Genomic DNA, 118,652 nt, shown 5'->3' on the forward strand with positions numbered 1-118,652 from the left:
CAGAATAAACAATGAAATATCCCATATCCCACTAAAATATCCCAATAGCCTTAACTAATTTTGAGTAGTGTATATACACTGTATGTACATCATACACCATCGTTTAATGCCTGTACAGTATGTTGTATTTGTATTTTTACTAACTCTTTTTTATCATCTATAAATGTTTTCTTATAAATTCTACACTGTGCCACTCCTACTCGGCGACTGTGATGTCGCTAAATTTCCCCCTCTGGGCTCAATAAAGAAGCCTACTTCAAGTTTTTATAGATCATTCTAAAATGTAATAATGTTAATTAGAACAACTTATTAGATTTTGGATTTTATGACCCACATATCTTCTGGATAATATCTGCAGATTTTATTAACAACACATAAATCATTTAGTCATGGGTTATTAACACCAGCGATAATACCAAATACATAACCACTAATCTCATGGATACAAAATAATATATCATATAAAAAGTTTATTTACATTTACACAATTTTTTCAGCTCTTTGTTTGTACATAATAGTTCTATCTAAAGTTTTACCTATACTTGTTATCCTAGTATTTATCTGTATGTCTTTTTGTATTTAATTACATTTAAGGATTGTTCCTGATGTGTAACACTGAGCAAAACTTAAAGCCAGTGGATGAGTTGTATTTCAACATTTGTAAGTGTGACACCACAGGATATTCTTTAAGACACCTTGTGACAAATTCCAGTCACATTAGTGGCGACAAAACCCACCACTGATGACAAGTTGTGGCAAATCTTGACATCTTAAGGTGTGTTTGTACTGATAACAGCAGGTATTTTAAGCCAAAACATGATGTTTTCCTAACCAACTGATGCTTTTGTGCCTAAACTTAAACAGTGCATAAGCACAGCACTGCCATGACTTGAAATGCAAACTGAACCTAAAGAAACAGGAAATTGCAATATGAAGAAAAATAAAGTTTCCACATATCCATGGTTTCCAGGAACATACATTGCCAACAATGATTCTAGCAACTGTGTTGAGCAGACACATGTTTTGTTTTCCTCTTCATCCCATTAATCAAATTATGACCCCTTAGTTGGGAATCACTGATGTAAATGACACACATACTGTGTCATAAGATGCTGTTAAAAGGATAAAAGTGATTTACTGAAAGCAAAATTCAAACAGGCAGGTAGTTTCAATAGTCCATAATTTATTTCTCAAATATGCCATGTATGCATACGGTTGTGTGTGGAGAACAGTATGAGGAGGGAAAACACGAGATGAATGAACATAAAATGTAAACATTTTCAAACAGATGCTAGACAAAATAACAGGGTAGAGAAGGTGAAATCAAAGGAACCATCAGACCGAGTCGCACCTCTGAGCGCGGTGCGGGCCTCACAAAGTGCTTTGAATTCAGAGGAAAGTCGAGAGCAGTTTGGGGAAGACATGATGTACGATATTTCACTATACATTATGTGCAATGGACTGTGAGCGTTCAAATGTGCAGTTTATGCAAGGCTAGAGCCGGCAAACAAAAGTCATCTCTTTTCTGCAAGAACCGCACTGCTGTATGTATGTTAGCGTTATATATTGAGCACACAACATTCATTAACTGCTGCCTCTGTAGTGTCTGAAGCACACAGGCTACTAGCTAAAGAGGAGATTTATTCTATTCTTTCACATTTCAGGAGGGCAGACTGGGTGGATCAGTTTGCATAGGTTTATGATGGCCACAGTATCCTGACTTATTTGCTGCTGCTGCTGCTGCGTCCCAAAAACATTTTTTTTTATTGTTGGAAAAAATGACTAAAGGAATCAAACTGAAAGCTGTGAGAACATTCAGAGTTACTTCTCCACGACTCCTTCTGAGTCATAACTCAGTCAAAGCACATATAGTTAGACTGAGTGTGACTTTCACTGGGGGATATCATTACATGTCTGAAAAAAATCTTCTTTTAAAATGTTTCTCTGTATCAAAATAGTCCAGTGATAGTTGTCTGTGCAATAACGGTCACACTGCAAACAGGATCTGCTGATAGGTAATTCGGAAGACTTTCAAAGTGTAACTCCAGCAATTTTAAACATTAAAGTGTGTTTATAGATCTCACTACTGTGTACGTGAAAAAAGTAATATAAAGTCTTTTGTGGTTCCAGAGGAAACTACATGTAAACACATCACCATTTTATTCCACGTATTCTTCTTCCTTTTTAAAACCTGGTGTGCCTACATTACCCTCAATGCAATTTAGCCACTCGGTGACATCACTGGAGGCAGATTATCAGATTATATACAGCTTCCTCTGGAGCCACAAAAGACTTTATACTACACATGCTGCAGTGCTGAAGACCTATAAACTCGATTTCAAGCTGTAGCCCACAGCTTAAAAGCCAACTCACTACATGGCAACATTTTACTTCCCGTTTACAGCCACCAAATAATGATATCTCTACTTAGAAATATTAGAGCAAGATTACACCCCGAATCGAAGTAATAAAATTAATAATAACATATAATTATTATTGTTTTCACTAAGGCTCAGAACATCCCATCAACATGGTTAATATAGTGTCAAGACTCCCTTCGCTTTAATGCTTTATGTGAATGCATTTACACCATTATATTCAGTGCAGAATAGGTTTTTATGGCTTTAACTTGTGTAAATAACCGTCTTGGTGCCCATGCATGCACCAATTATTATACACATCATCTACAGGTCTACAGTGGACAACAATATAATGTACCAACAATATCTGTTTACTGTGTCAGTAAACACGATTATGAGCAGCTTTCATCTCTAATGTTAAGTCTCTATTCACACAAAATGATCACAATTGTGACTTTATACGGATGTTTACAGCTAACCAAAAATAGACATCTAATATTCAAATAGGTTGTATATAAAAGTAACGGATGTGTTTAAATAACCCCTGATATTTGAATGCGACTGGACAGAAGTGTGTGGGACAACTACAGGTAAGATTATGGTAGACAACCTGAACTAAAACGGAAATATATCCTCTATGAGTCGGAGCTTTGCGTCCTGCAGCAGCATGGTCACACACGCACGCACGCACACACGCACGCACGTGACTGGTTTAAAACCCTCGACAGGTGAGTAACATGTGGACTATTATTGAATTATGATTAGGGCATATAAAGATGAACATGTCAACATTTACAGTAAGTAAAACTCTAAAATTCTCCTTAATATTACATTTCTCCTGTGGACAAGGTTCACAGTCATAATCTGACAACATTCTGATATCAGCTTGTCACTGATTCACACAGAGACACAGTACCAGTGAGTGTCTGAGCGTGGCAAAGACACAGATCTTAGATGCTGAGCGATAAAGTGATTCCTATCAGAGGGGAGGTCTTCACACCGAGCACCTCCTGTGTCAATAAATGTTGGGACAGTCAGTGTAGTTCCTGTCAAAGTATCCACCTGTGTACAGCCAATCCTCCGCTCCTGTATGAGGGTTTGTTCCCTGCTGAAACCACCTGTAAAGACAGAAAACATGCACGACCAGTTTTTAATGACACGGTTAAGAAAATGATTACATAACATGAGTGTGTAGAGTTGTACAGCCGTTGCAACATGTCAAAAATATTGTCTGAGGAGCATTCGGCTTGCAAAGTATGAGTGACAGCCTTGGCACCATGAAAAGAAACGGCTGCAGAATAGACTATTTTTTTTATTCCAGTTAAACTGACGTGAGAAGTGTAGTCCTTTTAGTTATTTTATTCATGTATTAAACACAGCAGAAATTCATATGTTAACTGTGCTGTCTTCATTGATGTGCTAAGAGATGTGTTGTCTCACTTATTGATCTGGATGCAGTCTGATGAGGAGCTGCTTTCTACTATTCCCTGTTGTTGTTGTCCCCTGTTCCTGATGACGAAGGTGACAAGCAAGGAAATAACAAAACAAAAAGGAAAGGAAAACGCTTCTCTTGGAAATGTGAAAAAGTCCAAAAGGCTGCATATACACCAATATGCCAATTATGGTGTAAAAGTGGTATTGGACAACCTTTATTTGCAGAACTTAAAAACAACGCTGAGCCTTGTAATAAAGACTTCAAACACACACCTGTTTGACCAATCCTCCTCATCCTTGGAGCGTTCCCTGCGTGAAGCCCTTTGTTTCTCCTCTAACCGCTCTTTCTCTACACTTGCTGCATCTACAAAAACAGAAAATATCACAATCAAATCAAATGCATGTCATTCATACAGCCCACAATCTCAATCACATTGCCTCAGTGGGCTTTACGATCTGTATATTGAGCGAAGCAGTCCTTCGATTTTGGCCACTTTTAACAGGGGGAAATGATGGAAGAAACCTCAAGAAGAGCCACAGAGTAGGGATCCCAGGACGGACAGACATGCAGCATCTATATCTATCCAATAAATGTGAATAATGACGCTATTACAGACTCATGATGTTCCTGAATACTGCAGTCATGTGTGTCAGTACAGATTTAGCTCCTGTCAGCATGTGTGAAAGTCTAACCCATCAAGTTTATGTGAGGTGTTACCTATGTCTCCATTTTCCATGGCTCTGATGTCGGGCCTCAGCCGGCAGTCTGTTGGCGCCAGTAGTCTGTCCATGCCGGGCTCCAGCTCGTTTAGTGTCATGGCATAGCTGGTGAAGTTATACATCTACACAGAAGGAAAGCCCAGCAGATACGGGCGAGAGTTAACATCGTCATTCATATATGTATATATAAACAAGCTAATCTGATTAATATCAATATCCGTTAAAATACATGCAAAGTCCATTTCCTATTTAACTGTGTAGCATATGTTTGGCATCACTGTGTGAGATACTGACCTCTGCAGAGTGAGGAGGCCGCGGCGTTATCCTCCACAGTAAGGCACTTCCTGGTATCACAGTAACAGTCTCTTGAACTTCTGGCATCTCGTCTGCCTCCTCACCTTCACAACTATGCTCCTAAACACACACACAAACACACACACAGATAAATAACATCTTCCATGGACTACAGCTGAAGCTGACAGTACGTACAGTTCATGTGCAAACAGGTGATCCACAGAACTACAGTTGCCACAAATTCAACACGTTTTTCAAGCAACAATGCATGTCATTGCAAGACATTATGGATTAGTGCTGGCAATGATCTAACCATACACTACACTTTGAACATAACTTGAACTAGACAACAGCCGTAGCACACTACAGATATCAAGTACACTTTTACCTTACCTTCTACTAATGCCACTGCATGTTATTGTGAAAGGAAAAGATACCGTTTAGAGCAAAGGGCAAAATTCACGTTGTCAAACAGATAAAAACACGTCAAAGACAAACGGGACAACAGCAGCATTTCATCTCAGGTGTCAGTTTGCTCATCAGATTTTAGAATCTACTGAAAAGCTGAGCATCACTCACCTGTTTCAGCTTTTTCGTCTCTCCCGTCGTCTTCTTGTCCGACTTCTTGTATGAGTCGTAGACCTTTGGGTCCACGCTGTACATGCACTCCGTCCACTTTCCATAGATCACTCGCCGTTTCTTCTTACTGGTTGCACCAAAAAAATTATATTTATTTTAGTTCAGAGAAAGTTAATCACAGCCGCTGGTTCTTTAGATTCTTTGTGGTCGTGCGCTTACCTTTTGTCTTGGATATGACCTTCTACTCTGTGCAGCTCTTTCCCAAACATGCCGCATGGTTTGAAGTTTAACACGCACTTGTCTCCCGTGCTGATGAATTAATGCCAAAGTTACTATGTCAATCAATAATCACTGCTCGAAACAGTTTAAATCTTAAAATGAAGTATTTGTCACTGTACCTGTGGTTGACTATCTCCACGGTTCCGTACTGCTCAATCCAGAGTTTTCCCAAGATTATGTTGTGCACACAACACATCGGGTTTGTCCAAGTGTACGCTTCTTTATGTCTGTTAAAAAAAAAAAAAAAAAAGCCCAGAATCTTAAGGAAATAGTTTGAGAAAAACCCACATTAACTTTGCTGATTTTCAACCAGCTTTATGCAAATAAACAATGATAAACTTCTCAACACTCTACCTGCACCCAAAGCCCCCCACTCTTATAATGGCAGAAATTCTCCAGATGATGCAAAATGTGCCATTTGGAAGATTTTAGGGCCATCATATAAACTACAGACTGCTGTTACTCAGACCTCTCTCTCATGGATTGTGTCGTTGTGAAAGTGTCTAAACTAGGTCGTGCTGATAAACTTTAAAACCAAAATTCTGTTACTAACTTTTTCTCACCTAAATGTTTTGAGAAACAAATCTTAGCACATGGTTTAGCCTCGACAGAGAAAGATCGTGAACCAGGATCCTGTTCATTGTTATTTCTGGCCTGGATGTTTATAAATTAAAAAACTGCATACTGTTGTAGATGTAATACAATTGTTTGTTGCAAGCCGACACCATTTCGTTTTAAAGCCAAAGCCAAAACCAAGTATCGACAACTCGCCTTTCCTCTCTAATGCTTTTTCTTTTTAAGGCAAAATGTTTTGTTTAAATATAAAAGTCAGCTAAAAAGCACAAAAGCAAACCAAGGGATCAAAAATGGCCAGCCAGCAATCAAAACCATCAAACGCTGCTAAAAGCACAACAACATCATCAACTAACAAAAGTGCATTAGCATACAGATGTCTACACAGATACTCACTTCAGTAGCTCCAGCGTCATGGTGCCTTTGGGCTCCGCCTCCACACTTTTCCCCCAGAACTTGAGTTTCGGGTAGATGGACCCGTGAAACTCGAACTCCTGCTTCAGAGACTCGGCATGGAAGGCACTAACAGGGGGGTGGTGGCTCACCTGCTCTGAGATCAATCTGTATCCATCGTCCTCTCTTTAAAAGAAACATTCAGAAATTAACATGAATGAATAAAAACACTGTGGTTCATTCAAGTCCGTCAGACATCGAGCCGAAACTGTCTAAAGGCTTCTCAAATACCTTATGAGCTCATATGTCTCCCCAAGCAGAGGATTAAATGGCTTTCCAGTTCGTTCCCATTGAGACGCTACAGCTGAAACCGCAAACGCAGCAACAACCTGCCACAGAAACATGAAGGAAATCAGAGCAGCAATGAATTCTGAGTTAATTGAATGACATCAAATTGAGTGTTCATTTTTAAAGCAAAATAACCAAACATTTCCTTGTTTTAGCTTCTCAAATGTGAAGCTTTGTTGATTTTTTTATGAGAAAGTTCAAACTGAATATCTTTGAGTTTGGACAAAACAAGATGTGGACTTGTTGTAATATGTATGGGTCACTCTCACGTTTTTTCTGACATAAAAAAAAAAACAATCTAAAAAAAGGTGCAGATTAATCAAACAAGTAATGCATAATTCATTTTAGCCTTAAATTCGAGTAAGTTTTTTCACATCTATCTGTGCAGGTGTGTTTTTATTGACGCTCACACAGAAGAAATTCATTTCAAAGAGAAATAAAAAATAACCTGACTGTCTAACACAAGCACAATCAGTATCTGTTATCTCTACCTGCATGCGGTCTAACGAGTCAGACAAACTGCAGGCCTTGTGGATGAGGTGAGTGTGTTCCATGTACTCCGAGATTCTCTGGAGGAAGCTCAGCGGCTCGTTAAACACAACCGGCATCGCTATTTTGGAAAGCTCCTGTAAAAGCATGCGAGAACATAAAAGATTAACCGAGCAGATAATGAGGAGGAATGCACAGAGGCGAAGACAGACACTGAAACGTTACTTGAAAAGCTCATTCCGCATCTTTTATGCAACAATACAAAAAAACACTCCCACCTTTAACAGTAGGAGTGACATACACAGATGTTTTATCTTCATTCAAGCTATTTTGGTCCTTTCAGGTGGCTGCAAAAATAATTTCCAAGCCGATTTTAGACGGCTGAGCAGAGAAAAGAGCAAAGTGTTCAGTAATGACAGATCTGTTAGCGCTGGGATGAGAGCAGAGGCATGTAAGTATTCAATTATAGATCAAAAAATTATAAAATACACCGCATGAAACCCACAATGACTATAAATCAGATTGTCTTTGGTTTCAGGTGGTTTCAGCAGGCAATTTTTATTTAGTTTTCTAAAAATGAAAAATAGTATATAGTCTTTTTCATTTTATATCATCTGACTTTTGTCTTGTAGCTATAACTCAGTCAGTGTAGTTCTTTCCCCTCTGCCTATAACTCTTACGGTGTTGTAACACTTGAATATCCCTGCTGAGGAATGAATAGTCTAATCTTATCTTATAGTTCAAGTTTTCTGAGAAGCTGCATAGAACAGCTTTACATAACTTAGTCTGATAAGGAGACAGGTAGGACTCACCATGCCGATGCATTTCTTCAGTATACTCCAAACACTGAAATTGTTTCTGGAGATCATTTCAGCGGGCAGGGTTTTCCTGGTGCACATTTTAAAAGGAAATAAGTAAAAACCGTAAAAAACCTTGTGAAAATGTATCCGTTAACAGCTGTCTCCTCTGCACAAACGGTGGCAGGATATCATCACAGGGCACAACTCGCTCAATCACAATCCAGATGTTCTGAGATGAATATTGTTAGTTCACTCCAAATGCTCTGTAGAGGAGGTGCTCACTGGTTAACAGCAAAAAAAAAAAAAAAAAGTGTGCTTGCTATGGCCTAGTTCGCCTACACGTGTGAACCCCTCACCTACAGACATTTATGGTCATGTGGTGACATGCACACATACATGCCTGCATACCACACGTCTGCACGGAGACTCACCTGCGCTCCCACACGCCATTCTCATGTGTTGTGCTGCTGCCGTCAGTCACCTTCTTGCTGTCAAACACCAGGGCATCTTTAAAACTGACTTCACAGGAATCATCTGACTCCAGCCCTGAAGGAGACAACAGAGGAGTGAGGGGAGGAAGGAAGGAAGAGGCGAATATATTCGACCACATGAGAACTCTGTCAGCCCGTCTCACCTGTCTCAGCGTCGTAAAACTCCTCTTCGCTGTTCATACTGAGCACAGAAAGTAACTATGCGTTACTCAGAAGTCATGTTTCCACCACCGGCCTGTCCCTGCAGCCCAGCCTCTCTCCAAGCATCACAGACAGCCAAACAAACAACCTGCAACAGCACGGACTCGTTAACAACAAGCGTGGCAGCTGGGTGTCGTGGTTAAAGCCAGACATTAATTAGTGCGTGCTATGAATAAAAAAAACGACAGCTTTCTACTGAGGCTAGCTGAGAGCAGCTCTGTTCCCCAAAGAACCTTAGCCGTTAGTCAGTTAGCTTGCTAGCTATCCGGCTAACTAGCCGTTAGCATCGCTGCTGCACTGAGTTTAAACGTCAGCTGGAGGTCAGACAGCAGAGAAACGCTAATGTTACCAATACAGACACTGAGACGACGATTTAAGCACAGTTCAATGTAATGTACCTGTGAGTTAAGGTCAAATTACTTCGCTAGTAACGTAAACAATCGATGAGTACTCTGCCTCTGAAACAGGGCGGAAGTAGGCGTCAAGGACACCGTGACTGACGGCTCCGGCGACCAATCAGATCGCAGCCAGCGGCGGCCTAGAAATAGAAGTCAAAGAGCAGAAGATCAGTCCAGAAGCGCTGACAGGCTGATGACGTGACTCCTGCAATCTGGGTTCAACTATGGTTTAACAGATGGATTATTATTTTATATGAAGCTTTTTGTATTGATTGGTTGATTTTATGGACATTTAAGGGTTTTAAGGGCACATAAATCCTTAAAAATGGCAAGATAACATCATGTCCTTCGAATAGTTCCTTAAAATTAACTTTATTTGTTAAGATTCTGTGCAAATTAAAGGATTAAATATAAATATGCAGATGATTAATAATAGATATCGTATTATTAAAATACTGTTCTTAAGCTGTATGCCAAAATATGATCAAAACATTAAAACTATTCCAGAATTTTATAATTAAGCTTACATTTGAAACTGACTCTCTAATAAATTAGTAAGTAACGGCCTTCTTGATGTGAATAATACCTTTGATCGTTATTAATTATTTGCATTTAGCTATAATACAGGAATGAATTATGATTCTCGAATAATACAGGTTAAACAAGTCCTCCAGAGTAAAGAAATTAATAAATAGAAGCATCCTGCCATTAACTCACATACAATAGTTGTATAATGTAGTGTAGTAGGCTGTTAATTACACATGTTGACGTTGCACTCCATGGAAAACAGAAGGATTTTCACAGTTTCACGTTTCATCTGCCTGTTCTTTACTATTTTATCTATGTCCGATGTGTTGATTGACAACGTGTTGAGCAATCACAAGTTCCTGATCTGTCTAGACGCTCCCACTTCAGTGTCCAATGAGAGGGCAGGTGGTGACGAGGGAGACTGACGAGGCACCTGAACAATCCAAATGATATCTAGGTTATTGTTATATTCATCCGCTCCAGTATGTTAACATTTCCATCCATCAGATGCACATATGACCATTTTTGTTGTTTTTTCATCCAGTCTCTCATGAATATAGATGTTTCTCTTTGTTTCAATGGCAATTTTTTCTTTACTTTGTACTACGTCATCAGCGATCTGAATTGATTGTTGATTTATTAAATATACGTTTAAACCCTCTATGTTGGCATTTTAGAAGGCATACCAACTATGTCTAATGAGAAAATCTATAAATACAATGACTCAAATCATTCTCTGACCTGGAATGATGATGTTGAAGATGACGGTGGTGATGATGATGATGATGCTGGTGATGATGATGATGATGATGATGATGATGCTGGTGATGATGATGTTGCTTAAATTATTAAAGCCTCACCGTCCAGATAAGAGCGGATTATGTCTTATCGATGAATGAATCAGCTGTATGTGGTTGAAGTTGTTACTGTTCCACAAACATCAGACTGCTCAACGAACCACAACAACATTTTGAATAAATAACCAAATTAGTGCTCAAGTGATCCACAAGGTGGCAGCTTCACACGTGTGATCAGTGACCCGTGTTAGTAACTCAAAATTTAGAGAATAACTTTCAAATTAAACTCAAAGTGTCAACGGAAAATATGTATATGTAAATAACCAGTATAGTTAGTTCATTTGCTTATTTTATTTATTTATTTCCGTGTTTAATGCCAAGACACCATCGGAATAGTATGTTATTAATAAAAGAAAAGAATACTACACATATGAAATCACAAGTTTCAAATGAATTGTACATTGAATAGGATTTAATATGAAATATATTATAATAATTATAATGATTCCTTTTCATCTGACAAGCGTGAATACTGAACATAATGTTTTCAGGATCTTTTGACGAGCAGAGTTTTAAAAGCCGAATAAATAAAGTTTTGAATGCTCAGAGGGATGAATGACAAGTTGCCTGACATGTGGTATGACAGAAGTCAAGAGGGGAACATGGAAACTTTCAGGAGCATCGTTCATTTAATATCAAGTCACCCAGAGACACAGTAAGACCGGAAACAGTTTGGATTTTGCAAATAAAAGGGAAAAACGAGACATTTCTTTTTATTGGATTTTACTGCTTCTTCTATTTCATATCAATATTTATTATTAAAATTTAGCATTTCTTTACAATAATCCCATGCAATGTTACCCAGTTACTCCAAACCAATGCCGAATTATATCATCAAATGAGACAAATAAGATACGCCTGTTGATTGATTGACTGACTGTTCATAACATTTTCAATTTTCCATTATATATTGTTATCACTATTATATTTTAGCACTATACAACAACAACAACAACAACAACAACATAGCAGTGGTTGTAGCAACAAAAAAGTACAATATGGATGTTTTGTCAGGAGAATTATGAAGAACAAATACAGCTCAAATTTAAATCAATCACTAGTGTATATATATATTAGTCACTAGGTCACATGACATGGAACTAATGAAAAGAAATCCTGAATTTTGATAGAATTATTGATATAAAATGAACGAAACATTAAAATCCAACGGAAACAGGTGTGTCTTATTTGTCCCATTCATTAATACAATTCGGCATTAGTTTGGAGTCACTGGGTCACATGACATGGAAGCTATTAAAAAGAAATGCTGAATTTTCATAAAAATGTTTCTATACATTATTTATCCCATTGTGTGTAAATCAAATTAAATCCAAAGTTGCACATCATTTTCGTCATGGGTCAATGAAATGGTTTTATTTTGGTGACCGGAAGTCATTACCAGGCTGCTGAGTCTGACACTGTCACTTACTGCCTGCTCTCCGTCTCTGTGCGCTTTTGGCAAAGTTTCAGTCTTTGGGATGGAGAGGTACCAGTCGGACGTCTTCGGCGAACTGTGAGCTGTAAACTTAAAGAGTTTCAACTTTTTTTGCTGAGACGTCATGATTAATTAAAAAAATAATAATAATCAGCGTCCCTCTTTTTCCACCTGAAAAAGTTGCGGACAGAAGTCAAGATGAACAAAGACGGAGACAAGAGCGCAAAGACTGCGCCCCGGAGCCAGAAACAACCCAGGGCGCAGCAGCAGGTTTCTGCCCCGAAGAAGAAGAAGGATCAGTCTAATAAAGACGCTCAGAGTGGCTCCTTCTCCAAAGACTCGCTGTCAGGTCAGTGCCACTCTGAGAAGGAGGGGAAGTCGGGAAAACGAGCGGGGAAAGTGTCATCAGGTGGCACTGTGGAGGGCCGGAGGAGCCCCGGCGCGCAGAGGAAGCTGTCCGACGCCAGCAACACTTCAGAGGACCTGAGCAAAGACTCCGGCTGCCTGTCAGGGAAGCTCTCCTCCTCAGACAGCAGCTCAGAGATATCCGACTGCCCCTCGGAGGGCAACAAGCGCGACTCCCCGAGCTGCGACAATGATTTAAGCTGGATAGACGGGGGAGCTTATGAGAGGCCGGACAGCGGAGGGAAAGGAGACGGCAGCCCGTGCGTAAAGGAGGCGAGAGAGAGCTGCGCTCTGCAGCCGGATGCTGCCGGAGGGGCTCCCTGTTTGTTCAACTCCTCCGGGTCGTTTATGGATCTCATGATGGGAGAAACAACAGAAGATCTGGCCAGGGAGGTGGACGATTTAAGATCAGAGAACGAATACTTGAAGGTAGGTCAAAATTCACTTTTAACCCAATTTGACTTAATTCAATTTGTCTAATTCGGCTTGCCTGACAGGATATCTGGACAGCATTCATCTTGATTCAGACATATTTGCCTGTTGTTTTGTTTGTTGTTCCTTCATTAGTTCTAAGAGTGTCTGAGCACCAGAGCCGATTTTCTGTAAATGCCCATGTCAGTCTTCATTAGCGGCCGCAGGGCGAGTGAGGTTAAGCTCTCAGGCGAGAATAAAAAGTGAATACTCGCTATTGACTCAGTGACCTGTGGCATCACCAGACGCACTTTCCATGTCATACTGAAATGAAGTTAATAATCAGTTCTTAGCAGTCTCCATCACTCACACTACAATCACTAAATTACACTTTCCACGTCATACTGAAATAAAGATAATAATCAGTAGTTACAGCAAGAGTCTTTAGAAGATGATGCATTTTATTTTCAGTAAATGTAGTGTGAGTGATGGAGACTGCTGGGAAGTCCATTTAATGTGTAAGTCTCGCCCTATATAAATAGGTTCTGCTCTATCCACTGTCACTTGAGCTTAATGCTGCTGTTTGTGTAGTAAGAAGAGTGAAGACTTGAAGAAAAAAAAAATAGGTCAATCTAAGCCAATCAGAGCGCAGCGAGAGGGAGAGGGAGTTTTTAAGCATTTAAAGATGAACTCCTGTGATTTACAGCTTTACTTTCATGAATTTGTGAGACTTAAAAGAGAGCGATGCCAAAACAAACGTTCATAACAGAAGCAACGGAGGCGGAGAAATCCTAATTCTTAGTCCAAAAACACAACAAATCCTACATTTCCCACAATGCAACTGGGTAGCATCTGTCCTTATAGAGAGCTGAAGCCATGCCCCTTCCAGTTTGCCACATGGGAGAAAAACATTGTGAACGGAGAGAGACGAATAATTTTTTGATCCAATTTGAATTTTGTCAAAATATTCTTTTTCATCTTCTGAAAGTCGCAGTTTGTCATAAAACTAATGTAAGACTGTGAAAATAGATAATTATTTATTTATTTATCTACTATATAGTGGAGTTAGTGATGTCCTCTCGTTAAACGCTCACCAAAACCTGTAACTTAGACTCTTAAAGTATATATCTGCTCCTGTATGTTAGCAGCTTGCAGAACTGATGGACTCTCCTTTAATATAACTGTACTTGTCATTATGACCAGATTTATTATGATTTCACATTTTTTTGTACCTTTTCTGTGCCACGTTAGTGTTGGTGACGTGTTGAGTTCTTTCTATAGAGGTCTGCTCAGTAAACTACATCACCAACACCAACACGTCTGCTAACTTGGCACAGAAAAGGGAAATAAAAAAGATGAAAATCACAATATATCCATGTACATCTAGTTATTACTTCTTTATACTTGTGCTTTTGATACTTAAATACACTTAATATCAGATACTTTTCCTCAGTTACTAGCTGTATGTGTGACTGTCACTTTTAGCAAGGTGATATTTTACCACAATATCTTTACTTTTGCTCAAGTGTGACTTTTGGGCACCTTTTACAACACTTGTAGAATATGAAGGATAAATTACTAGGAAAACAAACAGACCACAAGATGTTTTTATATTAATAGGTTTCAAAGTACCAGTCACATCAAACAGTGTGATCAATAAAAAATGTTACTTTCATCTCACTTTTTAAATAACACAATGATTATTAATATGCGTGTGTTGTTTGTTTCAGGATGAGGTGGAGGAGCTTCGCTGCGAGATGCTGGAGATGCGCGACATGTTCCAGGAGGAGGAGGTTTACCAGCTGCAGGAGCTGCGGCTGCAGCTGGAGCAGGCCAACAAGACCTGTCGCATCCTGCAGTACCGCCTCCGCAAGGCCGAGCGCCGCAGCATTCGCGTGGCTCAGACGGGACAGGTGGACGGGGAGCTGGTCAGGAGTTTGGAGCACGACATCAAGGTCAGAAGTCCTCTCCCTTTTCATCACAGTAACTCCCACTCCCTGTGTGTGTTTGTGTGTGTGTGTGAGGTCATGTGGTCTTGTTTAAACTCTCTCAGCACCAACAGTAAAAGCTCCGTCTCCCAAATTGGCCTTTAACTGAATCACTGCTGATCCAGTCACCAGCATCAAAGTGAAGGTTTTCTGTGAGTCCTTCTGTTCATCTGGTCTCAGCACACTAACAGTGTTTGTGACGCTGTGACACACTGAAGGACTGTAATCTTTCGACAGAAGTCTGAGTCACGCCTGTTCTCTTTGCTGTAAACTACTTCCTGCTGTTCGTCAGCACCACAGACATTTCATTAGTTTGAAATGTCTTCATCATGCATCCTGTTTATATTTTTGTCGTAGCCGAGGTGTAATTATGTGGTGAGTCGCTCTCCGTGTGTAGTACCCATAAAAGAAAAAGTAATCTTCATCAGCATCCTGGAAGGTTAATTGTCCTGTTGTTAAATGAGACTGTGTGTGATGGCAGCCAGACTCTCACTTTGAGCGGCGGTGTGCGTGGTGGTGTAGGATTCCCGACAGCCTCCCCCTCACCCCCTCACCCCCTCACTCACTCACCCATATGGTGAATTCCTGTTAGAAGGATTTCTTGTAAAATCTATCAGCTTTACCAGAACCAACTGCTGCAGAGAACAGGCTAAGGTAACAAAATAAAGTACAACCAGGGTCAAAAGGTTCAGAGCACATAGCCTTGTTGGAGCCATGGATAGACTCTGAATGGACTGACCGCAAACAGGTCCAGAGAAGCAAGGTGGCACACAGCCCCTGAGCCTGACCTCAATTTTCTTGTTGCGTAGTCAGTGAAATGACCACAAAGTGAGGCAAGATGAGATACAAGATACAAAACAACAAAGAGATGCAAAATGACTGCAAAGAATTGCAAATTGCCTACAATAGACACAAAATGACCACAAAGAGGCACAAAAAGACCACAAATAAACTCAAAACAACCGCAAAGAGACACAAAATTAGCACAAAGAGACAGACATTGACTACAAAGAGACACTTAACAACTACAAAGAAATGTGAGACGATCACAAAGAGATGAAAAACGACCCGAAAGAGACACTTAACAACCACAAAGAGACACAGAACTACCACAGAGAGACACTAAACAACTATAAAGAGACACTAAATGACTACAAAGAGATGTGAAACATCCTCAAAGAGACACAAAAAAAACAGAAAAAGACACAAAACAACTACAGAGAGACACTAAACAACTACAAAGAGACACTAAATGACTACAAAGAGATGTGAAACAACCTCAAAGAGACACAAAAAACAGAAAAAAGACAGAAAACGACTACAGAGAGACACTAAATAACTACAAAGAGACACAAAACAATCACAAAGAGACAATAAACACCTACAATGAGATGCAAAACGCCTACACAGAGACAATAAATGACCAGACAGAGACTCAAAAAGACTACAAAGAGACGCAAAACCACCACAAAGAGGCACTTAATGCCTACAAAGAGACACAAAACAACTACAAAGACATGCACAATGACTATAAAGGTACACTAAACACCTATAGAGAGATCAAATGACCACAGAAAGACACAGAATGCCAACAAAGAGGTCGCAACGACTACAGATGCAAAACAAGTGAAAAGAAATAAAAAAACGAAAGGCTGACCAGAAAGAAAACTATATTACCATAAACTAACAAATCACTAATCTGTCAATGATTTGAGGTTCAATGATTGGCTGTGTGCTTTGATTACAGGTTGCAAAGAGTGTGTCCCTCCGGCTGTACAACGAGCTGGAGATGGTGCGGAAGAAGAATTCCCAGTTGGAGTGGGAGAACGAGGGGCTGCGTGAGAAGACACAGGAACTGGAGGTGGCCAAGCAGGTGTTACATGCTGAGGTGGAGAAAGCCAGAGAGGTACGACAATAAAGAAGTAAAAACTGGATGTCTGAGCTTCACTGTGCAGGATGATGTTCGTGCTTAGTGTGACACTTTTCATAGATTTTAGATATGTGCTTTACGGTAGAAATAATGTAGAAAAACACATCAGACACAACTCAAAGGAGAATATTCTGCACATCTTAAAGCATGCTGAAGCGGATCTTAAATAAGTCTTTATGTTGGGTCAAGACATTCAGCCTACATCTTGACAGAAACATAAGCTGCCTCCATCCCTCCGGTCAGGATTCCTCCTCTCCATTTCTGCGGCTACACAGCTGCACCCATCCCGGCCAGTTGTCCGCCTCATCCCTCAGTCACCCTGATGTCAGGCGACACATGACCCTGCTGCAGATCAATGATATGAGAGGAGGGCTCGGCCGGCAGCTGCCTGGAGCCTGGGCTGGATGAAGCAGCCTGGTATGCTGAAGTCTGAACTTCAGGCACAGCTGAACATCCTCAGCTGATCGGACACAGAAAAGGGAGAGAGGGCGCGAGAGATTACAAAAATAGACTCTCTCTCTCGCTTTCTCTCTTTCTGCTTCTATTAAGCTCGGCTAAATCTGGATCAGTGTGTATTATGGCATTCAAAAAGGGCGACACACTGACCTACAACCATCCCGTCACATGCTTTCATCAAACAGTGACCACCACACCCTGACAGCCATTGAGTTTCCACCTTTTATTCTCCCTCCCTTCCCGCCTCGATAACGATCGTACACTTCAGGGACCACGTGTTTGGTTTAATCCAGGATTCGGTGCTTTGGCATGAGCTCAGTCTGGTCCGCTCAGCGGAGACAGCTGCTAGTCCCTTTGATCCCAAATCCACTTAGATTACCTAATCTAGGAGCACAAAACACAGTCTAGATGGATGTGAAGGAAGATGAAAATTGCAGAGACTCGCACTACAACTGGACTGTCTGTGACCCTGTTTGTGAGACTTGAATGGAGACTCAGTCAGGGCTGTCAGGTTACAACATGGCTGCACATCCCCCAACAAAAACAAAAGTGAGGATCCGTGCAGCCTATGGGCCCACTGACCTTGATTTTTAAAAGACTCCTTCTCGCCTATTGAAGATGACTATTATTAACACTGTGACATCCTGCCCTCGTGTTTAGGAGCGAGACAATGGTGACTGCAGCTCACATTCCTCTCATGCTCAGACTGAAGAATAAACTCACTCATGTAGAGAAGAGGGAAGGACTCTAGACACAAGACAAAAAATTGGATCAAGTCGCACAATGGCCGGCTATCTCCGAGTAGCACAAGAGCATGATGAATATGATAAATGATATTTATGTGAAGGAGTAGTTCAACACTTTAGGAATACACTCAGTCGATTTCTTGCTAAAAGTTAGATGAGAAGATTGATACCACTGTTGTTATTGATATTAAGCTGCAGCCAGTTAGCTTAGCTTAGCTTAGCATAAGCCAAAAAAACAATAGTTTGTGGCTGATAAAACTCCCGAAAGTTGCCTGACAAAGAAAAATAACCCGTAACCATTCAAACCCACAAATTGGTGGTTTGAACGGACATCTTTAGAAGTACTGGTGAGCGGATCTCATGACATTCAGCAGAGCTAAGCTAACTGTCTCCTAGCCACAGCTTTATACTGAATGGACTGATAGGAGAGGGGTATCCATTGTCCTACTAAACCCTCTGTAAGAAATGTTGAACCAGTCCTTTATTTGTTTTTGTAAATAAAGTTGTCTTTTACAGTATATCATATAGAGACGTCTCAGGTTGGTGCTGTTGAGACATCTAAAAGGATTTACATGGCATTTACAAAGTGGCTGAAAGTTGGATGTAAGTTGTTTGCTAATTTACTGTTAATTTTCACCCTTGATGAAGCCGTTTGCCATGATTTTTTTCCTCAGAGCACTTTGAAGAAGAAAAGCATCCGATCAACATCCAGTAAGGCTGAGAAGAGACTCTCTCAACAGATCGAGGTTTGTAATTTGTGTCAAAAAACTGCGTGTTGCTCTCCACTTAGCAATCGTCCTTGTCGTAATGATACACACTGTTCTTTCTTTTTCCAAAAGGATGACAGCGCTGATCTCAGGTGCCAGCTCCACTTTGCCAAAGAGGAATTAGCTCTCATGTGCAAGAAGCTCACCAAGTTGGTATCAGAGAGTGAGAACATGCGCGAGGAGCTCGCCAAATACCGCTCGGCCTACGGCGACGTAGACCTCACCCAATCGCTGGAGGGCAAACAAAACTCCGCCCACGCCCGGGAGGCAGAGGTCAAAGTTCACCTGAAGCTGGTGGAGGAGGAGGCCACACTCCTGAGCCGGCGCATCGTTGAGCTGGAGGTGGAGAACCGCGGACTCAGAGCAGAAATGAGCGACCTGAGAGAGAAGACGGGGAGAGGAGGGGGAGGAGGGGAAGAGGACGAGGAGGAGAATCGGGATGTGTTGGAGGAAAATCTGAAGGACAGAGAGGGAATTTTGAAAACAGGGTGCACGAAGGACGCAGAGAAAGATAGAAGTGAGACATCTTCACTTTGCAACCAATCACAGGCAGACGGGACGATGGCTGCTTGCCACATCACTCGAGAGGGTCCCGTGGGTGGTGAGTGGGACCCGTCAGACAGTCCTGAGAGCGACAGCGACAAGAATCCTGACGGCGCTCTCAAAGGAATGAAGGTTAAGGACTTTGAAGCGCTTCTCGCTCTCAGGGATCATTCCTGCATCTTGACCTCAGCCATCCAGCTCCTGATGACGCCTCCAAAAAACGGCCACTGCTCGCCTCCCTCGTGCGCTTTCACCTCCCCGACGGAGGTGGACCTGAACAGGAAGACGCAGAAGATGTTCCCGCCGGGGCCCTTGAACGAGGCTCTGGAGCTCCTGCAGGCCATGCTGTTGGCTTTCATCGGGCGGGTGGAGACCATTCTAACGGGCGACGATTTAGGGAAAGTCTCTGGAGATGTGGAGGCTCTAAGGAGGCAAGAGTGTGCAGAAGAGAGAGAGAAACAGACGAGACAAGCCACTTCCTTCCAATGGGAGCTCATCCACAGCTGCAGGGAGCCAAAGATGCGTCTTTGCTTGCAGATCCTGGGGATCCTCCATCAGTGGTGTCAAGTGAACGGACCTGGGCTGGAGGGAAACGAGGTGATACAATCAAGCAAATTGTTTACGTTTTCGAAGCTAAGGTTTATATCTTGAATATCTAAGTATGTCGGTTTATTCTTTCATGCAGGGTAAAGACAAAACCATGTCGGTGCTGCGGGGGTTGTTGCAGGACCTCGGTTCGGAGCTTCGGGATGACACCAAGGTCAAACAGTGCAAGGCAGCTGAGGTGAGGATGGTGCGTGATGCAGCGGGAAGTCCTGCTGATGATCCGCCTCTGGCCAAACGTCCTCCTGGCGGTTCAACAGGCATCATGAAGCGATGCCAGAGTATTTAGGCTAATCTCCTGTCGAGGCAGCAGCCAAACAGGACAGTATGTTCAAATCTGCTGCGTGAAAACACTCGACCGACTCTCTGAATTGTCCAGACGTGATGCATGGGTGTAAACTCTTCACAGCTCCTGGACTCCACCCGCTCTGATAGATACAAATCAGCAGAGAGTTTTAATGCTAATCTAGCATTTGAGTCGCTGCCAATGAAATGTTGTGTTTGCACAGCACGACTCAAGATGTCCTCTGAAGGGTCGGATTTATTTCTTTAATGGTTGTTTTTCGTCCTTACTCTGCTGACTAGACTGTAATCTGCCTTTTCCTCAGAGACGCAATTTATCAGACATGAAAAAACATCTCTTCAGCCACGCTAGCAGCTGTGTGAGGCTGCACTAACAACACACGTGACTCCAGGCATTTGGTCTGAGTCTCAAGCAAGTCCTCGGTCATTTTCTCAGGTCAAGTCAAGTTAAATCGATTCCTAAATCAAGGTCGCTTTACCTGCAGTATCAAGTCTTTTTAAAGAAAAAGACAAGATACTTATAATGATGTCATTGGCTAATTCATTTAATCTGTCCAGAAAGTACAGCAGTGATATTCAGGGAAATAAATGGAATCAATCAAAAATAAAAATCATTTAATTCAACTTAATTTCTTCTCAATTGATGTAAATCCCCCCCATTACCTTTGAACAGTGTAATGCTGACAGCCAGACTGGAATCAAAACTAAAAACTAAACCAAAAACAAATGAAAAGAGGGAACGTCGCTCAGGTCATCAAGTCAAGTCACAAGACTTTAACTCATATGTCAAGTCTCAAGTCATATATTCTGTCAAGTCAGCTTGAAAACTGTGACTTCCACATCTTAAGTGTTAGCACACAGCGATGCTTTAAACTAAATGTTAACTCCGTGAGTCACAAGTCCTGTCAGCATGATAAACACCAAATACAAAGATAAAGCTAACCAGAATGTGATTAGTTTAGCAGATATTTGGTCATAAAACAAAGTACTGGACAAATTGAATTCTTGACCTGATTAATAAATCAAATGATCACCAAAATGATTACGCAGTCAGATCATGTTTGTACAATGTGCACAGCGAAGAAAACAACAAATCTAGTGAGAGTTTTTCAAATCTGTGATTACTATCGAGGACTGAAGCCTCAGAGATGTTTTCATTTCATGGTAATATATTCAACAGCTGTTGGCGTATTTCCCTTAAAACCTCAAATATGAGCTTCATGGTGGCTCTGGATTAAAAGTCAGGGGATCACCAAACACATTTGGGTTCATCATCTGGAAGTCATCAGAAATGTCTGTAAACTTCGTGTTAATCCATCCGACAGTTATTGAGATATTTCAGTCTGGACACAAGTGGTGGATCTGCATTAAGTAACATGAAGTTCTATTAAAATAGCAAAATGGTGAGGACCCAAATGTGGATACAGATGCAGGCAGATTGAAAACCGAAAAGCGAGCTTTACTGAAGCTGTGAGTCCAAATTCTAAATAATCGTAAAAGCCATGCAACAAAGACAGACGGTCTCCGAAACAAAACAGCAATCAACGAGTGTAAAACTAAACTAACCAGCAACACGGGACGGGGGGACAGGTGAGACATGCAGGTGAACAAACAAAGAGTGAGGAGAAAACACAGGCAAAAGGTGGGAAAACAGACAAAGGGAGGAAGTAAAAAGTGAAACGTGGCACAACTACAAAATAAAACAGGAAGTAAACAACCCAAACAAAACAAACCATGATAAATTCAGTAGCTAATATGTGTTTTTTCTGTCTTTGCCCAGAGGGCCGTCAGTAGTATGTTTCATGATGAACGACAGTCTGAAGCTGACAGGTGAGTGTTTTCAGCCCTCACATCTTGTCCACCTTGTTCCTGAGCTCACTGAGGTCCTGGTTCATTCATCACCTGCTGTTTTCACAGACTGTGCAGCACAAAAGTGAGAAGACTCCGCCGACAGTTTTCCCCGCACGGCTGTACGAAGAAGAACTGGTGCTATGTGAGCCAGGAGGCTGCCCAGCTGGACCGAGAGGACCCCGTTAAGACGTGGGACCATCTCATCATGCCGCTTAGCTTCCCTGATCTCGACTTTGAGCAGATGTCCCTGGAGAGGAGCCACACTGCCCCGGAGAAGTCGGCCTCTCGCATCTACTACAGCCCCCCGTCGGCTCGCAGGGTCCAGCTGGCTCAGCTGAAGCAAAGCCCCGTTGCAGACAGAGAGTCTGTCAACACCGCCTCTCCCTGGTGCACGCCGCCGACCTCCTTCTCTCAGCTCTGTCTGGGCTCGTCTGCCAACCTGAGCGACGACATGAAGGAGATGACGGCCAGCTGGAGGCAGACGGTTCAGGTCGGCTCAGAGCAGAGGGGCAGAGTTCAGGGGCAGTGGGTGGACGTGGCCTGCTCCGGTACTCAGACCCACATGAAGCCACAGATGGTGAGTGTTGGTCTGCAGACGGATGGGCCGGTCAACGTGAGAGGAAGTCCCTCCAGAGTCCTGAGCACCTCCCTCGTCTCCGCCCGCTCTCATCACATCTCCACCTCACTGGACGGTGTATCAGGCAGAGGGTCCAGAGCCTCCACCTCCTCACCTAAACCGTACCGGAGACAGCCTGCATCCGCTCCATCCTCCCCTCCCTCAGCCGGCAGTCTGAGCTCCTCCTCCTCCTCCTCCTCCTGCACCTCCAGAGATCGAGCCCTGTGGAACCTGAATCACCAAAACCACAGTGGCCTTGCGTGGACCAGACAGACCAGTCTCAGAGTGGGTGCAGGACAGACCCAGGGCTCTCTGAGCAGCACCAAACCCCCCAGTAAAGCTGCAGCCGGCCCCCGTTACGGCATGGTCACAGAGTTCCTGCGCAGGGTGAGCGGCCGGGCAGAGAAACCGGTACCGGTGACAGGTCAGAAGCCCAAGAGCGTCCTGAAGAACCTGGAACGCGTTCCAACGAGGCCTCCAGCCGCTCCGCTGCACCGGACGGACAGCGTGACGAGGATCGTCAACCAGAGGTTCATGAAGCAGAGAGAGGAGGCGAGCCGGGCCCAGAGGGAGGAGAAGGGGAGCAGTCTGAACAGCAGCGTTCGACACAGCCAGAGTTCCTCCACAGAGGTGAGTGTGACTGACAACATGGCTGCCTGCGTCGCTTTCTAGAATAAGTTGTCACTCAGTCACTCATAAAAAGTGCTATAGAAAATTATGATAGAAATAATTGTTAGTTACAGACTACAAACAAACTAGAATGACAACTCAGTAGAGTGCATACCTCCGCCAATGACCAACAGTCCTCTTTAAACCTAATTCAATATTAGATGAAACGTGTTTATATCCACGAGATCTGGATTTTTATTTGGCTCTGCGTCATAGATACCAGCCAGCTAATCATTCACGATTGTTTTCATCAAGATTCATGGATAATCCCTGAGAAATTAACAAAAATGTCCAAAAAAAACAGCCTCCTAATGTCAAAGAAAGCAGGCGAACATTACTTGATCGTCCCTTTTTATCTGGATCAGCACCAGAAGTTATCGGGGTCTATTCTGGGCCGGGACCCTTCCTCAATCTAAGTTTAGTGGGAATCTGTTCAGCAGTTTTTATTTAATCCTGCTGACAAACCAACAAACAAACACACACTCAGGAGTATGTTGAGCTTCATCCAACCCGTACTGTATACCACATCTGTTGTTTCGGTGTTTCTCATCTCGTCTCTTCTCTCTCGTTCCATCTGACCAGGATGGAAACTACGACTGCAGCTCCAGCAGCACTTTGACCTTCTGCTTCGCTCGCTCTTCCCGCTCCACCCAGAGACCCACGTCCAACCAGAGCAGACTTCTCCGACAAAGATACTCGCCTCCAGTCGGCGCGGCTGCAGACTCTCAGAGCTGCGAGTGAACCGGAGCAGGTCAGATGCTCGGCTGATACTTCTGGACAGCTGGGAGCGGTTACAGCCACTGGGAAGGAATTTAAAATGTAATGGCTGAACTGGGAGGACTGGGAGGTAGACTGGTTGTGGGACGTTTAGGAGAGCTGTCACGATGATTTCAGTCACTCAATCATAAATACAATTTAAAACTTTTTGTGACACTGATTCTGCACTTATATCGTCATCCACAAATACATTTTATATTATCTTTGTGCTACTTTGTAGAGAATAACCTCATGTTTTAATGAATAAACTTCTAAGATCTGGACCAGCTTTGTCGTGATCTTATTCATCTACATGATGATAAACTATAGGATTTATGTAGCGCCTTTAGAAGCAGAGTTTACAAAGAGCTTTGACAAACAAGCAAAAGCAGGAAACTCAGGAAGACAGTAATACAGAATAAACACACAAGAGTCACGCCAAACACAAGGAAGTTTAGTCTGAGGTGAGTTAAAACAAGAAGGCAGGACAGAACATGTTCATAAACAAAAAGAAGCTAAGAGACAAAAATGAAAGAGAAAAAAAAAAGTGTGAGGGGAAGTAATGAAATCAATAAAGGAAGAAGAGGACGACATCACATGAGAGGAACTGTGAACAGATAAAAAGATTAAGAGCAGTAAAAGGAGTAAGGGATAATAAATAGATTAAAAACAAATAAAAGCCGTAAAGGACAGAGAGAAGACAGACATCACATGAGAGGAATTGAAACAGATGAATAGACTAAGAGCAGTAAAAGGAAGCAATTTAACAGACGTTACATATCATCAGTCTTCTGAAATGAGTAGTTTTTATTTAAGGTGCAGAAACGCGTTAAATCTGCAGGAAGGGGCTGCTGGCTGTTACGTCACACGCTCAAAAAAGAAAAAGTAGGCGCTAAGTAGTTAATAAGATAAGATTTCCTCGGCCTGTAAGGAGCATGATCTCCTCCCCACACCCTCGCTCTCTCTGATTGTGACTTTCACCGTCATTGACAAACTGCAGCCAGCTCATGGAGGTGCAGCTCTGTTACACACCTGGATGTTAAATGTTGGAGCGACATGGAGGGCTCAGATTCTCTCCGAGCAGATCAGCTGAAATACTCTGTCTCCTGTCAGTGGCAGCTGGCCGACTGTGGTCAAGGACGCAGCCACTGGTGGAGTCACACAATCACACGGTGTCACGTTTCTGCTCAGCAAACCTGTCACACATAACACACAAACACACACAACAATGTGGGTTACCTCCCAGTGGAGCGTCTTCAATTCAGCGTAACCCAGTTTCACACAGTGGAAAGGTGGGAAAAACACACTCACACACAATAAAGAGGCAGGTGCAGCAAACAACCCTCAATTATCTGATTCTTCATTTACACGTGCTGTCGTTTACAAGAAAATAATAATAACCATCATTAATAATTGGTGAATTTATATAGTTAATCAAATCAGATCTTCTTCATAATCATCTGATTGTTTTTTTTATGCCTAAACAAGCGAAATAAACAAACTCTCTTCGTTTTCATGACTGAATAACCAATTTAACAAACTGACCTTAAAGGACAACACAATTTCATACAGTTTTACTTTGTTTATATTTGGAGGACATGGTGGAAGTGACATTTCTCAATCAATATTGACTCTGAAATATGATGAACACAGTTACAAGTTAACCACATAAAAATATAAACAGATAGTTAAAGAGGTTTCTGAAAAGTGTCATCAAAACTGAATTCAACTAAAAGTGTTCCTCTTTTTATATATATATATATATATATATATATATATATAAAGTTTTAATTTTTATTTATTTTTTTATCATTGTTTGCAGTTAAAACTACTGACCACAGAACCAATTATAACAACACAACAACAGGTTTTTAGATTAATTACAAATTAGTTTTATATCATGTGCTTCTAAATAAACTAAAGTTAAATGTATAAAGTTGCAAAAAAAATGGAAAGAACGTAAAATATCTCGATTTCTACTTGAAATCTACAGATTTGACTTCATGTTTTCACTTCCACCACAATGTTAAATAGACCGTGCTGCAGTACCGGATGTGACCTGATGGGGCGCTGCAGCTGCAGCTCGGCTCAGCTCGATTCCTTCTTTAACGAACCTTTGTTGATGCCAATAAAAACAACACCGGAAGTGCTGCTCTGCTCTCTGATTCCTGTCTGTCAGATGTGATGATATTCAGTTTAATTAACCTTTAATCGGAGTTTAGATGGAGTCTGTCTTCTCGAGGTTTGATTCTTATGACTTCGAGGCTGATCGGCGGTTTCAGGACGGACTGAAGACTTTGAACAACAACAGCAGGGAGGAAACCAAACTGCTGGAGATGAAACTCTTCTTTTATAACAGGTAAAGAAAAGTGACAGCTTCACTTTATCTTTGAGTAATAATGTATTGATCTGAACTGAGGTGAAGTTAGTTTTAGGTCAGATATTAGACAAACACTCCCAGCGGCGTCTCTTCCTCAGTTTGACCGGGTGTCGGCAGCAGGAGGACGGTCAGCTCTCCTCCCAGAGAGGCTGATTTAGGGACCATCAATAAATGATCCTGTTGTTTGTTTGATTTACACAAAAACAATGTTTCTTAATGCTGCCTTGATGATATTAGTGAATATTATTTTAAAAACATAATACTAAACTCATTTCATTTAGCACACTTATATCGATTGCTTACATGTTGTGTATTTATTTTGAAAAAAATATTTGACAGTGGTTTTTAAAATAGATTCCATGTCATGTGACCCACTGACTCCAAACTTATGCCGAATGGTGTTAATGAATGGGGAAAAAACGACACACCTTTGTTTTATCACATTTAGTACTTCTTCTATTTTGTATGAATATTTATCATGAAAATTCAGCATTTCTTTTCACTAGCTTCCATGTCATGTGACCCACTGACTCCAAACCAATGCCGAATTGTATTACTACACAAGTCATACAGGAAACCCCTCTTTTGAATGCATTTTATTGCTTTTTCCATTTTATATGTTTACTTTTTATGAAAATTCAGCAGTTCTTTTCAGTAGCTTTAATGTCATGTGACCCTCTGACTCCAAACCAATGCCGAGTTGTTTTACTAAATGGGACAAATAAGACATTCCTTATTATATTGGATTTTACTGCTTATTCTTTTTTATGTCAATATTTTTGTCAAATTTCAGCGTTTCTTTTTTTTAATAGCTTGCATGTCATGTGACCCAGTGACGCTAAAATAATGCCGAATTGTATAAATAAACGGGACGAATAAGACACACTTGTTTTTATACAATTTTACTGTTTCTTCTATTTTATATCCATATTTTAATAAGAATTATGCATTTCTGTTCAGTAAGTTCCATGTCATGTAACCCAGTGACTCCGAACTAGTGTTTAATTGAATTACTAAATAGGACAAATCATTCTTTTGTTGTTGTTTTTACCTGGATGTTAGGTTCTTTGTCTGCTTTGGTTCATGTCTGTAGTCTATGAATTTTATATACAGAGCTATATAAAGTAATGTGATGATTCTTATTTAATAAACTATGGTATTTTGGAATGTTGTGGTATGAAAGAAATTAAACAAATAAGGGGAAGAAAGGTTATTACTAATACCTTAAAAATGTGCAATATGTTTATCTTCAATTATTGATGATATCCCAACAATTGGATCCTTGTTTGTCATTCCCTTCTACTCTCCAGCCATATTGAAACTGTCCTTATTCGTCCTCTCTGTCATCATCAGGTTTGTGGAGCCAATAGACCGCAGCAGCTACAAACAGTGGAGCTCTGCCTCTCCTCATGTGACACAGATGGACTGTGAGCAGCTGTGTCAGAGTACATGTTCAGATTCGGACTGTGATAACATCAAAAACAATCAGACAGCAGAAACCTCTGCACAGACAGAGGCGACGCAGCTGTCGTTTGCAGAGGTGATGAGACTGGTTCAGGAGGGAAAGGAGGTGCCAGGAGTGAAGAAACTGGATATAAAACCAACCAATCAGAGTCCAACTCCTTCTCAGATGGAAAGGAGAAGCAAACCCTGGGAAATATCATCAGTTTCAGAGTGACATTTCAATCTTTATGGCACCGGAAGTTGAACTCAATCATTTTTTTAATAAAAGAAAAATTCCAACTAGATGACACGTTGTTGTTATAAGAAGGACTGAGGTTTGCAGGAAGACGAGCTGAAAAAGAGGCAGATAAAGGCGCGCCTCAGGAAATATCCCTCAGACTCAGAAAACATACTCCAAATATGTGAAGTTGTCCTCAAAATTCTTCAGCAACTTTTTGCCAAGGCTGACTAGGTTCCAATGGTGGAGGAACATTTTAAGTATTGTATTTAAATGGTGATGCTGCCAATTTTACACAATTTTTGTAGCTGGTCCAGTCGTTTAAAGTGGAGTAAAGGGCTCCAGAGGAAACTGCTTGTAATCAGATACAATGCCTGTGGTGAGTTACACAGTGTATAAGTTGCATTGTGGGTAATGTAGGCACCAGGTTGTGAAAAGTGGTCTACATTGCACTCCTGCTGAACTCATTATTGTCAATTAAAAAACAAATGATTGATGATCAATACAGAAAAAAAACAGATGTCACATTTTTTTATTCCACACTTTCGGCGTCTTTGTCAGAACCTGGCGCCTGATGAAATATAATATTAATTGTTGAACCCATCCATCACCAACAGCTGCAGCTGTTACAGGATGTCGATCCACAGGAGGCTGATGGGAACACTGATTCTCTCTCAGCACGTCCCAAATGATTTACTGCAGAACAATGCAGAACAATGTTGACCTCTTGTGGTGGAATATGGCTGCTTTCAGTGGTGACATGATTAACTTGTAAAAGATCATTAGTGACAGATATGCAGGTCAGATTTGATTCCATCAGCACCACTGAGCTCCAGCTGTTCTGTAAACATAACTACATTAAGTTGTCGTATTATTTCTTTAAAAAAAGGGTCCAGGGCTCTCTGTCCTGATTTGTGTGTTTTATTAGTCATGATGAAGAAATAAAACAGATCAAAAGTAGATGTTGGCTCAGGAAATAGCTTTCCCTTTATCATGCCACAAAAACAGCCAACACCTGTTCAGTTTTGCACAAATCTCAAGTACACTTGTTTTCAATATGTCCTCACATGCCATTGTTGTTATCATCAAGCTACACATCACACTAACATTCCCCTACATTACTTTGTAATTTCATAACACACAACTTAACGATCGGAACAACAGTCTACAAGAGAAGTTCACCTTAACTGGTGCTGATTAAAGGAAGAGCTAAAAACAAAAAACACCAAAACAAAATAAAGCTGTACATGCGAAGTTAGCACCGTTAGCATAGCACCTTCAGAAATTAAAAGTCCCAGACAAACATTCAATGAGGTAAAAGTGTCGACCACTTCAGAACAGTGTGATTTCACTGAAGCCCTGTCCATCATACAGGTGGAAGAATACAGTATCTTAAATGTCAGTAATGTTAACAAGATTTACTTGAACAATAAAAACAGGTGTGCATAAAATCTGCATTGAAGGACACCTGAACAGTAATGTCCACGTTTAAAGAGAACTACAAACACATTTGGAGAAGAATGAAAGAGCAGATATTACCAGATATTCCACGTATAAAAACCGATGGTGCATGTGTCATTAAGGGTTAAAGGAACACAATAGTGGCTTTGCATGTTAAGCTAGATGAAAATTACAGCTGACCATATCCTTAAAAAACAACAATTGTAATTATAAAAATAACAATTACTTTCCTTTATAATCTCCTGATTATTTTCATGATTAAAAGATGAATTTTTTGGCCTATGAAATGTCACAAAACAGTAAAAAAAGAAGTCATTTAATTAAAAAAGTCTTGTTTTTTCCATCCAACTAAAAATATGAGGACTGTAAAACCGATTAACTTATTGAGTATTTTTAGTAGTTGGTTAATTATTTGGTTTGTGAATTGTCAAAAGAATTGTGAAAAATTACCCATCATGACGTTTCAGTCCAACATAAGGGGGGACTGAGAAGTTTATCTCACTGCTTCGTTTAAGTAAAAAAGTCAGAAAGCCTTCATCACCGTGGCAACATGATTACAACGTCCGACAACTTTGTTAATTTAGCGGAGGAATGATCCTGCAGTAGAAGACACTGTACATTAAGTCAGTCCTCTGCACTATCGTTCTTACTACAGTTGGTTCTTGATCTTGACACATTTTATTTTTGGTCTTGTACAAATTACTTTTCCGTAAAATACATAAAATGTGCAAATCCAGTGAGAGAATTTTGGACCATAACCACTGGCGCACTACGGTGAGATGAATGTAGTGTGGATTAATAGTATTTGATAAGCAGAATTAAAAAAAAGGCTCGTCGATTCACTCATAGAAATTAATCACAGCTACTGATTAACATGATTAGATCAGACTTAAAATTCCTGGTAAGATGATACAATAATATAAAATACAGATCGTTTAAAAAAGACAGTTAACATTTTTTTTCATATTCATAAATTAAACAGAGGATAAAAAAGTGTAACTGCAGATTTTGAACCCAAAAAAAATAGGAGTTGAGGTAGAGACCTGGGGACTGGATCATGAAGCAAGATCGACGGCTCACTTTGGGTCACCTGGATTCACTGAGTCTAACACGAGTATCACACTGAGTATCAAGAGGCCATCGATATAAAAATATTCATATCCAAATATTAAAAGCAAGGCTACAGTGTAGGAATTACTGTAAGTAGTACATTATACTATGAAGTAGTAAAATATGAGTGACATGTTGGTGCTTTTGTATAATAAACTATTACGGATATATGCACAAAAATGTCTATTGCACCTTTTTCACTGTAAACTCAGTATTTTATGTCAGGATCCTGCAGAGGAAAGGAAGAAAGATTTCTTACACTATGTTGACTGGTCAGTAATGGAGCTGTTGGTGGGTTTTGATCTGATCCTCTCGAATTCATTGGAGTTGAATGATTAAAAATGAACCAGCTCTGTGGTACTGGAAAACCTGAGTTAAGCCCAAAGATAGCTGGTAAACCGTCTAATCTTGCTTTGTGATTCAGGCCAATGTTCTGAGCACCATTATTATTCAATAATAGCACCAACATTTGTCAAGTAAACCTGGAAATAAAAAAGGAAAAGTGCCTGCTGGTGATAGTGGCTCATTGTTAACTGACAACTCAGAGGATTCACTTCTAAAAGTCAAAATTTGAACTACCTAGTAATGCACGGCAGGATAAGGCAGAATGTTTACAGCTGCTGCTCCGACACGAGAGCAAACATTCGGTTCACAGTGGTTATTCACATTCGTAATAATCCTTCAGCGGAGCGAAGAGGTGACGGATGACGGGGACACTCCAGGAGCGACCCAGGACTCTCTGCCTCTGGCTCCGGCCCATGTTGTTCACATCTGTGTAATGCTTGGGGAAGCCAAAGATCCTTAAAGAGTTGACCAAAAGGAAAATGTTAAAATTACAAAAAATGTACAACATAATAGCCTAATAAATGTTCACGACTTAGAGATTTGTGTCCACAGTGTCATTATCTAGTTCAAACTGTCCTACGATTCTTTTTAATGACGACTTTTGCCTTAATTGGGTAGTTAAGTTGTATAAAAACAAACAGGAAACACAGGAAAAAGTGAAAAATAACTACTAGATATCGCGAACACAACAGTTGAAGATGTCCAATTTCAGCAAATACATGTTTTTGCTTTGCAAGATTCTCTGTGCTAAACATGAGATTACAGCTATGATGTATAAATACTGTCAAGGCCATATCTCCCAGAAGTGCTTACTGTTCTAGTTCGGTGCACCACAGGTAGTCCTCCTTTCCGTTCATGTTGACAGGTAGCCCCATCTTGCCCTGCCGTAAAGAGTTTGATTTTGTTGTGATGGTACGGACTTTGTCAACCTGCAGGAAGAGAGGACAAATCAGTATCAGAGTGTGAAACCGTTTAATAATTATTTTTAACAGGAAACAGTTTATCAAACTTTCTTCAGTGTTTCTGCAGAGTTCACCAAGTTCAATTCAAAACTTTTCAGTGAACTTTTTTTTATACCACAAATAAAACATCTGTTCTACAGCCACGCTGGCCAAACAATGACAGTATAATGGAAAACAAGCAAATATTCCAAATTTATTAATATTATATTAACCTATTTCATCACTTCCCAGCAGTATATAGCAACATTTTATTATTTTCTTAGACTGATATTTTTAAACACCTTCAAAAACTTCTTTGGAGGAAAACTTAACTCAATGCTTCTCAGACTTTTCAAGCCTGTTTCTTGGTTGCTTTGACAACAACAATCCACAATAGAATGAAGGCAGTTCAAGTTAGACACAGCAAACTAAATGCTTCTACCTTTGCTTTGCGTCCAGATTCCAAACAATCCTGGAGGGCCACTTTGTCATCTAGAGCTGTAGCGAGGGGCCTAAAGAGAAACACACACATTTAATCAGTTAGTCAATTAATCAGTTTTCTTAAGGACTACATGCTTGTCCTCAAAGGTGAAAATACGCATGAAGCAATGAAAGTGATTGTGTATATCAGTGTGTACCTGTTCATGCCAGGGAGGTTACCCCAGAAGTAACGTGCTCTGTGAGCCGGACTGACTTTCACTGCATCGATGAGAATCGGATTACACTGAAACAGACGACGGAGACACAAATAATGAGCAATGAAAATGAATGCAGTCTGTTTGCAGACATCAGGGGGAGAGGATAGTTTCAACAGAAATCAAATATAATCACCTCAAGGAATCTGCAGATGTCTGACTTGTCATGAGCACTCATGAAAACCACGTTCTCAAACAGCCAGAAGAACGGACGGTCGTCACCCTCCTTCGGCTTCAACATGGTCAGTATGCGGTAAAACTCAAAAAAGAGCCTTCCAGTGCCCTCTGCAGGACAAACAGAGCGAGATTAACAGACAGAGTTATCCATGAACATGTATTTATGTGTGTAGAGGATGCTGAAACCTACTGGGACATAATTTTCAACAGAACTGAATCAGTAACTACTGATACAGCTGCAAAAATAACCTCAATAGAAGATTAGAAGCTACATACCAAATAATCCTTTTCGCAGGGGGTTGACCATGGACAGGTCATTACACGGACTGCCTCCAATCAGAAGATCAAATGGACCCCATTCAGCCAGCTGTAACACACAACGACAGACCTCAAGTTCAGTTCAGATTTGTAAATTATATTTAGCCTTGTCGTTGTGTCATAAACTGAGAGAAATGCGGGAAATAAGGTTAAAAACAGAAACTGAGCGACTACAGTTAGAGGTGATTTGTTGTCAGGGGTTGCTGTGGGATACACGCAGATAAACAACACCCAACTTGTACTCACATGCTTCCTCGTGATGGTGCGAACATCATTGACATACTCGATCTTTCCCTCGTGTTTTATCATCCCCACGGCGATCGAATCATCACAAATCTCTGAAGCAATGTAGCGCTCGATCTTAAAGCCCAGGTCTTTCAGGACTAGGTATCCTGTTGTGATGCCACAGCAGATACAAGCAGGTTATTGATGAGAGGAATATACAGACTTTCAGTACTTGGAAAGGTTTCTCTTCAGTTTTATGTAAAGATAAAATATCTGTCACATGACATTATAAACCAACCTGTTGCGATGCCGTCAAAAAGTGAGAGCACCTTGAGCGGTCTGCGCTGATCGGCGGGGATGGACGGGTAAACTCTGTGAGGCTCCTGAGATAAAAAGATTAAACAGCTGTCAGTATCAGGACACCAAACACGCAACAGCAGGTACAACAGGAGACAGTTGTTTTCTTCCAACAAGCTATTTCAGTTGGTTTATTTTGTAGCCATGTGTAAACATGTGAACTAGAAATGAGAACAAAGTGAGGTACGTACAAACTCCATGGCGCTGTTGTTGACAAACAAGTCTTGAACCTTGACACGCCAGTCTGGTCGGAGTTTGAGGTTTCCAGCACACTCTGACGGCTGGCACATGTAGCAGCTCCAGGGATCAACATCTTTCAGCTTGTCAAAGGTTCCGTTGCCCACCAGGATGTCCAGGCAGTCCTTACAGAAACATCTGGGAGACACAGAGAACATACAGTACATGCGAATGAGAAAATGATGCTGAGACAAAAAAACAGAAACAGGGCGGTTATCAGCATGTGCCATCTGAATGTAAAGGCCCTAACACATGCAGCCTCCCCATGTAAAACCAAACATCAAAAAACTCTCTGACTCTGACTTTACACTGCTCTGTCAGAACGCGACAGATTATTATATTTACCTCAGTTTTACAGAACCAGGATAAGTGTCATTACTGAGAGAGATTATGCAACACGGTGCCCTTGCAGGGTGCAGCAGTAACCTCAGCTCAGCTGTGATCTTTCTCTCTCTGACTCTTAGGTTAAAAAAAAGATTTATGTAGGGGCATCGCAGTTTGACACCCCTAATAACGCTTTTGGTGCATGTTTAGACATTTAAAACAACACATGAAAATGCGTGTCAGACGATTTCAGTGCATTTGGGCCTAAAGTAACAGATCATGATGAGATCTATTAGCCATCATTGTTATTCATTATTCATTAGTCATCCAGGAGGTTTTCTATTTAGGCTAGAATGAGAACAAAAAATACACAGCAGGACAAAGATTTTTCTTTCCGTTACAAATATCAGATCAACTAAGATATTTAAAATTCTATGAACTGTATATTTATATTCTGTGTGACTTACACTTCCAGAGGATATCATTATAAAACCCATTTAGCCATCATGTAAAATTGATCCTGTTGACCTAAAAAAAAATGACAGATTTCTATGTAATACAGAAGCTAAATGACCAGGGCCCAGGTTGTAAAAATCTGAAAAAATGCCCATAATAAACTCAATATACTGGCATACTCTTGAGACACAACACCTGGGGAGTGTTTACCTGCAGCAGCTGGCGTTACCACACAGTATGACCTCCAAGCCGGCACAGCAAACGGTGCAGTACGACTGGTAGCCATCTTCATCGTAGCGATACAGCGTCTCTGTGAAGTTCTCCTGTAAACAAGCGATATGGTGTTGCAGCATTTGGGATGTTAGAGGCAGCTGTGTTTCAGATGGAGGTTAGACATTCACAAACTGGACTGGGATGAAGGGAAAGCAGACCACATAAAGTAGACAGGGATAAATCATCGGGTTATTAGATTACCTTGCATTTTTGACAAAGACCACCTTCAAACAACGGGTGCTGCACGTCAACCTCAGATGATCCACAAGACAAACAAACATCTGGAATAACAAACCATTGTCTTCTTTAAGTTAAGAATTCAAATTTTACATCAACAAAGATTTTACTCTGACGCAAAACTTACCTTCAATCGTTTTGCCTCTCTCTTTTACCTTTTCTGGTATTGCTTCTGTAAAATTAAACATTACAACAAATCACAAATAGGAACAAATAATAATGAAAAGATTAACTTTATTTTAGTTATGTTTATGAAATAAATGTGGACAAAAACAATACGAACCTCTGTTATAGATGATGGGGGTTGCAATTGCTTTATTTTTTAAAGTATATTTCCTTTTTACTGGAGGCTGGTAGTCAGAAAGGGCAGACTCCGAGGACTCTTGCTGTGCAGTGGAATCTTTTAAGACCACAAAAGATTGAATCAAGATACATGAAAAAACATGTCTTTAAGATGTATCTTTTAAATATCGACAAGGCAAAGACATTGCTGATAGAATCAGAAAGACACATGTACAAACCCACACAAAACCAGACCAAAGCTCTTCATGTTTCTAATAATTAGAAGTAAGTAAATGTATTTATATGTGCACCTACCAGGAGGTAAGAATCCTTCAGGTCCTGTAGGCAGAAATCCTTCAAAAGCCCAGTCAAGCATCAGCTTCAGCTCTTTTTCTTTATTTCCTTCTGCTGCAGCAAAGGACTTGGCACATCGTTCACCTGCCAACTACAGATTACAAACATTTACGGGGAGTGAGTTGACACTTTCTCAAAGAGTTTCTGAGTGGTCAGCTTGACATAAGGATACACTATACCACAATCAAGAACAAAAACAACAGTACAAATGACCTCTACTAAATCTGAGGTTTATGATGTTAGTATTGAATAGGTGAAAACTGACTCTGATCTTTCAGTTGAACAAAGATTTGACAAGGAAGTACCAAACAGCATTACGTAAGGGCACACAGATGATTTAGATCTGGTTGAGACTGCAGTCAAATCAGCTTTGCTTTGCAAATGTATGCAACATTATTTGCAACTGATAAGCTTAAATTTGTTTGTCGAGACGAATGCCGTCATCATACAGCTCCTTTATTTGCAGCATGGACTTTGCTCAGCTGCTCTGATTCTCTCCAATCATTCTGACTACTAAATTGTTTTCTCTATTATATTGTGGGTTATGTTCAGAGAAAGGACTTTGGTTTGGGTTAAGGAAAGATTGTGATTTCAGTTAATAAAAGATTGTTTGTCTATAATCAGTGCAGACTTCTAAATCACATTTTAAACCACCCCCAGTGTGGTTTGCATCCAATCTGCAAAATACAGACTTTTTAAAATGAATCTGGACATGCAAAACAAACAGCTTTGGGCTGACAGTCTGAACCATGCCATAAAGTTGACTTGGCTAAATGTGGTACACATTGTGAAGCTAAGAAGTTAAATTGGCAAGGCATTAAAAAAAAGTAGGAGGAAGAGACAGCAGACAAGAAAAAGAACCAAAAACAGAAAATGACAAAAAACGGTCTGATTTTTATCAGTTTTCTTACCTCAAGGATCTGGAAGATGCCTTCCTTGTAGACGGGCAAGCTGGCGAAGGAATTTTTGCAGAAGCACTTGGTGAAGGCACTAAATGGCTGAAGACCATCTGTATAGATCTGCAGAACAGAACAGAAAGCTATGTGAAAATCCAATTCAACAGCGTGCAGTGTTCCTAAAACTTGAGGACATGCACTGTGGGTCTAACCTCTGAGAACATTCCGTCTCCGAACCACTCAACCCTCCGCATACCCGGAGGAGATGACTTGGTTTTCCAAGACATCACCATCCCAGGCCACCAGGAGAACCCTTTCACTTTTCCCCACACAAGTTCTCCTGTCAGAAATCCTTTCCCATCCTGTAGACATGGAAAAACGACAAGGAAATTTTTTAACTACATGAACATAAAAATGCAACATATTTTCAATGAAGTTTGGCAGCAGACTTTGAGAACAACTGTATTATTGGTCTTTTCCCTGTAACTTTGATATTACCTGGTAGGCCTGTTTTCGCCGTCCTCTTGTTGGTGTAGGTTTACTGGATGGTGATGTCTCCTCCTTCTGAAAGTCAATCACAAGACATGAATTGTATTTGACGGTGCATTTTTTCTAAATGTATCAATTACTTGCACCATTTTTGACATTTGAGTGGAGATGACATCGAGGACTGAATTTGGTAAAATGAAGACACAAGGGTAGCCTTTATCATTGTTATGATATAAACATTTGCTTTGTTCCGAGCAGTGTAATGAACTGAAACATGCTGTTTCAGCTAATCACTCTGGAAAATCAAAACAATGTTTTCCACTCACACTAGGCAATCCGTACTGTCCCCATGCACGTTTGACCCCACAAGTCCAGTTTGTTTGACTAGTACAAGTGTAAGCACGGGTGCGCAACGTGGACATGAAGTATAATCATGCATGTAACGCCTTGCACAATCAAGAAATCCAGGAATGTGAGAGGGCCGTCTAAAACCAAAACGACACAAAATCAGCCACGAAAATGGAATGTGTAAAGTTAGTCGTGTTCTCTGTGTTGTTCTTCCTGAACTGTGCTCAGGCCTGGCTGTGGCTGGCAATGTGAGCGTGGGACTGTTGAGGGGCAATTGTGCTTCTGCACAATACAGAGCCAAGTGGGCCAAGTGTGAGTGCGCCTTAAATCATCTTAATTGAATTTTAACCTGTGCACAAGCATTAATGCTTGGGAGATTGTCTTATCTCACGTTTGCCTTATTTTCTAATTTGACCAAATGATCTGAAATCTCAAATGAGGGTGTGTTAGAGGAGGGACTGGATTCTGATAGCTGGATTAAAATTTTCTTAATCGCTGACTCTTAAGGGTCCACATAGAGTGTGTTTTTGATGTCTATCCAAGAAAATAGGCTTCCATTTTAGGTCAAATGTAACATTAAATATAACCAACTTAGCAATGACATTTTAAGTTATTTTGACTCGTTCCCCTTTGACTAGTTTTTTCCAAAAAGTGGGTCCCTGTGTAGTTCTGACGACAGAATCTTAGCCCTGATTTTTCCCTCGTCAATGGTTTTTGGAGCTTGCTCTGCTAGTCAATGACATTATAGAACGTTTGGAAACATAAGTAAGAGGACATTACATAGGATAGGTTTTGCCTTTAACATATCTTGGACAGCCGGCAATAACATATAAACTAAAGATATGACCTGTTTTACAGTCAATGGAATACAAGAGATATATTTAATACCTTGGAAATTACATTAAGAAGCAAGGAGCGAAACATTTTTTAATAGCATTTATTTAAAAAGGATAAAATTAAATCAAGATAGTTTTAATATAAGATGTAAAGTCATTTGGGATTTGATCAAATGCTACCAGGCTCCACCCATAGCTATAAGTAAAGTAAAGTATGTTTTTTTCTAATAGCATTTCAGAGGACAGGATCGCATGTCAAGGCCCAGTGGTATTCAGGTAGTACACTTGAGTATACCTACCACCTCATCTTGTGTCTCCACACCCTTTTTGCTGTCCTTATCGAGATTTATGGGGTTGGACCACTTGCTAGCACCAGCCTGAAACACTGTACGGGCCTGTGGCTTCTGGCGTAAGCTGCTCTCCCAGCCATAATTTCCCCTATTGGTCCCCTGAGAGACAACACACTCCCATTACACATTCAAATATGATGAACATGCAAATGTAAACCAAAACACACACACACACCCGCGGGAACTACACCACATCAAAACAGTGATTATGTGATAAAGATGAAGCGTAAAGAAAAGACACTGTTAGTAGATAAGAGGGAATGAAGAGTGGAAAATTAACTTAAAGTGACATCTAAGAACACAACTTTTTTCTGTTTTCAAGTGTAGTTGACAGTATATGTATACAGTTAAATAATAGACATTACGGTAAGGTTCAACAAAATAGAGTACTATCTGTCATTAAAAATTCTGGCTATTTAAAACAAAGTTGCTCTTTCCCGTGTACGTGTAAGTAGAATAAGAAACAGAGGAACATACAGAGAAGACAATCTTTACCTCGTTCCACAATGAGCCATTTTCATTCTGGACGTCTTTGGAAAGAAAGGAAAGCTTTTCAGTATGCTTTATTGCTGATATCAGAGATAATGATACCTGCATTCTGACATGTTAAAACTGTAAATCTGAAGGTCGACATGACCCTGAGCATGACGCTCGTTGAAACTATTTCAAGAATATACACTTGCATACTCGACGTTTCTTAGACAGAAAGCTACAGTAAGATTTACTTCATTCTCAACAACAGATTTGCAAGAACAAAATTACACTTAAATGACATGTCAAGTATCATTCTTTAAATTGTGTAAATGATGCAAGTAAAGAGGTTTTTCTTACGATTTATCTTTGTAAGGCGGACTTCACATGGCTTCACTGTCCCAGGAAGGTCATTCGATTTCACAAAATAAGATAACAGTGTAAATATCATGTGGGATCCAATGCATTGATTTCCTATACACTCATACACATTGCTCAACCACTTTCACATGTTCACCATACAAATAATCATCATCATCATTTAACCACATTGTAAAATTTAGTTATGATGCAATTTTAACGTTTTGATTTACCCGAGGACTATTTTACCTTTTTTGCGAAGTGACATGTCTTTTCTGCTGGTGCCGTCTGAGAGAGTGCTGTCGGACATGACATCACACTCACTTTCTGCGAAGGCTTCACTCTCAGAGAAAGGTGCGGCGTCTTCATTCTCCAGGGCCTGAGAAAAGAAAGAGCACAAAATGTATTAAATACATAGAAACTAAATACAAACACAGACAAAAGATGTTTAAACGGCTCCTCTATTTATATACCTGAGTAAAAACCTGCTGAGCCTCAAGTGGAGGACAGGGGAGAGACATCAGGGTCAAAATAAGCTTCCTGAAGACTGAGGTCGGCTTGGTGTCCTTCAGTATGGTGGCCCAGTATTTCTCCAGTGAAGGCGCTGCTGGGTTGTCTTTCTCTCCCTCTTCACTCCATCCCTCCAGCTGATACTCAAGGAATTCAGTTGTGAGCTGTGGGGAGCAGACTCCCAGCTTGGTCCCAAGCTCCTCCACTGCCTTCCCTATCACTTTGAGCCTGCTTTGCGGGTTCAGCAGTTCAGCTATGCTCTTGAGCACCACCTCGCTTAGAGGTAGCTCCTCTGCAATGCAGCCTGTGAGTGCGGCATAGAAAGATAACGCCTCCTCTTTCAAAAGTGAAAGTGCCTCTGTAGCCTTTGACTCATTAAGGAAGTCCTCCACAGCTTTTCCACCAAGGCGGAGCTCAGGGCTTGACAGGTGGAATTTCTCATTCTTAAGCATCTGGGCATCACGCTCCTTGACGAAGCGAACGGCAGCTTGATGATGAAGGAAGTAGGAGGTGTATGTGCACAGAAGGCTACTGGCTTCTTCCAGGATGAGCAGAATATCATCTCGGGTTGCCCCCTTGTGTTTCTGCAGATGTCTCTGGAAATTGTACAGGGGCTTCAGAGCCTGCTCCAGGAACATAAATGTTGCCCTGACTTTGGGATCCTGCAGCTGGAAGCAGATTGACTTGACTTTGTCATCCTCCTTGTCAGAAGACTCGAAGTACAATGTGAGATCTGTCCATTCTTCCAACATTTTTGTGACAAACAGGAAGAAGTTAAGGCAGCTGGTGTTGAGAGGAAATGGACTGTCTGCTTTAACATCTGAGCCAAAAAGAGCCTCGAGGTGTTTGTTTTTGGTGGAGCAGGAGTAGTGCGCATGGATATCTACCATCAACTCCTGAATCTGATTGGAGAGCTCCTTAACCCCCGCTTGGCAAGCAGCATCAGCGATGGTATACATCCCTCCTAAGGCTACTATGTTCGGGTTGAGTTCCCTGAGCTGTGAGCACATCTGCTGCAAGGCTGCACCGTTACTGTCAGAGTAAAAAGCGACAAGATTATCTGTGGGTAACCCAAATTTCTTCAAGCTTTCCACCACTGCTGCTGCTGTTTGATCTTCTTCACCACCCGCTGACTGAAGAGCATCCAGGAATCGGATGCAGTGCCTGGAGGCTTCGACATCAAAAAAACCAACAAGGACCACTGAGACAGTGTCATCCTCCAGTGCAACCCCATCATAAATGTATACACAGTATGGGGTGTGCTGGCAGATAGATGTGATATCTTCGGGGTACTGCAACCCCAGTTTATAGCGTGCAAAATGTCTTGACACCTGCTCACCCTTTGCAGAGCCAGTGTAACACTGTTTGTAGATAAACCGGATAGCTGCATCACTACAGGGCAGTGGCTCTGATTGTTTGCTTTGCTGGGCTGACATTCGAGACCTCTTCTTGTGTTTTTTTGTTTCTACATGCCGCCTGAGTTCAAAAAGGCCTTTATGAAATGTAGCTAGGCTCCTCGTACAAGTGTGGCAGTAGGTATATTCCTCTCCAAGAGGACTACGCTCAGCCCAAACAAAAATATCATTCCACTTTTCAGTGTAAGGGAATGTTTTGGGTGTTCCAGTGCCGTTCTCCTTTCTGCCTGATCCCGATGTAATTTTTCCTGCCAAAAAGATAGAAAATATATTATTGCACAATTACTGTAAAGGTGAAGATCATGTCGCTGTGCACTGCCGTATTTTCTTATCACAAGGTAAGTTACATTTACCTGATTGGGGAGATGATGGAACAGGGCTGGTGTCACGGTTGTCCTGAGCTTTCACATGGTCGTTTTCTTCACTTTTCATATTTGCTATGTAGAAAGCTTTGAACCACTTCAGGATCTCAAAGTTGCTTTTGGAATCCCCCTTAATGAGCTCTTCAATAGGAATGGTCTAAATCAGGACAAAAAACAAAAACTATAGCTTACATATTGAATGAGAGGGACACAATAAAATCAAATATATGGTCAAAAAAGGAGGGCCTATCTTTTGACTAAAAAATAACTGGGTACACTTAAATACATATTCTTGTTATTCCCCTCTCATAATGGATAGATTTGGGAAATTAATGTTACAGAAAAATGAAAAGAAATTGTAACGCTATTCCACTACTAGAGAAACAGTTCATACCCTTGTGATGCCATTCTTGCTGAAGGCTTCATTAAGCAGACTGAAGTTGTGCTTGCGGTCCTCCTCACCTTGCACCTCGAACTTTACCTTGTCCATATCAATAGAACCAGGAATAACCATGTCCATGACCTGACAGTGAGATACACCTGTGGAATCACACGCACGCACGGACGCACGCACGCACACACACACACACACACACACACACACAAAAGCGGGTTTGCTTGGTTACACACAACTGTGCAGAAGTAAAACACATGTCTTCAAGGCTTATTGCTGCTCAGTGTGTTTAAAGCGGGGGGAATCTGGCACAGGGAAAACTGCATTAGTTCTGCTCATACTGATGAATCACCTGAACCCATCTGCTGCAAATCTTTGAAGTCTGTCTTTAGCAGGTTGTTGAACCAGGTCATCAAATAAAAGCGGCTGGATTTATCCTGGGAGGAGTCCGGAGTAATAACCGCCGCACTTGCCATCTTGTAACTCTCTAAGAAAGAAAACAAAAACAATCACAATTTTATGATATTCATATATATTGATTAGATCATCAAGATCATATTAGCATTGCCAACCCATGTTCAAGTCTGATTGCAAGTTGCTTCCATCAATACCAAAAATTGGTATTGGGAAAGCAATTGTGGGACTCTCAGGGCTTTAGAAGCATTAGCTAAGTGGGAATAGCAATAACAATAGTGTTAGTAGTATTAACTCAGTAATATTTGTTAGATCTAGATCTTCATGAATGAATAATATGCCATACATATCGCTCTAGGAACCTGGCTTAGCATCCTGTTACCAAGGAAAATGCCAGTTCTGTGTCAGTGACAGGGCACGCTGGATGTCGCACGCATAATAGACTTCAGTTATCATGGGGCTAGGAATATGTGGATAATCATTATATCTGTTTAAGATTCAATTGTTCTGTTTGTTTATTTTATTTTCACATTTACTAAGACTGCATTTCTTGAATGCAAAGATACGAGATCAACTTTCTTCAATCACTGCTAGTGTCCTAATTTGTATACTATTTTATATTGACAAAAGCTTTTTTGGATCTCTTTGAATGAGCACCCCTCACAAGATGTTCTGTATGCCAACACCATACCATGAATACAACACTGACATACATACTTTGATCAACATAAAAGTCTTTCTGTGATGCCCACCCTTCCAAAACATTTTTTGAATCAGCCAGTTGGAATTGAACTGCTCATTCACAAGACCAACATGGCTGTCAGGGCTTGCCAAAGATTGTGTTTTTCACTACCAAGGACTGACTCAAAGGGGTGGGGGTGATGAGTGAGACTGGGCCGATGGGTGGGTTTTAATCCCCTATTGTCTGACTGAAGGATAAAGACTGATGGCTGACAGTCAAATAGTCTTCACGTTTGTGCGTTTTCCTGGTTTCAGACATTTTCTTCTCGTGTGTACATTAACCGAGCTGCGCTGCAGATGAGCACTAACAGGCCACTGGAGCCATGCTGCTACTGTCTCCTCCCCTTCATGTATAGAAAGCGTAGATGAAGTCTCGCGTTGTCCTTTTTTGCCGCGAACGTTACGCGTGCATAACTTTCACTACCGAGGAAACTCGAGCTTTATCATTAATACCCCGCTACTTTACTCGCAGAAAAAACAAAACACAATGCACCACAATTGGTACATTACTGTCACAGCGACCGGCATGCTCATATATACAGTTTGCATTCAGCAGTTAAACAATACGGGCATTGAAAAACAGCCTACAGCCTGGTTTCACATGAGGGCAGCGATCTTTACGTTTTAACGTCACATTATAGCAAGGAGCTGTACAGCGATGCATTCAAACAATCGTGTAAGTACATGTTATTACACCTGGCTGTCCGCGCATATGCATGTTATCACGATTACCGGCAGAAATAAACTGAATGAAGTCCACTGCAAGAAGTACAAGGAAGTCAAAACCTCCAGGGGCACACGACCCTGGTAGCTGAATCGGCGTGGGTATCTATGCGCCGGTCTTTGTGTTTTGAGCCGGCATAAGGTTGGGTTAACAATAAACGAGGACAATAAAAACTATAACAACATGTTCCTGGGTCTGTCGTCCGTAAACCACCGCATCAGGCGTATCGATAAAATGTAAACATCTGGTATTGTAAATATATAACAGTTAATAACTTACCTCGGCGGATCCCTCACAGATACAGATGATCCCCCGTACTCTCAGCTCCGTCCTGAGGCACATTCAGACAGGCCCTTGTGACGTCCGCGTTATCCGGAGACGATCCATTGGACGGCCGATGCGAGAGGCTGTCCCGTAGTAGAACCAACTGCTAGGTATTAAACCGCAGCCGGCGTACGAACCCCACGACCCGCCTGCCTCAAGATGTGCACACCCAGAACAATAACCCAACCACCCGTAGTCACGTTATATGGCAACAACAACAAAAAAAAGTCTCGCAAATTTCAGTCGGCCGACAAATATGGCGACTATATTACAAAGCGAGAGCCGACACCGTTTTTCAGTTCATTTCCGAAAACGAACCACTTAATGCAGTTTAACTTAACTTCACTACAATCTAGCCAACTAAAGTAAGCGTTACCAACCCCTGAAAATTAGCAACGGTTGATCAATAACTAGTTAGCATCGCAGCCACATAGCTAACTTAACCGATCTTCCGTTGGTCCACAAGTACGCTAACGTGTAACTGAATGCACGCGAGCCATCGTCAGTTAAAGCTGTTAAGGGGTTAATTAAGGTTAGCTAAATAATAGTTTAGCTATTATAATATTAGAATAGGCATACCGTGACATTGCTATCACAATGAAATGTTGAGGTATACCTCCAAAATGTGTATATCAGTAAGGTAACGCTATATTATGCTGATAAAGACATTGGGGGTAAAAATAACACGTCATTATTTAACCTCTCCTTTCGGTGTCGTTGTTCGTCGACAAAGTTAGCTAGCCCGAACAGTCAACCATTGCTTTTGGTTGGTTTCGGTTAGGCTAACTTTGTTAATTGTTGGTCACTATTGAAACATTGAAAAAATAACGCTACCAGCGAACGTTCGTATGCTTGGACTACCGTTTTCACATGCCTAGACATGTTAGCTAGCTAGTTATGGCGGCCTCGTTGCAGGGGACGGTAACGTCCGATCTTCGTCATCAGGCCTGTGTCTTACTGCACTAAGTAGTGCATTGTGACCTCTGATATGTCATCGGCGCTCTAACAAGCCACCAGATAGTTAAGAGTGCATATTAATTAATCTATGCGATGATGCGCCCATCACTAAACTAAGAGCTCTTCTAACTGAGTAAAGAAAAGGCTATAGCACTCAATACTTTCTTACATACGAATCCAATATGGCGGTCTGGCCATTTTGTGAGACCCTCAGGACAACAGCGAGGCCATGACACCAGCTGTACATTGTTGATACCTACTCGGAAGTATCTGTAAATGTAAACCAACAAAATGAACAGAATAACCACTACACAACAAAAGCCTGGGTAAAGTAGGTCTTTAAAGGGGTTTTAGTCTGATTTGGATTTGGGTTAACATTTAAAACCAAAACACCAGAGACACAAAATAGGCCACGAGTGAAGGAGGCCTGAACTAGGAGGGCTACAGACACATACATCGCTCGGGCTTAAGGTACCAGGTGACTCATGTCCTGTACACAATAGCCAAGTTTTATCAAGTCTTTCCTCCACTAACTATCAGAGGTGAAACCTCTAATGAGGCAGCACTCTAACTAGCACCGCCAGGTTTCTCAAACTGAACAACACGAGCAGGATAACCAGATCGTCGGATACGGGTGGGGATGGAAACACGTTGGAGCAGAGGATTTAAATACAAATGACTTCCTCTGATTTACATGAGAGGCAGATAGGCTACTCTAACACTGGGCAATCACTGTATGACAAAGAAACTACACTCACACACTAAACTAAGCCGTCAACTTAGCTGCACTGTTAATCACAGATCAACAATCGTTAGTGTTGTCCAAAATATCTATACATCAATATTGATTCTGAATACTTGAAAAGGTTCCAATATTCATTTTCTGCAGTATCGATATATATATATAGACTCCTATTTTTTAAGGCCTAATCTAAAATTAAACAAAAAAGTTTAATGTTTATACAGTCTTTCTGGTGATCTCTGCTACTCACAAAGAAAAGATTAATATAAATAGTTTTTCTTATTTTTTGGTCAAACTAATGTTTGTTGAATTACATTATTTATGATGGGTAACCTCAGGATTAAATTTCTTGCTGCACTCTTTCGTCACAGCTGTTTCCATTAAAAACCTCATATATACACCACCCTCCGTCTTCAGTCTTTATCAGAAGTGTGCTTTGTTCGTTGCAAAACTGAAACTTCACAAATAGTGTGGACGGAATCATTTTTAGCTACAAAAATGTACAAAGCTTCCTCCTTTTCAGCTTCTTTTCTGTGCACCAGGCATTAAAACATTCAAGCACAGGAGAGTGCTGAGCAAGATTCTATTTTTATTTTTCTTGCTTATATAAAGTTTTTATTTCTGCATATTTTCCAGGACTTTTGAATGGGAGAAGCTGTTATGAAAGCAATTTCCCCTTGGGGATCAATACAGTATTTCTGATTCCAATTAGATTGAACACAGTGAATTTAATTCATGAGAATATCCTCATTGCTACAAAATGGTCATAAGTGAGATTAAGCAAAATGCTGCTGTGTCAAGGGCCCAATTAACATTCTGTGCCTCGGAATTTGGTTTTCATGACTGGATGAGTTGCGGCATTTTTCTGCAATCCATTTGCTATAGAGATGATGGTGCTTGGAGTCACGGAGGAGGTCCAGGGGTTAATGTGTGTGTCTGAATTTATGTTCTTTGAGCAAAAGTAAGTTGCTTAGAGACCACAAAGACTCAACCCTGATTGCTGTGATGCTCTTGGCGCAGTACCTAAGTATTTATAGGCCGATATACTGAGGTCTTACAACCCTTGATGTGAAAACGCCCCCTCAGCGTGAAATATTACTTAATATCGAAAAACAACAAATTGTCCCTGGATGTCTTTTTATGATGTCATTATGAAGATAACTCTGGGCCTTTTTGACACCATCAGCGGTGGGTTTGGATCCACTCCAGTGGTCGCCTACAGCAGGGTCACAGGGGTCAGGGTAGGCTTTGTTTGAATGACCACCTCCTCACCAGCCCATCCTCCTCCCAGAGGGCAGGGTCATCAAAACGGAGAAAGAGCGAGAAAACCAAGGCGGTGGATGTTCACTTGTTATTCTCAGGGGCGACTCAGTGATGGTTTAATGGTGGAGAATGAGTGAAAATCCTGTGTGCATGCTTTTAAAAAGGCAAAATATCAAAAAAACAGTTGATCATTTGGAGTTAAAAAAAAAAAAGAATTTGATCATGGGTTGGCTTAAGAGGTCAGACAAAGGAATTCAGGAGTCTCAATTAAATCCCTGCAAACAAAAGGAGAAAAAACCACCATAAATTCCTCTGGTGGAAAGCTTTAATGGCTGGTCCAACAAATTCTGATATGTCAAGAAAAGCACTTGTTCAAACCAGGTCTTCCTTTACTAGCCCAGCCTAACATGCATCTTCCTCCGGAGCAAATACTTAATTAATCTTATCATGGCAGCTCTTATCTAGATAATACACAGTCTGGCATTAGTCTAGGATTGGGAGCTCTTGTGTCACAACAATTAGATTACTCAGCAAGACAGATTTAGTTCAGCCATCTCTGTTAATGATTCAGTCGGAGAACATATAACCTCAAACTGAAAACATTGCAGAACTTTTGACGTGCTCTGCCATTTGATCTCCCCCCTCGCTGATTTTACTCCAAACCTCGGCGTGTCAGGGTTTTTTTTTTACCCGTTGCACCTGCATCGCAATGGAGTTTGGATGGAAAACTGAAATAGCGAGACGGTTACATCAATCATGCGATATAAAGGTGTGTGAAGAGAAATCATTCAACCGTTCTGGTGTCATGCCGTGTGGGAAAGGAGAAAACACGAAATGAGTTGTTGAGGATAGGAAACCTCGGAAAAGGGGAAGAAAACAGAGACAAAGGTCCCTGGGAACGTTCAGGAGAAGAGGCTATTTGGCTGACACTTTTATGAATGAGTATCATTTTGCTGTTAGGGGCGCTGGAGCTGCTGCTCTTTTCTGAACAATTTAACCACCAAGGCGTCCACCCAGACCGTCTACAGCTTTGTGTCTGATGTTTAAAGCCTTGGAAAGTATTTTTGAGCTGGATGGTTGTAAGAGCTTTTTGATAGACCACATACAACAGAGATTCACTCTTATTTTACCACATTTAATGGTTAAGGCTTGTAATACTTTTCTGGTCTGTCAACAAAACTAATTAAAGGACCAAAACGAATAGTGTAGTGATCCTACTAACAACTAGAATGACAGTATAGCATCTATACAGTCCCCTTTTATACTTACACATACACACCAGCCACCTAAATGTGTTTTTTTTCATCAATAACCATTAAAACAAAGGTTGAAAAACGCCCTGTTTTGCTATGTTGAAGAAAGTGAGAAAAAATCCTGGATTAATTCAAATGAATGATGTCAGGTGAAAACATAATCATCTTGCCAGAGGTTAATAATGTCTGTGTATCCAGTTTATGCTCAGCTTTTTCCTTGTTTACTATGAACACGAGGACTGATGTTGGTTTCACGTTTGGCCTCCAATTAGTCTTAAAATCTTGACTGTAAAATCTGATAAAGGTCTGCAAAGTGAAGCTTATGTAAAGGTACCTTACACCTGCTATCTTTCAAATAGCCAGCAGGAGCGACTTCAATGGTTTCAAAAAGAAGTTTAATTGAATGTAAGCTTATGAGAAAATAACAATATCACCTCAATAAACAGTTTCCTAATGAGTTTATGGTCTCAGTTGCTAATTTCAAGTCTTTTTCAAAATAGCATGGTGTTCCTTTTGTATGATGGCGATAAAACAGGGTATGTTTACAAGACATGGCCAACTTGACACAACCAAACATGCTGAACAGAGCATGTTCATTGAACATACTTATATTTTTGGTGAGCGGTGAACTGAACGCTCATAAGGACAAGCAAACACACCAAAGTAAAGTTCATTCAAACTGATTACAATTCCAGTGTGTAGCCCTGAGCACTTGAGGCTCTGCTACCAACAACAATAACTGTTTTCATATATAATATTAATTATTAACCACAGGCGACATTCAGTTAATAATTAATCAGTATGGACTGACTTTACAAAGTATCCAAACAGGCACTGAAGTTTAAGGCTGAATTGCAAAGCCACTAAAATTCAATTCAATTCAATTCAATTCAATTCAAAGAACTTTATTTTTCCGTTAGGAACTTCATTTGTAAAAAGCGTCAGTGCAGTGCAAATTTTAGACAAGATAAATAAGCAAATAAATACATACAGGTGAATTCAAATGTTAAAGAAAAAAAAATAAAAAAAAAATTAGAAGTACAAAACAAATGTTAAAAAGAGAAGGACACTCATCCACACGCTCACACACACACAAACACACACCCCCACACACAAGCCAGACCCGGTCAGCTGTTCAGTAATCTGATTGATGCTGGGACAAAGCTTGTCATGGCTCTCTTTGTTTTAAAAGTGAGGGATCTGTATCTCAGGCCTGAAGGTAGGAGACTATAGTGGCAATGTAGTGTGTGCGCAGTGTCTGAAGCTATCTGAAAACCTTTTTGTTTAGTCCGTCTATTGTAGATGCTGTGAAGTGATTCCTGTGCCAGTCCAATTATTTTACTGCTCATGTTTATGATTTTGTTAAGCGGGTTGCGATGTACGTTGGACAATGAACCAAACCAGACTGTTATATTGAAGGTGATGACAGATTCAATAAAACATTTATAAAAAGCAACTAAAACTGACTGATGAACCTGAAGTCTGTGAAGTTTCCTGAGAAAAAATAAACGCTGCTGGCACTTGGAAAAGATGGCTTCACTATTTATATGGAAGGTGAGCCTCTGGTCGATTATGGTCCCAAGATTTCTGTATGAATCGATCCTTTCAATCGGCTGGTTGTTGACTGACAGAGGGGGGATGGTGGGGGGGGCTTTACGGAAGTCGATTATCAGTTCTTTTGTTTTTGATGTGTTGAGGTCCAGGCAGTTCTGCCTACACCACCCTGCAAAAGAGTCCATCTCAGACTGTAGTTGTCCTGGTGAGTTGGTAGTGTCTACAATGACAGTGTCGTCAGAGTATTTAATGTAAGTTATGTCCGGGTTGTTGCTCCTACAGTCATTGGTGTAAAGTGTGTACAGGACTGGAGATATTACGGAACCTTGTGGAGCTCCTGTGGAGAGTGACCTGGATGTACTGAGGTGACCGTTGACTCGGACCCTCTGACATCTGTCTGACAGGAATGAGAGGATCCAGATGATTAGGTGTGGATTGACGTCCATCTGTAACAGTTTCTGTCCCATCAGGTGAGGCTGTACAGTGTTGAATGCACTCGAAAAGTCTACAAAGACCAGTCTGAGAAGTGACCTGGGCTTCTCCAGGTGAGTATGGGTGGCGTGCAACAGGGTCAGAACAGCATCATCCACACCTCTGTGCTGTTTGTATGCAAACTGTATGCAAACTTGTATGCAAAAGAGAGGCCTCATTAGCACGATGGTAAGAATCTGTAACATGGAGCTAACCAGAGATACTCAGTGTTTTGTGTATGACATATTAGATGTTGCATATGACACTGTTGAGGAACAAGGTGGGTGGTAACTCTTCTCATGACATGGTAAATGTAATTATTTCACCGAACTCCTTCAAGATATGTGTTAATCTTTTTTTTTTTTTGTACCTGATAAAAGTGATACTGAAACTTTTGGGAAGTTATTAAATGTGAATGTGAACTAGTGCGTTTAAATCCGTGTGAACTGACCTACGAGCTAGTTCTTGTGTGATTGTGCACAACACCGGCCCTGTGGTTTTCATGCTGAAAACTGAAAGCTTTGAAAAAACAAAAAGCCCCTGTCCTGTTCTGTGAAAAAGGAAAATAAGCAGTTCAAAAAAACAAGAAAAAGAAAGAAATGGTAGCCCACAGACGAATGGGTCAGGTCGATGTGGGTTTACACTCGCTTAAAACTCACGGATCAGCAGACGCAGCACTTCCCGCTTCTCTTACGCGAGGCCGCTTTCAATCTGAACGACCCCTAATCTGCTGAAAATAGTCCCAACTGACACAGTATTCATTCTTTTTTGAGTTCTAATTGCTAAACAATGCCCGACTGTTTAAGAAAGTTATTTAAAATTAAAATATATTTTTATAACAACTTTTAAAACCTGCAGTAACCGATTGTTTTTAACCACCTTGGGGCAGCAAAGACAAGCTGCAAAGAGTTTTTTTTTTTTTTTTTTACACATTCAGCTGTTCAAGTGCGACATTATCCTTCATTTAGAGTCTCGCTTCTGATCACCTGATTAAAGGTGCCATATGTAGTTTTGGGCAAGAAATTCATATCGAGAAAGCTCTTCATTGACTGAACAGACTGAATAATCCACACTCTTCTTGCTCCTGTTTGGGTTTCTATAAACTGCAGAGGGAAATAACCGGCTCTTTAGCCGCTGAATGCTCCACTTTGTTCACCGCGTAGTCAAAACATTTGTGTCTCTGTGTTTTTTTTTTCCATTTGAAAACAGCTGCTCCCTGTGTACATAGAACAACAATCGGAGAGTACAGAGAGCAGAATTGAATGGTTGGTTTCGGTCCTTGATGGGGTTTATTAATTGTGAGAGAAGTGTTTTTAAAAAGGCCCTTTATTTTGTGAAAGCATGGACTTATTGCAGCTCCTGCTGAATTTGTGAATTAACTAGCAACAATAACAGAAAGCATCAACCTCAACATGCATGAGTCTTTTAGGGTCTGAGGCCAAAACGGTCATAACTAAACTGCTTTCAAGTGTCACATGGTGTGGTCAGAAAAGGAGAAACAAGTGCCCTGAGAACAGGGAATAAAAGTCTGGAAAAGCAGAAGAAGACAGAGACAAAAGGTCAGGAGAGCTTCTGAAGGATAAGGCTTAGAGGACAGAACCTGACAGGTGCAATCACATGTGTCAAACAGCCGTGGTAAAGTGGATGTCAGTGCAGCTGTGGGGGGCCGGGATAAGCATGTCAGAGCCAATCAGGAGGGAAGAGTGAGAGCCGTGGAGTGTTTGGACAGCAGGGAGTGTTTGTGTCTCTCCGCAGTGAGCCCATTATATTATGTCGAGGACGAGTCGTATCGACGCGATCGAGGCTGCAAACACAGGTGGCGCTGACGGATCATGTTGCAGGGAGTGGTTGGATCGAGCAGCTACATTTAAATCAGATCAGGTACTGGGCGTGTCTGCCGGTGACAGCAGTTGGCACTCTTGTTTATGACGCCACTTAACTCGGTCATGCCTGCCGGTCTATCAAACAGATGTTGTGTCGAAGATAAAGCTTTGGTTATGAGAGGTGGTTGGGTCACCGGGGTCACACATACTTCTGCCTTTGTGTAGACGTGACAGGCTTCCTCTGGGCCCCTCGGAGCCTCTCAGACCGCAGAGGCCCGAGCTACGTACAAGAAACTTCTCTAAAATGGTCACGTGGAGAAAAAAAAAACTGAGAATCCTGTGCATTAACTGTTAGTTCAGACACATTTTAGTTTGCACTGCACATTTTGAGAGCTGTTGTTGTTTCCTGTGGATACATTCAAACTATATATCCTCTGACACGCAAACAGTTTCCTGCTTTTAAAGCTTTGTGTTTGGAAACATTTTAAAGGGGCACTCTGTTGCTGTTGAGAAGAACTTTAAACTCAGAATTTAAATATTTACAATATTAATGAGATACTAATACAAACAATATGATCAAAGAAATATTATAGTTTCTCCAAAACTGAATAAACAAGCTGTTCTCCGAGGAAAATAAGTTCCCCAGAACACTGTTTGAAGATGTTGTGATGAGATGTAAAGGTGGCAGGGTCCGCCACATTTAAACAAAGTTAAACAGTATGAAGCTGTGATGTTATTTAAGTTCAGCTTGTTTATTCACTTCATTCGGTCATGAAAACAAAGACAGTTGATTTGTTCAGTCAATGAGGATCTTTCTCCTCTGATTAAAATGTATTCCCAAAACTACATATTGCACCTTTAATCAGGGGATGGGAAGCCAGACTTCTAAATGAAGGATAATGTCACTCTGGAACAGCTGAGTGTCTAAATAAATAACTCTCGCTAAATCAACAAGCGTTGTGTTTACAGCTTGTCTTTGCTGCCCCAAAGTGGCTAAACAAATTCATTTACTGCAGGCTGTAAAAGTTGTTACAAATACATATTTTCATTTAAAGAAAATAACTTTCTTTATGCATAATAATCACTCAATGAAGATATTTCTCCTCCGATGATAATTTCCTATCCAACCCTACATATTGCATCTTTAAGCAACATGGCTACAGGGAAAAAGATAACATAAAGATGCTGTGAAGTTGGCACTTGAATGCACCACACACTCCATGTCAATTACTGTGACCAGCAACTCACTCATGCAAGTTTTATGTCTTCAGTTTGAAACTGAACCTCACGTCTGCCTGTGAGGTATACAGTAACCAGTATAGATTTAATGATCTATAAAATCACTACTCAGCTGGTGGCCTGTGTGCAGAATGTGGCCCATTCATGAGTCATGTCTGTTGCTAAGCCCAAATATACTCTAAGCTTATTGAAAAGATTTAACTCAGGCTGTTTCAGCAGAGGGAATCAACGAGAGTCAAACTAACAACTTACTTCTAAGATTAAAAAGGTGGATTGTTTCCCCCCTGTACTTTCATTTAGATATTTTTTTTTTTTTTGCAATTGAGAATACTAATAAACAAGAAATAAAAATACGTTAATAAAGGAGTGCATTGTTTCAGCACATTTAGATGACTCCTCTGAACAAGTAGTTGCTCAACTTTGATCCTCTCAATAACTCATTAATACTCATTCCTTTTGGCCACATGGGGGCAGCAGAAACACGCCATGAACACAACGTTGACATATAATTCCTTTTTAAGCTGATTTCATTTGCAGTTGTGTTTCAGGCCACCTGATGAATTTGAGTCAAATATTCTCTTTCTTTTTGCTCTGTTTTTGCTCCTGGAGGAAATATCATCAGCTGCTAAATGTTCCACTGCGTATAACAGCTATAACTGTGTCTGCGGGGCTGAGAAGAGTATAAGGTAGTGTTCGGGGGGTTAGAGCGTTTTGATGAAAATAACTGCCTGCTGTTGATGAAAATTATAGCATGAGAACGTTGAATGTTCAGCGTTGAATACATCTGGTCGACTTTTTCTTGCAATATCAAAGTCGTGTGTCTGAACGGATCAGACAGAGCACATCCAAATTTCATTAGAATTCAGTTTATTTTTAACAAGTTTGATTTCTTGTATTCGCCAGCGTCATTAATATTTTTTAAAGGTTAACTTTGTTTGTTGTTTCTTTCAACATTAAATCTGTTTTAATCAAAACATTTTAATAAATAACATGTTGTGTCAGATCACAGAGAAGTTGCATTTGTCTTGTGGCTTATAGATACACCTGGAAGTCACACAGGGTTGGGGAGGTTACTTATAAGATGTATTTAGATACAGTTACTAATTGCCTGTTAGAGAATGTAGTCAGTAACGTAATCCAAGTTTCACAATGTCAAAGTAATGTAACTTGACTACTTTCTGTTGCTTTTGGAATACCTCATCACCCAACACATGCAATTAAAGACCAGAAATAATAAATATGAACAAGATGACTTATATTACATCTTGATAACGAGTGTGTACTCTGTAAGAAGAATCCTGTAAGTAATCCCCTTTTCTGTGGAATGTTTTTGTAATCTAATTACATCTCTTTGCTGTGAATTTACAGGACTACAGTTGTGTTTTTATTTATTTATTTATTTTTGTATCCTGCAGCCCAACAAAGCAGATTGTCGCTGCAGAGTCAGGTGATAATTCTCTGTAGGTTCATCTCCAACGAGTCACCTCTCTCACGTTATCACATTGTCATGTATTAAGTTGTGACTGCAAAGATATTGATCGAATGCACTTAAACATCACCACTTACACACACCAACACAAAAGCACAGATAAACGGCTGCACCTCGCTCGTCTCTCCTGTCCTTGTACTCTGTGTGTGTGTGTGTGTGTGTGTGTGTGCTCGTTTACTCCCCCTCATGGATTTACAAAGAAGACGATGGCGGGAGAAGGGTGGAGGCTGCCTCTCCAGCTCACACTGACACTAATCCGGTGTCAGTGCAGTGCACGTGTGGAGGGAATGAGCTGCTCACACTTTGGAGGAGAGGGCTCTGTGGTGAGCCAGGACTGTGGCCCTTATCTCCCTCTCGCTGCCCCTCCCTTCCTCTCCGTCTCCCTCTCTCCTCATGATTAACCAGACTCATCGCCCTCTATGGTCCGCCGTTTCCTGTTACTTAGTTACCAGTTGCCGTGATTTGCCTGGGCCGCTTGTGTTTCCATGGCGACTGTGCCTCTTGGCTGCGCTGTCCCGATGGCCTGTAGCCACCCCGGGCCCTGACCCACAGCTCCCTGCCTCCACTGCCTCATGGTCCCACACGGCTGTCAGTGTGTGTTCACGTCGCACTGCAGCCCCTCACCACGCCAGGCTGGTAAAATTCAACTTCTGGCTGGTCGGCGTCGTGGCTGACTGGAGCAGACAAAGATGCAGAAAGAGAGAGGGAGAGAGAGAGGGATGATATAGTAGACAGTAACTATGCAGTCAGCATGCTCCGTGTCGCCTTCACACAGCTACATCTCATCACACATCAGCATGAAGAGGAGAAAACGCTGTCGGGGTTTCCTCTGAAAGGGAAAGTTCACCCAAATCGCACACAAAAGAACACAAAGAAATATATCTGAAAAAGAAAATATTCAACCGTTCCAATAGAATCCATTGGGCTTTTTTTTTTTTTTTTTTTTTCTCTAAAAGTCCTATAAATATTTGTTTTCCTATTGTTCCAAGAGGGGCCGGCAGGCGTATGGAGGAGGGCATGAGGGGGTTGATGCCATCTCAAAATGCAAAGTGGCCTAAATCCACCCCCCTTGTTAACCTGCCATCCCCCCTCTCCAGCCCTCAGTGACAGAGAGAGTGCAGGGGCAGAGGGGATGTCTGGATGAATGTGTTCGTCTGTCTGCCAGATTCATTCATCCTTTCCCTCGCTGAGGTTTCTTTTTGTCTGACGTTAACCAACTATTTTGCACAATGTTCAAGGAATAAATTCCAAAGGGTTCACGCGGGTCACCTCACTTAGTAAAACCCAACCTTTTAATAATGAATATTTTTTTTATATTAACAACTGTAGATGTTTTTAAGTTGCTCCGAGTATTGTGGCGTTTAAAATTGACTGGAACATTTTTTGTTAAGCCGGGAATGGAAAATGCATTGAGACTTTCTGAATTGACTTACATATATAGGCTAAAATAACACCCATTTAAAAAAAAGAAAGAAGAAAAATGGAAGGTACCCTGTGCACAGCAGCTCATCTCCTCTGGGTGCAGCCGGCACAGGGCAAACCACAGTGGATCAAATAAAATCAATATTCCAGCGCACACCATGACACGACTGACACAGTTTTATTAACAATCATATCAAGAACGACAAGTTTGCTCTGGAATTTCGACTTATTTACCCCCTGTTCTGTCTGTTTGCATGTTTATTTCTTTGGAGAATGGGAATATGAACAAAATGATGTGTCAGAAGGAATGAAGGCAATCCAGGGATCGAACTCCACAGTGCTCTTTATTCACCACCACCAGGACACAGGAACAGCCTGTGAGACAGGTGAATGTGCAGGTATGAAGAGTTGTGAGTGTAAGACTGTGGCTCTGCAACCACATGGAAAAATAAAGACCACAATGTACACAGAGAATAAAAAACAAGGCCAGGGACATCCTGTTTGATTGATTTGAATACAAAGCAGTATTTCTTTTTTTTTTTTTAAATAAATGGTAAAGAGATAACAGTTAAAAGCATGTACATCAGGGCGTTTCACAATACACCCGGCACATTAGTACCCTGAGAAGGTTCCCAGATTTCCTCTTTCTTCATCACAACATCCCTTCACTTACATTACAGTTTTACTTTAACTTGTTGTTTGTTTTCCCCTTTGTTAAAGTGTGACGCTTGGAAATACGATGAGGTGTGTTCAACAGCGACAACGCCTGTTTGTCATCTGAAAACACTAAATAAGGGTTAAAAAAAAAACGTAGGGAGAGAAGGAAGATAAAAGTGGGATTGTAGGATTAGAAATGTCACAGTTATGGCAAAAAACATCCAGTAACGATGTCCTCTGGGAGATATAAATGGACGGTGGTGTGGTTTTTGTGGGGGTTTGCTTCCATTGGGCCGTCACCTCTGTTCAAAATTAATAAATCACAGATATGAAGAGGCGATGATGGATCCTTGTAAAGGTTTGGGGCGCCGCTGCATCACGCACAGCTCATTTGTCTGATTTGACCTGTGAAGGATTCAGTTTGAACTCTTACACACATTCTTGCCTGTCACCATCATCACCATCAACGTCACACAGTCGACAGTTTTATTTTTTAAAACATTGCGCAGCTTTAATTGTCCATTTCTACAATATGTGTTATATCACGCTCATATAATATGTGTCTGGCCTGACTTTCATATCAGGAGGTGGAGGTGATGGTACACCTCGGGGTTATTTTTTGCAGAAAGGAACGTAACCAACATTTAAACGTGTGATTGAGTTAAACAATTAATGAATCTAAATCTAGAGATTGAATCTAAAAAACATAAAAAACCAAATATAGAGATAAAGAAGCAGAGGACGTGGCATTTACCGTCTAAAATGAATGAATGTGTTGTTTCTTCATTGCACTATTTATGTGGTATGCATGGATTTCACAGCTTTATGTGAGTGGTAGGAGCGAGTTTCTCACTTTCTCGTGGTATGGAGCCAGAAGCACACTTACATCACACTACAATGGATGTGAATGTCTTTATTTGTGTCTATTGTATGCGTTTGTATTTGTACTCCCCATGCGCGTCGGTATCAAATTGCTCCACTGTTTACACTTGTATCAGAAGCATGTAAAGCATTTTGAAGTCGACTACTTGTGAGCAATTACTGGACTTGATCGATTACAGTGGATGTGAATGGAAAACATTTCAACATGCATCTAGAAATGATGTATGTGCTGGTAATGAAGGATGATCCAGGGACCTCGTCTTAGATGGTTTTCATTAAACTTGCTATTAAATTGAAAAATCATCAATGAAAACTATGCTTCGAAATGTTATTAAGCAGCCAAAATTACAAGAATAATCTAGAAAAAAACATAGAAATAACAATAATTCCTTTTGCTTTCATTGCATTTAGTCGGCAGGAAGAATCTTGGCATCTAATATTTCAAAATCTCAGGAAATAATGTGATTTTTATGACTCAACACCACCAGCGGCACGCGGGGAAAATACTTGATGGTTGTGTGATTTGGGTGAATTAACCCTTTAATCTCATATATGCACACAGTTGACTGAAACAGCAATGTGTGTTGCTGCTGTGTGGTCTCCTGCAGGACAGGCCCGGTCCTGGAGGTGGAGGGACACACAAAGGAGGTGCAGTTCTCGGCTGCACCATCAGGAGGCAGTGGTTGTCAAATTGTCACTCAGACTCTTATCAGTGTGTGAGATCAACACAGGGCTCAGCAGGGTAAACTTGTCAGCCTAACTGAGGCTGAATCACCATCACTCCTCCTCACAGTGTGACTGCCTCTCATATCCAGTCTAACACTCGCAGCTCTGTGTCACTGTCTGCTGCTCTGTTTACTCTGTACGTCCCCCTTTAAGCTCTGCTGAGGTTGCTAAACAATCCTGGAAGACAGATTTTGTTTGTTTACACTGCGAGTACAGGAGAAGTGTCTTTACAGGCAGATCTGCAGACATCTTCTCTGATGGGAGGGTAAAAAAAAAACAAACCTGCAGGTAACTTTAAATGTGTGGCTGGTTGAGCTCTTAGTGTCACTGCCAGCAAGGAAAATCTTATTCAAGTACGATGCACTTTACTTGAGTATTTTGGTACATTTTCTGCTTCTTAAACTTCTAATTCACTTCATTTAGGGACATCTTACTCCGCTGCCTTTATGTGACAGCTGTAGCTACTTTGCAGAATAAGATGTTACAAACAAAACACTTCACTGGTAACATCATTAATAAATGGTAAATTCAGGTTGATAGTCATGAAATGCTGTATAAATGTAATGTAAAGTTTATAATACATCGTCTAAATGTTTATGTAACGCTGTGCAGCTCACGTGTAAACTTTATCTCGATGGCCATCATAAAGTTGAAACTGACTTTTATAAACCTTTACAACTGCTTAACAAGTGCTTGATAAAGCATTTTATTATATGTCAATAGTTAAACAACTATGTACTAAAGACTACTTAACTGTAAATTCACCATGTTTGTTATAAAGTGTTACCAGTATTAGTTTATACATGACCAGCTGCAACATCAGAAAGCGGCATGTGTGTTAAAACAGTTTATTCTCGTAGTTTATACTGATGTAGTGTGATTACACAAAAATACTAATACAGAAACTTGAGTAAAATCTTCTCAAATGAGGCATTGGTAAAAATATAGATATGTATAAAAAGAGTCAGTGACAAGAATAACTCCTCGATCGTCAGGATTATTACATTAAGAAGATTCTGAATGTCAGACTCTTTAAAGTAACAGTTACAGTAACAACAGGTTTTTTGTGGTATTGTATTATTAATTCTACTGAGAGGAGCACTCTGTGGTTACTGAGAAGATCAGAAGAGTCACAATAGAAATGTTGATTTCTATTTTTATATACTTAAACAAACTAAATAAATAATCTCTTTGTTAACGTGACTGAAAAAAACAAACTGACCTTAAAGGACGACACAGTTTCATACTGTTTTACTTTGTTTATATGTGGCGGACCCTGCCACCCTTCTAGCTTCAAACAGTGTTCTGGGGAGCTTATTTTCATCTGACAACAGCTTCTTTATTCACTGATGGAAAGAAGAAATATTTCTGAGTTATTGTGTATTATTATGACTCATTGATAATGTGAATATCAGAATTCTGGGTTTGAATTTCTTCTCCAGAATGACATAATGCCCCTTTAAAGGAGTACTTCAGCACTTTCACAGTGCAGCCCCATAAAGGTCGCACGTGGGCGTGAAACATAGAAAAACAGGTGATTGGATGTTTTTTGCCAAAATGCACCTTGGCAGGCCGACTTCTCATCCCCCCTGAAATTTGAATGTACACAGCGGGTTTGTAGCTCGCTTGTCCGCCTTGTCAGGAGATGCAAGCTGCAGAAATACTCCAACTGTGAGACTCCGTTTTCAGTCTCATTAACCTTGTCTATGGGAGAATGAATGGGACTTTTACTTCTTGAACCACTGGGCGCCCAAAAACTGCTCCTCATACTTCAAACTTCTATTTTTTATCGGCCTTTATAAAGTTGTTCTCCGGAGCCACAGACGATATTATACAACTCTGAGAAGTAGAACTATCATGACTTGCAGGAGTAGAGGATCTGAATACTTCTTCCATCGCACCACGCACACACAAGCAGGCTAATTTCACAGCACTGCATGTCACCGGGGCGGATGATGAACTGCTCGGTCTGCTCGGAGCTCGGTGCAGGTTCCAGGGTGAAAGCAGCTGCTGTCATCAGCGGCAGTCTTTAAGTGAGGGGCTTTTATTTTTGAACATGGGGTATCTCAGTGTGAGGCAGGCCTCCCTGTGGCCCTCCAGGACAGGAGTTGTCCACCTCGTGGTGAAAGGAAAGTGCTCGGCGGGGGATGGTGAGCGTAATTACAGCAGTTTTGCCTCATTAGGAGTGAGGAGGCGTGACCCTGCCTACAGGTCTGACAGCTGAACCGCTGCACGGATGGTGGCGCCCAGAGATGATTTCCTCTCAGAGAAGGAGAGGCATCATCCTGTTACATGTGTGCATGTTGGTCCAGTGGTGGGAAAAGTGTTTGGATTTACTGGAGTCGAGCATTGATAGTACAACAGGAAAATGCTCATCTAAAGGCACAAATGTTCATTGAAGGATCATCAGCTAAATGTGTCAGAAGCATCTGAAGGCTGACAGCATCTCCTGTGAGTGTTGTAAGATGAAATCATTTTATTTTATTATCATTACAGATGCATTTACGTGAAAGCAGCACTTTATTGTGGTAGCTCAGTTGCTGGGACCCCTGTAAGGATCCCTCAAGGAGTCCCAGGAGAAATCTGAGCGCTCCACGGATAAATATTTATTCTTGGGTTTTACATGAACTTACACTTCCTGAGTATCTACAAAACATTTAAATAGATGAAACACTGAAGGATTTTTGACCTCTCGAAGCCTTTAAAATCCTCAAAATTGGAGATCATGCGCATATTTTAATGAGACTGTCCAAAACTGCTGACATTTTGGGAATATATTAAAAATGAGACATCATCTTAGATGCTGACTTACCTTTGAATCAACTAAAGTACATGTTGGGATGTATACCAACAGCTTTACTCTATGGAGAATTATATATGTTGAAGTTATTACGATTAATTGCACGAAAATTTCTGGAGCTTCACAGCAAAAAAAATGTTGCAGCGCTCTCCTAAACAACTGAAGTAGATGGGGACTCGATTTAAGCAGTTACAAAATGGCTTCTTTGAGCTCGCCCAGTGAAATCCAAGTGTTCGGAAGCCCCTAAGACTGCACGCTGACGGTGTAAATGATATCGTTTCAAATCAATTTGGGATCTCAGTGCTTCCAGACATTTGGATTACTGCAAGGAGCCTTTTAATTCATTCATTTTCAATTTTTCTTTTACATTTTAAAAAAAGTCCCCATCTGCTTCAGTTGTTGAGGAGAAAGCTGCCTGCTGTCGAGCTCAAGCACCTATTCAGACAGGCTGTGCACTGACTTTTATTTTATTTTTAAGTCTTTTCAAATCAATTTTGGATCTCAGTGCTTCCAGAGACTTGGATTACAGTGGCCGAGTCCTGTAATGTTCATTTTAATGTCCCCATCTACTTCAGTCGTTTGGGAGAATGCTGCAACGCTATTTTGCTGTGAAGCTCCAGAAATGTTTCGTGGACGTCAAAACTTCCCCTGACTCTCCATCATCACCATGAGGGCGAGTCAATAAGGACTGGATTTTCACTTTCCGGTGAATTTACCCTTTAAGTACAGTTCATTCCTAAAATGTACCTCCACTCCTTGTTTTGTCAAGGAGAAGAAGATGTACAGGAACCCTGGATCATTTTTTATTTATTTCCTTTTTTCTTTTTTCTTGCATAGATAACCAACTGGAGCTTCATGTCTAAACCCAAACCTTTTCAAAATAAGAGCCCTGCTGAGATGTGTCCTCCCCTGAGGGGTGGACAGGGAGCCCCTGGAGCTGTCCTGAGAGAGAGGACACTGCAGGAGACCAACATGATGAAATGAAAGGAAATGTCTTGCAAAGGTCTCGGACATCCACCAGACACACAAACACGCGCGCGCGCGCGTGCGCGTTCAGCCTGTCTCTCTCTATCTTGACCGGTGTGGAGCGGCTCGTCGGTCGAGGTGGGGCTGTTCTGTTTTTGTCTGAGTCAGGATGGAGAGATGAGGACGGGGCATCCCACTCACCCTCTGCACGGCCGGAGACACTGCTGCGCTGCTGTCATGGCAACAGCAGCAGTCACCACCGCCAGCATGGGCCTATAATGCGCAGGCCAGGAGGAGTCTCACACACACACACACACACACACACAATGGGAGCACGACACCACACAGGCAGAAAACTACACATCGGAGACAAATATAAATCATAAATATATCTAATATATGCATGTTCCTGCCTCTTAATTGGGCCTTTGAGTGACTGAGGAGACATAAAAAATAATAATAAAATGATAGGCTATGTTTTTTCTTTTATGGGACAGATGTTGAGCATTAAACTCACAAAGACTCTCGAGAGGAACTTCCTTTTCTCACATCACTGGTTTCTAAAAACATGTAAAGTAGCTGTTAATTAATTCAGTCACACGGTGCGACACACAAATCACAGTTGGATGTCACAATACGCTTGCCTTCTTGCCTGTTCTTATAAAAAGATGTTTTTCTGTACCCGTTATTTATCTCCGCATCAATGGCCACTTGAAAAAAAAAGTGTCTCCAACTCGAAAGGAGGTCGTGTTATCAGTGTTTTCCAGCATATTCCCTCAGACTGTATCAAATAAACTCTGCCCCCACCCTCTCTCACCTTCCACGTCTCCAAATCGGACATTTTCTCTCTGCGTCTGGGCAACACGGCGCTACTTGTGAACCGCAGGCTTCTCCTGCTGCATATGGAGCCAGTTGCCGGCTGAGATGCAGACATACAGAGAGGTGTCTTTTGACGGGATAGAAAGAGAGAGCGGAAGACGTTGCAGGCTAGAATCGCATTCAAACAGGTGTGAGGAGCTGAGACAATCCCAGGTGGCGCATGTTGATCGGATATGTGGCCACGCAGGAGCGCATCGTGAGCATCTTTGCGCTCATCATTTTTTTTGTTCGTTTCTTTTAAGGGTTGAGCAACCCGCATCCGAAAATAGTGTTGGCTGTTAGAAAGTAGGTCGATAGGAACTGAGAGCGAGGTTTGTTTCCGCGCTTTTGTCTGTGTTCTTTGTTGTTTAGCGAGGACTGTGGTTTTTTTTTTCCAGCCTACCCTTTAGTGAGGAGCGTTTTACGCACAGGTGGGAGATACCCGCTCAGCGTACTGTAGGACAGCCCCCCTCTCCTCTCTGCTCCTCAGCGGATGATGTGAGGAAGTGACATTTTTCACCGCTGCGGTTCGGGACAGCACTGCTCCGCTGCAAACAGGTGTGCTACTGTCCGGGTCACTCGTGCCGGGAAACCACAGAGAGGCAGCGTCCCAAAGCCGGAACCAAGCCTCCTGGACGCGGGACAGCGGGGACCACAGGAGGAGAATCAGCCGGCTCAAGTCTTTTTCTTTATTAGCCTGAACGGGATCAGACAGAGAGAGAGAGAGAGGGGAGAGAGAGAGAAAGAGAGAGAGAGAGAGAGAGAGAGAGAGAGGGAGCGATGGCAACGAAAAAGGCGTGCGTGGATGCGCCCAAAAGGAGCCGGAGTCCGGTCGTGTTGGAGGCGGAGATGTTCAGTGAATTTCAGGACTGGTGTCTCCGGACTTATGGAGACTCCGGTAAGACAAAGACCGTCACCCGGAGAAAATATAACAAAATCATGCAGACACTGTTGCAGAACGACGAGTCGGACGGCGTCTATATCGACAACAGCCACATCAACGCCAAATTCAAATTCTGGGTGAAGTCTAAAGGATTTCAGGTCGGAACCAACGTGCTGGGAGAGCACAACAAGAAGGGAGCTCCAGGGAAACCCGTCCTATACGTCCCGGTCAAGTCAACGGTAAAGTGTGTGTGTGTGTGTGTGTGTGTGTGTGTGTGTGTGTGTGTGTGTGTGTGTGCGTGTGTGTGTATGCGTGCGTGTGTGACACAGGGAGAACGTGCGTGTACACGCGCACGAGGTGTCCCGTCGTCGCCTCGGCTCTAAGTTGTCATTATATCAGGCCGCTCTCACGCGCCCGCCTCATGAATAAAATGACAACTTAGACCGCTCCGTGGTCCCGGCTCGCCCTCGTCCTTGCTCATAAAGCTTCACTTTGTCCACATCCCAACCGGAGCAGCCCTACTCTCATCCCTTGCTGCCATAGCAACGCCGGTGCCTCCTGGCAATCGCAATTGTAAAAGGTGGCTATCATGCATAGCCATCTCGTCAGTGAGGGTGAAGTCCTGTCCGCGCGCCCCGCTGCCAGCGAAGCACGAGATAATTGACTATTGACAACATTTACTTTGAACCGTGCTGTTCGGGTCTCTTGGAGCCCGATGTGGCGACGCGGTGCGCGCGCGCGCGTGTGCGCATGCAGCGGCATGTTGACGGGTCGGGTATGTCAGAGCATGTCAGGGTATGTCAGGGTGCTCCGGTGTGCTCTCGGAGAGACTGGAGGGTATCGAGGCCGAGTCAGGAGACGTGAGGTTCAGCGTCCTGCTGTGAGGCTCAGCGGGTTTGATTGTCAGAGATTCATCACAGACACGCGCCTCGCTGTCCCGTCTGAACCGGACTGTGTGTGAATGATTCGTTTTCTCTTGAGAGACCGAAGCCTGGTCCATGAAACAATCACATATCTGTTTCTTTTTTTCCACAAACATATCACTGTGTGGCTGCCAGTCTGAGTCTCAGTGTTTGCACCCCACTTTTCATTGTCCTGGGCAGGATGCGGATCGGCTCGCAGGCACTCGTTGCTCTGGCAACACCTGTGTAGTCCAGGATGGTGTGTGTGTGTGTGTGTGTGTGTGTGAGAGAGAGAGTGTGTGTGGGTTTGCCGCATTTCATTGTGTGTGTTCCGACATTAAGCCCTATAACCCCGTTTCAGAGCTGCCTGTGTGGGGGAAACATTTAAAAACGCGTCTGTACATTTGGCGGAGGGTGGCGGCTGTGCGTAATTGGTGACCACGTGAGAGGCTGTGGCGGAAACAAAAGGGGCTGCACGGGACTGATGGCGACATACGCCCACAGTTAGAGCTCAGACTTCACTTCTCCGTGTCTCTGGGTGATGATGGGAGTCAGGTCAGCACGCGTCCCGCCGCGCACAGCCGGTGCGTGAGGGGTTAAACAGCACAGCCCTCTTTCACCAAGATAAACATGTACACGGTGACCTGTCAGCGGTGCCCCGGCAGCTCCATCGGTGTGCGCGCATCGGTGTCTCTGTGTGGTGTTTGGGCCTGCTGTGCCAGCAAGGAGACAACCACCATTTTAAATAAGCGCCTCCAGGGAATAATCTCCCCCCACCCACCCTGCTGGGACAGAGTCTCTCCGGGCCTCACACAGCACAGACACATTTCTGTTAATAAACACGAGATTTTACTGGCACAGATTAGACCCCGAATCCTTTGATTCGGTTTGAAAGGCACTGATCCCTCCACAGGTGTTTTACCTGTGTGAATGCACATTTTAGATTTAGGCCAACCGCATTTTTACAAAACTGCTCTGATCTGCTCTCAACATTGTGTTCCCCCCTGGGCAGGAGGGCAGGTGTGATGAGTCTCTGCAGGTGCAGATGGTGCCTGAATTGTGTTTGTTGATTAGCTTTTGTCTGCTGCTCTCGTCAATTCTTTGTTGAGATGCATTCTTCTGTCTTCTTGTCCAACATATGTCATAGTGACATGTTGTCCAGGTCAGCCTGGTTTCTCTTTAACAACGGCTGAGCTGAAATAATTAGCTGAGAAAGGAAGAGTCTCACTGACATTTACAATCTATCAGGCAAAAACTGAAATAAACTTTGCAGAAGCTCAAATGATCAACAGTTGATCAGCAGGAAATGAAATGGTAACTCGGGCTGCAACAAAGAATACCAGGAAATTTAAGATTTTAAGAAGATGTAACAAGAAAAATCAACCCCTCGATTAATCGACTGAAAAAAACATTTTTTTTTTAAGCAACCACACAAATATATTCTGGTTCCAGCTTCTCAAATGTGAGGATTTGCAGCTTTTCTTTGTCTTAAATGAATGTATGCTGAACGTCTTTGCGATTTCATTACATAAAACAAGAAATCTGAAGACACCAACAGGCCCTTTTCTCTTATTCTGAGATTTTAATTTTGAACAGATCAAGAAGTCAATATCTTGGGTTTTGAACAAAGAAAATATGAAATGAAGGGAAAACATTATTTTTTCCGTAAATTGATTGATTAAAAATAATCAGCCGCCTATGAAAATAATGGATAGTTTCAAAGTTAAAGTGACGAGAAAGGATCCAGTTGAATTTTAATTGTACAATCAATTTACATAATACACGTTTGTGTCGGGACGTCTTCTCCTTCATCTATTCATAATCTGTATGGAAAAATGGTTGTAAATGTTTGTTCAGTAATTATTTCAGCCATTTTTTTCCAGCAAAAACACAAATATTCTCTCAATCCAGCCTTTCCTTGTCTGAAATGATAGTATATTGAACATCTTTGGGTTTTGATTACATAGAATAAGACATTTGAAGACACGAACAGGCTGTTTTTCTGTACATGGCACTCCCCTCTGTTGATGATCTAATATCTAATGTCTTGTTCAGTACCGTCACCAGTCAAAGGATACTAAGAATACCAGGAAATATTCACATTTTAAGAACCAGCATCTGGGAAAATCACCTACTCGATGAATCATCTAATCATCGCAGCTCCATTATCAACTTTCTTGATAGTTAAATAATCAAAAACACAAAAATCTTCTGGTTCCAGCTCCTCAAATTTGAGGATTTGCTGCTTTTCTTTGTCTCAAATGACAGAAAACTGCACATCTTTTGGTTTTGAGCAGATAAAATAAGACAATTGAAGTCATAACAGTGAGTGCGGCTCACTGTTTATTGGAGACGAGTGCAGACAGTTTGTAGCTGATATCATAAGGCGAGAGGGGAAGGCTCCCCCTGACTCAGCTCCACTTGGGAAATTTAAACAACAAGCGAAACATCATCCAACACAAGCTGCTTCTAATGATGAGTCAGACGCAAGAAAGCAACCAATTTATATGCATGTGACTATTAGAAAGCATGATTTTTTATTCAGGCCTTATAAATAGGCTGTCCTGGGCCAGTGGAAAAGTGACACACACACGAGCAGACGTATGAACACACACACACACACAATGGTCAGTGCCTCCTCATGGCTGCAGGGCCGGGGGCGTGTCTCTGGAGCTCGAGCACTGGAAGCCCCGCTGCAGCTGCTCCCAGGGTGTGCCAAGTTTCTGTATGGGGGCAGGAATGGGGCTAAATGACGGGAGGCTGGGTGGGGGTAGGGACGGACGGAGGCTGATGTGCAGACAGAGAAGGTCTCTTCTACGTATCAGTGGAAGCACACAAGGCGGCTTCAGTGTGAGACGGGACAGAAATGGCCGGGCACAGTAGCACAGATGCTGAAACACAGAATTATTTTTTCTTCTTCTGTCCACACCGCCTCAACTCGGAGAATCCGGCGGCCCCTCGGTGAGGAGATGCAACCTCGTTTAGCTCTCATTATGTCCTGATTAGAGGACGCTACAGAGGAGGAGGGGAGCAGGACCGGGAACACACACACACACACATAAGAGATGCACCGCAGCATCGCACACGGCGTGAGCACAAGACTTTCCCCGAGACGACGGGAGTCAGAGTGCAGCCAGTTTCAAAAGCAACACTTAAACGCCCTGTGCTTTTCCTTTCAGCTGACATGAGCATTGTACTGAAAAATTTGAAGTACTGCGAGCTGATGCTTTTTGTTGCCATGCCAACTGAAATCTGTAAATATCTCTGTTCATCTCACACAACTAGGTTTGGGTGGACATGCTCTGACAAACACACACACACACGCACACACACACACACACACACATAGGGTCTATGTATGTACATGCAACAGCTCAGAAACACTTGACATTATGTTTGAAAGTGAAAGCTGAATCGTGCTCGAGGGAGGTGCTCTCACAATTAACCCCAGCTTGTGCAAACACTTATATTTAAACTTGATTAGTCCAAAACCAGAACGTACAATCGCTCAGATCAGTCATTTAAAGGACACATATTATTCTTTATTGTTTTTTTCCATTCCTGTAAGTGTTTTATATAGTTTATTGTGCATGTAAAAAAAGTCTCGACACAAAAAAAAGTCAAAGTCTGCTTCCTGCAACGCTTCGTCAGTAGTTCCGTCTTTAATTCGGGAACTTTGTGACATCACACTAGGTCACCATGTCACACATTTGCATAATTTATGCTTATATTCACAGTAGAAGTAAAGCTAGCCGAAAGCTGAAAACACAACAGCGCTGACTGGAGACATGGTGAGCGGTGCCGGCTCAGGCATGTGTGAGCCGACCAATCACAGCAGACTGGGTATTCAGGGGGGAGGGGGGCCTTAAAGAGACAGGAGCTAAAGGACTGGATCGTCTGAGAAAACGGATGCTTGTTTTGAGCATTAAAGCATGTTAACCTATTTTAGTCGTAACTGAAAAGAAAAATACGAACCTGAAAATTAACAAAATAGGTCTTCAAGGTTTTAAATGTCTTGTCTGAAACCAGTCAAAGATGACTGAGAATACCAAAAAATAATCTTATTTTACGAAGCCAGAACCACAAAAAATCACTTATTGATTGATCAACTAATTGCGGCGACTGTGATGATACTCAAAGATACATTTTCTAATTCCAGATTCACAAATTTGAGAATTTTCTGCCTTTTCTTTGTCTTAAACGATAGTAAACAGAATATCTTTGCGTTCCAACCAGATTAGATAATAGTTTGAAGAAACCAACAGGCGTTTTTCAGTGTATTTTGAAAAGATCAAGTCGATGTTCAAATATCTTGTTTTGTATGGTAACCAGTCAAAGGTGTATAAGCAACTGTTCTAATAGTCAAAAAGCAATTTTTTTTCTGGTTCTGGCTTCGCTAAATGTAAAGATTTGCTGATTTTCTTCCTCTTAGTTGATAAACTGAATATTCTTTTTATCCGATGAAATAAGAAATTTGATGACAACACGCACAGTTCAGTATATTCTGAGATTTGGATGATTTTTAAAAAAAATCAAGTAACCAGTCAAAGAAGACAAAGAATATCAGAAAAAAGTCACATTTTAAAAAGCAGATGAACTGTTGCACCTGTTTTTCCAGGTAAAAACACAAACAATTTCTAGCTCCAGCTCCTCAAATGTGAGGATCTGCTGTTTTCTTTTGCCTTACCCAGCGGCAAACTGAATATCTTTGGGTTTTGATGAGATAAAATAAGAATTTGAGTGTTATAAACAGCATTTCCAGTAAATTATCAGTCAGTATGGCTGATGAAAATAACTGTTAGTTGCAGCCTTAACCTACGGAAGAGGATTAGGGCCACATGTGAATTTTTTTTTTAGTTCTGACTTTAAAGTCAGAATTCTGAGAAAAAAGTCAGAATTCTGAGATTAAAGTCAGAATTCTGACTTTTTTCTCAGAATTCTGAGATTAAAGTCAGAATTCTGACTTTTTTCTCAGAATTCTGACTTTAATCTCAGAATTCTGACTTTTTTCTCAGAATTCTGACTTTTTTCTCAGAATTCTGAGATTAAAGTCAGAATTCTGACTTTTTTCTCAGAATTCTGAGATTAAAGTCAGAATTCTGACTTTTTTCTCAGAATTCTGAGATTAAAGTCAGAATTCTGACTTTTTTCTCAGAATTCTGAGATTAAAGTCAGAACTCAAAAAAAATTTACATGTGCAGACTTCTGACTTTATTCTCAGAATTCTGACTTTAATCTCAGAATTCTGAGAAAAAAGTCAGAATTCTGACTTTAATCTCAGAATTCTGACTTTTTTCTCAGAATTCTGACTTTTTTCTCAGAATTCTGACTTTAATCTCAGAATTCTGACTTTAAAGTCAGAACTACAAAAAAAATTCATGTGTGGCCCTAATCCTCTTCCGTATTAACCGTCTGCTGCCCACACTTCTGTTTTTTAATCCCTTGGTTTTTATATTTATGTTCCTTATAAAGTTGTTATATTTTATATCATGTGTTACACATCCACAGAATCAGCACAACCAGACCCGATTGCATATGTCACCTAATAAAAACTTAAAACTATGACAGGTTTTATTAGCCCATTAAATGAAAACAAACAAAAAACAGAGCTTGAATCGATAGTTATTCTGTCAAAGTGACAGGAGAGGATCAAATTAAACTGGGCTGCCAAGGATAGAAAGATTCAATCATACTATCAATTTACAAAATAAAGGTTTGTCTCGGGACGTCCTCCACCTCCACTATTCATAATCTGTGTCTTGGCAAATGGGCCCCTAAATGTTTGCAGCTCACCGTCAGCAGGGAAGAGGAACATCATCATTATTATCTGATTAATTAGTCCACATCTCCCTCGAGAGCTCCTCTTTTGTGGACGGGCCAGAGAGTCAAAAGAATAGTAGCCCTCTTATTCAACTGCATTTGCATTATTGCTATTTCTGCACAGAGGATCTCCTGAGCTTTTGTTCGACGTGCGTTTTTGTATTTAAACCCTCTCTGGCAGCGCTTATTAGGGGGCAACACATGGGCGCACACTCATGGGTTCAAAAGGAAAACGCTCGCCACCCCAAAACCAAGAACCGTCTGATTCAGTCACAGATGGACTGACGCCGGATTCACCTGCGTGTGATTGACTCGTTCATCAAGTGCTCAAGGTGGAGACGTGTCTGTTTTCGGGCTTTAACGAGACCCATAAAGAAGTTTATGTCAATATGTGTTCATTTCAGGCGCGTTACTGTGACTTACTGGTGAAGAAATCCATCCATCCCTCCGTGGTAGTTTTGTGTGTGTGTGTGTGTGTGTGTGTGCTCGTACAAAGAGGGGGTCGCTGATCGCATGCTCTGTGTTTCCTCCCTTCAGCACCCTCTCTGTTGCCATGGAGAGACCGTTCTTTGCTTTCCCATAGGAGGAGAAATTAACACCATTTTTAACTGGCCCGGGGGCCTCCCCCCTGTGTGGGAGATAGTCTGAGTTCTGCTCCACACACTCACTCTCTCTCACACACACACACAGTCTCTTTAAGACGGCAATAATCTTCCTGCCACACCGCTACTGTCATTTTTAATACCTTTGCAAGGCCAACATTAAACTGGGACAGTATGATAATAGCCTGGAAACGTTAAAATGGACTCTGGGATTCGATGATGTATTTGTGCGAGTCATTTACATACCATTTGAGTCAGCCAAGGGCCGGTCTGCGGGACCGGTGGGACCGTCTGTGTCTCCGGCTCTGTGGGATATTGGGGATGTCACACACTCTATCAAATAATGTTCATCATGGGAGCGCGCACACACACACACACACACACACAGACGTGCACACACAGACGTCGGACAGAGGGGCAGAGCTCACCTAATGTGGATTTAATGACGAGGGCTTTATAATTGAGGCAGAGACGAGGAAGAAATGGAAGGGGACTTGATTTATAGAGAAAATGTGGAGGTAGTAGTCCCAGTTTTTCTATCACATGAGCCTTTAATTTGTACTCTCATCCCCTCGGAGAGCACACGCGCGCGCACACACACACACACACACACACACACGCGCGCACACACATGCAGAAACTGGGATTGTTCCATTTATGTGTCCATTAGCCGGTTGATAGATTCACAGAGGGGAGATGGGGCTTTAAAAGATGACCTGTTGTCACATCTGCAGTGAGATAATCTGAGTCATGAGTACTGTTGACACAGCCATCTTTACTCCCTACTTGCTGGCAGCACACACACACACACACACACACACACACACATTGAAAGTACCTGAGCACACATCACCGCCGCTGCCACAACTTAAGCTACTTATTGTGCAGCCTCCTTACAAAATAAAACACCTCCTTCAAGTATGCGCTGCCACTTAAAGCCTAAATTGAGATTCTTTATTTCTTTTTTTGCATGTGACACGAGTGTTGGAGCTAATTTTTCTTCCATCTTCGGCGTCCTGTCTTTGTGACCCAGCTGCTTCCCGTGAACCCCTCCTCCACCTCCTCCTCCTCCTCCTCCTCCCATCACCACCTCCTCCTCCTCCTGACCTGCCTGTGTGCAGGACTGCTCCTCTCTGCTCCAGTGTGTGTCTGTGTGTGTGTGTGTGTGTGTGTGTGTGTGACTGCCAGCGGGGGTGGGGGCAGCCGACTCAACCCCTCCAGTCTCCTAGCAACAGAGCGGTTTGGTGCGGGACAGGGAGAGCGTGCAGGGGATGGGGGCTGGTTGTACAGTGGCTGGGGGAGAGCAAAGTCCTCCAGGATTAGAAAGATAGAGAGAGAAGGAGGCGAGGAGGAGAAGGAGGGCGAGAGTTTTGCGGTGTTGTTGGCGATTAGGGATGCTGACATGTCTCCTTTGCTCTTTAAAATGGCATGCTGCTGCTGATGAGACCAAATATCTACAGCAGCGCCGTTCAACAGCTGTTCTCCTCCGAGATGCTTCGGCTACGAGCGCTGCCCGGCACACATGCACCGCACTTAAACACACATGGCACGCACAAGTACACACACTCGAAGCATGTTGTGTTCAGAGGTGAATGTTTAACTCCCTGCTGACTCGTGTTTGGAAACTAAAGAGCTTATCGGTGCAGAGGAGCTTGAGAAAAGGCCTTGAAAAAAATAAAATGCAGTGTTGCCTTGCTTGAGGAGTAGCAGTACACAAAAGTAGAGCTAGATTAATGGATAAGCAGAATAATCAGCCGCCATTTTTATAATTGATTAATCGTCTTAAAGGTGTGGTTTGTAGTAGAGCCCCCACTGATACTTCTCAGAGCCAATATTGTTATTACGGAGTAAAAAATTCAGATATAATAAACACGTTATTTGCAACATAGGAAGCAAAATTTGTGGCCCAGACCAGAACGAGCTGAACACACAGCTTGACTGATGGCACTTGATGGCCACAAGCAAGCCATACCATGAACATACGTTTGCCCAAAGTGAGCCAAATAAACAGGAATCAGCCCCAATCTGGGCCACAGCTCATTTCTATTCTGGTGTACGGGCTGTGGCCCAGAGTGCAGTTTATTCGGTTTATTCTTGGCTGACGTGAGGCCATGGTGTGACCTGCTTGTGGCTCAGATCTGGCAAACAGGAGTGGACTGCCCAAGTGTTATCATTCGATGTGGTATGTGGGCCTGGACGAATGTGTCTGGTACAATTTTGTCACCTCAAATCTGGTTATCAAACACTTGTGACAAAGATCCGTAACAGAGACAGGATACTTTACATTTCAACGATAAACGTAATCTAAAATGCCACGAGAGCACAGAAAAAGTACAATTAATGGGAATTTATTATTTATAAAAAAAAATACCCCAAGCTGTTTTTTCTGCATTATTATCTGAAAAAAAACAAGGTTTCCAAATTGGTGCATATCGGACAACCGGGGATGTTGCAATATCACGATATTCATGATAATCCAGCTAAGATTTCCGGTCTTGTGCTTCTTCTTTTTATGAGTTAATCAAGGTGGTTTTAGGGTTTCTCCATCACCTGGCATGTTTGGTAGTACAAGCCGTCACTGGGAGCGCTGGCATTGGTAGCTTTCTTCGCTCCACCATTGCCAGCAAACAGGAGGCTCCTGCTCTTTATGAAGCCCTCTGTCCTGATTGAATAAAGAAGGCGGGGATACCAGAAAAATTATTTTCTCTTTTACCTCATGAGCAGAGGGAGGACAGACATGGTTTACTGACCAAATACAAAGCTATTTAACACTCATTTTAATAAGAAAATAATGCTATCAGATGTTTTATCGATTGTCCCAAACATGAAAATTGACCACGATCAATTTATCAGGGTTCTTTTTTTTATCGCAAACCGGAGTAAAATCTTCTATTGTCCCAGATATGCTGTCTTCTTTCTTTTGTATATCTTTAAACGATGATCTTTGTGGTTAGGACAGAAAAACAGACCTTTATCACTTCAACGTGGGCTTTAGGTAATTATGATGATTAATCAAGCAAATAATCCTCATTGCAGATTCTGGTCTTAGACTGAGACCTCTGCAGGTCTATCACTGGTGGGCTGGGTTTCAGGTCAGAGGGTTCACTCCCAGCAGAATATCTGGTGTGCATGTCGGATATTATGTTGGGGTAGAATTCACCGGAGGATGCAGCCGCGGTGTGGGTGCACTGCACACCCCACAGTTGTATGAGATTATCTAAATCCAGCGTGAATGGACCTGACACTATTGTCCCAAGCAGCAGCAGCAGCAAGCAGCAGCAGCAGCGGTGGTGGTGGTGGTGATGTCACTGGGGAAAAGATGATGATACCTTCAAGTGCGATAGATTACAGCTGTGATGATGAGGTGGAGGATTGCTATTATTTCATTTATTATCATTACATTTAGCCCATGCTGACAGGGGAGAGTGGCGAGAAAGGGGAGAGAGACTGAGGGAGGGAGAGGGAGAGAGAGAGGGCCGGATTAAAACAAACCCGCTCTGTGAGCTGGTTTTAGTTGCCATGGCAACGATCATTACCTCGCACTTGGGAGAGCAGGAGCAAGGAAAGAGGAGGGGAGGAGGGGGTAGAGAGAAAGAAAGGGAGGAAGAATGACGGGACGGAGGTAAGGGATGGAGACGCAGGAGATGATGAGGGAATAACCAGAAAATACAAATGTCAGATCCCAGGAAGTGTTCCGAAATGTCAAGGAGAGGAGGGATGGATGAAAAAAAAAGGTGTGATTCCTCAGTGCCAGGGGGACAACTTTCTGAACTCAGACAAAAAAAGATCACTCCCCACCTAGAACCCAATCAGTAGAAAATGTCAGAGCTCGTCTCGTATCTACGTGAAAGACAAAAAACTAATTAAAAGCCCAAATCCATTTTTTTTTTCGCCTCCATTCTTATGCTTGCTGGGGCACTTTTTAAAATACCTGCAGGTGCAGGAATCTGAAGATAAGATCTAAATTCAGAGTGTTGACTGTGTGGTCGGGGATGAAGCAGGAGAGAGTCAGGAGAGGGAAGCCCCATGTGGTGCTGCGGATGGAGGCCGTTGTCCTGGTGATCCCACTCGTGTACGGCGTGTCACGTGACCCTTTGCCCAGCACACCTGCCCGGGAGAAATCAGAGGCAGTTTCTATGGCGACAGGGTCAGCAGCACGAGCGCCAGAGGTGGTGGTAGGAGGGTCCGGTGCAGAGTCTGCGGAGTTGGTTATTTTTAAACATTGCAGAGATGAGGTGATGGTCGGGCCGAGACTTCTCCACCTGGAAGAGGAAGCGAAGACAGAAAGATGATGGTGGACAAGATAAAAGTTGTATTCTGAGTGCTGGTGAGGACACCTGGTGCCTGACTGTCTGTGACCACATGACCCGTATGACTGATGGAGGAATGTCTCCATTTACGTCTGTAAAAACAAAACTGAAGATCACACACACACATCATCTCTAAACAGTTATTTATTTATTTTCTTAATTTTTTTTTAATCTCTTTGTGTTCCAGTGTTCAGATGGGAACTCGGCCCAGGACAACTCGTCCCTGAAGCGTGTAGCTGTGGTGGAAGACTTCTTTGACATCATCTATGCCATGCACGTGGAGATGGGAGCCGACCCCGGCAGAGCACCCAAACATGCCGGCCAGAAGAAGACCTACAAAGCGGTGAGTACATCCGGCTAGGTGCCCGCCAGTCGCAGCTAGCCTCACTAGCACTTATCTCTGTGTCTTTTTATACTCGCTGATGAGTATTTCTAAATTTGTAAACATAGCCATGGCCAGCATTTTAGTTTTACACATTTAAAAATGTGAAATGAAACAACAGTGTGAACGTTAGCTTATGTCAAAGGCGTTTGTGTGCTGTGTTACAGAGCAGCTACAATAGTTAGCATGCTAACCAGCTAGCCCCTAGCCGTCCTGGCTTAAGTACCTTTGTTTCTCAATTACTGTCAGGTAATAGGGCTACTTAGCTCCACTGCTAATATAGCTGCTTGCTAACAGTAGCTAGTTGTTATAACGTTAGCCAAGGATAGTGACAGCGAAAAATTGTACCATTTTAATTGTTTTATTCCCATTTAAGTTAGCCGGAAGTTAGCAGGCTCGGTCGGCGGATGTCTCTAGTGCGCATGCTCTGTGAGCCCCACAACGCGGAAGATCCAGTTAACTTGATAGATAGATAGATAGATAGATAGATAGATAGATAGATAACGTTAGATAGACTATTACTAGCCAGGTGTCCAGATTTAATATAACGTCCTTGTTTAGCATATTAGCATGGAACAAACAAAGTACAGCTGAGGCAATGGGAATCCCGTACAAATGTACTTTTTAATGTATTTATTCCTAAACTGAAGCATTGGACAAATTCAAACTTTGAACTGATGTTACTGCAAAACATGAACTTAAGTTTTACAATTATTTATGAGGGGACCATGAAGTGAAGGTGTCAGACAGATTTTAATCATACTGGCTGCTTTAGCTCCCTTTACCACTCATTATACCTGAATGAAAAAACAGTACTAACAGCCAATGTTGGTACCACTTTAGTCCAGACTGAAATATCTCAATAGCTCCAACTCCAATAACACCAGCAACAACAATATTAAAGGTTAAATCCTGGTAACTTTTGGTGATGAAGAGACTTTTCCTCCAGCATCTCTAACTGGTCAAACTTTCAATTTTCCAGATACTTTCAGATCGGCATGTCTGCTTTTTTCACCAGACCAATAGTTGTCTATACTCCATTGTCAGGGCCATCAATGATTGCTGTGTGTGTCCCAAACCACTGGCACTAGTCGGCCTTTGTTGACAGCTTTTTGGCCAATTGAGCGTGTAGAATTGGCGGTGGAGCACATCAGTGAGAGAAATCCCTCCGATTGGCTGTTCAAAAAGAAAGGGAAAGTGAGCCTGTCCCTGTAATATCTGCCACACCACCATACGCAACTTTTTTACAGACATGCTTTCAAGTGGCTTCATTAACCTCAGTGGTGACAAAAAAAAAACATATTTGCAGTCCCAAGGCTTCCAATTTCTGTTTTTGAATGATGAATACAGACTACAGATACCTGGTGGTATGGAGCGGTATTTCCTCTCAAGCAGTTGCACAGAATCTTTGAGGTGTGTTCAAACGCAGCTTTTTTTCCGACACACAGGCGATGTAACAGTCAGCCTTCATCGTTCTGTGATGTTGGTTTAGTTTGTCTGGGCCCTTACATGGATGTTTGCCGGACAAACAACTTGAATCAACAAAAACATTTTTTGGAAGCGTGAAAATTGCAGCATGTAGACAACAGACTCTCTTTTTCCTTTGTGTGGAAAAATCACACTAGAATTTGTTTCTGTTGGAAAAAAAATAAAGGGCCCAAAATGATGTTGGCATTCCGTACGGGTGACTAAAACGTCCATGAAGAGACCACCAAGAACATTTTTGAAAAAAAAAGAGTCTGTACTTCTTCACCCTGACAACATATCTTTTTTAGCATCAGGAGGGTTACCAAGGGAACCACTAACCGCCTATACTGGAAACAAGTACTCGTCTCTGGAACAAAGGCAGCACATGAGTTAACGTGGCTTCTTGAGGTGTGGTCTCAGGTCGGGTGTGGTGTCCTGACAGAACAAGGGGCTTTGTATGCAGTGCAGTGTCAGGGGGTTTAGCAGGACTTTGGTACCCCTCCTCTCTGTCCTCCTGCCCCCCCAGGAGTAAAAAAAAAAATAAAAAAATACCATGAAGCCAATTCCTCCTGCCCTGTAGAGAGGGCCTGTCACGTCTCATAGAGTGTACCCTTTTGAGGAGGCAGCATCACTGGGGCAGGGCATAATATGGAACTGTCACTGTGGCCTTCTGGGAGGTGAACGCTCCTCTGGGTGGCCTTTCCCTCTCAGCTGCCTCAAGGGGCCAGGAGGGGTGGGGGCAAAGGGGATGGGGAGCTGTGGCATTGGTGATGGTGATGGGCCGGTGGGGGTGGGCACCCCTGCTGCCTCTCCATGGTCACGTGAAGGTCGCATTTTACAGGGAAACGCCAGAGGGGGCGATGAGGGGAGGGTGGCACAGCAGTAGAGACAACAGAGGAGGGAGGCTGTGCATGAGAGAGAGGTGCAGTGATGAGTTGACTGCACCTGAGAGAGCAGGAATAGGGAGGAAAAAGGATGACAAACACCACTTTGGTTATCAAAGCAGAAATATGTTCAAGGCTGCAGCTGGAATTAGGCCATCCGAAGGCATGAGGGAGCGCCTAGAGGGAGGATTCCTCCTCATGCCACATCGAGATAACACATAATCACTGACCCCAAACTTTCACACATGCACGGCGCAAAAAAAACCAACACCTGCACACATTTTGTGCTCAGCCACAGCCTGAGCCGTAACCCAGTCTCCTCTGCTTGCTCCCTCTCCACAGATAGCAGAGACCTACGCCTTCCTGCCCAGAGAGGCGGTGACTCGGTTCCTAATGAGCTGTGGAGAGTGTCAGAAGAGGATGCACATCAACCCCAGCACTGCAGAGTTCAAAGGTAACGACACACACCCGACCTGCTCAGTCTGGAGACATCATTAACTAATATGCTATTTTTTTAGATTAACCTTTTGAGAGTAGATAATTCTCAGATCCTTTGACACATATAAAATGGTTAATTACTGTGTAGAACTGCATGCGAGTAACAAGCAATCAATCTTCTGCAAGAACAGCCAGACAGATGCAGAATAATTTTACCTTCAGACTAATAGAAATGTTATTTGGTTTATAACCTAATGTTCAGTTTTTCCTCTGCATGACAGACACGGTGGCTCCTCCTTTGTCCCGTCAGACTGTAAACATGAGCTGATATGATCTTTGCTGTTTGTATTTTGAAGAGTTTTTCAATCAAACCTCATTAATTAAACATATTGTGTATATCCATCATGGACATGATGTAACAAAGACTCAAGAGGACCACATCTCTGGGATTGTACAGACCCACTAAAATGATCACTGAATCCCTCTAGTGGTCGGCGTGGAGGCTGCAGGCGGCTGTCAGCCACATTGTTTGATTTCAGGTGTTACATACAGTCGAGGATACTGCCTGGATTTCAGCTTTCGACAGGATATTGCAGCAATTCTGCCTCAGTCACAGAATTCTGTCTGTAATTAGCTTATGGACCGTGCAGCCACTGAACTGAATTTTTGCTGGGGTTGTTTTCATTCTTTTGCTGTCCAGTTGGAATCTTTAAATTTCTTCTTACCATTATTTTAGAGCAGTAATCAGTCAGCACACAGTCAAACCTCAACACAGACATGATACACATATGGTTTGATTCAGTGTAACACTTTCACTTTCTGGTCATGATGTTTTATCTAATGTCCTTCAAGAATAAATGAATAAATAAAATAAAATAATAATACCAGTTACTTTGCAGATCACGTCCTACATTATAACTAAAGTAGTCTCCTTTAATTTTGAATCAATTTGTTTTATTGCAAACAGTCATTCTGATATTTGGAAAAAATCTGAATATTAGGTAAATAATTGGTTGACTCATGTTTGAGTAATTGCACTTCTGTCACTGTTAAAGTATCAGCAGTGATACAAAAAATATACATTTTTAAAGTTTTTCTAAGTTGGACTTAACTGCTGTACTTTGAAAAAACAGACATGATCCACTTAGTTCCCATTGAGTCTTTATGTTTGAGACTTTTTTCTTTCTTTTGTCAGAAAATGACAGACCGACCTCCCTGGTCCCGGACCTCATTGATTACAACATGCCTCTTACTGCCACCTACCTGAAGCAGATGAAACTGCAGTGCATGACTGCTCCGGAGAGGGTAAGTACCTCTCCCTGCCAGTGGTGTAACTGTCTGTGAAAAGTGGGCATAGATACAAGGATTAATTAGACACTCAGCCACTGTTAAGATCTCCTTTTCACTATAGTTGTCTTCACTGCACAAATCCTCTGATTGTTTTCTCTTCAGTCTCATCGAGGCTGCAGGACAAGCGCTTTGTGCAGCGCAAGACAGAATAAGAAATCCCTCCTCTTAACTTTTAACTCGGAGAATCAGAGCAGTGCTCCTGCTGGGAGGAGGAGCTCAGTGTGAAAGCAGGATTAGTAAATCTGTGCAGAGTGACGTCATGCGTGAGACCCCTCCCATGTGTGGCTGTGACAGAAACACTCACAAACCGCTGTCACTGAAGTGCAGGAAGCGCTACTTGATGATGATACTGTCGACCTCACTCGCGCATAATTAGGATTATCCGGAACAATGACCCAGACTGTGATTTGCGGGTGAGTACAAATTAACAAATGCTCAGGACTGTTGGCCGCATCTGCGTGCAGACTGAGAATGAGCAGGCCGATGATTTAATAATTAACCATCACAGAGGGTTACTGCACTGTTGTTGGAGACTTGTCGTAATTTGTTCCATATCTCTGCTGTGCTGGAGGAGAGTTTAAAGCAGCAGGTTATTTCTACTGAAGGCAGAAAATGTGTGAATGTGTGTGTAGTCTGTAGCAGCAGTCACTTCTTAACTGTGACTCTGCAGAACTTTGGTCTCCTCTCTCTTCTGTGTGTAGTAAAGCAACAAACTGCAGTCTGTTCAAAAGACGGGGATGAAAAGAGACTACAGATCTATTTTCTCTCCTTTTACCAAACATTCTCACTCTCATACACATCGTTACAACCATTGAGATTGCAAACAGGTCTAGTTATATAAACATCACTGAAATAGAGCTGCAACTTGTTGTGGATCCTCAAAGTATTGCGGCACATGTTGTCCGATATGACATTTTCTATATCATAATACAGAAAAAGTAAGTAAGATCTAGATCTGAGGATATTATGTGATATGTTTCATGGTCGCGCGCGTGTGGAACCTGACCATTAAGTTGTATTGCATCGTAATCGTATCTTATCCGTATTGTTTCGTCTGTAAAATATCCTTCCCTTCCTTACATATCTTTTTCACAAGTGTTTGTTAACCACTTCAAGGGATATGAGTTATCAAACACAGGGTGTCTACTGGCCAATATTTTACACCTTATTATCAGTATCAGCATTGGGCCCAAAAATCCAGTATCAGTCTACTTGAATTATCAGTTATTAGTGAAAGTGATGTCCTTGTTTTCAGTGTACAACAGGTCAAAACTCAAAGGCATTCAGTCTAATATCAGTAGCTACTAGCAGACTACTTTGTTCAGATCAAATCGCAGAATGTCTGAAATTTTCTGCTTAATAGATTGTCAAATTATAGCTTTTTTTGTTCTTGATCCAGAATACTAACTGCACAAAGTGGGTTGAGCTTTTTGTTTGTCCTAATTGGAGATACAATAAAGTTTATTCTGTTCAGTTATTATCAGTCATTATTTGGAATTTAAATTTGTATTTATTTGAATATAAACAGACAGTATTAATATAAGACAGTAAGATATCCAAAGGCACATGGTAAATACATATACTTAGAGCAAAAATAATAATTTGCCGACCAAAGATGTACAGCCAGATCATCCAGTGACACTTTAAACCAAAAAGTGGTCATTTTAATTGAAACAACAATGAAAATTGTGATAATGTGACATCTGTTCGGTCCGTTTATGTTTTCGTACATCTGGTGAAAAGGTTTTTAGGCCAGGACATCTCTGGAACGCTACAGCACTTCACATTAATGCTGTTTGGTTACAGATTTTACATTTATTAAAGAATTGCATTATCTTGCGATTTGGTTGTTGCACTTAGCCATATTGCAATTTTGAATCTATTTTAAATCCTTGTGCAGCCGTACTGTTCAGTAAAAATATAAATATAACATATCCGAGTCAAGGCCTCCAGGTTAATTCTCATGGCCTCAGTTTTAAAGGTATATCCCACAGTTTTATCAATTATATACTTCCTTAAAACATTAATGATGCCACATTCTGGACTACGTAGAATAGTAATGTAATGTAGATGTAATTAGACACTCTTCCTCCTCCTTCTGCGTCTTCTCTCATTTTAATGCTCACTAGGTACCTAATGGAGCTGTCACTGAGCATTTTCGGTCTCCCTAAAAAGACCTCTTAAAAAGGGACGGCTGCGTATTCCCTGGAGTTTAGGCCCAGTTGTGTGCTTGTGCAGGGGGAATGATGAGAGGACGGGATGTATTTCTGCTCTGTTTCCATCACACAGTCATCATGGTGTTGCCCCCTTCTGCCAGTTGACGCATGACGGCATGCGAGCAGGCCAGAGAGGAGTCACCGTTTACATTTTGAAGCTCAGCATCTATGGCTGATCAGTCGATGATGCTCTGTCGTTTCTGTAGTTTGAAGCTCAGCCTCTGAATAGTTTTGTGAGATTATTCCGCTCTCCTTTGCTAATCCTTACCCCCGTGGTTTACTCACTCGTGTTATGCTACAACAAGCATCTTTAGGGTCTCTACGTAATAGAGTTAAAAATAGCAGCGCTCCAAGAAACATATTATTTAACAGGGATGCTCCAGTATTTCCTTTTATTCTGCTGCAAGACTTCAACGTCTTTTATCAAGAGTTAATCGTGAGAACAAAGGGTAGGTTCACATTTTCTTCAAGACATGAATGTACATTCAAAGTGTTATTGGTTGATGAAACTGCCATACAGGCCTCAGTGAGATTCATAGAAGCATCATCACTGCTACAAATGAGACAAGAAAAAGATTAACTTCAAGCTGGAAGCACAGAAGTTTTCTAAGGTTCCCACTTGATTTTGTCTCCAATCACAAACACTGACAGAGCTTTAAGAAGGATTTCTTTGTTGGCTGTATGGACAGCAGGAGCAATTACTGCGAGCAATACTGCTGTCGATGTACACAAAGGGATGCCAGTGTGGTTTTAAGACAGACTTCAAAATGTGTGAATCTGAAATGCCAAAATACATGACCATAGTCTCCTCTTTTCCCGTTGCTCTTAATAATCACCAGCCGAAAGTAGAAGTTGTCAGAATTGTGAGGATCTTTCTCCTTATAATCTACGGTTCATGGCCTCTGCACATCCAGAGTTCATTCTCTGTCTCACAGTCTCTTTCTCTCCCGTTGTCTCGCTTCAGGATGACAGTTCGGTGAGCAGCGAGGAGATGAACAGTGCTGAACCCACATGGGTCGCAACTGAGCAGCCCCCAGTGCCTGAGCCCAGTCCACCAAACGGAGACAGAGTCAGCAACTCAGCAGCCAACGTTAAAGAAGAGGATGGTATGAAGTGTTTTCATTTGTTTGTGGTCATTATTGTAGTTGTGTTTACATCTGGATTTTGTTGGTAAACTCGCTGCATAGGAAGTGTACAGATTGGTGTTACGCAGGAAACAGCTTGCCTCGTTCTTAGTGGACTAATCCAAATAAATCCACTCTTACAGGGGGTGGGACACCACCGCAGCCCCAATCCATTGTGCACCCCTCTCTCTCAGGGTACAGGGCTTAGAGAAGTAGGACAAAGGCCAACAATAACCTTCACAGATTAGGAACCATTATAGAAAATACTGTAAATGGGGCTGGAAATAATAATTACTGTTCCTGTGAATGTAGGTGTGTGCATATAGAAACCATAAAATGGACTGAAAGGCAGTAATGTGCACCGACCAGGAAGTGAAGGCTCCCTTCCCCCATCCTCCTCCCTCTTCACTGTTCAATTCCTGTGATTCCCCCTGTACTCTAACTTTTATTTATCTTGACAGTTGACCTCAATACTCACTTCCTTTACAGTTTCAGAAAGCACAACATTGAGGCATGAGGTCCCATCCCGCTGTAGAAACACACCCAAGACAGAAAAATAGTTACTACTGTAGCACACTAACCCACAGTCTTGCTAAATGATGACAAACATTCACACTGCTCATCTCTGAATCTGCATCTTCATCCCTTCTGCCAGATGACGACTCCTCAGAGAGCGGCAGTGCCAACGGGTTGCCGGCCCTGACCTCCCCGGAGGTACTGGCTGTGGGTGGGAACCCCCCAGATGGTGGGGCCCCTTACGGGGAGGTGACAGAGAATGGGTTGAGCGCTCCCCTGGACTTCAGCACCACCTCGCCCTCGTCCTCGTCAGAGGATCAGCAGCCGGTCAATCTGAGTGACAGACTGCTGCCGGCGGGGAACACAACTCCAAACTCTTACCCTGCAGACCCCAACAGGAAGTACCCAATCAAAACAGAGTACTCCAACAAGGTAAGACTCTTTGACCAAGAAACCAAAACCGCTCTTTTGTCTGTTTAATCTATATAAATTTTATTTTTCTTGTGTTTGTATAGTCCCCTCCTTACAGCTCAGGAAGCTATGACTCTGTGAAAACTGAACTGAGCATGAGCGCAGAGGACTTGACCTCTGGTCGGGCACAGATAATTGACGACGATGACGACGATCACGACGACCACGATGACAGTGACAAAATCAATGACGCTGAGGGTATGGACCCGGAAAGACTCAAAGCCTTCAATGTAAGTCCCCTGTCTAACTGTTGCAGATTAATTAATTAAAATAATTACATTCATATAGTTAGGAGATAATACAGTGCTGCTCTCATCTGTGGCTCTCCAGTGCTGATGGATAGCAGCCAGCTCTGTTAAATTATAAGTATGTTATGAATATGTAGATATTCTATTAAAGATGAGAACAATTCCCAGATCCAATATTGTATAGTTCCCTATATTCAGTATTTGTTCTGTGAAAACCAATTTATGTGCATTTCTGAATCTAATAGAAACACAGAGAGTTGCAGAGTTGTAAAAATGGAAACAGGAGTGAATAAGCCGACACCTGAAATATTGTCCTGTATATGAGAAATGATTCAATTTCCATCGCTCCTGTTTTCATCACCTCCCCCTCCCTCGTTATCCTCTCCTCTTCCTCTAACGCCCCCCCATCCCCTGCCTTCCCTTTCCTCTCTTTTGTTTTCGACTCTCACACCCCTCTCCCTCTCCCTCCACCCTCCACCCCCACTCCATTTTTCTGCTCTACATCCCCTCTCTCCCCTCCCCCTCTCCCTGTCAGATGTTTGTGCGTCTGTTCGTGGATGAGAATCTGGACCGCATGGTGCCCATCTCCAAACAGCCCAAGGAGAAGATCCAGGCCATCATCGAGTCCTGTAGCCGCCAGTTCCCCGAGTTCCAGGAGCGCTCACGCAAGCGCATCCGCACCTACCTCAAATCCTGTCGCCGCATGAAAAAAGGCGGTTTCGAGGTACAAAGCGCCCCCAGTTAAAATGATGTCTGTGTAAATCCAACATACAGTCATTAAATGCATTGTTTCACATTCATAATTGCCTATAAAATTCATTAAACCGTCTTCCCAGATCCGACCAACACCTCCTCACCTCACCTCTGCCATGGCTGAGAACATCCTCGCTGCTGCCTGTGACAATGAAACCCGAAATGCTGCCAAGAGGATGCGGCTCGACGTGTACCCAGCGACGGTAAAAGCCTTGGCAGTTTGTGTTTGTGAATTTGCCCAGCAGGGATGTGCTAGGATGGATACGCATCATTAATGCCCAACTGCACAACATAAACTGCAGCGTTCTGACAAACTGAAAATCTCCCACAGGATGAACCCGCCTCTGTTGACAAGTCCAACTCGAGGGATCCCGCCTCTGTGGCCCCGACAGCGTTCTCCATCTCCACCGCAGCTTTTGCCCAAGACCAGCTCTACACCAACGGAGGCCTCAACTACAGCCTGCGAGGATACGGGACAGTCGGCAGCAACCAGCAGAACTCTGCAGCTGCACAAACCAACGGTGAGGAGCTTCTGTCAGTCCAGTTCAACTGAACAATGTGGCTTTAAAGGGATTTGTAGTAGGAAGAAATAGATACTGAAAGCACTTCTCATGCTGTTATAACCTCAGTTTGCACAAATTACAAAAACACAACATACATATTGTGTCATTTAAATGTGCAGTATGTTAAAACTAGCCCCCTGTTGAAGGTCACTCCAAAAAAAAGCAGGGGTGTAGTATCACCACAGTAACTGCTAACTGCTGCTTATTGTAGCTGTTATTAGCTAGTTAGCTCAGTTAGCCGTGCAGCCAGCAGTACGAACTGGGAGCTGGGAGTGGTAATACCAGACAGGCTAACTGGATAGCATGCCGACTTCTGTAAACATCTCTGCAACACGGCACATAGGCATCTTTGAGATAACAATAATACTGTTATTTCTGCCGATTATGTTGGTTAATCTTTTTAACATGTACATAAACATTCAAGGTTCCCAGAAGTTGTATCCAAAAACAAAATGAAGTCTTAAGTTTTGTCAGATAAACACCTGCGAAACTAATCACATTTCAGTCAGACTCAGTTGGTGGAGATGGTGAGTGTTAGCTGTCCAGCTGTGCATACGGCCGGATACGAGGCAGAAAATATGTTTTGACGATTATTTTTGAGCTTTCAGGACATTCTTTAAAATCAGTGTGCAGGAATCTCCTTTTCTCTATGAGCTTCTCTTTGATGCATCAGGCATTTTCTTTCCTGCTTGGTCCAGGGTATGTAGCCAGAATACCTTTAGTCATAATTACATAGTTGACATCTAGACATAAAAGGACTTCTCAGGGTTAGGATGTTTCTGTGATGCTTCTCCTGTATTGTACCCTTTTCTAAAAGTAGAAATAGACACCTTCCCAATTGATCTCCTCCCAGTTTCTCCCTGTGGTGTTTGTTGTTGTTGTAAAGACAGTGTTATCAACAGCTACCAACAGTCCAAAGCAAAAACAACAGTAAGAATCCCAATTTGATCTAAAAACAGTGACCTCACTGCAAAGGCAGAGCAAAAACACCCAACTGTAGTAATAATTAGGCAGGTTTTGTAACTTGCTGATCTAGTAGGAAGTAAGTTGTTCTTGAACCATCTCAAATCCTGGTGATAAGAGCAAACGCATATCAACATGGGAACAGGTTTTGAAACGACGCCGGTGCTCTCCATTGAGTGAATGCCTGTCTGCTCACTCTTGTTTTCCCATTCTTTCTGCAGGTCCCACAGATCTGAGTATGAAGTCAGTCGGCCCAAACTCCACCTCCAGCTCCAACAGTCACGGTCAGGGCGGCGGGGGTGGTGGAGCTTCGGCTCAGCTCAGCCCTCCGGAGGTCACGGCGGTGAGGCAGCTCATCGCGGGATACCGGGAGTCTGCCGCCTTCCTTCTCCGCTCAGCAGACGAGCTGGAAAACCTGATCCTGCAACAGAACTGAGACCCGTCCTGTCGCTCTCTGTCGGTCTCACACATCCGGGCAGACTTGCATACAAAGACACAAACGTACACGAGTGATACTGCAGTGCACAGTGGGTCCTGTAGGTATGGTACCTTTGCTTATTCCCACATGTTTCTGTATTCGGACAGGCCAGAACATATCACAGGCTGAAAAAACATTTATTTATGCATTTGGTTCACTTTGACCTTAGTGCCCTGTTATCTGTAGCCATTCACCCCATTCAGCTCATTTTACCACTTCAACCTCCATCCGTCTCAGGAAGCGATGATCTATGTGAAAAAATGACCTGCACTGGTACACAGGGGAGTACCTAAAGTGTTAGCTGTGTCTATAACGCCACATTGGCCCATTTGTGCAGATGTTTGGACAAATTAGTGGGTAAATAGCAGTGATTTAGTGTCAGTAACTTTTTTTCTATCTTAACACAGATGTAAAATATGCTGTACAGTGGCATGATTTGATCGGGTCGTCTCCCTAAATTCTCTTCTGCGTCTTCTCGCTTTTCTGAACGTCCATAGATGAATCGCTGCTAAATCCACTGACCTGTTAACCTCAACAGCTACTGAAGGACGTGGTGACTCGCAAAAAAAATGAAAAACATAAACGTAGAGAAAGACAAATAAAAATAGGACAGTGTTTGACAGTTTTCACCTGTAAATTTTGACCAACAGATCTGTTATAAAAAAAAATATACCTCGATCCTGCTCTGTTGGAGTTGTTTCCAGATTCAAGAGACAAAGACTCATTACCCAATGTGACTTCATTTTCAGTTATTTTATCAAGAATATTTCTATCACAGGCGATTTGTCATTAAACAGGAAGGAGGCTTTTACGAAGCATGGGTATGCAAATTGAGGTCACAGACACCTGTCAGGGAAATAAGGAGATTAATATATTGTTTAGACTCTTGGTTTTTATAACCTGGAAGAGTGGAAAAAGGTGCAATATAGAAGATAATCAGTAATGATGAGTTTACTGAGATGAATCTGTCAGAAGCGTTTTAAGGCATAAAAGAGGGGAGTACTTTACCACAATCTTCTCCTGCTGTAACTGTAAAAAAAAAAAAAAAAAGAAGAAGAAAAGATATCCCATGCAGCATTGTAGCCGATTTCAATGTTGTTGTTTGTCGTGAATACTGATCGTTATCGCTCACCTCATAACTGAGGCACTTTCATGTATTGGGATCAGTCATCCATCGTGAGAAAAGGAAATGGGACCTGGCAGAAAAATGAGACTTAATGTTGCACGTCTTTTTTTTTTACTTTAAGGTGATTTTGTGAAGGAATTGTCCTGTGAGTGTTTTTTAAGTTGAAGAGGGCACAACGAGCTCACATGCACCTGTTTAGGCTTTACCGGATGCAGCGCGTGTGTGAGTGTGTGTGGGTTGCTCAGACAAAACAAACTCCGTCCGTCCGTCCGTGTCGTCCCCTCTGACCTCAGCGGCGTCGAAACCCTCTCTCCTTCATCGCCACTCATCGTCTGAAAACACACTGTTTGAAAAGAAGCAAGAGACAATCCTTGAAAAAGATGTAATCACATCACAGTTTACTCTCCCAGCTTTCTGCTATGGTGTGTGTATGTATGTGTGTGTATATATGTGTGTGTGCATGGGTGTGTGTGTGTGTGTGGTTCTGAGGGCACACCAGAGTACTCAAAGCAGATCTAGAGCACAGTCTCACAACAGACACTTTTAATGGTGAGTCACTCGGCACAAAAACAGTTGTGTAAGTGTGTGTATGTGGTGTCTTTTTTTTTTTTTACGTTGTTGACGTAAGTGTTATTGTATTGTTGATTTTCTGTTTGTGTATAAGTGGAGTGACCCAGTTTGTAAAACATCAATCTGTGAAGATTTAATTCAGTCGGCTGAAAACATTCCAAACAAGGACAATGACTCTTCAAGCAGCCGAAAGCGGCTCGCACCTTATTGATTTGTCAAAGTTTAGAGAGATATATTTCTGTATTTTTCACAAATCTATCAGTTATTTATCACAAATCACCACCACAGGGCGGTTTAGAGTTGGATTCACATACTAAGAGACCATTTTACATTTTATTACCATGTCATGATTGGGCTGCGTTACATTTAAACTATCTATTGCAAGTTTGGAAGCACTTTATAGCTCAGGATTAAGGTAACGTAACACAGTGATTTGAGCGCGTCTTTACCTCATTTGGAATATCAGCGTCAGTTCAAACACATTGAGAACTGATTGTAACAGAGGACAGTCTGACGCGACTCTAGCAGAAGCAGCTGTCAATCTGCTTTATTGATGACTATAAAGAAAAAAGCTGACAGCTACTTGTTGAAAAGCTCACCGGAGCTCGGTTTGAACTCATCAGTCTGAATGGTCTCGCGTCAGGAGTGTTTCAGAAAGGAGGCGTTGCCGTGAAGTCACACGAGCCAGGACAAATCTGTTTCATAAAGCTGGTTTGGAGCTAATTTGAGCGGTCGCAACCACAAACAATACAATAAGGAGACTACAATATTACAGCAAAACATTAGAACATCATTACAATAAACAACCTCAAAGAGCTGTTTGCTGCACGTTGCACATCAGACGGAGCTCAGACTCTGACAGAAGTGTCCTGCATGAATGAAATTAAAGCAACATTATGTAGTAATTCCCAATTTCTGCAATTTGGCAACAACACAAGCCAGCTAATATCACTTTATATTCAGCTCAGTCTAGCTCTGCGTCTGGCTCCCGCCTTTTATCTAGCAAAGCTTTTGCCAGCAACAAAAGGAGCCAGTCTGACACTCTTATCTCTTGCTCGATCACAGTCCGGTTTTTCTCCTCTTATTTTCCTCCTTCAACGTCTTGTTCGGTCTCTTCACCTCAGTTATGATGTCTGTTGAGGTAGCTTAGCCCTGCATGAAAAACTCTTCTGATGTAAACACCAACGCTCCCCGGCCGCGCTCCAAGCAGCGTCTTCTGGCCGAGCTAACTTGTAGCTACTGTACGCAGCAGTTACATGTTGCTTTCTGGAAACTGCATAAATCACAGAGAGTTGATGCAGAGGGGAAAAAAACAGAACATTTTTTGACCATAAGATTTGATCCAGTATCACCAGAATCTGTGATAGTTGACAATCAAGAAGGCGGGAAACACAGACAAAGGGAGGAAAGGAAAAGCAAAACATGACACATGAGGACAGAATTTCAAAATAAAACAGGAAATGTCAAAACCAAGGACTCGAAACATGACAGTTCTAAATTAACTCAAGAGGAAAAGTTGACCAAACCCTCATGCAGATGCAAAGTCCACAAAACATTTCTGGTGTTGCACGACCGATTTTCATTGGTAGACGTATTAAAACCTCCTTGATGAAACAGACTTTCCGCCTCACTGAAAAAAGCCTGCTTTGCTTCATGAAACGCTCCCGCGGGCTCAGACGGACGTAATCGTAGATGTACGCGGGACCTGAGTCCTCGCACATGTCTTCCTCGTCTCCTCCAAACTGCTCGTGTGTTACTGTAGCCATGGCAGATCCTCGACACTTCACGTCTAACTCAGTGATGTCACATTGATCTCATTCTCGCCACCGAAAACATTTAGCTTGCAGATGATGAACTGTCTTAAGTCTACGCTGAGCAACGTTTTAGCTGTGTGCTGGAGTTACTGTGATCAACGACGACCAAACGTGTTGTCATGTTGTTGTTTTTGTTTTTGTTTGTTTTTTTCTAATAATGCCCAATGGATTTTTCTCTTTGTATTGACTGGACAATGTAATCTATTGGTGTTGATTAAAAATGCCCTGGTAGCTTGTGGATTGCTAAAGTGGTCAGATAAATGTACTGTATAGCTGTACAAAGAGTGATAAAAGATGTTTTAAACCTTTCTTTTTTCTGTGGGTACAGCACTGTTAAAAAAAAAAAATCAAAGTGGTTTTAGCCCTTGCCTGTTTTAACTTATCATTTGGTGGTCTGTATTACTTCTATTGTTATTTATATAATTTCAATTGTTGCCTCTCCTGCACCGATAAGAGACTGTAGCTCTGTGCAGGGGGTCGTACTGTAAACCTGTGTGAAGCTTTGTATTTTCCCCTCTGGTTTTTGGACTCAGTGAAAGTGTGATGTTTACATGTACAGTTTTTCAGAATACTTTTGCGTTTTATTCAGGCTACGTTTCGTTCTCTCCTCACCCGAAACCCCTCGAATCTGTGTACATTTTGCCCAGATATTTTTCCCTCTTTTTATTTTTATTTATTTTTTTCTCTCTCTCTCGTCGTTTCATTGCATCAAGTGCAAGATGTGACCTCTTTGACTACTCGGTCACATGGTCAGAGTGCGCCGTGACAACTTGTTGTTGGTCGGCTCGGTGTTGTGGTGGCTTCCAGCATTTTTAAAAAAGGTAATCTTAAGTAAAGAAAAAAAAAAAAGGGGGGAGCTTCACAACTGCTCAAAGTGGACCAGCGAAGATTTATTAAGGATCAAGACGACTTTAATCAGCTGTTTTAGAATACAATTGTGGCCTAACTGGGGATTGGTGGGGTGGAGGTACATTTATTATACTACATTAAGTGCTCAGAATCTTTTAACATCCCGGCTTTATCGTCAGGGAAAAACTCCTTGTCCTTAACCCGACTGGTACCCTGAAAGGTACACTTTGACCTGTTGTAATATCTCCTCGGTGACATAAAAGCCATTCCCCTCTCCTGGCCTTTAAAGGGGAACCCATAAACCTCAGGAAATACTGAATCTCCGAGTTTAGTTTTTATCCACTGATTTCTTCTGAAATGAGATTGAATTCTCTAACGAAAAAACCATTAACATTTATATGAGATGTCTATTGTTTTGTACATTTATCATTGTGATTTAAAAGTGGAGCTTTTTTCCAGTACCTGTGACTTAATATTTTGATTTTTTTGGAGTGTTTATAGGTATGGATATTTATTATTATATGTGAAACTACAAAAAGACTTAAAAGAAAAGGTTGAACCTGTTTCATTTGTATGTTTCATGCAAAACTGTCCAGGTGAGATTCTCTCTCTGCCTCTTACATATCACTAACGAGGGAGCTGTGTTTGTTTGGAAATAGCGCTTTTTCAGTGTTGCATCAACGCTATGAAAAAAATAAAAATAACAAAACAACAAAAAAACAAAAACACCAGTGGTTTACCAACAGCAGAGTTTCAAGGCTCTCCTCTTCTCCTGAGATGTCAGTAATTGAATAAAATAGTGCGATGAGCTATCTAACTCAGACCTCCCGTGTGGTTTCCTTTCATTCTGTTTTTTTCCCCCCTTTCTTTTTTTTCTGCATCAAACAGAAGCACAGGTGGTTCAACATGCATTATTTTAGAGAGGGAAGTTGTTGTTTTTTTACCACAAGAGGGCAGCAGAGTTAAAGAAAGCGGTGATTAATCGTGCTGCTGACACTAAAACAAAATACCGTTATGTTGTATAGATGATGCACTGCCCTGCTCTAAATGCAAAGGGACACATCCATCGCTGGTACAAACACACACTGTATATTCAACAGGGATAAAGAACTAGATGTGTAACATAAGCTGAATGTACAAGAAGGCCCTGATAATGAAGAATTTGTCAAAGGCGGCGTCTCAAAAGGTTTATAAAGTCTCTCTGAACTCAACAGCTCATCAAACTGAGCGATTTTATAAGAGAGTCTGGGGAATATTTCTGCTGTTGTTGGCTGTAATTGCCAGTTCTGCTTTGACCTTATAGTCTGCAGCGGTGCAAAATGTTCAAATCAATACAAAAAAACATGAACTCCATTTACAAAGACGTTTTATAGACTGACCCCTCAGCAGCTCCAACTGTGACGGGCAAAAATACTGAAGGTAAAGATGGTGCAGAGATCACAGAGACACTTCAACGTGTGAGAGCCGGACAGAAAACAACGACAGTACTCTCCTCCATGTTTGAATAGTAAAGACTTAATTATATAAAGAGATGGAGGCATTTGTGAAACTGAAAACAACAAATTCAGCTACAGTGATTACAAATTATTCACAAGAGCTGGACTAAAGCGTCTTTGTTAATTGAGTCAGTACATGCACTGCTTTGCTGATGTATACTGGGATCACCGTCTTAGTTTTACAGGCAATTGTATGTTAATTAACACAAAGAACAGCTGTGGCTGGAGCACGGGTCATTAATTTAGCAGGCTTTTAGCCATAAACCAAACCATTTTGACCTCACGGTGGAGCTAGAGGAGTTTGGCTGTCATAATTCAGGACTTTGATGTCTGAATTCATTTTGTAATCCAGCCAGTGGTTGTGGAGACATTTCAACCAAAACCATGAATGTCGACCTGACGGTGGGCTGAAGTCAGAAGGATTCACAGAAAGCAGGAATGTTTAAAACTTCACTGAAATCCAGTTTAAAGTCGAGACCGCAGCGACTGAACAACCTCACACCTGTGATGATCACAAAGGCTCTGAGAAGAATGACCCACTTTTGTCTTAACTTATTTAAATACGTCCGTGTTTGTTTCAGCCTGGTGTTTGCTTCTTTAAGGAGAAATTTTCATTAATTAGGTTAACACAAACCATGATACTCAGATTGAACCTGCGCCTACTGATGACGACCCCCAATATTTTTAGTCTGGTCGTCTTGTCTCGTGTGGCCTAAATTGAATTGGCTCTTGATTTCAGACTGGAAGTGGAGCAGTGATGACGTCAAGTATTTTGGTGGTACTGATGGAGGTCTGGGAACTTTTACAGCTGGCTTTAAAATCGGACTCGTGTGAAAGTGGACGCTGTGTTCCGTTGGACCAAGGTCAATATTTCCAAATAGTGAAAACACAACAACAATGTCACATAATGAAAATACAGATTATTGTCATAAACATAGTCAAATCCTCAAATCCCTGTGCTGCAATGTGACTTAATTAAAAATATTGATAATTATCTAAATGCACTGTTAGATTATTATTAATATCTTACTGTTTATGCTTTAACAAGATAAAGATTATTACATTTTATACCATAGTTTGATGCAATAGTGGGTTGTATTTGATAAGATCCTGATAAAAAAGTATTGAGAGACATTTTGAGATACTGTACTTGAGTAAAGCAGCAATACCACAATGTAAAAACACTCAACGACAATTAAAAGTCCTGCAATCAAAATGCTGCAAGTACAGGTACAGAAGAAATATGTGCAAAACGTACTTAAATGATCAAAAGTCGAATCATTTTTTAACTTTGATAAGCTTCAACTTTGAAAGATCTGGAGGGATCCCATTAACAGAAGTCACAGCGGCACATTATTTTAAAAGGACGTCACCTGGAAATGTTAAACTCTGAAGCCAATTTTGCAATCAGATTTGTTTGTTGTTTTTTTTCCTGTCATTTTGAAAAGACTTTCCCGGACTTGCTCCACTCAGGAAACACAAATAAACAACGGTGGCCTGTAGAGACAGAAGCCAGTCATGGTGGGACAGCGTGCAGCACTCGTGTGTTGACATTGAACGTCCCTCAGCGGCACGTGGACTCACTCAGGCTCGGGGGGTTCACGGCCTCTGCTCATGCTGCTGATCAAATAAAGATCTAAAACTGGATGTCACCCGATCCCCCTGCAGACAGTCCGAAAGCTCTTTACTACCTGCAAAGACAAATAACCTTATACAACAACTTCTGCTAATACTGAGAATCAGATGTACCATTTCTCTCCCCTTATCTGTGCAGTTTGAACGTTTTCGGAGAGCTGGGCAGGGGGGAGGGCGGGTTGGACTCTTTGACAGCACTGAGTCACGGGCCAGACACCTTCGCCCCAGATTCTTTACGTATCGCTCAGTCACACCATGCCAACACTTTCCATTGAATATGAGCAATGACAGCAGGTCGGGGTTTAAATAAAGACTCTGACCCAAGAGGAGAGTTCCACTGAGCATCACAAAGACGTGTGGTGCGAGGCGGATTTGTATTCAAATCACATTATGGAGACAAATCCTCCATAAAACTCTCATCCAACACTTATTTTTCCACGAGGGTGGACAGCAAACAAACAAACTGGAGCTTACTCAGACGAGCACACAGCTAACTAAAGCTGCAACTGACGATTAATCACGTGTAGTTGAGTCATTGTTTGGTCTGTGGAACAGTCAGAGATCCCCACTGTGTCGTTCCTTAGTGTCCTCAGACATCTTGTTTCGTCTTGATAAGAGTAAACACGCACATTTATTCAGTTTACATTCATGTATGACAAAAGAACAGATTGAAAGCATCACAGATCAGAAGCAGGAACCAGCAAATCTTTGATACCCGTGTGGAAGAACTAACTTTAAAAATGTGGATACCTGTACGTGTTTATACGACAAGGGGGTTTTCATCACGGCGAGTTCTTCGACATTTATATTTGAAAAATTACCTAAACAATTATTGGATTATCAAATTAGTAGTTAAACAATCAATTTTCTCACTTAATCGTTGCAGAAATACATTAATTAGCCTTCCTCTTCATTTATTAGCATCCCCATTAACTTCATCAAAACAGAGCCGGCTCTTCCAATCAGACACCAGATCCCACATAAACGCAGCCAAAGCAGACTTAAAACATAAAGAACCAGACAAACTTATGGGCAGAATAACAATGAATAAACAACACAACACAACAAATAGCACCCATTCTTTGCGGCCATGTTGAAAGTCTTAAGTCATAAATCTCGTGTGAAACCAGTGCGGTGTGAAATGTTTCGTGTAATTATTCATCAGTCTGAAAATGAATGAAATATGAAAAGCATAAGCAAACGATTATGCATTTTTAAAGTTGCATATCATTCTCTGCTTTCTTTAAAAGCTTCTGTTCAGTTGTGACTTCATTCATTAAGACGTTATCGTGGAGAATCCAGAATCTTCTGGCCGGACACCGTAGTGGCCTGGACGTCTACCAGAAACACAAATATGTCCTATTTGGCTGGAACACTTGGATAGTCTTTCTACCAGGTCGCTTTTTACTCAGGAGCAGCTGGACATGTGGACGGAGTCTCACGCACACATCGGTTATTTGAATCATCAGAAACCAGATTCTATGAAGCAGCTGCTCCGTCGCTCTGGCTGTGCAGCGACGGCCTGCAGAAAGAAGGAAGGACCGGAGACGCCGTTAAACGCCCTCCTGCCACCTTTGTGCGTGTGTTTCCGTTCAAAAGCACCAAGTTTTCAAACCATGCCACAAATCCCTTGTGAAACCCATCTATTAAGACATTTTTTATATAATTCAGCATCATTTCTTTTCATTTTTGACCTCTGACATATTGTAATTTGATGCCACTGGGGTTCTACCTGGGGTGGGGCGGGGCAGAGAGATCAATTGATGCACTGGTTCTCTGAATGGAACTTTCTGTGAACTCGATACGCAGCAAAGATTTTGCAATGTGCACGCCGGCAGCTAAGAATAGACCAAACAAAGTCCGCTTACAGTCCAGTCCTGCTGCAAGATAATCGTTCTGTTCAAACAGGGAAGTCAAACATCTCCGGTGCTGTATGTGGAGCATTCAGAGCAACATACTGGGACAAACATTTTGACATTTTAAGGTCCGGAGATATAACTCATGTCATGGCACCCCACTTTAAAAACCTGCCCACCATACAAAGCCGTCCTATTCCTGGCAGCATATCAGAGAGGCACTTGGGTCTATAATCGTCCTGTGATCCGGGCCAAGTGCAAGACACTCTTGTGTCAGCGAGGCGACGCGGGAATCTCCCATCATGCACCCTCTTTTTTTTTATGTTCCAGAGGGCAGTCCAGGTTAGTCTGTGGAAAGTTTGCAGGAGGATGTGAAGGGCAAATCCCCGGAATATGAATATGAAAACAACACAGCTGCAGCGATCAGCGGTGGTTCTAGACCAGTTTTAATAGGGGGGCCAGGTTGGGGCCGGCTCTTTTGTTAGGGGGCACATACAACCCGGAAAAAAAGATAAATCCCTCATTCAGACAAAACATTGTTAACAATTTCAGCAATTTTGATTGGGTAGTAAACTGCTGAGACACTTTATTTCTGCCTTTACCTTCAGAACAAAATCATTGCAAGAAATCTGTCACTGTAGTATTGATGCAGACTCCCTGTTGGGGGGGCCACAGGGGGGTCCAGACTCAGAGTTACGGGGGCACTGGCCCCTGTTGGCCCCCCCCCTAGAACCGCCCCTGGCAGCGATCTACGAAGAACTAGATGTAGAGATAAAGTCAATGACATCAGGGCAGACGGGTCTAATGGTGTGGTAGAAAGCAGCGGGATTTATACAGCTGAGCATTGTGCAAAAACTTGACGAGTTGGTTTTATTTGTGATGTCAGACATGAGGATTTTCCTCATGAATTTGATAGATTTAATGGTAATTATGAAAAATAGGGTGTTTAGTGAGAGAACCAGGCATCGAAAGGCTGAAATACAATAGAAAGAGATTCTATGAGCAACTGCAGGGAAGGATTTTCAACAGTGACTGCTCTAACTCGACCTCAATGTGATTTCAATGCAGCTTAACCACAGATAGTATCAGAAAGGTTGAAATGTTGCAGTTTCAAAGGACTAATACTCTTTACATTGACCTTCATTTGACTGAATAAAATGAACTGAACAGAGAACTGCAGTGTGGTGGAATGGGTAATGATCAATGAGCTACACTTACAGTGTACTCAGTATTTAGGTCAACACATGAAGAGCTGACACTCAAAGGATAAGTTCACCTGAACATGAAAAAATGCAGTCATTATCTACTCCTCATGCCAAAAGGAGGTCACGTGAAGTTCTGTTTCCCACGTCTCCTCACTGACACAAGACGGTTTGAGTGCAGCTTGTCCTAAACTTGTTGGACATGTTTTAGAAAAAACAAACTGAATGAAATATAAAACGGCTCCATACAGCTCATCAGGGGTAATCCAAGTTTCTGGAAGCCCTGAGATCCCAAATTGGTTTGAAAAGATGTCCATATATACCCTCAACCAGTGTTTTTTTTAAATACCTTTTAAAACAAGCCCCCATCTACTTCAGTTGTTTCAGAGAGAGCTGCTAGATTGTTTTGTTGTGAAGCTCCGGAAATGTTTTAGCTTCGCCCTGACTTTCCATCTGCACGGGGCCGAGTGACTGAATTTTCATTTTTGCGTGAACTAGTCCTTTAAATTCTCTCTCCTGGCAGCATTGGAACAGACTGAATCCTTTACAACATTGTGACGTGAACACAAACAGTTCCAACTGTAAGATCTGACAGCAGCAGGTGGACGGCTTTATTTTTATGCCGTGCAGTCATTACGGAAGGATGTGTGGGGAGGTCCACAGTGAGAGCTGGAAACTGACCTGTGATCTGCTAACACTGTCTGCTGGTTCCTAATTCATTTATTCATATGTAGAAACAAAAATATAAACATAAGTGTAGCTGAAATCATATTGAATTGTCCTGACCTTTACTTCTCCAGAAGCTGTTGGCCCACATTGAAGCTCAGGTGAGGCATTATGTAAACAGCATTAACAACTAAATTAATCACGGCTAATCATATCAAAGCTAAACAGATTAGGTGGGTTCTGTAAGTAGGCTGCTTGTGTTCCCTCGCAGGGTTATAAAACAGCTGCTCTGCTGGCGTGGATCTCCTGCGGGGAGAGACAATATAGCTGAAGAACTGAGGTTAATTCAAAACACAAAGCAGATAGTGTCACAAATTGTTTTTCCTAATCTCAGTAGAGAACATACCTCTGCCAACACCCAACTGACTACTTTATTTCAATCAAGCCTAATTCAGTAACAAACTCTGTACTCGTGTCTCTCTCTACATTTTAAACCACCCAGAACTGCCTAACTATAATTTAGGCTCATCAAATGAAAGATTTACATTAAATTGCACTCAAGTAAAGATACCAGACATCTAAATGCAGCTGATTTTTTCAGATCCATGCCTCATTCCTCTGGAAATCAACAAAAACACAGTCAGTCCCTTTATCCGGATCTGACCTAAACGTGTATGGGTTCTATTCTGGGCCGAGACTCATCCTCCATCCGAGTTCCGTGGAAACCCATTCAGCAGTTTTTGTGTAATCCTGCTGACAAACCAACAAGCAAACAGACTAGAGTGGCACATAAAACGGTCCTCACTTGTAGATAACGGCAACCTAAACCCCCCCCCCCCCTGATACTTTTAATCAAGATCCATGCAGTATTCCTCTAGAAATACATAAATGATAAATAAGAATGCTTTATCCCACAATATTAAAGAAAAATGAGAAAACATTCCTGGATCTGTCTCTGAAAGTTACTGGGGTCTATTCTGGGCTGCGACCCATCCTCCATCCAAGATTCCTGGAAATCCGTTCAGGAGTTTTTGTGTAATCCTGCTGACAAACCAACACACGGACACACAGCTTCCTTGGCGGAGGTGAAGAGGGTGTTTTTCTTTCAGCAGTCCAGTCTCTCAACTCCACCAGCTGAAAACATTAAAGTGTGTTTACAGGTGTTGTTGAGTAGACTGCAAAAAGCAATATAAAGTTCTTTGTGGCTGCAGAAGAAGGTGCTTGTAATCTGATAAATTGCCTCTACAGACATCACTCAGTGGCTTTGTTGCATTGTGGGTAATGTAGGCACCAGATATTGAGTATGTGGAGATATGTCTGGTTCTGTGGTATTGATTTTAAACATTTGTTTTTAAACTGTTTGTGTTGAGTCCAGCAGTCTTATAGGAGCACAATGCTAGACCCGCGGACTGCTGCTCAAAACCTGGTGCTTACATTACCCACAATGCAACTGGCCAATTTATCAGATTACGTGCAGCTTCCTCTGGAGCCACAAAAAGGCTTCATATTAGTTTTTTCCCACATATTCAGTTGTACTCCTCGAGACCCAAACACACTTTAATATGTAAAATTGGTGGAATTACCCTTTAAGGTTCACCTGACGACAACACTCAGATAACGTCCCAGTTTGTTTTCCTTAATAGTGATGTCATGTTCCCTTGAATCTCTTGAGGTGTGTACGATGAATAAAACACAATAATGGTGCTGATGCAAGATTTTTTTTTTATTATTATCATTTATTATTATTATCAACAGTGTAAAGTCACGAGAAGAAACAAAATGAAAAAACTTTTTACATCTTTTTTTGAACTTTTGGTCATAATAAAAAGATACTATACACGGGCAAATATGAAAAGCGAACTTAAACTTCTAAAGCTAACAAACACCGTCGCCATCGCCCGCATCATCTCCAACTCCATCTCCACGAGATGGATGGCAAGCTGCGGGTGAGGGAGGTGCGAGGGGCAGGTGGGGGTGGAGGCGGCAGGAGGGGGAGGCGCTGGCAGGGAATGGAGTCCTATGAGAGAGTTGGTGGAGACTGTGAAACTTCAGACTTTCCACTTTCACTGCTTTCACTGACTTGTCTTTTCAAAACCATCTCCCTGGCGATGCAGGTCACCTGCCCGTTGGCCACTGTGTAGGTTCCGTTCCTGCAACGCAAAGGAAACATTAGCTTAAAGGGCAAGTGCGCCTGATTAACTTCACCGAGGCTGTCTTTATATGTGCTCACTTTTGATTTTCGGATCCGTTCTGCATGCCGGGCGCGAGCGGTTTTGCTAAGAAAAATGAAGTCCACCAGTGGCCAGAATCTTGCCTGGGAAGTCCTGCGAAGAACAAAATAGACGTTAGACAGAAAGTTGATTTGGTGCAAGGACACTTCACTCTCTTAGGTTAAAAAAATATATAAAATATAGAGAAATAAATAAAACCTTATTCATACCTGGGTGATGTGGAATGACCTCCCCCACGTACTCCGCACTGCCACAGGAGCTGTTGCTGGAGGCGGACCCGAGACGCCCTGGAATAAAGATATAGACATTTCCTTTTAGTGATAATTCTGGGAGAAGTCGTCGTCTATTTTTGCCTTTCACTGAAATGACTTCAATATAAATGCAGGTAGGCCACGTCCGACTCACTTCTGTAGTAATCATGGGTGGCGATGAGGGAGCCAGTTGATGGAATTGCTGCCATTTTCTCCGACCTTAGGTGGAAAACCGCTCAAAAGATGGAAAATGGAAATCTGGAGGAGAGACAAGGGACAAAGGTATTATTATCCTGGTTATAATATGGCAGAACGGATCCTGTTTTTTTTTTTTTTTTATTTCCTGCCATTTAAACTTGTTTTATCTCCTGCATTTTGTGGATTCTGTCTCTTGCTTCAGCCGATACCCCAGATTCTGCCCAGGCGTGTGGAGACATGAGGCAAGAAGACACGTCTGCATTAACGGCATGACAACATGTCACTCAGGACAGGTTTCACAGAAGCTTTTGCTGCATGCGTACGTGCCCTCTGTGCTACATTCCTGTCCACAGGCCTTCAAACGGAGAGCGATAAAGAAGCACAGGCAGCTGCTTCTTCCTAGAGTCTGGTTTCCCATAACTCAAATAACCAGAGTGTGTGGGAGAGTATATTGTCCACATGTCCAGCTGAACTCAGACGGCTTGTACACGAGCCGGCTGCATGAACAGATACGTGACCTGGCAGAACATGATTCAAGTTTGGTCCGTTTCCAACTTTCTACTCTTTCCAGCCAGGAAATTATAGACGGGATGCCTGTAGCTGAACCCCTCATTGGTAAAAAATAAACTGAACCTTTTACAGAATGTGTTTTCAATGTGTTAAATATCAGAAATTATCCAAAAACAATTATGTTGTTGGTCCTCTTGGCTTAGTAGAAGATGTTTATCAGCTTGGAGCCTTGGAACCAGCTGAAGGCTGTACAGCTTAACTCCAGGTGAGCAGCAGGTGGCTTTGGGGGATTTTAAGGAGCAGACAATTAGGCTACAGTCTTGATAAACGAGGTCGCAGACGCATGGAAACGCCACTTGTACAGTACCCAGATGCAAATGTGCATGCTGACTTGCAGAGAACAAGTTTAACAAGTTTTTTTTTTCCTTTTAAAGAAACACTGTCTCGTGTTCACTCTAAACAAAGAAGAGTTTCAAGCAAACTGAATTAAAAAAATGACATGACTTCGCAATTTATATTTGGCGGACCCTGCCACCTTTCTAGCTTTAAAAAATAAACAAGTCTGAGTTTGTTTTATCACTTTATTAAAATTGTAAATATTAAAATTGTGAGTTTGAATTTCTTCTCCAAAACTAACAGTGCCCCTTTAAGAAGTTGGAATATGATCATTTTGACTTTTCTTTCATTTTATTTAATCACCCAAACTGATAAATCAAATTTCAAGATAATCGGCGAGTACTTTAATAGTTAGAGGTTATTAGAGCCCGACCATGAATCTGCTCCGAGATGAGTTTAATAATTGTTTTGATCCAAAGAAGGGGAACATAAGATAAAGAAACAAACCTTCCCACTCTGTTGTTGTTATCTATGTTCAGTTTGTTCAATAAGATAGAGAGAAAAGAAAATCTGAGTTTCAAGTTCTTCTCCAAAACTGCATTGGGCCCCTTTAAATGACACCTGCGGCTGTAACAGGTGAAACTTAAAAAAAAAAACTACAATATTCTTAAATTATTTCGACCTACCTTGGAGAATCAGGATGCGGTTGTAAGGCTCGGATGGCTTGAAGTAGAAGAGGTCCTAGTTGTTACAATGGCCCATTTGTGGCTGAAGTGTCGGTTCTGACCCGGTCGGTCAACTGTGCTGCTGTCACTGTCCTGGCTGAGAGAGGGCGACCGCTTTTTATAGGTTCTACCCCCGGCGCGTGCTGCTGCTGCCTGCACGGGGCGGGGCCTGTGGGTGGCTCGAGGGGAAAGAACGTGCAGCTGGAAACTCAGTGACACCTGAGAGGCTTTGAGGAGGCTTTAGGTAACCCGATGAGAGACACACTCCTCACACACCTCACGCTCCTCAGCTCCAGGCAGATAACAGGAGGTAGCGGCTCAGTTTCAGAGCTGTGAACGTTATCGTGTTGTTGTTCTTCAGCTGCGCGCAACGGTGACGTCAGGTGACGTTAGCTGGGTTGGAGGTCAATCCGTGAATTAGCTACTTTATGTGTTAGTGAAGGAAGGTTTCAATTTTAAGTCATATCTCTAGCAAGGATATGCTTCAAAAATTTTAGTGACACACGGCGTTGCAACCTTCCCTGGTGGTCTAGTGGTTAGGATTCGGCGCTCTCACCGCCGCGGCCCGGGTTCGATTCCCGGTCAGGGAACATCATGTTTTTCTTGCTTAAAATTGGTGTCAGAGGACGTATAGAAACTTAAAAGATACCTTGGGCAAAAGTTACAGTCGCCTTCATGAGTAGAACTCCAACAGAAGTATCTGACATAAACTATTCTAAATTAGAAAGTACGAGGGAAACTAAATTATATATGTATTTACATGTAACTATTTAGTGTGTATGATTTGGGTCGACCATCACTGGATCATCAAAATAATCCCCAAGTGTTTTCTGTTTGTTTGTTTTTTCAATCCAATTCCCAATAAAATGATTTTAAACGTGTTACTTTGAATCTGATGAAGTAGTTTGACTATCATTCCCGTCAGGACGCCAGAGGACGTACTCACCACCTTCATTTTACCAAGAAAAACACGTGTATATACGATAATGGAATTGATTACAGTCACATGCAAGACATAAAATGTATAGTGATGTTGCACATATTGTATGTAAATTACAATAAACATTACAGGACAGTGCACATAAAATATGCACACTAGTCAGAATCGGTTAGGGCTGTTGGGAAAAGGTTGCATGCATGTAATGTGATCAATGTTGCCTTATTTTTTGGGGACCAAAAATATTCACAAAACACAAAATAAAAATTCAGATATGTAGTAGAATAAATGATTAGGTAAAACACTAAAATATCCCAATATCCCTGACAAATATTGAGTAGTGTATTTGAATAAGATTAAAAACAATATAATTCTTAAAAAAAAAAACACACTATATGAATTTAAAAAAGGTAAAACGTTGGTTATATGTACAAGTCACATTTTCTTCTTTCAATTCCCAATAAAACTATGTAAAAATGTACTACTTTGGCTCTCATGCAGCACAGCGTGGTGAGTAATGTTATTTCCCTTTCAAAATGCAGTGGATAGGAAGTATAAAGCTGCAGAAAATGAAAATACTAAAGTAAAGTACAAGTGCTTCATTCCATCACTGACAATTAAACCTAAATATTTTGATTTCAGTATAAGTGGATGCACAGTATGAGAGGATATGGACACTTACTACACTTAGTTTCCATTTAGTAAAATAAAACTCTTAATACATTTGTGGCTTCTAGCGCCACCCAAAGGTTAATTTGAAACAAGGCCACCACCAGCAGCAGCCTTAAAATTTTCTGTCAGAAATAACATAAATAAATCTTATTAAGTAAACATCAGTTTAAGTAAATTAACTTCAGTTGACCATCAATGACAAAAGACCAGACACCATTCGATTGACTTTAATTGAAAAAAATTCACAGTACAAAAATACTTATTGTGATATTCTGTTTTGTAAAATGCCACAATTATTGTCAATGAATGCTTATTTGGAAAAATATGTTCACTGCACTCACAGGTCAAAATAAATAAGTCTTAAATGTGTCCAACATACAGAAATATAACACCTGACATATTAAAACCTGCTGCACCCGCGACCCGACTCCGGATAAGCGGTTGACAATGGATGGATGGATGGATATTATATTTAGACTATATTTACATGCAAGTTTTACATGATACATTCTATTCGTCTTATTGTATTAATACAACAGTCAGAAGTAACTGGAGAAATTCACAGAGACAAGTGAGCAAAATATCATTCTTACATAACTTTACATGGTTTGAAACACAATTTATTCATATGAGCTGTTGCGTGAGGATCTTCGATCAAACCCGGAGGTGTCACCATTATTTGCCAGACTGCCAGTCACCTTGTCCTGCGTGATCCAGACAAGAAGGTGATCAATAATCAGAAACTCAGTAAGAACACTTTGTGCGCTATAAGCCCGTTTGGACAAACTCACCTTCACATTGCCGACCATGTCCTCAAAAGACTTAAACGTGGAGGAATGTCTGCGGAGCGATGTGAAGAAAAAGTACACTATTAACATTGTCATAAGTTATAGTTATAACTAAACTGAACATGTATTTAATCACATGGATACAGCAGTAACCAGTTAATAAAGGACAAACATTCATGGTGTTTTACCTCATAGTCGGCACACTGATGTTTTGGCTCAGGGAGCTGGGCGTCACAGTGAAAAGGCAGAACAAAGAAGGTTTGAGCATTAAAGAACATCATACAGAATCAGCAAAAGCATGAAAAAAGCAACCCTTTAATTTGCTAAAACTATCATACATGATCTGTGTAGTGCTGCAACTAATGATTATTAATTAATCTGTCACTTCTTTCTTATGATTCATCGATTAATAGTTTACTCTAAAAAAAGTCTGTCACAATTTGCCAGAGCCCGATGTGATGTTTCTTTTTCTTCTCCAAGTAAATATAAACTTTGTTTAATCAGGAAGTCACTTTGAGATCAAGATCTCATTAACAAGTGAGACCTCAGTAGGGTATAAAAAAATCAAAAAAGAATAAAATACAAATAGTAATGAAAACTTAATGGTAATGACACAAAAAACATGATTAAAAGAATAGTAAGTCATAAAAAATTGGATTTCAATGGATATAAAACTAAGAAAAAGAGCAAATCCACAAATTTTGAGAAGCAGTAAATGGAAAATATTTATATTTAATTCTTAGAAGAAGAATTTTGTTAATTCTTAAATAATAATTTAATTGATTTAATAATTTGTAATATTCTTAAAAAAAAATTTATTTTAAATATGATTAATGTCATTTCCTTGATAGAAAATGGGACAAAATGATGAACATTTATCAAAATGTTTGACATCGTTGTTAACTTTCATGTCTAATAATAATAATAATATATATTATTTATGTGAACTGTATGATCAACTAACAGCTACTACAGCCGCACAAAGATAAAATGCACTTTAGAGTCAATATATTGAACTTTAAATGTTATGTTCTGGTCAGGAAACATGTAATGGAGCACGTCCACACACGCTCTCTGCAGACCATTCAGCTCGACAACACTGAGCTCAGTTCAGTCTGAGCACTCACAGATCTTACCGTGGTGGGCTCGGGAGAGGCAGAGCTCTGTTGAGATAAAAACAGACACACAGATAACGTCACACCAGCTTCTGTTTCCTCACGGACGAGAACAACAGACTTATCAGTGACTGCTGCTGATGTCCAGCTGTACTAGTGTGATTGGATTATGGTCGCTTACTGCTCAACACAAACACAAGACAGGAGGCCTTCGAGCTTAAGTTGAAAACATGCACGCAGTGTTTGAAAAGTGGCCATGAATGGTTGGTTGTGGTGTTCTTCCCTTCAGAGCACGGACTCTTAAAGTGCTCAGCTTGTGTTTTTGTTGTTGTTTTCAAAGATCTGTTACAATAATAACCATTTTTTACAGTGGAAAAAGCATCAAAAGGAAGAAATACGCATAATTTACCTCAAATGTTAAAACATTTTGGGCTGACTGTTCGATTACCAAAAAATAGAAAATAGAGGAGGTACCACGAATAAAAAGGGATCCTGAAATGAAGAGTTTATGGCGGCTGATGAAAGGATATCAGTTGCTAACAGCTTTAAAAGACAAGAATTATTTTTTAAAAATGTCAAGCTGTCCATGAAAAGACCAAAACCAATCAAACGTCTCTGTAACAGCAACCTCGGTTTGCATTTTAAGGCATCCCTCTGACATTTGATCTACTTGTGATGTCTCTCTGTTGGTTTCCTGCTCGTCCATCTGTCTGGATGAATTAGCCAAAGACAGATTTTCCAACCAGGCACCTCAACAGTAGCTTCTACACTGTTTGTGTGTAACTGGTAGAACCCCCAGCTTAAACGGCTGCTCATTTTGGTTTGTTATGACTCATTCCTCATCATTTTATTAACAAATATAATTGAAAATTTCTCTCTTTTTTTATTTCCAGAACTAAAGTACCTCATTGCTGCCAGTCTGCTGGTGATGACCATGCCCACACTGGAGAGAGCAGAAGTTGTCACCTGGCCTGCTTGAGAGAGACCCTCTCGTGTCTTCACATATCTACAGGTAAAAGAAGCAGCAGAAGTCAGAACCTGAAAGAAAGTCTCAACACTCCCAGCACACTTGTGACACATATTAGTTCAGTTTAAGATGATATTTGGGATTTTGGGTAGCACAGAACCATACTTCCTGACTACATTTAGGAAGATCTGTTATTAGGACACAAATTTATTAACAACAGAACTTTCCTGACTAATTAATTTTCAGTCAGGAATCCTAAATTAGGATGGCACAGACCCTGTCCTACAGTCAAAATAACTGCCACCAACTGTTGTTAGATCTGAATGTCAGTAACAGTGAAGATAAACGTTACACTTGAAAAGCTAACACTGATGTTAAACCGTTGGAGAAGCTAACACTGATGTTAGTCTGTTGAAGAAGCTAGTGATGTCAGTCTGTTAGCTTTAAATTTCCCGACCATGTATTAATGGGTATACAGAATATCCTCTCCTCCACCGACATCATTCGCGTCTCCAACTCATCCGAGCTAACACTCATCACCCATATTTTATTGTCTATTAAAGCGAGCTAGCTAGCCAGGGACAACTGTTGTCACGGATACAGGATGTTTCGAGTACATTGTACATACAGATACAGGGATGACAGACTGAGTGTCGATCAAAGGTTTGAGTTTACAGTTCTAGTAAGGATATCTGAAGTGTTAAATGCGAGGTCTGTGATAGGAAAGGACAGCCATGAGATCAGGAAGATTGGATTTTTCCTGTCTTTGAACCTTAAGCTAAGATTGGACAAACATCCACTACATTTTTCTGTACCGAGGCCCCAGAAGAGCGCAAAACAACAGGCCCCTTTACATCAATGGCTAAAGACTATCTGGCTACCCCTGCCGCTGCCTGTTAATACTACTGCTCCTTGTGCTAAGTCAGGCTGTAAGGCTATTTACAGGGCACCGATCCTATTTGACCTGGAAAATCCCATCACTTGTTCTTTAGAAGAGATGCCTCTTTAACATGTGAGCACAGAACAAATAGGTTGGGAAACCCCTGCGCTATAGAATACCGTACAAGTATTTTTTTTTATAGGCCAGGATGCAAACATGACGACCAACACTCACATGTCTGAGTGGCTGATGTCGTCCAAAGTGGCAGAGGCTGACAGATACCTGAAACAAGAGCACACGATGCATAAGTTGGCAGATTATTACATCGACTTAGGACCACGACAGTCGTGAGTCATTAGCATGTGTTCAACAGTTATGTAACCATGTCACACGCTGTCAATGTGTGGCAAATGTTTTGCCAGCTGAAAAGGGGGAGTGTCTAAAAGCAGGTAAGACTATAGAGGTGCGTAGTGGAGTTTTTACAGCTTACTGCTATTTAAAGTAACAATGACAATCTCACACAGGATGCTATAAACACGCAACTTACGGGGCTGAGGTCTGGACGTCATGCCAGCCTTTGGACAGGTTCTGTTTGAGGTTACTGAGGGGGCTCAAGCCCAGCTGCCTCCTGATGTCTGCTGCATATTTTTCTTTGACAAAAAGCACCTGTCGCAGAGTCTCAATTTCATCCTCCATCTATACCACAGAAAAAAACAAAAACAAAACGAGACAACAGTAAGCAGATACCGTGAAACATATTAATATATTGTTCGGCTCTCTACAGTATATTGAACTCAATCGCCCACAAAAGCTGCACCACCTTTGAAAGCTCAATCCGTAGATGGTCTATGTCCTCCTCGGTTAGATCTGAGGGTGAATATCCATTTTCTGGTATACTTGTGGAGAAGCTCATGGATGAGGAAGGTCCACCAAAACCTGCTGAGGAAGTAGACAGACAAACAGACAAACATACAGACAGATAGATAGATGATTTGATATTTTTACAGAATTTGCAATGATGTATGAAGTAGTTCCTCTAAAACCATCAAAATAGTTATAGGAAAAATATATATATTATTAATAGATAGATAGATAGATAGATAGATAGATAGATCAGTTGTATATCTTACATAACAGTGTAAATACACACAGGCGCTAGGAGCTGTCCTCAGTGCTGAACTTCACTCTGTCTGACAGGCTAACTGAAGCTAACTGATGCTAACAGCTAACAGCTACTTGTTGCACACGGAGCTAACGTTAACCGGCGTCGACGGCAGCAGAAAAACACACTTTAAACACGTTATATGGCGACAAAAACTAACTAAGCCACTTGTAAAAAGTCATAGTAAGGTACTCTTTAAAGACATTGTGATAAAAGTCTTACCTGGTCGGTTCATTGCTGCCACTCTCACCTCGGAGTGTTATTATCAGTGGTTAGCTAATTTAGTTTGAGCCTGCTGTGTCCGTCCAATCAGCGCGCGAGAGACACGCAGGAGGCAGGAACATGTCACACACACACACACACGCTCCAATTATAATTAATTTGTTTACTTCTAGCTTTCCCTCCATCTTGACCAGTAATCAGTGATGGAATGTAGCCAGATTACTGCATTCAAGTACAATTTTGAGGTACTTGCACTTTTGAGGTACTGCAAATATTGTACTTTTACTTCATCTACATCATACAAACACTCTAATAAAACAAAACTGATCATCACAAAAATGCAAATTACTGGATCCAATAATTCGTCGACCGGTTGTATACTGTTTGTATATGTATGTAGTATTTTTTTGAAAGTAACAAATTACTCCCTACTATCTACTTATATTTTTGTAATTATGTCATTTTTGAGGTGTTTGTACTTTATGAGTATTAAGTCCTTCCTTAATACACCATGTCATTTATGCTTGCTATTCATAATGCATTCAACATCACCAGTTAAAAAGTAACTAATACTGAGTTTGAGTTTTACTTGTAATTGAGTAATAAGTCAGTAATGTAACTGTACGCATACTTGAGTATAGATTTTCAGTCTTTCCACATTGACACACATCAATCACTGATTCTATCACAAATTCATCACAAAGGTTTGTCCTGAAAAACAGCAAAACTACTATACAAAGCAATAACCTTAACATACATAGATTTCTATCTGAGGAATACAGGACAACACATTTTAATCAGGCTATATATGCGTCATGAATAACAGTATTCAATTTCCTTCAAGATAAGACATTGCTTACCCAGTGGTTGTTTTTTTTTCTTATCTAATCGCAAGTCATGACATCCCAAGCAGACCAAAATAGTTCACAAATAATCAAGAGTGGAAGAAGTAATCAGATCCTCTACTTAAGTAAAAATAGTAATACCACAATGTAAAAATACTCCTTACCTGTCCTTGATTCAGAATCTCAGATTAATCATAATTAAATTCCCAAGTTAAACTTACAACACTGTACATATACAGACAGAATGGCTCCTGTCACTGTAAAATTTAATACATGTTTTTGTGTGTGTGTGTAGACTCTCATCTAGATTTAGCAGCCAGCAATAAGTTGGTAAAATGAAAGACTTGTCTCCATCTGCTGGCAAAACAAGCTGCAACACTGCAGAGTGATGAGACTCATCTAGAAGCACGTGAACAATGATTTTGCAGCTTTTAGTTTTCTGTGGTTGTTAGCATGAGTCAAAGCCAGAGATATTAATCTAAGGATAAATAACATAACAATATTATACCGTCAGAAGGTATAATTTTATAATATTTTCTCTTAAAACCCACCTTTTCTTTTAATGCAAGTAAAAAGTAAAATTGGACATACAAGTTAATTTTTCTGATTAAATCGAGATACTTTTATTTAAGTAGATTTCTTGCTTCAGGACTTATGAAATAGTTTTTTAGAGGTTTTAATAGGCTACAATCTACCCAAAATATGTCATTGGTTATAATTGATTATAACATTAGCTTATCTTGCATGTGTTTTTGTATTAATATAAGTCACTGTAGCCTTCATTAATCCAGTCAGTCACATTCAAACCTCCTCCCAACTGTAACAGCTTTGGGTGTTACATGTTTTATTAAGCCCATGTGAAAGAATCTGATAAGGACACAATGTTCAGGAACATTTATTCAACAACAGCAAATCAGATCAATGATCCACTTGTTTTCTTCCAGACACACAATTACCATGCTACAACATAAACGTTAAGGTTTATACTTTATATAGGCCGTGTGTATGTACAAGCAACCTTAACCATTAAACCATTCTTCGCTAAATTTAATGGTTACAATACAACATCATACCAATTATAGCCAATCATCATTTGAAACATGACAAAGTATGAAATAAATAAAAGTCAAAAAATGCATCATATAACCATTTCACTATAGTTACACTATATACTATGTTGTCTTTTTATGGAGTCATTTCCTGATCATTGATCCATTATAGTTTTTTTTAAACACACAGTGCATTCAACTGAGAACATTTACAGTAGCTTTTTTCAGAATCTCAATGAAAAAGCCATGACAGGAACATCTACGTTTCATCAAGGGTTACAGGAAACATCATACAAGGGCCACAGAGGTCAACATCCATACCATTAATAGCAGAGGGTGGGCAACAGGAGCTCACCAATTGTAAACCATTGAAACACATTATTAGCAGTTATGAAACTAACAAAGTGGCAAAGATGTTCATGGCAATTTATGGCAATTTGCAAACGTGTGGCAATATATGCAAATTCAGTCGTATGAAAAATCTATAGAGTCATTTAACTTGGAGCTGCCTGTGGCGCTGGCTCACGGATGATATGCCTCACGAGCTTCTTATTCTACATGGATCGAAAAAAGTCAATAATGATAAACGATCACAGCATCGGACAAAATGTCATCAGACTTTAGTTCAAAACACGAGGACTAAAAACATGATGAAAATCATATACCTCACCACTTAAAATATCATATATAATAATTAGAATTATAATATAATAAAATATTATATTTATGCTCTGTAAGTCAGCTTTATTTCCCAGCTATGAAGAGTGTGACATGTTTTTTTCCACATGACATTAATTACTTAACATATTCAAGACAGCTCACAGCGAAAAACATGTCACCCTCTGAGCAGAGCCGGCTGGATTACCTGCAGCTCCTCGGCTTCTTATAGCTCATTAGCAATAAATTAACAAAAATACTTGCAGTAACTGGATGAAATCCATATCTTTCGGTCTCTATGACATCTCTGAAATAAAAATGTTTGGCTTTTGTTATAAACAAACAAATAAAAAAGGAAAAGACGGCAGAAACTCGTGATATGATTAATATCGGAGATGCTTTGCCAAACTTTTAGGGCTGGGTATCGATAAAATTCTCGATATTGATACCCTGAATTTGACAATGGTTCCTAAAAGATTCTTTTTTTTCGATTTCAATTTAATGAAATCTGTTTTAACGAAAGATTCCATTAGACATACCTGTAGTGAGCCCTGTCTCTGGGTGATACCTCATGTTTTCCTGCACGCTTCGAGACAGCCAATCACCGGCACTATCACCCCTCGACTCCACAAGCATGCTGCATGCTTATTGGCTCACTGACACTGATGATATTAACTCTTTAGGTATTGAAATTTGGTAACGAATGACAGGGCATTTGTAAATATTCAATAGTATCGAGGTAACATGGTCAGTGCCATAAAAGTATCAATTTGATACTCGGCCCTACAAACTTTCGACAAAACGATCCGATGTCAACAAATCTGATAAATCAAATGTAACAGCTGATCGAAAATGCAACAGGAACAAAATAAAATGAAACAAAAAATTATTCTTAGGTTTATCTGAGAACAGCATATCAACATTAAATTATGACACTATAAGTAACCCACCTGGGCTGAAACCTGCCATAATAGTCAGAATTCAAGATATTATGAACCAACATGAACGTTACATAAAAAAAACGACTGTCATGACGACTGTTCAGTGCTGCAGGACCGACAGGAGAGTAGGCTCTATCCTGCAAGAATTAGCTGAACTAAAGCTGAGGCAGGGAAGAGAAAAGCCAATACTAATTAATTACTAAAGTAGAACTGTGACGCCAGCAGGCATTCATGAAATCATGTCTGCAAATAAAGCTCTGTGCCTTTACAAACCTCATGATTCACATTAAAAACACTCGGGGGGGGGGCACACCAAAGACAAACACAGTGCCAAAGACGTACTGTGGATCTGACGATGGCAGGTGGCATCTTCAACTAAAACAGTGCTGATTGCAAATCAGAAGTAAAAACTGCGCTAATACATGACAGCTCTGTTCTTGAAGGTTTAATGACGGCACCGGCCGCCTTCGCAAAACAAACAAATCTCTCTAACCAGCACCTCCCTGAGCCATGGCTCTCCTTTTTCTTTTAGCACAAAACCCCCTAATCCTCCTCCTCCTTGTGAACTGTACTGCTTGAACATATTGCACATATTTATGCACCTACATTATGAGTCTTGCAAAGTAAAAATGTGGCTAAAGATGAAATAAAATCTGGAGACCATGTTTTATAAACAGTGCATGCTACACCATGATGCAAGATGTGGGAAAGGGGAAGTGGGATAGGCGACCTGTGAGGTTAAAGGCCAAGAAATACAAAAAGAAAGAAACGACAAGGAAACAACTTAATGTTTCTCTTGTCTTGGGAACTACATGGTGGACCAATCGGGGGAGGGGTGTAAGGGGTGTGATTTCATTAGTTCCTTTCATGGGCCATGCTTACTAGTCCCTCTCCTCCGCATGGCTCCCTTTCTGAAGTGAAAAGATGGATCGCTCTTTTCGCTCATCTCATCGAGGTGGAGCAGGGAAGCAGGCAGGACCGCAGGCCAGGATTGACGGGGATGGAGGGGTTAGTTGAAGCCGGTGTCGGTGTGATAGGAGTGGTGCCCATCTGATGTCAACTGGGTCGTCTCTGTGGCTGATGGTTGCAGCATTATAGGGTCACCCCCAGCCTCTGAAACAGAAACATTTTCAGTAGCTGCATTATTTGAACTGCACTCCCTGCTTCCTGTTCAAGGAAAGTCTGTTTAGGAAATGCAACAAAATTCCTCCACATATCTGTGATTCGTGGCACAATTAACAATTCAAATGTATTTGTCTCTTCCCATCGACTTCTGTACTGTCCCATAAGCCTCACTGTGGTAGTTTAATTAATGACAGGTCAGGTGAAACATTGATGTTGTCACCATCGTCAACACTTCTGAGATAAACGAGCAAAAATGCCAGAATAGTTAAAAGGTCCACAATAGCTCGTTTCCCGAGAAATATTAGAGAAATATAAAATGAGTATATATGAATAAATAAGTAATTAATGAATACTAAACTACTTAAAGGCGCAATATGTATGAATTGGCCCTATGCAGAAGTCAAATTCTGTTCAAATAGGGGGCAGCATATCACCAGATCAAAAACTAATGGCTGCTAACTTTAACTGCCATTAGCTGTTGGCTACACCATTCGAGTTAGCTGGGCGCAGAAACTGAAGGTAGCCAGCTCAGCAGGTGGAAGTCTCTAGTGCACACGCTCTACGGGCTGCACAACACAGAAGATCCCGGTATATTCATAACAGTGAAGTCGGAAGTTTATAGTCTTTAAAACGGCACTGTACAGCTTTTACAGGAATGAATGGGGCCCCGCCTCCAACACTGTGTCCAGATTTAATGTAACATCCTTGGATGTAGCCGTGCAGCTAGCGGTTCTGACTGGGAGCTCAGAGCAACGGTTGAGTGTTTACACTGCTTGCAGAGGAACTTTGGACCAAGACGGGCTGAGGCTAGCTGGTTTGCGTGCTTACTTCATTAGATAACTTAGCATCATAATACATAGACATAAAGTATTATGTCTTCACATTCTACTGAAAACAATAAGTTATTTTTTAAAATTCTACATATTGCAGCTTTAAATGGTGAAACGAATAATGATAACATTAGTTACAGCGGCATATGTAAACTCTCACTTTTTGAGCTCCATTATTCAATGACTGATGGGTAATTTTGCTTGTCAAGTGATGAACAGATGATCAGTTCTTCCCTACACAGTTAGCACCTTGGAACTGAGCATTTTCTACTATCTTACTCAACATGGCTAAATACCCTGTGTAGTCCACTTTGCAGGGGAATCACCAGGCGATCAGAACGCACCTTTGCATTGTGCCCCCTCCTGTTAATAACCCCTCTGACCAATTCAAAGTGGGAGTGGCGACGCAGGTGATTCAGTCTCACCTCTCTCGTCAGACTGCAGCTGAGCCTCCAGGTCCTCGGGGGACACATAGAATTCCTGGTCCTGTCCCTCCCGAGGCCGTGGTTTACATTTTCCACAGCAGCAGTTACAGCAGCAGCACAGGCAGCAACAGAAGTAGCAGCCGGTGGCAAGGCCGCAGAATACAAACAGAGCCTGCAGGCAAGCAGAGTCATGGGAGGACGTGAAGAGTCAATGTGTGAGCAAATAATACGCTGAAAAATGAAATCACAGATTTGACTCAGTCTTACCTTTGCCCACCAGCTTGAAAGGACAAAGTAAGTGTTGACATTCTCCTCGCCGAACTGCTCGGCCACATATAGTCCCAGAGAACCATATTTGTCATAAATATTACGCTTTGTGGGGTCGTTCAGAATTGCATGGGCGTTATTTATCTCCTTGAACTTATCTGCTGCCTCAGGATTGTCAGGATTCTTGTCAGGGTGGAACTTCAATGCCAGTTTCCTGTGTAGAAATTTGGAAAAAAGACAATGAAATAAAAAGAATCACAGCGCACATTTGGGTTTCGTGAGGAAGGCTAAGTCGAAGAGGGATGCCTCACCTGTAGGATCTCTTGATGTCATCACCTGTGGCCACCTTCTCAACTCCCAACACGTGGTAGAGAGACTCACCAGCGGTGGACAGAGAGCGTTGCCTCTGGTGCTCTGCCATGATACCTCACGTCCACAAGCTGGGAACAGAAACAGGAAACTGAACGCACTGCTTCATAAGCAAGGCCTGTTTGTTAAGAAAGCCTGTTTATCATGACATACATCCGGCCTTCAAATAAAGTGAGGCCTGTGTGATTGAATCCATCTGACTGCAGGCAACAGCTGGTCCGTCTCATTAAATACAACTATCCTGCACAAGCGATACTATGAAAGATCCACCTCTGTCTGCAACGTACTGGCTTTATTCCATTTTCCTGCACTCATTGAATTTTCACACATTTTCACTGTAACTGCACCGACGATGTCAGTCGTCCGGCTACATTTCTACATGGTGATACCTAAACTGTGACATCTTGGGAGGACCGCTGACTGCCTCTGCTGCTGGAAGTAAATCAGTAACTGACATCCACACAGCCGGCCACGCTGCAAGAGAAAATTATTCATCAGACTCATGCTGCAAGTAAAGAAAGATTAAAGCCATTCCTGAAAATGTAGCTGCTTCCAGATGGGTGTCATCTTGACACAAATGAATAGGCAGTGGTCTATTTAAAGCCCTTGTGTAGCCTTTTTCAACGTTTTCACCAAAAAACCGTCTCCTATGTCATGTGGGTGTCAAATTATCCTTTGATCCGGATCGCATCCCGATGTCAATTGTCAATAAGAAGGATTAAAGTCTGTGAATACGATGCTAGGAGCATAATCTCTCTGCAAGCATCATCAGCAGCAGTGCTATAGCGCACAGCATCCATGTTGGTTTGCTTCCTGGCCTGTTCTTGATGCAAGAGGGGGGATGGATCGTCAGCACTAATTTTCAAGGGCAAGGGGCAGCGTCTCGAGAAAAAAAGAAACGGGCGAAATGCACGATTCAGTCTCACCTTTCAGTCGACTCTGATGCGCTGCAACACTAGCGATCCCAGCAGGTTATGATTTTAGACAGTGTAGCGTGACTATGGCTGCATCTCGCACGTACCCGGAGCCTCTCTGGTTCTCACTACGCAACCATGGACAGCTGCAGCAGTACGCTGGCTCCGCCCCCAGAACACCCCATGGCGACCCGACGTGCGCGTGCACTGGAGCGCTGGGATGATGGAGAGGATGCTGGATGCAAAGTGCAGCTACAGCAGCGAGGAGCACACGGAGGAGAGCCCAAATCTGCTTATTGTGGACAAACACAGTCGCTAAGGCTAATACATTTTCAAGGGGGAATTATTTAAGACCACTTAGCACTGATTGAATAGGCTAGAAGCAAAAAGTTACACATTTTCTCAAATACGCTAGTCGCTTTCTGTTGCAGATATTTCCATTACAGCATAACGACTGGAAACAGTTTGCTTAACAAAATCTACAGCACACGCTTATTGATATTATAATAATGATCAACAATATTTAAATTAGTGTAAAAATATATTTTTGTCAGTGTAAAATGAACCGTTTGCAGTTTTATAATTAGCTTGAGTCGAGCTAGCATATTTCCGGACCCTGAGCAGTTGCCAGGCAACCAAAGGAGATCCAGGAAGTGAGCAGCTAGTCTGGCCCGGAGAGTATCACTGCCGTCAAATACAGACAAATTATTATTTTATACAGATTAAGCAAACAAATTATAATGTTTTAAGCATTTTGTTTTAGAGACACAGGTTTGACAGAGGCAGGCTTGGTGTTTCCTCTTGTTTACATACGTGTTAAGCTTCATATTAACTCATAAA

General features: G+C 41.6%; 7 protein-coding genes and 1 non-coding gene across 11 annotated transcripts; 3 read left to right on the forward strand and 5 right to left on the reverse strand.

Moving 5' to 3' along the window:
- Positions 1–1,163: 1,163 nt before the first annotated feature.
- On the reverse strand, positions 1,164–9,490 carry LOC115585296 (oxysterol-binding protein-related protein 2-like). 2 transcript variants are annotated; one of them, XM_030423579.1, is made up of 15 exons: positions 9,360–9,490; positions 8,904–9,049; positions 8,701–8,815; positions 8,282–8,357; positions 7,472–7,606; positions 6,924–7,021; positions 6,636–6,818; positions 5,786–5,893; positions 5,607–5,696; positions 5,388–5,514; positions 4,809–4,928; positions 4,513–4,636; positions 4,068–4,158; positions 3,801–3,869; positions 1,164–3,478 (listed from the first exon to the last, which is right to left on the reverse strand). In XM_030423579.1, the coding sequence occupies exons 2-15, from the start codon at positions 8,938–8,940 to the stop codon at positions 3,376–3,378; spliced, it is 1,476 nt and encodes a 491-aa protein (XP_030279439.1). In that variant the 5' UTR covers positions 8,941–9,049; positions 9,360–9,490; the 3' UTR covers positions 1,164–3,375. The 2 variants fall into 2 exon arrangements, with proteins under 2 accessions (XP_030279439.1, XP_030279440.1); XM_030423580.1 differs by lacking the exon at positions 3,801–3,869.
- Positions 9,491–12,188: 2,698 nt separating this feature from the next.
- On the forward strand, positions 12,189–24,507 carry LOC115584412 (protein SOGA1). Its single transcript, XM_030421811.1, has 9 exons — positions 12,189–13,013; positions 14,726–14,950; positions 16,731–16,889; positions 18,790–18,861; positions 18,955–20,022; positions 20,111–20,209; positions 22,112–22,161; positions 22,249–23,428; positions 24,050–24,507. The coding sequence occupies exons 1-9, from the start codon at positions 12,378–12,380 to the stop codon at positions 24,206–24,208; spliced, it is 3,648 nt and encodes a 1,215-aa protein (XP_030277671.1). The 5' UTR covers positions 12,189–12,377; the 3' UTR covers positions 24,209–24,507.
- Positions 24,508–29,189: 4,682 nt separating this feature from the next.
- dnmt3ba (DNA (cytosine-5-)-methyltransferase 3 beta, duplicate a) lies at positions 29,190–45,164 on the reverse strand. Of its 2 annotated transcripts, XM_030423597.1 has the most exons (26): positions 44,666–45,164; positions 42,860–42,994; positions 42,508–42,653; positions 42,105–42,270; positions 40,300–41,999; positions 40,076–40,205; positions 39,827–39,862; positions 39,491–39,525; positions 38,945–39,094; positions 37,471–37,536; positions 37,185–37,334; positions 36,988–37,095; positions 36,038–36,167; positions 35,724–35,840; positions 35,568–35,612; positions 35,405–35,484; positions 35,141–35,253; positions 34,105–34,288; positions 33,855–33,939; positions 33,578–33,723; positions 33,290–33,380; positions 32,973–33,121; positions 32,780–32,865; positions 32,584–32,653; positions 32,014–32,129; positions 29,190–31,655 (listed from the first exon to the last, which is right to left on the reverse strand). In XM_030423597.1, exons 2-26 carry the CDS (start codon positions 42,981–42,983, stop codon positions 31,514–31,516), a joined length of 4,365 nt encoding a protein of 1,454 aa, XP_030279457.1. In that variant the 5' UTR covers positions 42,984–42,994; positions 44,666–45,164; the 3' UTR covers positions 29,190–31,513. The 2 variants fall into 2 exon arrangements, with proteins under 2 accessions (XP_030279457.1, XP_030279458.1); XM_030423598.1 differs by lacking the exon at positions 38,945–39,094 and having other exon boundaries at positions 31,514–31,655.
- An 18,617-nt stretch (positions 45,165–63,781) lies between these two features.
- On the forward strand, positions 63,782–93,364 carry nol4la (nucleolar protein 4-like a). Its single transcript, XM_030423518.1, has 11 exons — positions 63,782–64,934; positions 76,517–76,672; positions 79,405–79,516; positions 80,696–80,805; positions 84,031–84,172; positions 84,846–85,138; positions 85,222–85,407; positions 85,961–86,149; positions 86,262–86,381; positions 86,510–86,699; positions 87,926–93,364. The coding sequence occupies exons 1-11, from the start codon at positions 64,593–64,595 to the stop codon at positions 88,138–88,140; spliced, it is 2,055 nt and encodes a 684-aa protein (XP_030279378.1). The 5' UTR covers positions 63,782–64,592; the 3' UTR covers positions 88,141–93,364.
- Positions 93,365–101,122: 7,758 nt separating this feature from the next.
- Positions 101,123–103,765, reverse strand: ppdpfa (pancreatic progenitor cell differentiation and proliferation factor a). Its single transcript, XM_030424509.1, has 5 exons — positions 103,609–103,765; positions 102,033–102,136; positions 101,837–101,914; positions 101,627–101,720; positions 101,123–101,546 (listed from the first exon to the last, which is right to left on the reverse strand). Exons 2-5 carry the CDS (start codon positions 102,085–102,087, stop codon positions 101,414–101,416), a joined length of 360 nt encoding a protein of 119 aa, XP_030280369.1. The 5' UTR covers positions 102,088–102,136; positions 103,609–103,765; the 3' UTR covers positions 101,123–101,413.
- A 400-nt stretch (positions 103,766–104,165) lies between these two features.
- On the forward strand, positions 104,166–104,237 carry trnae-cuc (transfer RNA glutamic acid (anticodon CUC)). Its single transcript has one exon. It is a non-coding gene; the product is annotated as a tRNA-Glu (tRNA).
- Positions 104,238–105,471: 1,234 nt separating this feature from the next.
- Positions 105,472–110,497, reverse strand: LOC115585849 (tumor protein D54-like). 2 transcript variants are annotated; one of them, XM_030424507.1, is made up of 9 exons: positions 110,391–110,497; positions 109,827–109,945; positions 109,554–109,702; positions 109,241–109,288; positions 108,064–108,165; positions 107,181–107,207; positions 106,233–106,268; positions 106,048–106,096; positions 105,472–105,960 (listed from the first exon to the last, which is right to left on the reverse strand). In XM_030424507.1, the coding sequence occupies exons 1-9, from the start codon at positions 110,401–110,403 to the stop codon at positions 105,877–105,879; spliced, it is 627 nt and encodes a 208-aa protein (XP_030280367.1). In that variant the 5' UTR covers positions 110,404–110,497; the 3' UTR covers positions 105,472–105,876. The 2 variants fall into 2 exon arrangements, with proteins under 2 accessions (XP_030280367.1, XP_030280368.1); XM_030424508.1 differs by having other exon boundaries at positions 109,827–109,942; positions 110,391–110,479.
- Positions 110,498–112,114: 1,617 nt separating this feature from the next.
- Positions 112,115–117,981, reverse strand: dnajc5aa (DnaJ (Hsp40) homolog, subfamily C, member 5aa). Its single transcript, XM_030422524.1, has 5 exons — positions 117,825–117,981; positions 116,841–116,969; positions 116,530–116,743; positions 116,263–116,434; positions 112,115–114,995 (listed from the first exon to the last, which is right to left on the reverse strand). Exons 2-5 carry the CDS (start codon positions 116,948–116,950, stop codon positions 114,892–114,894), a joined length of 600 nt encoding a protein of 199 aa, XP_030278384.1. The 5' UTR covers positions 116,951–116,969; positions 117,825–117,981; the 3' UTR covers positions 112,115–114,891.
- Positions 117,982–118,652: the final 671 nt, after the last annotated feature.

This window comes from Sparus aurata, chromosome 7 (assembly GCF_900880675.1).
Source record: "Sparus aurata chromosome 7, fSpaAur1.1, whole genome shotgun sequence".
NCBI lineage: Eukaryota > Metazoa > Chordata > Actinopteri > Spariformes > Sparidae > Sparus > Sparus aurata.

What these genes read in the sequence shown, in the direction of transcription:
- ppdpfa (XM_030424509.1), bottom strand. Translation starts at nt 102,087, where the DNA reads ATGGCAGCAATTCCATCAACTGGCTCCCTCATCGCCACCCATGATTAC. An exon ending in CACCCATGATTACTACAGAA is followed by an intron (nt 101,915 to 102,032) that starts GTGAGTCGGACG and finishes TCTTTATTCCAG; the next exon opens with GGCGTCTCGGGTCCGCCTCC. An exon ending in GGTCATTCCACATCACCCAG is followed by an intron (nt 101,721 to 101,836) that starts GTATGAATAAGG and finishes TGTTCTTCGCAG; the next exon opens with GACTTCCCAGGCAAGATTCT.
- dnajc5aa (XM_030422524.1), bottom strand. Translation starts at nt 116,950, where the DNA reads ATGGCAGAGCACCAGAGGCAACGCTCTCTGTCCACCGCTGGTGAGTCT. An exon ending in TTTCAAGCTGGTGGGCAAAG is followed by an intron (nt 116,435 to 116,529) that starts GTAAGACTGAGT and finishes GCTTGCCTGCAG; the next exon opens with GCTCTGTTTGTATTCTGCGG. An exon ending in GCTGCAGTCTGACGAGAGAG is followed by an intron (nt 114,996 to 116,262) that starts GTGAGACTGAAT and finishes TTTCTGTTTCAG; the next exon opens with AGGCTGGGGGTGACCCTATA.
- nol4la (XM_030423518.1), top strand. Translation starts at nt 64,593, where the DNA reads ATGGCAACGAAAAAGGCGTGCGTGGATGCGCCCAAAAGGAGCCGGAGT. An exon ending in AGAAGAAGACCTACAAAGCG is followed by an intron (nt 76,673 to 79,404) that starts GTGAGTACATCC and finishes CCCTCTCCACAG; the next exon opens with ATAGCAGAGACCTACGCCTT. An exon ending in TGAAAAAAGGCGGTTTCGAG is followed by an intron (nt 86,150 to 86,261) that starts GTACAAAGCGCC and finishes CCGTCTTCCCAG; the next exon opens with ATCCGACCAACACCTCCTCA.
- dnmt3ba (XM_030423597.1), bottom strand. Translation starts at nt 42,983, where the DNA reads ATGGCAAGTGCGGCGGTTATTACTCCGGACTCCTCCCAGGATAAATCC. An exon ending in CCGCCTTACAAAGATAAATC is followed by an intron (nt 39,526 to 39,826) that starts GTAAGAAAAACC and finishes TTCTTTCCAAAG; the next exon opens with ACGTCCAGAATGAAAATGGC. An exon ending in AACCTCCCTGGCATGAACAG is followed by an intron (nt 32,654 to 32,779) that starts GTACACACTGAT and finishes GTTTCTCTTTAG; the next exon opens with GCCCCTCGCTACAGCTCTAG.
- LOC115584412 (XM_030421811.1), top strand. Translation starts at nt 12,378, where the DNA reads ATGAACAAAGACGGAGACAAGAGCGCAAAGACTGCGCCCCGGAGCCAG. An exon ending in AACAGTGCAAGGCAGCTGAG is followed by an intron (nt 20,210 to 22,111) that starts GTGAGGATGGTG and finishes GTCTTTGCCCAG; the next exon opens with AGGGCCGTCAGTAGTATGTT. An exon ending in CGACAGTCTGAAGCTGACAG is followed by an intron (nt 22,162 to 22,248) that starts GTGAGTGTTTTC and finishes CTGTTTTCACAG; the next exon opens with ACTGTGCAGCACAAAAGTGA.
- LOC115585296 (XM_030423579.1), bottom strand. Translation starts at nt 8,940, where the DNA reads ATGAACAGCGAAGAGGAGTTTTACGACGCTGAGACAG. An exon ending in CATGGAAAATGGAGACATAG is followed by an intron (nt 4,159 to 4,512) that starts GTAACACCTCAC and finishes CTGTTTTTGTAG; the next exon opens with ATGCAGCAAGTGTAGAGAAA. An exon ending in GAGGAGGATTGGTCAAACAG is followed by an intron (nt 3,870 to 4,067) that starts GTGTGTGTTTGA and finishes CTTCGTCATCAG; the next exon opens with GAACAGGGGACAACAACAAC.
- LOC115585849 (XM_030424507.1), bottom strand. An exon ending in GACGTCCAGACCTCAGCCCC is followed by an intron (nt 109,289 to 109,553) that starts GTAAGTTGCGTG and finishes CTCTTGTTTCAG; the next exon opens with GTATCTGTCAGCCTCTGCCA. An exon ending in ACATGGTCGGCAATGTGAAG is followed by an intron (nt 105,961 to 106,047) that starts GTGAGTTTGTCC and finishes TGGATCACGCAG; the next exon opens with GACAAGGTGACTGGCAGTCT.